The sequence below is a fragment of the Cottoperca gobio genome, chromosome 21 (genome assembly GCF_900634415.1).
Source record: "Cottoperca gobio chromosome 21, fCotGob3.1, whole genome shotgun sequence".
NCBI classification, from domain to species: Eukaryota; Metazoa; Chordata; class Actinopteri; order Perciformes; family Bovichtidae; genus Cottoperca; species Cottoperca gobio.
Genome location: NC_041375.1, coordinates 17724746 through 17868340, shown reverse-complemented (window position 1 = coordinate 17868340; position 143595 = coordinate 17724746). Strand labels below are relative to the sequence as shown.

The window sequence follows — 143595 nt, the reverse complement described above, 5'->3', positions numbered from 1 at the left end:
TGAGCAGCAACACACAGCCCTGACTGTGGCCGTCCAGCCCACAGCTATACATCACCGGACCTGCAGACAGGTCGCAGATGGGCCCCCTATCCCAGCATGCCCTGCTCTCCTCCTATCTATACGAAGAAAGCCTGGATTTCCCCAAAGCATATTAATGTCCAGATTATCTGTTTTATCGCACGTCACCGGACAACAGAGTAGAAAATCTCAGTACAGTGGTGCTTCAGGTGGACGTGCTCAGCGCAGCGAGGTTTTTAAATATTGTGTCACTGATATACTGCCAGCCATAAAGCTGAAACAGGTTTCTATTTGTATGCAGGTCTTGAGATATGGGGTAGAATTTCACAGCATAATATGGAGTTTGATTGACTGATATTTTCATTATGGCTGCAGGGTGGCGTGAAGACTGTTAATTTGCTTGGGAGTCCTGCAGGTCTATAGTGATTGTAGTAGAGCCAGAAGAAAAGCTGAATAAATGAAACTCACAGGGCACAATCACAATCTGTGGGTCAAAATCAACTGATTAATTATAATTTAGACTCAATCTGTCAGGCCTCTGTAATAAACACCCTTTCAGGAATGCTGCTTAATAATCAGCTTTACATGGTACAAGTTTAACACGCTACACTATGTAAAGCTAACTTATTACACGGAATACATGCAAGATAATTGGATAAATACTGATAATAAAATGTTAGATTGACTGTTCGTACTTTTTTTTTGATGCAGCTGAGCAATACAACTTTCCAAACAAGAATCTTTCTTCTGGCTCTGACCTCTACATCCTGGAGAGTATAGTGAGGAGAGTGCTGTTAAATGCACAGTGAGTGACTCTGGGTGGCAGGAGGCTTATGACATGTTCCTTTCCTCCTGTTCCAGCCTGCAAAGTGATGGAAACAGCAGTTTGGTCCAGGTGTCAGGGACATTATCAAAGAAAAGGGCTGCCTGCAGTTGCTCCATCTCACAGGAAATTGCCAACTCACCCTAACAAAGAAAGGCATAAGTGCACTTGCTGCTGCCTTCAAGGGGAGCGTGATAAGATGACATTATAAATACAGAATTGTTCATGGAGGTGGAGGGGTAGACACATCAGGTTGCTGAACTTGACAATTCTGTTTTTTATGTGCGTGTCTAAAGCCTGTATGGGTTTATCTAAAACAAAATCAGCTTCTTATTTACTTGGGATTCATACATTCTGTATATGTGTAAAGCTGTAATTGCGTATGTGATAGTACTTCACATAGTTTACAACTTCAGCTGCAGAAGGAGTGAGACAACTGAAATTATTCAAATGATCCCATGCACACGTTATACACAGTGAGTGTGCATAGTAAGTATACGGTGAGCTGTAAATAATAAAGATGAATTTTATGTTTCTTCACATTTTGCACAACATACATCGCAGTAAGAATAATTAGTACGGGGATTTTAATTGCACACAACATGTGTCTTTGTCACCGGGGACGTTGTAGAGTCTGTTAAAAGAATATTTTTTTAAAAGAGAGAAGAAGCTTACAAAATACATGCTCATGGTCCATCGATGCGGATGCTAAATGGATAATGTAAGATAACGCTGCTGCTTCTCATCATGTAGAGTTCAGTCTCATTATACATAGTTCTCCATGGCACCTGAAGGGGGAGCTCTAATACAGGCAACTTGCTGCACTTTATCTTCCTTCAACTTTCAACAAGTCTTCAGGAAGTGGAGGAGAAAGTAAAATAGCTATGAGAGCTTCTTTACCTCACATAATACATACATTTAATCAAAGAAAATGACACACGGCAAACTAACAAACGCTCAAAGGGTCTTATAACGTGTGACAGAGATTCAGTGCCGTTTGTTACACCTCACGCCTCTAAAGAAGAGGTTGTGACGGTTTCCTCACACCTGCAGCAGCATCAGAGCTGAATATTCAGCGATGTGACAGGAGGACAATGACATTGTCTGTGCACGGTGTTGTGAAACTTCACATTAAATTCTCTTAAGGAGTCCAGCAGCACACTTTGACTGTAGGAGAGGGAGGGGAAGGTGGATGTAATTATGACCAGGGGAACACAGGGCTGTAATCTGTAAATCTATTCTTACCCTAAGTGAGAACTGGTACATTGGATTGATTTTATTGAGATCATACATTATAAATGGGGCATGGAGGAGCTTACAGCCTTGAGATGGTGGTGCTCACGTGCTTCATTAATTTTTACTTCATTAACTCTCTCCTTCAGACCCTTCAACACACAATTCATTGCCGGCCATGAATCCAGGCTACAGGCAAATGGACAAGCCCAGGACGACTTTCAATGGAGTGGATACACTGAAGTAACGCTGTCAAAACAAATCAGTAACACATGAAATATACATAACCTCAGATCAATTCGCATTCATGCGCGAGGTCACGTCGTTTTTTTGAACTTGTGGCTTTACATAAAATAAAATAAAAAGGTTTGTAAAGAATAAAATAATTAATTCCAGTCACAATAAAATTACGTGTTGTATCAATTTGGCTGTCAAAAAGTCATTACAGCTACAGAAACGAAAGAAAGCATGTGAACAAAAACAATGAGGACAAAGAGTACACTATACATACAGTGGTTCTTGTTAATTCAGTTGTTGACAACAGGGCATTTTGAACAATTATGAGTGTCACTATTGTTGATTTCAAAACACATCAGTGACTGGTTTGAAATCCAGCATGATAATTACAGGCCCTCATCCTTACATAGTTACTGTATCCCTGCAGTGTTCCCACTTACCTCTGTGTTTACCACTTTACAAACAAAAAGGTGCTGCAACAGTCGCTTTTTGTTTCACAGCAAGGTATTTCAAACATTTAGAATGGACCATTTGTTTAATATTATAGCCTTAAACCCAACAATATCAATCAGTCATGAAAGCACCTGTGCACGCTGCTCTGCCCTGCGTCACCATTAACTCCAGACAAGTGATGGCCTTCACTGGTTTGCAAGGCGAGAGAAGGGAGGGTGTCGGGAGGTAAAGAGGAATAAATGGATGGTGTTGGTTTGCTTTTGTCTTTTTTTCCCCCCCAATGATTGACCTATTCAGCTACAGTGTGTGTGTGTGTGTGTGTGTGTGTGTGTGTGTGTGTGTGTGTGTGTGTGTGTGTGTGTGTGTGTGTTGTGGGAAATCAACAGTGGGTGCAGAACTCCTGGGAAAAGTTGCAGACTTGGTGAGAGTGTGTTTTCTCTCTGTGGCAGTGAGCTACAGCTGGACAGTGTCTGAAATGAAATGTGCACCATTTGAGATTATTTTAAAGACATGTTTTAAGACACATGAAACACTCTTCTTGGAGGAATGATTTGTGACTTACATGTTGTTGTTTTTTCATAACAAAGGGGAAATCAGCTTCTTCTCTTGGATGTGTCAAGCTCTACATGGTGAAGGTCAAACACTCAAATGAAGAGAATATAAGCAACACACATTTCTGAGTGGAGGAAGACTTTAAAGATATTATTGAAGTCAATCATACTTTTTTTTTTTTCGAGGATGAAATGTCCATAAATTCTGAATCTGAGGTAACAGCATTTGTATGTAGCTTGAGTGCATCCGTGTTGAGTCTCACATGGAAGCTGTGAAGTTGTTCATGCTTCAAACCTGTTGTCGGAGTCTTCCCTCACCGAGCATGAGAACAACACACATCAGTGAGCAGGCGCTAAGTGCTTTTCCTCTGAGGCAGCATAAACTTCTTAACATTTCAAATCTGTTACGACAGCTGTCCCGCAGAACGTTTGTGAGATCTGTTTCACCACACATGTTGAAATGATGATTCCCTCATTACATTTGCCATCAAACAATAGCTCCAAAGCTAACAGTTGACAAAATGCCGTTAACATTTTTGAGGGGAAAGCTCTTAAAGGAAGAATTAATGGGAGCAAAAGAAAAACAGCTCTTAGACAATTAGCACCAGAGACCACTCTATAATCTTAAGATTATTTTCACCACTTAAAAGCAGCACACATGGTTTGTATTGTGGCGGGGCAGAATGAACAACACTTGAGTGGATTTGATTTGGTCTCCCTAATCTGCATTTCCTTTAACATGCCTTTCTTCTGTTCCAAAATGTCAGTGTTGATCAAATCCAGCTGGAATAAGCCATTGTGTGTCATCCCACTTGCAAAATCTCTCCTAAGATTTTTCCCAAGAGGAAAGAATAATGTGTTTGGTCTGAGGCGTGTTTCTAGTTGTTTCCTGTGACTCAATGTTTATTTAATTTTCTTTTGTGTGTTTTTCTGCATAAATCCTCTTTAATGACGATGCATTTTATTGGAATCCCGAACATAGTGTGCATATGCGTCGCAAAGATCGAGTTTATATTATTATGATTATTATTCAGAGCAAACCAGATTATCACTTCAAATAATATATATTCTCTTTTTAGTGTCACAAGAAAATTGAAATATATCTAGACCTCCACGCTACATATAGAGACGTCTCGTTGATGACCCAAAAACAGACAATCTATTCCCCTTCTATGAAATTATGAGTTAAAAAAATAGAGTGAAATTAATCTACAATTCATTTTTCTGCAGAACCCTTGGGGCACTCCAAAGGGCCCTCAGGGGTCCCCAGACCTCACTTTGAGAACCACTTTATTGGATCTGGTTAACAGAAACATCCCAAAGCTATGTTCATTTAAATAACACATTGTATCTTTGTGGATAAAAAAAAAAAAAAAACTGTAATTGCAAAATCAGAAATTTAACCCTGGGGCTGGTTGCTTAACCAAACATGCTTTGGCTGGTTAGGCTTAGTCACAGAGGAAATGTCTGGCACACAGATTGAATTTGTTCTCTCTGAAGTCAAAGGCAGGAAAACAATTAAGTGTCTGCCGCACATTTCACTGTGTACCACTTGACACAGTTTTTCACATCACTGGGGCAATTGTCTGCAGAGAGCAACGAGACAAAGCCATTACTTCCAATGTCTCAAAAAGATGGCATTGTTATTTTCTGATTTTGAAACATTTCAATTAAGCCACTGATAGAGATAATAAACATAATGGTGGAAGTCTTGCACTGTTGTCTTTTGTGCCGTCACGGCCGTTTTCAGGAAAGTTACTGCTGTTAAACCATAGTGCATCGGAGGGAGCTTTCGTTCCAGAGGTAGATAGGTGCGCGTGTGCGTGTGTGCGTGTATGTGTGTGTGCGTGGGTGTCGCTATCCTCCAAAGCCCCTTCCCCTTCTCAACCTTCGTCTTTCATTCAACGTCGAGTCCTTTCAAAACAAGGTGAAGTTCAGCAAAGTTTCTCTGCAGAGATGATCAAACAGTCACATCACTAATGGCGATGGGTGACAGGGCCAGTGAATACAGATCAGCTTTAATTGTGGTGGGTCTTACTGCCACTGTCTGTCAATCTGAGCCTTTGAATTGGTGAAAATTTGCTCTGTTCATTCTGTTAAATGACGTATCCAATTAAATGCTTTAGAATTCATGATCTTCAGTCAAGGTTAAATGAAAGCAGTTACTCCTGTCAGTAAGGTGATTAAAAGCTGACTACATCAGGCACATTTTGTGCAAAAATTTAAATTTGGAACTAAAGCATGAATCTTTATTCATTATGTGCAGTCCTGCTACATAAATGTCCAGCACAGTCGCTCTTAATCACCTTGTTCATTTTAAATATCACTTTAGTCCTTTTAATGAAAAGGCATCCTGGTATTCAAATGACAGTGTTTTACATATTTAAGATGACACTGTGGACAATTCAAAGAACTTTCTCAAAAGCAAATATGCCTTTTAAAGGCACTTTTGTATTTTTCATACTGCAACTCCACATGTTTGTTGCAGGGGGAAAAAAGCAGGTTAAGACCTTGATAACCAGCCAGTTTAATATAATGCAAAATAATATTTGTCCCATTACCCTTTTAACTATGATTGAAGGGATGGAGCAATTCCTAGAAAGAAAAAGCGGTTTTGACAATTGGTTTAAATGAACAAGTGCACCACAGCAAGGAAATTAATTTCCTTCCAGCAAGATGAATGTTGTACCAGGTTATTAATGAGCATATAATGTGCTTGTGCAAGTAAGTTTTCTGTGTCGTGATGAATGTGACGACGGAGATGAAGAGCATGTTGACTAATGAGTGTTGTCCAGGGATCTGATCTCGGTGCCCAACGGGGAGAAAGTCACCGTCTGGATTTCACACTCCACATGATGTTAATACCCAGAAGTCCACCAGTCAAGCGGCTTTTTGAAGAATCACCTCTGTCATCTATTCTACATTGCCTCTGACCCGTCCAGGTTCAATTTATATTGTATGTATTTGAAAAAATGGTGTACGTACAGCTTCTGATATGATCTTATTTGCTTCAAAACGGCATTAACTGGTCATTTAAAGTATGATCTTAAAAGGTCAGTCAGCGCTTCTCCAAGTCTTTACAAATGTCCGCAGAAACAGGCAAATTAAAGATCCTTTTTTGTGCTTTATTGCCTTTAACGATAGTACAGTTGACTATAGACAGGAAACGGGACAAGATGCAGCAAAGAGCAGCGGGAAACCTGATATTTACTATTTCCTGTGTGCCAAATGTCAATGGACATTACATCTGTATAAACCTCTGCAATTAACATATGGACAAAAGCCACATGAAACAATTAAAACTGATCTTATGAATGGTGTGGATTTGGCTCGTGTTAGCAAAGAGTGTGTCGTAAAAGTTACAAAAGGAGAAGGAACGGAGCAGCGGCAGACGAACGTTAAAGGGAACAAAATGAAACCTCCATAAGTTTCTCTGCATTGACTCTTTAGATACATAATGGGGCACAGGCCTGGGGGCCAAGATACGCATTTGAATGACTGCCAAATACATAAACTAGACTCACTCAGGGGTTCATGGGGAATAAATAAGGCTGTGGATTACATCAAATCTCTTCTCAAACCACTACTCCTGCACACCACTCCCAGTGTAGAGACCATTTAAAGCCTAGAAGGGGCCAAACATCAGCAGTTGGTCTCCTTTAAACAAGTCTGACTAAAGTAGAAAAATAAATAAAGCCTCCGGCGCTCTACTTTAATGTATTCAATTAACTGGGGCCCCTCTAGAGAACTCCAGCGCACACTTGGATAAAGAGAGAGCATATCGCCTGGAGATGAATACGCTGAATGCACTCATTCTGAAGACCATGATTGGAAATCTTCCTCAACAGGTTCTTACTTAATTAAACTTCCCTTCATCTGACTTTCTGTCGCTTTCGAGGGAAAATTGGGAGAGGCATATTGAAAGCAGGGGAAACTTTCTTCACTATTGCATGTTGTTTACAGGGCAATTGGGGGGACTTGGAGGGCCCGTGATAACCTCCACCATCACCGTGGAAAGTCAACTCAGCCTGAAAGAACAGAGAAGTATATAAAATCTCCAATTCAATCATAGACAATTATGTGGTGAAATGAGAGAAATTCAGCAGCCGTCTCAGTGGGAGGGATAATTATCTTGCAGTCATTACTGCTCTCATAATAGCATTTAAAGACATTCATATACTGTATGAACATATTGCGCTTGCTGGAAACATGTAAGTTAAATGATCAGACCAAGCTTGAAAATATACGAAGTCCTTTGTACGCTGGGAAATGTAACATGTTCATAATGTCCTTGAGTGAATGATGTGTGTTAGTGTGAAATTTATCTAATTATCTCAAATGTGTCTCGTGAGAATCCATTCAGCTTCCCTTTGTACCTTATTTTCCCTCTGCAGCCCCATTGTGCAGCAAAGCCCCAACAGAGTTTCCTATCTATTAAAATCAATCTCTTACCACATCACCTACAGCCACTATTTGCTGCACTTTTTTCCATAACAAATCAACTTAATCAAGCTCATTAAGTGTCATTATTAGCTATTTATTGTTATCTCCCTCAATGTAGCGCTGACAGGTCCACCCCGCCCACGCGTGTGTCCCCCCCCCCCCCCTGATACCGGGACCTCTGCTTGTCACAGCGGCTCCGCACTCAGTACTAATTGGCCTTTATTGTGTTGTTCTCGCAAGAAAAGAGGAGCGATGTGGCATCATCTGCATCACATAGAGCATCTCAGAAGTTGCAAAAAAAACAAACAAATCCGGTGAGGTAAATAATGCACTTAAATAAAGTGGTGCAAGGGCGTAGAAAATAGGCATGAAGAAGGTGCCCCGGATTCCTTTTGTATTTGAGTGTGGTGTTAAACACTGTGGACGCTCCTTAATGCAGCATGGCGAATGTATTTCCACAGCTGTCAGGATGATGGACAGCGGGGCGAGTCTCCCCATTGCAGTGGCATTCTTCTACCTGCACACAATAGACCTGCAGGATGGCAGCGTAGACTGATGACAGAGAGGGACGGAAATATATATATATGTGTTGCTGTGGAGGGGGAGGGGTGTTTGAAGGGAGCGGGGGAAGTTTGTCCCGTTGCAGGAGTTATTAAGTTTGTCTCTTGGACACACTTGGTTTCACCAGGGTGCTCGTCCCTCATTCATAATAGATGCTAATCTGTTCAGGGCTGACTGATGACAGAGCTTCCTGCCCTTCATAGAATTAGTCCTCGGCTTTATCAAAGGACCCAAACTGCCTGCTAATTAGACTCATTTCCTCCAGCATGAATTATTTATTTCCATTGTAACTGATCAGAGGCGATTGTGACGCATCATGCTGCCACCAGTTTTCACACAGATGCGCATGCCACCACAATCAAACTCTTAGCTCAGTATATGGAGTTGAATGGGAGCGGGTTCAGCTGCTTCCTCACGGAAGGATTTCACAGTCGTTTAAACGACAACACCAATGAGCAGTTTCAGGTTTACTTCACTATGAAAACAATCTTCATGCAGGACTCTTTCATCTTTCTGTTTTAAAACAATATTTGCATTGTGGTGGAACATAAGAATATTTACTCTTTTGACCATTTTCTGCTTCTTTAAACTTCTATTTTAGGTCAAATATTGCACTTTTTTTCCTCCACTATATTTATCTAATAACTTAAGTTACTGGTCACTTTGCTGATTTAATTCAGTAATACACAATACAATTATTATATGTTAAGCTAAGACCACTGCATTATTAAAAGGATGTCACTTAATGCATCAATCATTGACCAATAATACAATATAGGCTATAATATTATTATACTACTATATACTATATTATTCTGAAATTGTCCATTCTGCATGATGAGTACTTTCTACACTGTGGTGTTGCTTACTTTGGGAAAATATAATTAAAATGTAGTACTTCTTCTACAACCGTTGATGCCAATATTAATATTAAAACAATGTGTGTTCATTGTAATCGTTGCTCAGGAACAAAAACAAAAACCCACCGTGCAAAAATGCACCGCAAAGTTGAACCAAAGTGTGAGGCTTCAAATCAGCAAGACACCCGCTTGATTTGACTGATCAAACTAAAGCTTCATATTAGCTTTAAATACATTTTTTTAATGCATTTTATTTCACACCGAATGAGGACACAGTAGCTTACATTGTAACACTTACAGCAACCAGTAACACTTCTAATCTCTATGTGAGCATGTGAGAATCGTATCAAAAATAATGTTTAAAAATGTAAAAGCAATCGTTTAAATGAGAAACACTCCTTAAAGTTACAAATGCACTCTTCCTATAGCTGCTGTGTGACGAAGGTTTACGGATATATTCCATAAGTTCTGTTCTCCTCATCAAAACATTCACTCCCTAATTACATCTACTTAAGCAATTTTGTCGAGGGAAAAAAGAAATGTTGTGCTTAATTGCATTACTATCTGGAAGGCAGAAATATGCAGAGCGAAAGAACGTATAGGAACGTGAGGGAACTGCTAATTAGCCCAATATTTGGTTTGCATTACCAAATAGCACTTTACGCTCCGCACAGAGGCTAAAGAGAGTGAGGCTTCTGTTCTTGAAACTGTAATCAAACAAAGGCAGATGTACGGATAAACACTAGAGGGAAAGTTTGGAATAATTGTTCATCTGCTCGCTCTGATTCTTCTTCTGGGAGAAATCAGCTCATTAGACGTTTCCCTCTCTGTGATTTCACATCTATAGGCGCCAGGTATCGGGGAAAGTGTGTACGTATCTTCTACCACAATACCTTCTGATAAGGTGAATAAAAACAGTTCAAGTATTACAATAGCATGAAATGCGCAACAGCGGAAATATTCATGATGGAGTATTGTGCTGCTTTTCAAAAGCTTATATTTGCAAATCAGTGCAATACAATGTGCTCCAGAAGCCTGACATTAACTTCCTCAGAGGGGTTCTGCGTACAATAAGGCTCAGTTTCATCGCACAATTTTGAAGTTTATTCAGACTTTGAAGGGGTCTTTTAAAAAAAAGAAGAAATGCCCTCTCCACAATAATACTCTTTTGCCTATTTTCACACGGACAATAGGAAATTATGTTGAGGCAAGAACATTTTTATTTTTTTTATTTTTTCAAATAATGAATAGCACATTTAGTGATTGCAAATAATTGCGTTAAGTGGCTTATTTGCCTAAGGTCGGGGAGGGTGACTCCTGTATAACTAATATAAGGATCTGAACCCTCACCCTCACTGATGAGGCCTATTCACAGCTCGGCTGCCACTGTGCCCCTCCCTGCTCCTTGATGCTCCCACCTGATGAGGAGTATGTTGTTAAAGTTTCAAAGCAATGATTTCACACAACGACATTCATCCCTCGGTTATATGGAAGTGACGGACTGATACTGCTTCTGTTCTCAGCCTGCAGGAGGACAGTGGGAGACACTAATAATGTGCACAGAATGTGATCAGTGCTTCAACTACATTATGTGGACTTCAAGAAAACAACATTAACTGAATGTATTTAATCCATTGTGTGTAAAATACTTAAATATACTTAAGTGCAGTTTTTGAGTAAATGTACGTTGTTATTTAAAGTAAGAAAATCTTATTTAAATTAGCACAATGCATTACACAATGTTTAGTCTTCAGTTACCAATATGTAAGATTTAATTAGATTAGGTAAAGTATTAGAATAGAAGTATAACATAGATTTGTTTTTTTCAGTGAGTACACTTGTACTTTACTTGAATATTTTATGCTATTATATTGTATACTCATACATTTGAGAGGGAAATATTATAATCTGCTACATTTATTCTACTGCTATAGTTACTTAACAGATCACACATCAACAGCCTGTAAAACATGATTATTTGTTAAACTGTAGATTAAGTTAAAATGAGCTTTAACCAGCTACATCATTAAACGGCTGCTGACATGTTAATGTGTCTGTAGTATTAATCCAATAATATAAAACTGTACGTATAATAACTCAACACTATGAAATGGGGCCATTCTGCACAATGAATACTTTTTCTTCTGATACTTCAATGCAGATAAAACCTTCACTTCAGTAACGATCTCTTGTCGGTGCAGGACTTTTACTTAATACTTAATATTTGTCCGCTCTTTTTATTAGTGTAAGAACAGACAGAATTACATCTCAAACTTGCGGAATAATATAATTAATATATTATTAAACTCCTCTTTTGTCCATCATGTCATATATCTTTCACTTGAAGACAGTGCGAGTTAATACATTCCTAATCCCAACGGCAGTAAACAGCTGCAACATGTTTCCCAGTGTGTCGTACCTCACACTGAGCTGTGTGCATCTTTTTTTTTTGCGAGTGAAATGAAAACTTTGTAACATAAACTAAATAAAAAACACAAGGTTTTCCTTGTGTAGTCAACATCTGTTTATCTCCTCTGAACACTTTGGCATGGTCTTGAAGCAATCTTTGGAAATAAATTGTGCTGTCTATTATTCATGGACACACGCCAAGCAACATGAAGCCGACTATAAACACAGTTTCAAAACAAAAACACTTGATCTGTTTTGTTTTGGGCGCTGACCCTTCCCATTCGGCTGAGCTCGGTTACAGTTTACCTTCCAGAAAAAAGGTCTTCATGGATTATTAGCGGTATTCTGGCTGATGGTAGAAAACAAAAATATAGAAATGATTGCACACATTGTCCTCAATTTGAAAAGAGATACCCAGGGAAATCACCAAGAGAACAAAAAAACACAAAAATTCAGGATGCTGCAATAATTACTTTAGGGTATCCAGTGCTCTCTCATGGAATATATCAGTGGCCACCATGTCTGGGGTTTGACCTGCAGTTTGCTGCGAAAATCTCAAACAAACAAGGGACAAGAAATGAACCTCCCATTATGGACGCTGAAACACTCCCCGGATAAAGAAATGAAACCCTGAACAAACTGACCACCTAGACAATGACCACAGTCAACTGTGTTCTGTTAGAGAAAATAAAAAGTACTCAGCGATCCTCGTACTTTATATAAAACCTCATTTGATGTTAATGTTACAGCAGTTAAAGGCAGAAATGCAGATTCTATAACAGATGTGCCGTTAGTCTGCCTCTAACTCTGCACACAGAGGATGATGAGGAAGTTAACCAGATAACAACAGTAATGCTGTAGTATATTCTAGTGAAACCAATTTCAATCTGGAAAATGTTCATTTTAAGAATTTTACATTTTACATAAACGTCACATTTACGTTAGATTTGCCAGATTTAATGTTTATCCTGCCAATTATCTTACTGTACTTTGGCAAATATCCCCAAGATGTTCAACTTTGTAAATAAACACATTTGTAGTTGTATGTGTTGTTTAGAGTTTTACTATTTTGCTGCCAAATACTGTTATCGTCCGCTACATGAGCGATGCTTTGTAGTCCTTTTTGATAAATACACTAATTTAAATAAATTTTAAAAAGGTGTTTTCCGGTGATTCGCCATTTTAGACTAACATTCAGGGGGGGGGGGGGGGGGGGGGTGGCAGTTAATAACTTGGAAACCTTCCATATAGGATGGAATTTTCTTAATTAGCGAAATGAAAACAAACTATTTGGTAATTTTAACAATGTTTTCACTACACATTTTTCATCAAGTATGCATAATGACTTAAAATCAAAGACCTATCTAACGCAGGGTTAGAGAGCGTAAAATCAGATCAGTTTAAATGTTCGCTAACTAGCTATTACCTATTACTTTGTCATCGCAGAGCTACTTTAGTTGCTACCCTAATAACTCTCTCAAAGAAAGTGGACTTGTGTTCAACAGGATATTTAAAGTGCATGCTGGGTAAACTTTAAATGGTCCTCTCTGTTGAGTCGGTTGGTCTTTCCGACCCGAACATTGGCTGGAAACTTAAATCCAAAGCACAATACATTACCACAACTTTGGGACATTTTAACATGAAAGCACTCTGCAGGAACTGAAGCACACATTTTGGCAGCGCTAGCGCCACACTGAGCCCACCAGGACCATAATATACAGAAGAATATTTCCTGCCAGTCATCTTCAAACACACCTGAGTGCATTTCTTCCTGTTTAATATCCGCTCAAGTTACAGCACATTTACTAGAAATACCGCTTGTTTCAAAGTTACATATTTACATTTACATACTGCTGCACAAAGATTCTTTAATTCAACTTGAATTAAATATTGCTGATTCTTTTTTCAACTATTTAACAAACATATTTGTGAAGAAGTAATGCTTTTTTTCTTTGTAATTTATCTGTTAATGTGCACAAATTGAACAGATCAGAAAGTGTGATTTCTAAGATGATTATAATAATGTGAGGTATGGAGGGAGGTGCAGGAAGGAGGAAAGTTTTGCAGTTCATGTAGTCACCGTAGGAGCCAGCGCTTAGCCTATTAGGACTAGTGCCTCAGCAGCACGGAATTAAATGTCTCCATGCAAAATGAGCACTTAGGTCATGTTTAATGGCCAGACAGCTAATAAGTGTTGGGCTGAGCGGGAGGAGAGGTGACTCATCCTACAGTAGCAGCCCAAAGGTGTCGCAAAGACAAGAGCAGGGATGCCCGCTGGTCGCCGTGCGGACGCCGTGCGGACGCCAGCAGGCACCCTGTCATCTTCCTGCACAGAGACACTTCTCATCAGCAGCTGCGAGCCTGCAAGTGCTCACAAACTGAGACATGAATCTCTTCTCACTGTGCAGGAAGCACAGCAGCAAGTTGAGAGTTATACAGCTCATATCCACATATGAATGAGACATTTGCTCTCGCTGACACGTGCAGTATTACTGTTGTGCATCGTGCTGGATGTTCATCAGCTGCACCCTCATGGATCTGTAGCTTCACATGTTCCCAGTAATAGTGTAGACAAAGAGACAACATGACACATAACATAAACCTTTGAGTCGATACTTTGCTTTTAATGGAGAAAGATGAAAATATCAATACCAGCTCATTTACAAATGTGTTTTGTTGCCCAGTTACTTATAGTTGATTGATTTTAACAACCACATGGGAGACGTAGCGAGAAATCAATTGAAGGGCCAAGTTAAGTGACTGCGTGACAGCTCATATTGTGGCCAATTCGACATAGTCTAATCTGAAAAGACAATAATCCAAAGAGGACAGGCAAGGAGGAGTGAATGTTACAGCTGAGTTTGACACTCCACCTCCCTCCAGCACAGCAACACCACGCTGTCTGGCAAGAAAACACGAGATGAAGTGGAATAAATTCTCCTGGTAAATGTTATTACAAACAATATGCCTTCATGAAAAAAGAAAGAGGGGAGAGCAATCTGCGCGGACTGAGCATTCTGCGCACCGTTTATCAGCTTGAAATGCTATTTTATGCATTAATACTCCACAAACTGCATTTCCCACACCCCCCCCCCCCCAGCACTCTCAGTACAAGAGCCCTCCGATTTATGATTACCAGTCGACTAAGCAATAGCCTGTGGCCCCCGCCGACACACCACTTCCTTTTACTTCCCTCAACGGCAGCTCATCTCGGGGCCCCTGCAGGTTCAGAGACAAGGCTGTCAGGGTAATGTGATCAAGGTGGGTGCAGGCTGAGAGAAGCTAAATCGTGGCTGGGGGATGACATTCTTTGATTTTTAACCATTACAGAGTTTTCATAGAGCTGCAGTCAATTTATTTTATTTATTCTAATGAAGAGCATTAGGAGTGCCATACTGTGCTGCACTGCACATTGATCGCCTCGTTAATCACACTTTGCAGACACTCGCAAATCAAGTTCTAACAGCAAGCACTGAATCAAGTGCAATGAAGCATAAGCTCCTTCACAATTTATGATCTTTCAAATTGCATCTTTTCAACCATTAAATTGCGAGATACCATAAATTTTTATCCTCTCTTCTTCAGTCCTGGTATTGATTCTGTCGTGTGAAAAATAGAAGAGTAGTAAATTCAGGCAGTTAGACAGAATTTAAGCCTTGTCTTGGAAAAGGAAACTGAATGGCACAAGGAAGGCTGTTAATTTGCCATCGAGAACAAATATCAGGTGTGATAAAAATGTAAAAGTCCAACAGGGGCTTTAAAGACTCAGATGGGTTTCAGCCCTCTACAACCTTGAATTCTTTTACTTCACTACCTCTGAAATGCCAGAGCACCTTCAGGGTCTTTAACCTACCATTTTTTAACATTAGGTACCTGATGTGCTGCAGAATTAGAATTAAGTCCTCACCATATATGAAAATGACCAGCAGACAGATCCCGCAGCTTTTAAAGAAAGACAAACTGCAAAAGGTGTCGAGGACACGAGTATCAGCAGTTCATATGTGATACTATATCTGCATGTACATGTATACAATGCAGATATTTCACTTTCTTTTTCTCGCCCTGAGCAAAAGCAGTCAGGTTTAAATATAATGCAATCCCCACAAACTCAGTGGTCATTACGTTTAACCAGTGAAAATCTGAAAAGGTTCATACCTGCCCCATACTGTTCTCAGAAAATGGCATAATTGTTGTGAGATTGCATTTCACTCAGACCGAGCTGTAAGGGACACTTGTCAAACAATACAGTCAAATTAGTTCTCTGTGATTGAGCGGGTTGATGATCTATCCAGTACATTATATATCTAGGAAAAGCAACGGAAGTGCCATGAAAGAGTTTCAATTACTGTGATAAGGTAAAGGAGAGGCACGAACACCAGTCGATGGCAAAAGTGGATTAACCTCTTCACAACAAGTTATGATTGGAAAGAGTGCCTGCTGTTACATGTGGCATGAGAACAACAAAGCCTGCGATATAAAAAACCCTCTCAGAAATCAGACACATCCGCGTGTGTTTTTAAAAGCTCTGTTTCAAGTTAAAGGAGAAAAGTAGCTTTGTGATTCAGGTACATGGATATCTTTATGTAAAGTGATATAAAAAGAAAAAGGTTGATCCCTGTAAGTTTTTACAAAGCTAAGAGAATTCAAATGGTTTAGCAGACGCAAATTGACATTTCAAAATGTCTAAATTAATTTTTTACTCCTTCGAAGCGTGGAAAAGAAAGCCTTCGCTAACCTCTGCACAGAGGAAAGCAGGGCAGCCTTAATCATATAGCGCTGTGCCAGACAACCGCTCTGAAAAGGTGAACAGTAAAACTGCAGCGGCATGGCCGACAAGCGTGGAAGATAATGCTGCTCCAGTCACTTTCATGGGAGGTGCTGCCCAACTCAGGGCACACAATGTGACTTCACATCCTGAGAGAAGTAACGCTGGTGAGGCAGCAAAAGTGATTTTGACACAGACCCTCCCCAAGGGAAGGCAAATCAGCAGAGGAAATAGCACGTAAGGAAAACAAACCATAATAAAAGGCATAAAAGCTCACAAACATTGGATTGATCAGACAATTACAACCCATCTGGCTTGTTAAACTCAATCTGCTATCACACACAAGCTGCCGGTTTGTCTTTTTGCAGTTGGACTGTTCCCAGAGCTGCTAACAGCTGAAACCTAAAGCACGAGTCTGGTGATAATCTGTGTTTTACTTATTCCCCCACGAAAATACCAAAACAAAACAATGAACTGATTCTACAAACAACAGAGGGCAACAAAGACTGTGTTTTCTATAACAGAGATGATGTTATTTTACAGATCCAGCATCAGTGCTGGCAGTCGCACTGATTTGTTCGTATGGGAATTAAAATGTGAGAAACAGGAATCAAATAGGCAACACTGGCAGGGTGGCGAGTCCAATCGTTGATGAGCAGCGGCCTTCTTTGTCACACACTTTCAGCCAGCTAATCACACACACACAGACACACACACACACACACACACACACACGGCTGAATCACATCATAACAAATGTGAACCCTCCTCCCCTTTGATCAGGAATACAGGTTTTCCAACAATGTAGGAGCCACTTGTTCACGTTTTTACTTTCTATGCACTCAGTTCTAATATAGTACAGTGCCATTAACTGCTTGCTTTGATCAAATTAAGCTTTTACTATATTCTATACGGCACGAGGAGCATTTCACTTTTATTCAGTTGTCTTATCGTGTTTATGTTTTCATGCAAAACCATTTCCTCTCGTGGGACAATAGTTGAACTGAAGCACCATGAAGTATAGTGCGTCGCTGCAGTCTGATATGAAGTCTTATATCCGTACGTTATTCCTCTGTATCGTAGATCTCTATTGATGTACACAAACTATTAAAAATACATCAGTGAGCCACACTGTTCCACTGGGAGACATATTGCTTCATTACCACCAACGTGGTCATTGAAGTTCACTTTGAAGTGATTTAACACACTCCGTGCTGCTGCTGTAAATACTCACCAGAGCACCAAGTGCATTAATCTGCAGCTGAAAATATACTGCAAAAACGTACTGTTTGAAAACTATGTGCTGTTTAAGGATATATATATATATATATATATATATATATATATATATATATATATATATATATATATATATATATCTTAAACTAAACTATATTTGTGATACATTTCTTATATTTACATCTTCCGTAGGAACACATGGGCTTTGGTTTATTGCCACAGACCGTCTGAAAGTCAAACGTGTTGCTACTTCGACTAAAGCATTGTTGGTTTTGGTCCTTTTTACGTGATTTGTTGACAATAACAGAAATATGAAATATCTCTAGCCTTAATGTTTAAGATGCATAACCCAGAGTGAAGGTTTAAATGTAAACGCGAGGGCACGGCATGTTGAACAGACAGCCAAAACACAACACGTTTGGATCTCCATGTCATGATCCATGACTAAGGGATTTTCTGATGCTCTGCGCTGATCTATAGTCGCAGCTGAACTCTACACGATGTACCACATTCCTCTTGTGATGACTCAAATAGATAACTGGACCAAAACACAGTCTGACTCTATAGGCAAGCACATATCAACAAGCACACAATAGTGCACTCAAAAAGACACTTTCACCAGGCCAACAAAGGGAGATGCTTCGAGGTATGACAACTTCTTGTGAACGACAAAATGCCGCGTGACAAGCTTTCAAGGGATGGTTGAGCTCTGGCAGATTACAGAGATCTTTATCTTTTCATAAAACGAGTGCAGCATTTAAGTGCCAATGACTGAGAATACAATCTGAATTTTAAAGTGTGTCACAGCCATTACATGGAGATGTAGGGCCAGTAATGGTGAGAGTAATTGTGTGATGACAGTTTCACTGCACAGTGACATTCTCCAAGGCATTGTCATCATCCCTGACAGGTAATACGGGTCCACTGGGAATTGGGTATGTCTTACAGTTGGAGTTTCTTCTTCATAAACACCCACCAACCCCCCAACCCATCTTTACTTACAGCTTTGTCAAACCCCAGAACTCACAGTGGCTTTTCAATATAGCTGCGGGTCTGAGTGAGGTAATTAGATGTTAATATGAAATAATGGAATCATGGCGGGTTGTTACATAGGGAGAAATGCAGACCTTGGCGTGATCTTTGAGTGAAAAGCACAATTGCTTAAAAATCAAAACATGCTGTCAGCGGCTCACCTAAGCAGCAGAAAATGCCCTGACTTTGGAATACATTACAACGGTAATTGCTCTGACAAAATTACCTTGTCTAAGATGAGCTCGACCAGACATCTGAGACATGCATGTCGATTGGCTCAATTTCATGATCATTGGGAGGCTGAAATCAAGGCCTTTATGTGAGAGAAAATCAACAGGGGAATTGACATAAACATCTCATTGGAGACTGAATGGTGGAGGGAGCTTCAGCTTTTCGCTGCATTGTTACGAATCTATTTAAAGCAAAGCTATACTTTGAAAGAACCATTCTTCAGGTGGTGAGTGTTTGAAACGGCGAGACGGCAATATGTGCGGGAAGTAAAATGAAATACTGTGCATACATTATTAATTTGATATCTTGATTAAATAGTACGTCACACCCTCTAGTGGTTAATTCCCCTTTTGTATATTTAATACAATTTGTTTAATGTAATGTTCCCTTTGTACAGCTGGATGTAAGAATTACTGTTGCCTTTCTTTGCACTGCTGCATTAAGATACAACACCTGGGCTTTTGCTTCTTTAAGGAGTAACAAAGGAGGTTGAACAACAGCCAACACTGAGTGAAGCGACGTAATAAACAAACACATAGCATCATACACGGACTCCACCTTTGATTGTTAGTTGTGGCTCTTTCTGTCTGGGCTTTTCTTCACACGTATCGGTACGGGGAGAGTTAAAATGCCTCTTGTGTCTGTGATCTGATGAGGATCACCTTCATCCATTTGAAAGGTGATTTCCGAGCAAAACTGTTTCTCCGAACACATGCTGCTTGAGCCGAGAGCACATTTTTCCAGCATGTTAACAAACATGTAATTTCCATAAACACATCCAGTAATTGACAGCTTGATTTGGGCTCTGCCAGGGAGGTGACAAGACAGTTGTTGGCTGCTTTAATGCAGGCAGCACAGGCTTAAGGCCTCACCAGGCTGTAATGAGCTTCTCAGGGCTTTGTCTGGATTAGATCACCAAACACAGAAAAAAAATACCACACAAATCCAATTCAACATTATTTATCTTGTTAGATTATACTACGTACTATAACGCAGAATTACAGTTACATTTAAAAAGAATTGCAACAAATTTAAAAATGTTTTAATTTACTGTTATAACAGGAGGTGGCGAGTCACAAGGTGCCTGCAGCTATCGGAGCGCAACATACTTTTAAAACCTTTTGAAGATTAAATGAAACGAAATTCAATTCTGATTTTTCTCTGTGGGAACAATTAGACGAGTAAGAATAAAGAGAGTGAATCTGGAGCAGGTAACTATAACGTGTGTGTGTGTGTGTGTGTGCAAGGATCAATGCAAAGATAAACGTCCGATTTATGGGCTTTATAAACCGAAATCATTTATTGACAAAAAGAAACATACATACAAATCAGCTAAAATGTTTATGTTAGAATCAAAACCTCAGATGTTCAAATATTAGACAATTAAATGATTTGTAATTCTGAATTTAGTACATGCTGAGACCTTTTAGGAACTCGCAGCATTAATTAATTAATTAATTAAACAGTAAATATCCTCAACTTCTGAACTCTATATCATTCCACTCAACTTATGGTCACACCCTGACATTTTCAATATGAAAAAAATATAAACTATGTTGGATTTTGTCTCGTCTGCGCGCTTCGTTTGCGGACTATCGATGGACTCCATATTGAACCCTGCAGTATCTACAGGCAAAGGTTTCACTGCTTGAACATCAGCAGCACATTCAGGTCTATTCACCTTGTAAAAAAACGCTGCGGTTCAAGAGCAGCAGAGAGATGATGGCGAGCACAAGAGGGAAAATGGAGTCTGATAAATCTGTATTGAACAGTGTGTGAAGGATGTTAATACATATTAATGGTGACAGGAATATTTGCAAGTGAATACACTGGCAAAGGGGATTAAACATAACTCTCCATAGAAGGGGAGGTATCATCACTCCCATTCTGGCGTGGGACTCGGCCATATCAGATTCATCCCCATGCACATTGCCAGCAAACACTAAGCCCTTATCTCTCTACTGGGCCTCTCCGGAGAGTTTACAATTTCTCGCTTCGTTGGAGCCTGAGCTCAGCTTGTTACTGGCACAAAGGCTGAGAGGTGGCCTGGTTGAGAGCACAAAGCCGCCCTCACCTCTGGACGGACACATTTCCCTCAGATAACGGACGACTTGTTGGACAGCAGCACTATGAGTGTCCCCACACATTAGTATTACAGCCACACATCCTCTGCACCGCGGGACTAACAAAGTTAAAGTTCAAGACATGACACCGTGACATGGCTTCAGTGAAAGATCCTTGTTAATGAGTTGTGTTAGAGGTGGCGGAGGGACGTGAATTCAGCAGATGTGGTCCTGTCCCTGGGAGACACTTTACCGTCCCGCCATGGCCGCTATTCTCTGAGGGTATCAGAGACAACGTCCCATTTGCTACTCGGCTGATCGCGTTAACTCCAGAGGGGATTAATGATAGGAACATAGACATGACATTTAGGGTAAATGTGCCTTTTAACCACACCAAAATGTATGTTCGGTCATTTGTAGACGAATGAGCCCATTTAGTAGTTAAACTTATCAGGGTAATGTCCATATACATTTTCCAGCCCTCTGAAACCTGCTCTTTATTCAGCTGTGATATAAAAACCACACACGCTGCTATAAATATCCATTAGCTGGGAAACCCTACAGAAACAAAGAACGAAAACAAGGTCGTTATTTTCTGGGGCGACCTTTGTGGCAGTTGGGACCCTGCGTTTGAAAAATACTCGAGGAAAAGAACAGTTTACAAACAGCTAATTAATCAGCAAACAACTCTGATTTTAGATTAAAACATTTCGTAGTAAATTACAATTTAATTTCATCCGTGGTAAAGACGCCATGTGGCCTGATTTTTAGTGATGCAAATTGAAGCAATTTAAAGTTTAAAAAGCTTGCGAGCTTAATCAGGAGAGGATTTTACAGGGGAAAAAAACAAATATGGCTTGTTTTATTAAAATGTGCCTGTATTCTTCCTCAGAGCGTTGTGAACATTAACTTCTATGGCAAATAATTTGATGTGAACATAGTGAATTATTCATGTGTAGGTGACCCACAGAACAGATTACCATTTTCTGAACATAAACGTACACTTTGTGACCGAATCAAAATAAATTATTTTTTACTGGAGCATTGATTGTCTAATTAGAAACCAAAAGCTACATGCAAAATGCTGATACTGGGATTTCAGGAAGGGGTTTTTTTTTATGTTGCATTGTTTCAGAGATATCTTCTAAAACTGAGTGATAGCAAATGGATGTGTTTACCCACGTCAGGGTAAAAACAGGTTGGTTCACAACACGACAGACACCGCGCAGATGAAGCTGTAGTGCTGTGCTGAATGAAGGTCTGCGTGCGGCCTTGCTCTTGCTGCACAGAGGGACAATGACAGCGTGAAAAATGTAAGTTATTTTATAAAAGAAGAGTATGCCAATATGGTTTCAGTAGGTTTTAAGTTGACAAGTAATATTGGATTGCTGCTTGTCTTACAGTAGGTCTCTCAGTCACAGCAATTTCAGCAGACATGTTGCTGAGACAGCTCTGGCATTGTTTTCTGGGACACAGTGAAATTCTATTTTCAGTTTTCCTTGGTGCAGTAATTATCTGCATTGTTGGTGAGAATAAAGAAAATAAAGTGCATGAATATGTGCCGGTCAATTGGATTCTGTCAGTTCAAGCAGAATTGGGTACACAAGCGAGCGGCTTGCCAGCTTGTAATAACGATGGTGTTTGCGTGGAACAATTTCCTCTCTAAAACAGCTCATCAACAGCAGAGAGAGTCTGTCACCCCGGGTACGGAGTGACAAGTCTTTTGCATCTCCGTCTGTTATTAACATGTCTCTTACGACAAGCTCAATTATCTGACACTGCCCGTAATTTCCATTCCTTTTTCTGGCACAATGTAAAGTTCCTCTCCTTCATTTTCAAAGCTGGTCGTTTTGGATCCGGCAAATGCTGATACAAGACGTGTGGGAGGAGGAAGTAGAAACTGAGGGAAAAACATCTGCAAGTCAGAGCGAAGTTGCTGCAGGCTCGCTTGTGCAGAGGCCTTGATCATCTCTGATACTTGTTGTTTTAAAAAGCCTGGATGCTAAACATATAACGTGTGAGAATTACTGTAACAGTCAGCAAACGTATGTATTCTGTGCAACATTAGCTGAAGTTAAACCTAATTAAATGTAACATGTACAATACTATCACAACCAGCATCTGCTGAGGAGGGATATAATGGAAAGCTTGTGAGCAGCTACTAAACGGACCTTGTGGTGGAATTATGTTGTCAACAACAGTTTAAGTACAGCAGATGTGAGAAGATTGTTTGTTCACGATGAGGCTACTGACATTTTGAATATTGTAACCACTGTTAACAAAAAGCACAAAAGGATTGTTGAAAATGTTAATCAGAGCAGATTTCAGACAGCTTTGTAATCAGAACGCTGTATGCGTGTGTGACATGTGTGACCTCCACAGTTTTGATCCCTGTAGCTGCACTCGATGTACAACCGTTTCTGAAAGGATTGCACTAATGAAAAGGATAAAGATTATGTTGAAGGTGCTTCATAACAGCAAGTCTTGATTAACTAAAAAATGTAGAAGCTTTTCATTCATTCTAATGAACCATTCAAGCTTTTTTTTTTATTTTTTTTTTTACAGAACTGCCTACTGATTATTTTCAGACTGTACAATCTTGCAATCATTTTGAATAACTCAACTAAAATAGAGGATAAATGCCGTTCAAATGACTGACCTCATATTCTTCATATTTTGACATGGAGAATATTTGACACCTTTAACACCTTTTATCTTCAAGATTCTTTCTCTAAGGCAAGCATGGTTCTCAATCGGAAAAGTTTAAGGCAGAATTATAGCCGGTGACCGGGAGCTATTTTGGAAACGTTATGTTTTAGTACCCCAAAGGCCTGTTAGAGGTTACCTTACTGCTTCAAATCTAACAGCTCGACTGCCTCCACTCGTGTTCGGAGGGATGCGTGATAAAAAAAAGTGAAAATGTTCCACCAAAGTGAAATATCGCTCTAAGTGGGAGTGTCTGGGTTGCTGTGGGGGAACGTTAGAGGAAGTGGTAATGATGACAGCTCTAACTCAGTGCAGGTGCAGTAAAGCATGGCAGGTTGGTCAATTGCCCAGAACCCATTACTTCTCCCCCGAGACCAACCTTGTAATGTGCTAGGTAACTTCTGTGAAGGATTGACCTACTGTCAACAGAGAAATCTCTTAGATTTTTACATAAAGACACGAGTGTACCTCACAAGGTTACACAGGCAGGTTAAGAGCGTGTTGAAGACCGCCGTTTGAAAACAGAAAAGAAACCTTGAAATACTGGTTTTCTGTATGCGGCACACTTTCATCTGTACAGAGAACAATAGAGTATCGAAGCTATCGGCAATATATGCTCCGTCAGCATTTCGTTGTTGGTCTTGTTGGACAGGTTTAGCTTTGGCCTGTGGTGGGAGACACTGCATTTTGTAAGCACACGGCACGATGGCGGTGAATGTAAAAATGCATGACATTGTTTCTCTCTTTGTACCTTTACAGGAGCTCTAAACATGTGCGACAGTGCTGGAGATGAGAATAGGATGACCTTGAGTACCAGATACATCTCTGTTCCTGTGTCATCTTCAGACAGCCACTGTTTGACCACTATCTACCAGATGCATTCCATCCGACACTTGTAACAATAGTGTAAATGGGACGAAAATTGAGCTCACCTTAAAGGCGGACTTCAGTCCTCTTGAAGGCTGAAAGCTCTGGATGAGTCCAGTGCCCAGTAGCAGCTCAGAGTCCTTGTTTTGCTACCTGAGACGTGTGTAATCAGAGAGAAAGTCCAGCACAGATTACAGTCTTCAATCAGTCAGGGAGGAAAATGATATGTACATCATTGTCTCTGCCGCACATCCCAGGCACTGTCAGCCTGCATGCATATTACCTGTGTCAAAGCTGCCAGGGACATGACGAGAGAAACTGAGAGCCATCACGGAGCCGCCACTCAGGGGGGTGTCGAGTCTTCGAGCGCAGCAGCCGAATTCTGTCTCCACGAGGACTCTCTTTTGACCTCCAGGATGTTGTTGAGACCATTTAATGTACATTTTCAGATACAAAACGTCTCTTTTCATATCTGAAATCGGTTTCAATGGGCTGAATAGCACTGAAGGCCAGCTCTTGTCACCAAAAGAGAATATTGAGCACACGATTGCAGTTTATCCACGGCTCCAGTCCGAGGAAGTTGAAGTCACAAGTCAAATGTCACATTTGACCTTGAGGTGCACAATAAAGACAGAGTTATTTCATAGTGGGAAAACTATGTGGAACTGTGAGGAATGGCTAACAATGATCCCTCCTAATCTTCTCATAGGTCTCAACATCATCAATTGTCTCTTCACTAAAGGAACAGACACACGCTGCGTACGAGTGCAAAGAACGTAATGTGGAAGATTTGACGGAGGTGTCTCATTGTTTTCGATTCAATTTTCACAGTTGGTTCTGGGGGGAAATGTACATACAGTAAATGCAAACCAACAGGAGAGAGAGAGACGTTTTACAATAAAGAATCTGAATTCCACCCTCCTGAAATAGATCCAAATCAGACCGTAATTTCCCTGACACAAGAGTGTTTAATTTGAAGCTGTGAATGGCACCTCTGAATAGAAAAGGATGATTGAGGATGATTTGCAGGCACACAGATGCACATACACCATACTTTTACACCCAGTGGACATCTTTAAATTTAAACATACACCCCGACACTGTCGATAATTGCCAGAAATACATGAAAAACTAAACCCACATGCCTGTGACTTCTGGCCGTGGTTCAGGTTTGCATAATAGCCTCCCTGTCCCTCACCAGGTATCTGTTCACCTTGAGAAGTCCACACCTAAACGCAATGTCAACACAAGCACTTTCTAGCTCGACGCTTCTGTTTGTCCTGCTGGGGCTCCAGAGGGAGGTCACCAAATTGTCTCTGGAATAAAAAAAAAAAAAGGCTCTGACCTTCTGCTAAATTGGCCACACTCAGTAGACAGGGAATATCAGGTTATTGAGTTGATCCATGCTGTGTTTCCCTGCCAGAGGAAAATGATCTGCGCTATTGTCTGCCTTTGTTTTTTTACAGTTGATCAAGGGCAAGAATGTGTCAGGAATGTAGAAACACGGGACACTTTTTTTTAACGTCGTTTCAAATGTCCTAATGGTTTAAGAGGAAAAAACACCATTAGTACCCTGCTGTAAATACAAATATGAAGCGGGACGGTAAGTGCTTTTCACTTATGAATAGACTTTCGGTTCATATCCAAGACAGAATTTAATAAAGGCTTTATGCTCTAAGTTCTGCGTTTCACAGAAGAGACATTGTAAATAAATGCAGCTGCAAATCCCCAACAACTCATTGCACTGTACTTTCAAGTTGTTGATTCCTTGAGAAAGGCAAATAATAGTCACTGCAAAATTGCAGGCCTATCCTTCAACAACTGGGGAAAACAGTTAAAATTGGGCACAGATAGGGAAGAAGTAGCCCTCTCGCTGAAGTATTTTGTATATTTGGGATAGTATAATGAAAGAAGTCATTTCTGCAGACAGTTTGCATTACCTCCCAATGGTTAAGAACCATAATCCCAATAGCATTTTGAATTCTATCACACATACAGTTGGAAATGTTATTGCATGATTATAGTGTTTCTCTCCCTCTGCATAGTTATTGTATTTATGCATTTTGCACATGAATTGGAAGAGAGGTTGAGCACCATGAACAATTTCCCCGCTATTCAAACTGAGTTGGAAGAACCAAAGCTATTTGCTGCAATAAAAACACACAAACAACTTGTAGTGTAAATACTGTTTTCCTATCACAGAAACACAATACGGAAATACGGTTTTACATTATGGAAAAAGCTTTCCTTTTACTCTCCAAAATTAGACTCAAGTTGAATTGTGTTTCACTCCAAACTAAGTGTGTGCAATAAACACATGTTTGCCTCAACAAATCACAGCCACAAGAAGCTTTACTTGTCTTGCATCTATGTGTTCTTTCTTTTTTAAATGTATAACTATATACTGACGCTTCCTCTCCAGATTCATTAACTGGGCTGAAAACTATTGAAAGCGCCGCTCGTTTTTGTTATTGGCCAATACAATCATACACATGTAAGTTTGCTATTAGAAGAGCTACAACAGTTTGTTGACAAAGTTAGTCTTCAATGCAGACGGTCAGTTGAAATGACAGAGCCGCCGCTCAGCAGCCACCTGATCTCTCTTCCTTCCTTTAACCTGCAGAGGAGGATCGGCCACTGATGGCAGCTTTTATCTTCAACGGCCAGAAGAATCTAGTCTCTTCCTGCTACAATGCAATGGCACTTTGTCAAGCAAGACAAAGTAATCCTGGCTCTGGCACCGGACAATCGCCCTTCAGTTTCTCAATACGTTTTCCAATTGTGGCTGTGATTTGCATCATAAAAGCTGAAGACAAGACCATACACAACCTCTGGTAAACAATATCCGAGCACAGACTATAAATCCCTAAGAATTGCAGAAATATTCCTGAATCTCAGACCTACAGGAAGAAATGTTTTCGAGGCACTCACGTTTTTCATGTCTGCCACACGTTTCAAACTGGGAAAAGCACGATTCTCTATGCAGATTGTCCCAGAGGTCTGCGCATCATAGATTCATTCCTGCAGGGGAGCAAAGATTATTACAATATTCAGATTACCGAGCAGGGGAAATTAATTGGACTAATTAACATACAAGTAAATGATGATACCGTTAACACATTTCATTAACTCAAACTGTCATTCTATGTTCCTGCTGCACTTGGTATTGCATTACAATGAATTGGCTTCATTACATTATGCAAATGAAAGGAACGGCACAACGGACGAGTCCTTTTTAACATTATGGACATTTTCTGACTCATTTTTAGCAAATTGACTAAGACTCAAAAAGCATTTAGAAAGATTTACCAGATAAAGCTTTTCATAGACTACCATTTTAATATGTTCACAGGCACTAAAACCAGGTAGGCTATAATAATTTTTTAACTCCCTTAAGCCCGTCTTTAGCCTGATATTAAGGAGAAAACAGTAGCTAATTAGTAAGAGCCCTATTTTAGTGTAAGAGGCACAGATGCAGCATGTGTGTGCTGCTGTGGGAAGGTAGTATCCAGTTAATATATAAAGAATATTAAGAAATGATCACTATTTCTGCCAAATGATAGTGACAGGAAACGTCAGAAACAAAACAGGTTATTTAAATGAGTTTCCTGATAATTTACTCAATTAAAAATGAATGTAGGTCATAAAACCAAAAGCGGTTACCTCTCGTGTCTGTAGGGTTTGTTCAAAGTCACGAGTACTTTGTTCTCCAGCAGCAGAATACCTTCCTGACATTTCTGTGTGACATTAACTTGTGCTTAATTGAGGGTCCACACCTCCTGTTGGCCTCAGTGACTTCTGTCTTTATCTTAGCAGCGCTACATGGGGAAGGTCAAGGGGTCAAACATACCTCTCCTCCTGCTCCCTTGGCTGTAGTGACATCTACTGGACTACTAACCCAGAGTGTGAGCCGTGGGGAGGGGGGGGGGGGGGGGGAAGAGAATGAACCTCCTGGCTGGATGACAAGTCTTCGAAAAGACACAAAACAAAAGGTTTCAAGAATAAGCAAGAAGTCTTCTTTTAGTATGACATATGAGGCTGCCGTCTGAAAGCAGACATCGTACAACAACAAAAAAAAGCAAAAATGGAAATGAAATTCAAGTGTAACAGAAAGGTTTATATTGATGTTATATTCACATATTTATACAGAAGATTTTAAAGTGAGAACAAACCTTCAGTGTTTAGTACAGAATATAAAGATGTTCTAATGGGGGTAAAGTATAATCTCCTGAAGAGGACAACGTGTCCATGTGAGTTAAATTGATCACGTTACATAATTTCATTTTGTGTCACAAAAAGAAAATCAAATATGCCACCATAACTCACTGTTAAGAGTGTATTCAATTTAACAATTTAACAAGTAGGGAGGGGGGGGGGGGTTCAAATATAAAATAAAAACACACATAGTAACATGGAAAAGGGAAATGCAACATACAGTTAAAGACAAAGAATAAACACAGACAGAAACATTGTATTTACTGACGATGAATATAAAGGACAGTTTCTTGGATAGTATACAAAACATTTTTTATACAAAAGGATTAACAACAAGATGAAAGTGATGAGAATAGTGCTGTTAAAAAGAGTACCGCTTTCAGTAATACTCCACATTTTTCCAACTGCGTGATGGCGCAAGATACCGGCGAGAATTCTGCAAAGCTGTTTCTATAACATGAATAGGGGGGGTGGGGGGTGGGGGGTGTCCTGATCGTAAAAACGGACATGGTAGAATTCAACGAGCATTGGTAACATGGTGACAGCTTAATTCACCTCAGCTTTTGGTCCATCATCAAAAAACATTTCTTCACAAACATCACCACCATGGCCCAAGAAGCTACAGGGGTGATTCACTCTAATCGTTTCACACAGTCACAAGTCACCCTGAGTTTGTAGACAAATTTGGCAATTACCTCCAAAAGAAATGGCTTTTTTTTCTTCATATTACAATGCATGTTTTTTTTTTTTTAAGTCCTCCAAAAAAGGTTTTACAAAAAACACATTTAAATTACATATAATGGAGCCTTTTGAAATATTTTGGACATTTAATATCACAAATGCATCGTCCATGTAAAGACCAAATATAAATAGCTGTTCAGTCAAAATATTGAATAAGCAAATAATGTGCATCATATCAACAGTAAATGTTAAAGAGTAATTACAATACAAAAGTTTGATTGTTTTGATTTTCAAAGTTGTGAGCAAAGTTGTCAAAAAAAACTGGCGGAAGGAGGGTTGGTTAATTTGCGAGCAGACAGACTGCAAGGAGTACACTGAAAGAATAATGCATAATATAAAGAAAACAATAATAACATGAATACATTTGCATGGACGTAAGCATTAACATTACTTCAGCTGGAAAAGATGAGCTCTTGTTGTGAGATTCAGTCTTTGCTCAAAGTATGGAACAAACCTTGCTTACCAAGGACATCATAATAATAATAATAACAATAATAATAATAATAATAATAATAATAATAATATACCATCAAAAACAAAAAAAAGGCGGAGAAAATTGCTCAACTTACCAATAATTTTCTGTGAAAAACACATTAACAAAAAATACGTTGATTCAAAACAAAATGGCATCCTACATTTCCAACGACTTGTACAAAATAAGGCATTTCCTTGTGTGTTTACTGCAATGTCTTTTTTCACCTTTATCTTCTTTTAGCCACTATTTTTGCCTCAGTAAAGACATGGACCGACTATTTCTGTGTTTAAAATATATATATATGTATATATTTATAATTTTCGTTTTTCTTCAAAACTCGAATAAAAATGCAGGTAAGAGTATACAGTATGAGAGAGGTTTCAGAAGTTCACAAGTGGAGCGGAAATCACTCCATGACTTCGCTGGCCGCTACTGTGGTGACGAGCTGGAGAGGGATCTCTGCGTTGGCCAGGATGTCCTGGGCGTTGCTGGAACCCTGCTGGATGTTGGTGAGAATGAGGGTGGTCCCGCCTGCCGTGGTGATGATACTGTCTGAGGACCCCGCGGATTCCATCGAGGCCACCACTGCGCTGCCAGAGTTCACGGCTTTCTTGTTCTGATGAGTTTTAATGTGCTTCGCCAGGTGGTCGCTCCGCATGAAACGCTTGGAACATTCTGGGCAGACAAACTTCTTCTCTCCTGCCACAGAGAAAATATAGTTTGAAGAAAAAAAAAAAAAAGTTTGATGCTGAATACATTTGGAGCAGGTCAAACGTGGCATCTATCTGGAGGATATGTTTTTATAGGTGAGGAGATAAGTTTAAGAAAGTGACACGAAAGTTTAATTTGCTTGTTTGATAATACTAAAATAAATAATAAAAAAAAGGCAGAAATGTCACTAAAGTCACAAATTGTTATTGTGTTGTTAGTTGCTGAATTAAAACCAGTCACTAAAAAAAACAGACAACTAAATTGATGACAAATTTAATCGATTCACTTAGAAACCCAGAATGATTAAATATCAACTTGCAAATTTAACTGTGAACTATCCGAGCGTGACGCTGACAACGTAATGAAATGCTGCTTCAGCCCGTTCTGTCAGATCCTCACTCCAGGCCAGGGTTTAAAAAGTGGTCTTTTAAAAGTCTATCCTAGCAGTAAATGTCATCAGATACTTTATATCATTATGTTGCGCTTGTATATTTCACTGGATTTCTCATAGGCTACTACTTCCTATATTCTACCCCATGCCAACATGATGGCAACTGCAGAGAAATATTGGATACAATTGAAAACAGATGAGGTAAACTGATACATGTAAGAGTTAAGATTCAAAAGAAAAATCATGGGCTAAATCTTAAACAGCTTTCTACTAATGTTAACAAATCCTGCAGAAAAACACTGGGAAAGTACCACCAAGTCTGTAAAATCTGGATATGTTTTCTTTTTCAAAATGGCCTTCAATCCTCAACTGACATTTTAAATGTAGATTCAGAGGGGGACAAATTCTCTTATTTCCTACATGACTCACACTCTCCAGGGCACACATTTACACATTTTACTGATTTTCCTGATGTTTTCCTGATGTGCAAACAGTGACGGAGCAAAAAATAAATAAATAAGGGCACCTGTGTGTGTTCTCCTGTGTCTCTGCAGCTCGTCGCTGCGTGTGAACCTCTTCCCACAGAACATCCAGCTGCAAACAAAAGGTCGCTCCCCTGAATGCCAGCGCAGGTGAGCTCGCAGGTGCGATGTCTTTCCATATACTTTCCCACAGCCGGCAATGTGGCAGATGTGCTGCTTCTTCTTCCCCGTGCTGGATCCTCTGAGAAACACAGGTATGGGCAGTTAGGTTCCTGATATGTTAATTTCCTATGCAGCGCTGTACCGAGTATGAAGTCGGGCTTACTCACCTCCCACCTGACTCTTTGCAGTTAGGGCAAGTACACGCCACTCTGCGCAGCCTCTTGCCCTCCTGACCCAACTGATCCTCGTCCTCCACCAGCCGGACGCGAAGGTGGGACAGATCGTTTGTGTTCAGGGTGGAGTCGGTGCTTAGCTGCCAGTCTCCAGAGTCTGGCTCTTCTTTTATACGAATGTCTGGAATTAATGTGTACGTTAATATCAAGCTCTGGTAAACTTGTCAAAAAAGGCTTCACAATGAGAGCTGCTTTATTATTCTGTGACTGACAGCATGGCAGCAATTTTCACAAGTAAAACTCCATGTTAAGCAGTGATAACATTGACAGAAAATAGTATCAATTACATTTTTAATAATTAAACGTACCCTGTGGACTTTTTAGCCCACATGAGTGACAGAAAATGGATGGAATGACTTCGCTATGATCAAAAACTTCATCACAATGTTTTGATGGCTATAATTACATTAAAAATCAACACAAAGTGGATTTAAGGATACACACAATGTATTTTGGTTCGACGCCAAATGTAAACAAACTACGTTTATTTAGAGAACCCCAGATAAATTATCAACAAAAAATGCCAAGCCTTTGTTGCACACAGCTTTTAAAGTATGAGGGCTTTGTTGATTTTCCTCATTTGTATATAATAGTATAATTGTATAGACTAAAATATGGACCTTTCTCACAGCAGATATTGTGACTTGCCATAGTAATAATTAATTTTAGGATTTACACCTGTGCTTTTCCTGCTGTGACATGTCAACATGTATTCAGTGAAAAAAGGCCTATTGACTGATTTAGTGGGGGTAAAAATGTTTTATTAATTAGCCCTAAAAAATGATTGTCAGTAACTTCCCTACAACTGTACAGATGATGTTACACAGACATCACTTTGGACGGTCTGCTTTGAGCACAAACAAATGTCTATTCACCTTTATTCATTCCCCAAATGCTGCAAGTGGCAAAAAACATACAATATATTGATTGGCTCGGAGCATCTACACGCCATTTGGATGGTGGACAAAAAGTTTAATTTTGCACCGGAGTGTAATGAATGCAGTAAATAAAGTACAGAATGTAATTTTAAAAGTATTTGATAGACCGTTTTTAAATATTAATGCAACAAAATAAGTACATTATTAAAAAAAAGCTACTGTACCTCCAGGGTTGTTTGCGTCTCCTTCATGTTGGGCCATTGTGTTGACCGTCACTGTCTGCAGGTTAGGGATCTGTCCCGTGCCGATGCTAACTTGATTGGAACCCAGTGACAGGGTCTGGACTGGAGCCAGGGTTATCTGCTGGGGTGGCGTTGTGGGCAGCTGGAGGTTCTGCAGGTTCTGCACTCCCTGCACCTGAAAGGTTTGCCACTGTATCTGACCCGACGGCGTGACCGTCTGGGCTTGGATGATGAAGGTTCCCGGGTTGATCAGCTGCACGTTTTGCAGGTTCTGCCCGCCTGTCGCCATGGACTGGACCACCTGACCATTGGAGGTCTGAATAGGTACCTGCTGCAGCTGGATGATGGACTGAGCTGCCGAGACCTGGATGCTGTGATCCTGATTCTGTTGGATGAAGCCCTCCTGGAGACCAGAACTCGAGTCGGTTTGGTCTGTAACCACTGATGACAAAGAAGTGTCTTGTGACAGAAGACCCGATTCGTTCGCTGGCACATATATCTCATGATTTGCATTTGAGTCATTTATTGGTAGTGTCTGTGAAAGGTGATTATCCGTCTTCGCTAGACCATCTGAGCCGTCCACGGGTTGACTCGTCATGATAAGCTGGCCATCAGCAGTGATCCCTGTTGCTATAGTCTGAGCACCGGAAAGGCCGAGGGAGTCCAAGTCCACACTGTTAATAGGAACAAAAGTAATGTTCCCCGGCAAACTCATAGGCACATTAGTCACAACCTGACCGTGGTTGTTGAAGGTGGAGCTGCCAAGAGAAACCCCCTGGAGCTGCTGGACATTACAAGTCTGTGATATGAGGTTCTGGTTGTTATTAAGGATGTTTGCAGTTGATGTTACATGGAGACTCTGGCTACCGTCAGGCAAGATCTGAATCTGTCCCGTGGCATCCTGAGTCAGAGTCGCTCCTTCCACGCCGGAAGTGGAGAAGCTCAGCTGTCCATCTGCTGTCTGAATCTGAGGAATAACTTGGTACTGAATGTTAGGCACTGAGTTGGCGGAGGAAGCGTCCGTTCCCGAAGTCACAAAGATTGGCTGACTGTGTAAGTTCTGAAAAGGAAGAACATACTGTCCGTTCGATGTTAATATTCCTTGACTTTGAATCTGTATCATTCCAGATTCATCCTTTGCTGCTGTTGTTGGGGTTAAGACTTCCCATTTATCAGTCCCAGTAAGCTGCGTAGATAGATCTGATGTCTGAGAAAAGAAATGATTGACATTAAAAAAAAAGATTAGGCACCCGTTGTTAATTAGCCTAACAATCTTAAGCATGGATTTATTATAAATTACGACAAATAAAGAGTTGGGCGTTATATTGACTTTTTAAAAAGGTACATTGATATATTTTTTAACGAGAAATAGGATGAGACATTACCGTTTATATCGATATAGTTTTATGTTGCGTTACATAACCTGCCACAATCAATCATCTGAACCACTTCCTGAATACATACGCTGTTGTTGTTGCTGCTGCTGCAGTGCAATGTGTTTGTTACTCTTGACCCAGAAATCCTCATTCCTGCTACACTTAACTGTGTAGTCTTGATGCAGTTGTCAACAGTATTCTGTTTTGCGTGTAAGCGTTAACTTATTAAAACTCATCACAGAAATAACATTTTATTTTATTATTTTTATAATTACAATTTTAGCAACATACAGCATATTGGCAAAAGTGTTTCATGTCATAACATGTATACATTTAGATCCAAATAATAGTCTAATAATAAAATCTCGTTTCAGCTGACTCTTTGATCGCCATCAAAAATATACAGGCTACTCATGCGGTTGCTGATAAGCAATCTCCTCTTTTATCACAAATGCAAAAACAAATGTCACAACAGAAACAGTCATACATCATCCCTACATTATCCTATCTTGAGTTGTTAAAGAGCTTCTTTCATTCCCTAATGCTCATGTGCTGATGTTGCTGTTTTATCAGAGCACATTAGAAATTAAGCTTGAAGCAATGAAATGAATTGCCAGCTGCGTAAACTACATCAAATATGGAAGGTAATATAGGGGCACCAGTCAATGTAGTCACATGACCAGAACGATACGAGTGTTTCAGTAGTTTAACTGGTAAAAACCTTCAGCTTGTAGCAATGAGATATCCTCCCTTTTTTATGTGAAAATGCAGAGGCCATAATCCAATGAAAGCACTCCCACCAATGTTGCTCATCTGTGACTGAGGGCTTGACTTCTGCTGAGTGGGATCGAGCAGAGGTGCTGACTTACCACATCAGCGGCAACACCTCTGTCCACCTCTGAAGACGGTGACCCAACCTTAGTGCAGGTGGTTGCTAGCAGGTTGAGGGGTGATGATGGCTGAGTGTCCTTCCCACAACAGGTACATTTTAAAAAAGGAAGAAAGTGGGTGTCCATTAGTCTGGGCCACATGAAAAGTATGATTCATTGCCAAAGAGCAAAGTCTGAAGTTGGGAGTTTAAAGGACTTTCTTGCCCCCCAGGCAGCACGTATTATAGCACACAGGTAATGTGTAGGTCTGACTGGAGGTAACAGCCTGTCACTTCAATCCTAGCTAAGGAGGCGGGATTTGTAAACTGCCTGAGAGAAAGTGTTGCCTGAGAGATTCACATGAGGGTACAATACCCCCCTCCAAGTTTGTGTGAACTTCGGTAAGTAAGGTAAACTCAGTTTCTCGAAACGCAGCGACGACGTATAATGAGAGACATAATCCCGAGTGGGAAACCTTACCTGATTGCCCCTGCCTTGCTCCTGCTGCAGAAAGTCAATTTGACTGCTGTCCACGTCCAATGCAGCCATATCTTCTGGTTTCATCCGCTGTCCTGGGGCTGTGTAGTAAAAAGCATATAGCTAAGAGTGGGAACAGCCGAAGCTAACACTAGCTAAACAAGCCTGATAACTAGAAGGCTAACGTTAGCTAATATCCGTTACGTTATTGTAACGCCGGTAAACAATACAATCACAACCTCCACTACCAACTGCACCACACTCAATAAAGAAAACAGCGATGTAGCAATACTTAGTTTACGGAGATCTCACTAGTGATGTGTCCTAAACTAGCTAACACCGTTAGCTTAGCTAACGAACGCAGCGTTAGCTACTACTGCTAAGTTAGCTGTCGGTGATTAGCAATATCACCAACAAGCATCCCTGCTAGCTTGCTAGCGAGCTAATTTAGCCAGAGGATGCCTGTGGTAGCTTGCTAGCTTACGTGGATGAAGAATAAGATAGATATTACATACCAGTCATTACGTGACTTGTCGTGAAACGGAGAGTCCTGATAGTCACAAGCCACCGGACATGTTCAGCAAATTAAATAGATTGTATACGCGTAGAAATAGGTGATAACTGTCAGAATTTTTTCTATTTTGATTGACGGGCGGTAGGTAACACAAAGGGTGGGGCCTCCAATGTTGACTGGGAGCGCTTGCGTCACAGACAGGAAATCCCGCCGTCCTTCATAAAGGTGATTGGTTACTCGTTTTGCACAGCGTGTTGGTATTTGTCAGTCGACATGTCAATCATCCTTTGTTGGATTCTTTTCCTGTTTATTATACATGTTGAGTTTTACAGTAGTATTGATAGTAGCGTTATAGTAGTGAGGATTGTAGTTACATTGTTTACTTTAATTGTTGTTACAAGTCAGACAACTGCTTATATAAACTAACTTGTAACATAGTGCCAAATAGCAATCAGAAGCCATAAAGTACATATAAGATAAAAACAGAAGTGCAATCACATTATTTGCCAGATACATGGGATTCATCTTCTGCATTGAATTTTCTTTTTTCAGTTTTTTTGCTTTAACTTATCATGATGAAGTAAATATTGATTGCACAATGTAAAGGCAATAGAATAAAGACACCATAGGCATTTACATTGTTTTCACTATGCAATTATGTATGCCACTGAGTACGATCTCTTTGTAAATTAACGCTCAATGCTTTTTCAACTCAAAGGAAGTGCGTCAACCCTCGCACAACCAAAACAGGAAGAGGATTGCACCTTTGTTTTCCCTGTTAGCTATTAGTACCTATCTCCAGTGTCCAAAGTGTGTTAATGTAAGTTCTTTGCAAGTTACTATCCCCAATGAAAATGGCTGAGGGTGAGAACAACCAAAGTCACTTGAGTGCTGGCAGATGTTAGACTCTGAGAAAAACGGAAAGCGATGTCATTGTCTTTGTAACAGCGGCAAAAAACGATAATACCACTTGGAAACACTAGGAGGAATTTGGAAAGTTGTCTTTGTATACTTTAACTCATCCTAACTAAAGCTCAGGAGCAATCACCGGTCACTAAATGGCCTGCCAGCTTGTCACATCACAACTTACCCCCAGTAAATACCACTTCATCTGAGCCCATTTCTTTATGCATCGCTACAATTTACACAACATATTTGAATTTATATAGGTCTTTAAAATGCACTTTTAAAAGAGCTGCGATATTGATCTATAAAATGTTGCGAACAGCCTCAGATGGTCACACAATGGTTTTGAGGAATTTAAGTATTTATTATAACTCCTTTTATCGCGTGTTGTAATTGAACATGAAAACAGTCTAAATTCCAAGCAGATTAATACTTTTTCTGATTTAATTCCACAATACACATAGATCCAATACCAGTGCCGCCTTATCCCAACTTCAAAATCTTTATACCTCACTGCGTAGCGCGTATTGCCATTTTTGTTTTACAATATATGTAGAGGAACATAAGGCTGCTGTGGCTCTAAAAACTGAGCCAGTGACCGGGCGTGACTGAATGAACATGACTGATGGAGGAAACCCTGAATTTTACAATGACATTGACAAATAAAAAAATATATGATGATCAAGTCATGGCAGCTTAGATCAGTGTATCTCTATTTTAAAGTTTACAAAACAGTTTTAATACATTTAAGGCACTGATGCACGGAATTCTGACTCTGATGAATCTGAATGATGCCATGTGTCATGGAAGGTTAGCTCTCATGTGTTTCTGATCTATCAGTGGCACTTTCTTACCTGAATAAGAAAGTGATTAGCAGTTGAGTTTGAAGATGCGTGTTGATTCCTTAGGACAAAAAGGAACACAATCGAGACACAATCTGAGTTTGTATTTGACCGGATTTTCCACTTCATCTGATTGCGCACAGAGCAACATTGTGAAAGTGCATTGAAATGAGAGCCTGCTTGCTATTGTACCTGCTCTGTGCCTGTGATGCTATCAGGACCCCACTTCTGAGTATTATTTGTGGTGTGTCAGTTCCTCACAGTGCGCGACCACAGTGAGGCTATTTCTCTCAACCTTCAATTCAAACTTGGCCCATTACAGCCAGACTACAAAAGCACTTTCCGTGCACTCAGGAGCTCACTGCAGTGAATGGTGGATATTTCCAATCACTCTGCTGTCAATCCAAGTGTCAGGTAAACACAGGCCAATGGAAACAGCTTTAGAAAAACCTTGCAGCTGTGTCTGTCTTACTCCTGGAGTCCTTGGAAACGTATCAACAATTTCTACAAAGACCTCCAAGTTAAAGGGAAAAGTCAAATATCCTAAAAGCAGCTCAAATGCAACACCCCGGTGGATGCAGTGGCCGAGAGACAAGACTTATAAGTGCCGTAGTGTTTGTCTTCAGACCTGTGAGTGTTGTCTCCAGCTCGAGCTGCAAACAAAGGAAATAACATTGTATTGACAAACCTTGTATTCACCTCATGAGAGGAATCTGTGAAGTCTGTGGAGCAATTTCTCAGTGGGAGTTTCAGCACATCTATAAGGATTCCGTGTGATAGATATAACTGTAAATATCAGCATCAATGACCTTCTCACTGCAGAGACCAAGCATTCCTTTAGTATTGTTGTGGGGAAAATGCAATAATATATATTTTTTTAACAAATCTTCACATAATAAATGGATTAGAAATAGTAATCAATCCCTTTATTCTAGGAGTGTACGTTGTTGTTGTGTCACAGGGCACACATTTCAAGGTTAAGAGGAGTAGCAGAGTGAGTCCACATGGCTCTGAGTGTTTCATATTAACATATTGACAGTTGTTTTCATGAAGGCCAGTCCAAGAGAGAGTGACCCCACAGAGAGAAACTGCCCTGCTGGAGGCACCTTGTGAGACACTGTAAATAGGACCCGAGAGAGAGAATTGAAACTGGTGCAGCACGGAGAAATGTGGTTGGAATATCAAATGTGTGTTATCGACTATTACTCTGAAGCACCTGAGACAGAAACAATGACACCGTTCTTTGTCCGAGGAACAGAGAATTGAACTGTTATGCATAGCAAGTAAGGTTTGCACGAAAGGTTTTTATGTACATTTTTAATGTGGCATGTAACATGTGGATGCACTTCCCATTATGCATTTAGTATCAGCATGTTCATGTCAACTTTCTTGACACGTACAAGGAATTAAATAAACAAAGACAACAAGGTTAAGCAAAGATAAACCGATAAAGATATAGGTTTTACTGTACAGGTAAGAGGTGTGAAAACAGATATATCTATATACATAACAAGCATACAGTATCTATGTATAGAATAATTGTTGCTGAGAAACACGACAACAAACAGTGGTTGAGGTCTGGTTGGTAATGTGCAGTACAAGCATGGCAGTGCAAAGAACACGGAATAAATATGGTATATAATAAGTGTATTTACATAAGAGGACGATGTTTGTCTGTTGAGAAGTATGTTTACACTACAGTCTAATGTAATCTACTTTTATGACGCCTTATAATGTGTTTATTTTTGGATTAATTAAATGATATGTTTTAGCATTGAGGTCATGGTTAGAGGTGTTTCCAATATCTCTTCGTGTTCGAAAATAGGGAGGCCAAACAAATTAGAAACACCTCTCAATATAATGCAGTCCTGAAACAAAAACTGAAATTTAAAATCTTTGTAAGGGTAGAATTTATGCATTTGACTTGCAGCAAATGTATCTGTACAACACAGAACGATTAATGGGGGTAGTGATATTGCACAGGAGTTGTTTTTGCACATCACATGGCTGATTTGATTGTGCATGAGTATGATGGCATAAGGGAAGAGACATTTAGAAATAATTATTTGAATGCTTAAATTATATGTTTCTGCATTTTGTGTGCAAAATTAAAAGACTTAACTTGTCGCACAGGTGACCATTAAAAAACATTTCATGTGTCTTACATCATGAGTACTGTTTTAAACTTGTTTCCTAATTTAAGGCTAATTTGAGGCTGCTAACTTCACACCTGGCCAGGGGCTACGGATGGAAACTAGCTTCCTCGCTAATGCTGGCATATTTACACTAATGTTTATTAATATGCTCTATCCATGAGAAATAAAATACAAATAAAGTCATTTTCTCAGACACATACAATAAGGAATACAGATGCAACTTAAAAACTAAATTTGTCTTGAATCTTAGATTATGATTTAAACACTTCTCTCTGAGACTCTGAGCTGTTTTATATTTATTTATGGCTTTTATCAAAACATTATACTGGCAATGTTTTATCAATCTGACAGAATAAATCTAAGTTGTGTCTGGATAGTACAACAATACAATGAGAGTCAATTATTGCATAAAGTCTCATAAATGAACATGAAGTGTTAATTTAGTCAAATCCTGATTCTATATTGATTTCATGTTTGTTCTGTGTACAACATACTGCATGTGTCAGACATTGGCGTCACACAATAGCAATAATTACAACATGGCAACACTTTTATTGTCATCTGAAATAGAGATCATTTCCTCTCTGTAATGATATGATACAAAGCGTTTACAATGACCATTGAATGTCCCAACACAATCCCTTGTGCGTTGTAACTGCTCTAAAAAAAAATGGCGAAATTATTTATATGTTTATTTGTTATAACTCATACATTCCTCTTTTTTTTTTATTCTTCAAAGCTCTTTGGTGTGCATGTGATTTACAGCAGCAGGCTGTGGTCTGTTTTCCATGGGTGTGTGTTTGAAAGTGAGCTTTGCACTCTGTGCCCTTCTTGGTTTGATGCCAGTGTGGTTTGCCTCGGGGCAGAGTGGCACCGCTTGATTGATGGTGCTGACAGAACATTTGTACCAACTGAGAATCTGTCACATTTCTGATCTTGTTTATATTACTCAGAGGTCATACCAGTTAGACTTCTTTAACAATCCACCTACGTGACCTCATAATGTTCATGTACATAATAACTGCTGCATATGTTTGCGTTAATACTTTGAAAATGTGCTTCACGGTGTCAGGACACAAAGGACACCCAATGAGTTTAGAATTCATTAATTAAACGGGAGACTTTGTTGTGGTGTTTTTGTTCCTGTACAACATCTGTATGATTCTAAATAGCTTTATTACTCGCTCCGAGAAGATTTATTGTCACTTCATGAAAAACAAAATATTCCACGACCCAGACCACTGGGAACAACTCGTCAGTCCCCGAAGCCTCAAAACTACAGTAGATGAATAATCTTCTGTGTTGGGTTTAGGTTGGCCAACACCACCACCACCCCGAGAGGAATGCAAAAACAGTTTTGTCTCAAGCTCTCATTGTGCTCTCCAGAGGATCTGTATGGTTTCACTTAGAAAACAGTGAGCTGAAAACAGCCTGTTGTTGTGTAGAGGACCGTGTTTGAGAGCGGTAAATGTTGGTCTGCTGCATGAAATATCTTTATGTCATTAAAATCGGTGGTTAATGCTAAAGCTAGCAAGCAAAGTAAGCTTAATGTTATTTTATACACATGTTGTCATCCGTCTTTCATTCAATCTAACCACAATAAACACTATCCTATATTTTGCCACTGATCTCAAACCGTAAAGACTATAATCCATCTTATTTCTATGACAAACACTGTGCTTTGTAGTGCTAGCACAGGCTCGGCTCCTTCTCAAAACTTGGATATGCAATACTATCTCTGTAAAATGACCATTTTTATTCAATCTTTTTGTTCCCATCAAAAGGCCATTTTGTTCTCTGCAGTCTTAATGGTTACAAGATATTCACCAAAGCACTGTTGATCTAGAGCTCTTTGTTCGGACTCCCACAGAGAATACAATCTTACTTTGGAGCACTGCGGCTGCAGCCATACAATTCCATCAGCATAAACGCTTCACAAACACTTACACACAAAGTATAGGGGCGAGAAAAACACTACTTCAGACAACAGGAATCGTTTTCTGGTCGTGGATTGTGTCAACCTCTATTTTAATACTATACAGAATATCATAAAATGGGGATTTCTTGTGTGAACATATGGTTGGAATGAATATTTTCTTTTATTTATTTGAAGGTGTGTGTTTGTCTTGATTGTTCAGGGACAGGAGAAAGAAACATAACAAAGATGCTTCTTTTTTTTGAGGATTGTAGCAGATTTACTGCAGGGACAGTGAAAGAGAGGACACACCTATTCATCAATCATAAATTAAATGAAAACTGTAAATGAAAGGTTAACTTAATCACTTTACAAACAATCATTTAAAGTGACCAGTTCTTTTGGCCGAAACACCTGAATCCTGCATGTGCCCTTCTCAAATCAGCATCACTTAACAGATTTCATTATAATTGTCCCTTCTCTGCTACAGTCAATGTCAGCTGTGTCTTTTAATTCTCTAATCAGTGGTCGGCAGGACCGCTATCACCATCCCCATGCAGCTTCCCACTCAATACAGACATCCCAAAACACACACAGACTGGTTTTGTCAAATGTTTTATTGAGTGTAGACATCTGGGCTACTGTAAAACATGCATTATCTGCAGAAGGGGGAGAAGAGCAGGTGGCATTGTCCCCACTGTCAGCTGTGTCAGTGCTGGCACCAGTGATGGAGATTAATGAGGTATCTGGAGAGTAATATGCTCCTTCAAATGCTGCTACAATTTGGAGTGGGGGCCGATCCTGATCTTAAATAGCAAAGCTGTCAGAGTTTACTGAACCTGTGCTTTGGATCAGAGGGGGGATTTGATCCTACAGAAAGTGAGAGTGTGGCAGTGGGTATCAGGCCAAACACAAGCACAGTGAGTTATGTAAACAAACAGATTGTTCTTGTGTCACTTTTTTCTTTTGTTGATTTGATGTGTTGAACTTGAAAAAGATGACGTCTCCATCTTCGACAACATAGTTTCTTCACTGTTGTCTGTATTTTCCTGCTGCCTGTAAGATTACAAAGAAAAAAACCAATTAACAATAGAGAACATAATAACAGTGTACATTGTAAAAAATAACAGTTCAGGATTAGTATCCAATCTATTTTATTCCCTAAAATAACTTTACTCAAATTAATTGCAAATGTCATATCTCCCCCCCCCCCTCTCTCTCTCTCTCACTCACTCACTCACTCACTCACACACACACACACACACACACACACACACACACACACACACACACACACACACACACACACACACACACACACGTTTTGTTCAAGGGGGGCCTGAATTCCCACTGAGTGAATAATCCTCTCTTCTGCCCATTTCAGTTTCATGTGCACAAGCACAAAATGTTAATAAGTCTTTGATTACAGCACTATCAAACTTCTCAAGGAAACAAAATAAGTTCTAACATTTCTTTTGTATACAGTAAGTGTTTGTTCTCCTTCCCGGCAAACTCAAAAATAATTGACTTGAAGTGCTAATACGGACAGGTTTATGCATTCTGGTTCTGCACAGCGCACAATTAATTAGAAGAATCAATGTCCCTTTAAAGGCTCAGGAGACCATTTAATCCAAGCTCAATACCACCAGAAACATGGAGAGGGAGACAGGGAAAAAAATCAATGGCTATCTGTGATTCCTGAGTATGTATTAAACCAGACACGTCTAACTGGTTCATTTGCACTTGAAAGCAGCCATCTGGAGCAGCAAGCTTGGCTTAAGCAGATATGATTACTAATAATGTGATATCCCCGTACACTGGCCCTATTCAGACAGCCTATTCCCACAACTGGCATTAAATAGCACAGACTTTAATGCCACAGTCAGAAACGCTCCATGTTCTTATGAGGCCCAGAAAAGGATTAGTAAGAGAGCATGCAGTAAGGACCTAACACTCAGATCTGAACCTCAGATAACAATGGTGGAACTCCCCAGAGACCCACACGTTTCGCCCTCTGTTTGCAGCTTATGATGGGTGTGGACAATAAACTGCCGCTGCATTAAATTCTAAATACTTATTTAAATCTCCTTACTATTCAAGCCTTTTTTTTTTTGTTGTTTTCACAGTGCCTCGTCTCCACACTGGTCCCCACTGCAGGTCCCTGTGTGTCACCATAATTACATTAGTTGAGTCTGTAAGTGGGCACATGGAGTTGATGGGGGTGATAGTGGGATTGTAACAGCATGGCTTACAGCTGCTGCTCACAAATGTCACACATAACAAGGTTTAAGTCACTTCTGCTTTCATTTAATCAACTGAGAATTCAATTTTTAAATGTGTCTGTACAGAAAATAAACTATTAAAAAAAAAGAGCATCTTTGATATGAAAGGCCTCCGACAGCGTTGATTAACGGATTATTAACTCTGTACCTTCAATTACCAAATTACAGTTTTACAAAATGAAATGAAATGAATGCCAAACCTCAAAACAACATTTGTAGAAGGAAGAAACATTTTGCAAAGTACCTTCTGCCCAGTTATTGTCTTCACATATTCAACATGAAATGCGTTATTACATTTGACTGGAGTGTGCACATGAACACAGCACAGCGCATTAAAAAAGGTTAAGAAAAACAAACACAGGCCAACATAAAAATAAGATATGCAAGTCACATTTCTGCGCTACCCATCCATGAAACAGTCCTTATTTGAGGAATTTCACACTTTATTTAACTTGCCGCTTTCTATCACTGTCACATGCCTACGGTGGCTTGGGGATTTGGCAACAGAGAGCTCTAAGCTAACAGCGCACTCTATAGATCTGATAAATGCCCGGTGAGGTAACGAAGTGCTGCCTCCGAGCGACTGTGCTGAGCCACGAGCAAGAGCTGCCATCAGCCAGTTAAGACACATTGTGATAAAGATATGCACAGCTGGAGCAGAATGGCAGTGTTTAGAGCCAGAATCAGTTGGCTTGTCAGGAGTGGTGCTGGAGTGTGTGCAGTAATTTCTTCCCCTGAGTAAAGGTGAAGAGCAGTTTGCAGTAGGAGCTGTGTGGTGACTGTCAGCTCCACTGATCACAGGAGACTTCCCCTCATCTCCTCTGGTACCCTGACTGCTCACCTTGACAGTGTTCTCGCTGCCTTCCTCTTTAAAATCCCGGAATTTCATTACTTCCGCCATAATGAAGCCCTTCTCAAAGTCTGTGTGGATCTTCCCCGCAGCCTGTGGAGCCTTAGTTCCTTTCTGTCACAAGGAAGGAAAAGAGAGGACAAATGAATTGTTTTGGAGAAGATGGATTACAGCATGCGAGCGACATTGTGTTTGATAGAGTGATACTGTGGCGAGCATCACTCGGGGGTGTTTTCAGTCGGGGGTATTCTTGCCTCAGCCCTGATTTCTGGATAGCTTTCCACTCGGCTGTGCCCTGCTCGGGCAGCCTGGACACCGATAAGGACCCAGCACTGCTATCAATGCCTTCTGATTCCCATTCCATGTTGGTATTGATTTCTGTCCAAGCAATCTCAACTCATTGTGGGTCTCTGCTATGCTCTCTAGTCATGACAGCAAGAAGACCCAGTGTTGCAGTGAGAGGCCAGGGTGGTATAGGCCTCACTGCATTATGCCTGACTATTTTTGGTTTGACTTTGGTAAGTCAAATTCATTTCAAACCTTCAAATAATATGTTACTGTAGTAGATGCAGGGCTACTGTGAAGATGTTTTTTTTAATGTATTTAAATTTAATTTAAATAATGATTTTATCCTCAAAACCTATATTTAGAGCTGCCCCTAAAGTTAAATCAATTTACAAAACACAAAAACAAGAATTGAATAGGTTTTATAAATTCTTTGTACCTTGAATCCTCTTTAAAACTCTTTAAGACACAACCGGTGACTGATGAAATGTGCAATTTATATGCACTGAAATAATGCAAGGCGTAAATGACAAATGACCCAAATAAGTGACGTGGCTGCTGTGTATCATTATGACTCCTGCCTGTCGACCTGCTCGCTCTCTCTCTGCTCTGCAGCTCTGTGCTCAAGAACTGTTGAGCAGTTTTAATTATGTATATAATCAGGTTGGGGTCAACATATTTCATGCCAAAAGAATGATGCGTATTTAATGACTCTAATACATTACCATCTCTTTGCAATCTCATTGACAGAGTGCTTGTGAGTTTAACTTCCATTAATCAGCATCAAGGTTTGTCTATCTGGAGAAAAATAGATTAAGGGAAGGATTTTTTTCATACGGAGCATTACAAGAGATCCACATTGTCCTAGTTAAGAGCTATGCAGAGCAGGCTGATAGATAATGGTCACCTCGAGGCTGCCTAATAAAGCATGTTAAAGGACTTAGGAACACGACATTACTGAGTGTAGTTTTTACAATGCAAGATGTATCGGCTTAATATAGTTACTCACTGATGCTTACCTGACTAAATGCCCCTCACACACAATCAAGGCTGGCTGTAATCATTTATGGCAACGAGGACAAGCGTGTTTTTGAGGATGCCTTTGAAGTGTGTGAACTTTTTTTGTATATAGTGAGGACATCAGTCATGCTGAGACGAGTGTGCGCCTAAACCCGGTGATGTCATCTCACTAAAATGTAATGTGTCCTGTGTAAAAAAAAAGAAAGAGTGAGCTCACCTTTCCCTCTGGCATCTACACAGTCTGAGAGGACTGTTTACAGACTTGTGTGGACATGTTTCATGTAGTTTGAAATTAATACACCTAATATTATTATTATTGAAGGTGACATTTAGTTACATGGACGTTTGATATTCATGTGAAGTGCAGCACTAAACTAATTGTCTGATCCAGTCAGTGGCAAAAGAATACACACAATGATTGTAGTAGTAAAATGTGCATTTCTGATCAAAATGTGGTTATTTGTGTAAAGTATCAGCATGGGGCATCCTTTCTCTCGTTTTCTCTTTTAAGTATGAGTGACTGAGTCTGTACTTTCTTACATTTTGTGAACATAACACCAAAATATCAGATGCTGTGTTGGCTTTTTGTATTTCCAGTGCATATTCTGACCGTAAACCTGAAACAGTTTGGAGTCATGGGCACATTTGACAACATAGAGAATCTGTTATTTGCATTTTGACCGTCTAACACCACAAGACTGGAGACGTCCTCCTTTGAGATAACTGGTTAAGCCATAAATACAGTTTAACACACATCAAAGGGATTTATAGGGCGAAAAAAACAACATTTTTGACCTGTGCTCATATTGCAGCTAGTGTTGTTCCGCCGTGTTCTCCTCGAATTTGAGGTTCCTGCGTACATTAATCTATATTGGGCTTCAGGAAAATGAAATGAAATAATTTAGCATGCATGTTGTAGCGGTGAATCGTTGGCAACACACACAAGATCAGTGCCTGGATGCTATTTCACTTCTTATGCCATTTATTTCAGTTGGTACTAAAATCAGCACAGCTAAGCTAAAACATTTGAAAAATGCCATTTAAAGAACATCATGAAATGTTTGTGTATGTGCTTAAATTGGTGAGATAATTATGTATATTTTATTGATTGTGTAAGTTTAACAGGTTTATTTTATCATTGAATATAAATTGAAATATCTTGTTATCCATTACTGCTTCCAAATAAACATCATTTGTAGCCTAGTCAACAAAAACAACAACAAAAAACAATTTCCTGATTATTTTCCATTCAAACGTGAAAACGGAAGAAGCTCACATTCAGGGAACAAAGCCTTGCTGACAAGTTCTTTGAATCGATGTCATTGTGGAAAATTGCAATGCTTTTGAAAATGGTCGTCAAAGTTCTGTTTACGGAATTGAAATGAAAAAGTTTGAATTAAATTTGAAGTCCATTGAAATATCGGATGTGGTGGAAGAATAGATTTGATTAAATATGACAGAATTAAACCCAAATCTTTAGTTTTTTGAAAAGGTTTATCTAAAACGGGTTCAATATAAACCACCTACATGAACTCAGAACTCTTGACCAGGAAAAATCCTTTTTTTATATCTGCTCTCAATCATTGTATTTTCTCAAGAATTCTTACACAATACCAGCACGCAAAGCCAACATCTGTATTGATGTAAATCCTGCGATCCCATTGCACAAAGCTCTTGGCGGGCCGGGCTCAGTAAACTGAGACACACAGGGAGGAGGAGCCCCCTGCAAGGCCCACAAACAGTCGGATGAAAAGCGACATCAATTTTGGCACAGACAACCTCCGTCACACAGATTAGGCAGGCACAATGCACAGGCTCCTTATCTCCAGCGGCAGGAGGAGGGCAGGCAGATCTGCACAGGATGGAAACATTCTCATGGACGTAATGGGCAAAATCAATTGTTGCCCTCCTCAATCAATGTAGCCCCCACTTTCACTGTTCAGCAGCTCACCAGTAATTGAAGTTATCCTTGGCCTGTAATGACTAGCTAAAGCACAACCATGACAAAGTTGAAAGTGTGTGATATCAGTGAGGGTGCCAGCAGGGTGGAACGTGGGACACTGTGTGTATTCGTTTGTGTGTATGTGTGCGTGTATCACCCTCACGCTCATATGTATGTGCACAGCAGGCAGCTGGCTCTTGCCCGAATGGTCCATGCACGGACCTCATCTGGTCCAGCAGTGAAGAAGTACTCCAGCAGCAGAGCTGCGTAGCCTGCCTTGATGATCAGGGCACTGGTGGAGAGAAATTCCAGTTTAAATGGAGGGGTCTGAACTGTTTAAGTAATATTTATTGCCACCGATGCCTAGACAAAGTTCACTTCAGTGGCAAGGCCCCATTCATTCCAGTATAAACTCATTAAGTGAATAAGATGGGTCACTTCGTTTCACATAAGACATTCAACTCTCCAATGGTTTCTTTGATTAATTAGAAAGCTTGTAGACTCATTTAGCATTTTTAAGAATTCAACCCGGTGCCTCATTCTGCACCAAGAGAAAAAAAAAACCTCCGCTGTCACAATTTTTCTCTCCATAGAGGTTTTCACACGAGAACAATAAACCCAAAATGCCCAAGTAATAATTATACCTACAGATGACAGATGACAGTTAAAAACTTAATTTAGAGGAAAACCCTTTGACTGAGTTGTTCAGTAAGAAGAGGGATCCTTTGCTTTATAATGGTAATTACTCTGCCATTTATTATTCTATCAGCACATGCAATTAAAGGAGTGCATGGAGGACACAGCTGATAATAAAGTGTGGGGAGACTGAATGCTAATTAACCTCTGCGTCTTGTGCTCTGTGCAATGCTTCTGCTGCTCCTCTTCACTCTTGTCCTGTAGCTGGCTCTCCAGGCTGCCGATGAAGAGGATGACCAAGGCTCCGGGGTCACGACTGTCCACCCAATCCTTTTCACCAACCCGGTAAAAAATCAGCAGCCAAAAAACCAGTTGGAGGATTTGATATCCATGAAAGTATTTGTTATCCGCTGGTGTACGCATATTTATGAGAGCAGCAGAAGATACGAGTGTTTGCCGGAGACTGCACCACAAATGTGACATTTCTTTCAGACAGTTTGACTTCCAACTAAACATTTTGACTTGACATGTGCTCATACAAAAGAGCATTGATCCACAGATTTAAAAAAAAAAAGTCACTTCTTTACAAGCCCTGAATTTAAAATAAGTACAGAAAAATATACTTTAAGTATAACATTATACTCATTATGCAGGACGGACCCTTAAATGTGCATTCAAAAAATATTTCAGCCTGTTTTAAATTAGCTTTCTGAAGAAACAAGTGTTTCTAGTTGAAACAAGACACAACAAGATCAATGCATATTTGAAAAAATGAAAAATTAGTTTGTATTGAAAACAGATTGGACTATTCTGCCTTCACTGGTGTATAATAAATAAGATTTAAAGGACTTCAAGAGAAATTAAATGGACTTGTAAGAGGACAATGTATCATCTTTTAGAAGCTGATCATATATTTTGTATGAAAAATAACATCGAAGTAACTGTAGCTGTAAAATAAATGTAGTCCAACATTTCACACTTGGAGGAGAAATATAAAGTACCTCAGAATTGTACTTAAGGACTGTAAATAGTACATGTACTTAGTTACTTTCCACACACTAAGCTTTTGCATAAAGTTTGACTATAAACAGACAAATAGAGTTTATCTAAACATGCACCAGAGAGTCAGGAAGGAGTAGAAAACCTGACCGCTAAGTGTCTCCTTACTCATAAATGTCTTTGTCTTTCTCTTTACCACCTGAGCTTTTTTCTTTTTTTTCTGTTCCAGTCCAGCAGGACACCTGACAATGCATGACAAAGATATCCTCACACTTAATGGTAACTCTCGGTCAGAACAATACAAGGGGGTTAGGGCAATTATGAGATTAGCCCCACAAGCTTTCAGGCTGGGATTGTCCAGGTCTCAAAGAACAGCATCACACAAATCCATTTTCACACGGAGGCCCAGACAGAGCTTCTAGGCTGGATTGATTCTAAGGGGTCCCTGTCATTATCTGTAATCCTAGTTTCCTGTTTAAAGCCCATAAGAATCAAAGACTGGGAGGGACCCGAACACCTCAATACCACATCTATTCCAATAACAATGTCACCGCTTTATCACCTACAGCACCATATCACTGCTCCTACCTAATGATTATCAATATACAATATATGACAGGGTAACGGGCGCAGGCAGAGGACAGTTTTGCTTTGATTGGATGTTTTTCCCAACAAGATAGAATAACACTACAGGGTAAATTTGAAATGCCTCATATGTCACTTTGTCTGTTCGGATGCACATCTATTAGGAGCCGTAACCTAATATTTCCCTTTCGGTTCGATGTGGAGCTGACGTTTGACTGCCACGGCAATGAGGTATTCTCCAATGTCTCACCAATAAAGGACAGAAAAATAAAACACAGTCAAAGCCCGAAAAGCTGAAGACAGGAGATGGCGGGCGCTCCAAGAGGGGAAAAAAAATCCAATCTGAGATAATAACAGCTGTAGTTTGTCACTTTTAGCAGCACAGCTGTCTATTTGGTGGCACGTTATTTGCATTCCTCAGGTATTGCGTACTCTACAGGCGGCTGAATAATGATTCACAAATCACTCTCTCCACACCAGTCAAGGGCTGTGATCCTTTGAATAGACCATTGTACCTGAGACTGTAATTGGTGAAGACTTGACAGAGCTGAGCCAAGCCAGCCAAGTAACAAAGAGGCTCTTGGTAGAAGGCTGAGGGATGATTTTAATAATGTGAAGCTGAGACGGAGAACGTGAGCTGCAAATGAGCACGGGGGTCTCTGGGTCCTTGCACTGAGTGACACAGGACCAGACAAACACCTTGCCACAGGAACACGAAACTCCCCCTTCCCTCAACTCCAGAAACAAAGCACTGTCAATTAAGAGCTTTGATGCTTCGTCAACATGGCTCCCAAAACAGATTCTGTCAACTTCCCCGCTGTCTACTCATGCCACTTTGCAATTTGTATTTTTGTCCTTTCCAATTATTTGTGTGAAATTGTATAAGGATGTGTAAATTGGGGAAATGTTTATGTAAAACATGCTGAAGATTTTCTATCTTTCAGTCATTCATGAAATTCAAAATCATAAACGTCTCTAGTGTAAATCTGTATTCCAGAGTGTTGACGCGAATCATCTTTTCTATGCACCAAGAACTGTTTACAGTTAAGTCTGCTCAATGGCATAGTATCAGTATCCTCTCTCTTTTTTGTTATTGTTGTCAATTTTTTATTAGGATAAACAGCCTGAGGGGGGGGGGGGGGGGGAGTGGGGGGGTCCCCTAACACACAATACAAAACTAAAAAACAAAACAAAGACATTAAAGTAATACTAACAGACAAAAAACAGAACAACTACAAACAATTCAACAGACACACGATCAGAAATAAGAGTACGGTGAACAAATGTTTGCCTGGCAAAAAATATAGAATAAAAAGATATAGAGTAGCCTGTACAGTGTAGACTATGGTGAGTAGAGCACAGCATCATCTGAAACGTGTACAATGTTCTGCTTAAGATCCACATCTTTTCAGAGAGAAATTACAATCTTCTATGTGAATTTCCATAATAGAAATAATACGTACAATATTTGTTATGTAAAAGGGTTTTACAGGACTACGCTACACTAAAAGAAAATCCTGTGTGTGTGTGTGTGTGTGTGTGTGTGTGTGTGTGTGTGTGTGTGTGTGTGTGTGTGTGTGTGTGTGTGTGTGTGTGTGTGTCTTGTCAGTCTCCCATTATTCCGTAGCACTGAGTGTCATCTCTCACTGCTCGGTTAATAGAAAGATTCAGCACTTTCTGGTCTTGATATCCCTCTCTGAACAAATGATGCCTGAAATTTTTATTCTTTTTATAATGGAATTCCAATGGCCTTTGCTGCAAATCAAGTGGAAATTTTTGCATATCAAGTGGGAAAAATTAAATGTTAACCACGTTTTAATGTGATTAAGGGTGACAGGGACATTATTTCTGCTAATCATTCACCAGCTTGAAGGCTCAAACAAAGCTGAGGAACAAGCCATGTTTGTGCTTTTCCTGCTGCTCTCGATTCAAGGAGGAAAATAGTTCTATAATTATACTTTCACAAATCTAAAACAAGATATGCATTTGTTAATTTTTTCGGTTTATGATAAAACGAAACAAGGCAACATGAATAAATACCTATTTATCTACAGTACACCTAGAAAAATATGTCGTGTTATTTCATTCTACGCTTTAGATTTGATGCCTGCTGTATTTACAATACATCCCATTTAAAGCACAATATATTGTGAAATGAGAGAAGAAAATAACAAACAATTGGAGCTTCCACAACAGGCTGGCTCTGAATGGAGATGTCCCACAGGGGGCCACCCTTTGGGGCTAGTCTATTTGTCTTTTTGTGTGGGAATCCTGAGGGGGGGATAATTCCTGTGTTTCCTCGTGCCTGGGGCTTCCCTGGGCTTTGTCAGAGCTTTGATCTGCTTAAATGGCTCAGGAGGGGAAAACAATGGGAGTTTCTAAAGTACAGGGGCAGCTACCTGAGACAATAACCTGGGCCTGCGTCTGACATACATTCATACAGGCTGGCTTTATTAGGAGTGCTTAGCTAGTTAAGCCTGTAAAAGGTGGGCCATCACCTCCAGTTTGAGTGCTCCTTTCAGATGCAATTAAATGCTGACAGACCTGAAGAGTAATCCACTACCTGCATCCACCACAGCTTCATCACTGACACACCCAACCTGTGTCAGTGGGGAAGGGATCGGCAAATGGCATCTGGGCAGGCGGGCTTAAATAACTTAGAAACACTGGCCAGGTGTTACTGCAATGACACCTCAGCACACAGGACCGAGACCAAGGTATTACTGAGCCGTTTCACGAATCTTAGCAGCTGCTGGGTTGCATGCCAGGCACAGACTTATCAAGTATAAACCCGGGGACTCTGTTTCGCTGGTCCCCGGTCGTAGGGACGAGCATCCCAGAGGGTTAGGATGCTGCGACACATAGCGCATACTAACCCCCTCCTCTTTCCTTCCTCTGAGAAGGGAGACAGATATGAGAGGTATGAGCTCATGGTGGCTTTTGAGGCTGGGAAGTCGGGGGGGGGGGGGGCACAGTGGGAAACTTTTCATCCTCCCAGTGGTAAGCTTGTGAGAGACAAGAGTGCAGACGCTCTCTGCTCCCTGTGGCCATGGCCGGATGGAAAGGCATTGCACATCATTTTCTGAGAAGGAAGGAGATCTGACACACATGCGCACGCACACACACACACACACACACACACACACACACACACACACACACACACACACACACACACACACACACACACACACACACACACACACACACACACACTATCTTCAATATTGTGAACTTCTTTCAGCCTTCAAAGCAATCACAGGCTGGAGGAAACAGAACCCAGCGCAGGCACAATGGGAGCAGCTTTAATTAAGAGCATCAACGCACATCATATCTCAAACAAACCTCGAGGGTATGCTGGTAACAAGCTTTTTTTGAACAACTTTTTCTTTGATAACTACACCCATTATTTTTTTTAAAGACACATTTTGTGACTTTAAATGTTTTCACATGATAGATAAAACCCTAAAGACAACATCTCCCCCGGTTTTGTGTTTACGATGGTTTTTGAGAAGACATTATCAAAGCTCTGGTACATTATACATCACTCAAAATAATTCTCTATATGGGGTATCCATGCTGTCATTCATGGCAGTTGACTCGGCGAGAGAAAATATGGGGGCTGGGGTAGAGTAGGGGGAGTCATCAAAATGTGACAAGAGCAAGCAAAGTGTAGCGCCGAAGAACACCACATGGATTTCTCCATCTCTTCTTTTTTTTCTCCCGGATGACAACTTAATGTCTACCACATGCAATATTTATTCTCATCGTGTGTCAGACTGTCTAGCTGTCCTAGGGAGTACAAAGAATGCCACTTATTACAATAAAAGCAGAAGGAAGGTAATCAAGGACATATGTAACATCAGCCAATCATGTCCCCTTCCGAACCAGCATCTTTTTTTCCCTCACTTATTCATAACAGTTCTACAATAATCCTGATAATAAGCGTTTAGGAGCTGTATGTGGCAACACTAAATTCATTTATTTGTCTCATTAGAGCTGCCAAGGCTGCAGGCAACTCACTGTGGCATGTGTGTTCGGGCTTAACCTTATCGCAAAGATAATAAAAAGCACAGCTCGACAAAGCCAAAGCTATCAAAATGTATCATTAGACAGACTTGAAACTCGTAGACATTTTCTTTTTATGTCTGCAACACCAAACTTTGGCTTTGCAGGGGAACTATTCCTAGGGCGCCTTCAGAAGAAAGCAAAGCGGGGATGTTGTGCTGCTACAGAGGTGTCTACATATATTATGAACTGCAAGAGACTCACGCAGCATTAGCTTCCTTGGGCTTTGGCCTGATAAATAAGGGAGAAGTGACAATCTGTATTTGATTATGGAGAGTAAAAGGATTTTTTGCACGGTCATTAAAGAACAAACAAGAATAGAAAATGTCTCTTTTATTCTCAAGTTTAGGGTCTCATTAGTTACAACAACAGCGCTGTGTCTTCGCCACCAGGACACAACAAAGACAACGAGGTGACATGTGACATGTCAACAGTGTCCTTTCATTACCTGGACTAGGGTCAGTCAATAACCACGCTAACTGGACCGACAGGACTTTATTAGGACCATCTGTTTCAGTTTTACTACACAGCCTCTCCTGTTGTTTTCTCTCACTGAAAGTTAGCTAAAGGCATCCATTAGGACTGACTGTGGGCAGTAGGGTACACATCTTACCATGGGAAAGTGTTTCCCACACTGGATGAGGAGAGAGTGGACGGCTGTGCACAAAATAAAAGAGCAAGTGATCATATATCTCCCTCGTGGCTTTGAAAAGGGAACTCTAACTCCCCAGATAGTAGTTCCTAAAAACTTGGCTGGAGCCAGTGGTTTTGCACTCAATAAAGTTTCAGTTGTGTTTATGAGAATTATGGTTTGGAGTAGCTGAAGCGGACTGCAGTGACTTTCAGTGAGTCATCCACCCCCATCCCAGTCTCTGAATCTTGACGTGTCCTCAGAAATGACTGGATGTTTGTCAAAAAGGATCACATGAAAAGAAAATGCATGTTTAACTTATTACTGGGCTTCTTCAAAACCAAAAATTGCATATAAAAAAATACAAGTCAATTGTAAAACTGAGCAGATGAAGGATGTATTTACCACATGATGTGTTTGGAGAAGGCTTGTGGGGAGACAGGTATGAGCTAATTGACATGCTGCAGCGCCGGTCAGGGCTTCCTTTACTTTAATTGTCAAAGCTCCTCCTACAGGCCAACTAGAGTATCAGTCTCAGCAAAGACGTTTTCTTCTCCTTCTTTAACTGCGGTTGGATTTCTTTTAATTTAGCACCAAAGATGTTACCTCATGTTTTCAGTACATTAGTCCCTGCAGTGCCATTTCACCAGAGGATTAGGATTATGCTGATGTTATACTTTATTTCTATTATTGTAAAGAAAAAGAAAAGATACCTGTAGAAATGTGTCAGAAATATATAGTTTCATTCTTTAAACAAAGGATAAATATTTTCCTGAAACCGCTGGGTTTATACAACCCTTAAACATCCCTTCAAGAGTACACAGTGCATATGTTGGGGACTATTTTCAGCCGCGGATTGATACACATTTTGTCTGTTAGTGAGTGTTTACGACAGCAGGGTGGTTTATGTGGGATCGACTCAAAAATAAACTACAGAGCCCATGTTTGTTGTAATAAAAGAAACTGCCACACAGTGCAACGCTGTAGCTTTATTATGTTTTTAATAGTTAATAAAAATGTTGCTTTATGGACCATTTTGGTCTTTTCATGAGTTTTTGTGACAATAAGAAAAATATAGAACACCGTCAACCATATCCTTTAACTGATAATAGGTAAAGTAGACAGGGGTTGAGTCAGTCGGTGTCTTTGTTAATGGTACCTTCACATGACATTTTGCTGAGATCAAACGGGACAAGGACTTGTTTAACACAAGTCTCCTGAAGTGCTGAGACACTTATTGTTGTCCAGACACAAGCTGTCAAACATGGCTGATGAAAGCACAAGCATGGCATAAGATTTTCTGGATGACAAAATGCCAGACAAATATGTGGGGAATTAATTGTGAAAGATCAATTCATGCTTTTGTGGCAGAAGAAAAAAAAAAGATGATTAAAAAGGCTGACTGGAAGAGCAGCTGTGGTATGTAAGTAGTTCAGTTGTGGTTTCCAAAACATAAAGACAGAGGTACCTAATGTAACACACATTTAGAAGTAAATAATGTTCAAAGAGAATATTACATATAGTGCACAGACACCCAGACACCCAGACACAGACACAGACACAACACACACACACACACACACACACACACACACACACACACACACACACACACACACACACACACACACACACACACACACACACACACACACAGACACACACACAAAGCAGCAATGGTGAACCCTCATTGTAGCGGCACTCCCGCTCGCTAGTTTCCTTAAAGGTCAACTCATCTACTTAAGAGGCATCAATTTACTTTAATGCACATTGTCCAAAAGAAGAAAAAAAGAAATGAAAAAAATGAAAAGAAAGAAAAACATCTCAGCATATCTGGAGTATTCTCAACTGTGCTTTTTTGTACCATTACAAAATGTGACTGCTCTTAGTTCTCTGAGGAAGATTGAATAACTATCTGATATCAAACCCTATTAAAACAAATAAAGACTGATAAAGATGGCGAGGCCACCAACTTGTAAAATAAACAATAACTTAACTGACAAGTGAAAACACACTAACACTGGGAAGACTGCAGCCACCACATCATCAACAGTGCTCTAATGACCCTCTCTAACACACAAACTACGGTATGTGGCACAGAGGAAAAGTCTTCTCGGCAGCTCACTGACGCCGAGGAAAGAGGAGAAAGCCTCTTGATAGACTCTTGTAGATGCCATTCCCTATCACGCAATGCCTCTCAGTCATAAACACATGACAAATGCAGCCTTAATCATTTTTTACGAGCGGGGATGTGCAGGGGGCAGTGCATGGTTAGAGGGGAGAGGGGAGCGGTGAGCAGCAGGCGGCCCCCTCTGCACAGAGGAGAGGGCTGTGTGGTAAAGTCTCCTCTGGAACATCACTCGGCCAGCGATCCTTTGATCTCCACACCGCAATTACGCCAGCATCCAAATGAGCATGGAGTCGCCTCTGAAACAAACTTCAAACATGCACATGTACGCATTCTCATACACATACACTGTATAGGATTGGAGCCATGTGCTCCTCTCAACAGTAAATGATGTACTGTCTCCAGCAGAGAACCTGGGGATGAAAGGAGGCCTTGCTCCTCGTCTGATCCCTCCTTTAATGATGGCTTGCTAAAGCTAATACTGTGTATTCTTGTCTAAACAAGGGCAGCTTGGTATGTGGTTTCCGTACTCCAAACAGGATGATCTTGGCTAACAATGGACTGATTTTGGAGGCTCAAACGGTTTGATAAAAAGATAAAACGGCTGTAATCTCCCATGTGAGACAAAAGCTATACGACAATAATCAATTGTGTATCTCCACAACCTGCAATTGAATGTCTGTAATAAGGAAATCGATTAACTTACATACAGTAAACTCATAAAATAATGTTCGGTGGAGCATGCTGCTATAATGGATAGCATTAACCTAAAGCCCGATTGGCAGCATGTACTGAACAAAACACCTAGAATATAAAACCGTACTTGAAAAAAACTGAACCTGTGAAACGACCTGAATGGATGTCCTGAGAAACACAGATGAAATTGGCTTATTTGCCTCATTCTAGGATTCACCCTCTTTTCCTCCTCACATTAAAGCTGAGATTGCAATTTGTCTTGCTGTTTGCTTTGAATAGTCCTTAACCGTATCATCATCTCAACTGTGCTGGTGGAAAAACACGGGAGCATGGCGACAGCCAAATGGCAGTCTGGCGTCTCTGCTGCAGACTAGCTGCCATTAGGGCTGAGAGCAGCATTTATTGTACAATTAGGGCCAGCTAGATCTACCTGTAATCATCTCCATACAGGTGTGAGCTCCTCTCTGGACAGGGGAAGTGACTCATCACTTGTCAAACATCGACACTTTGATGTCAGCATTGTTCATCGTGGTGCCCTCAGGACACCTGAGCACTAATGTTTGGCTGTTTAAAAAACTCTAAGATTTATTGTGTTTCACACAGTTGAAACACACACACACGCACACGCATGCCATGAATCATTTGATTTACGACTTCTCTTCCCCTCCTTCTGTCTGACACTCATACTTCTGTGTCAGGAACATTCTCACCAACACAGGTAAACAACTTCCCTTGTAAAACAATGCTGCCAAGCAAAACACTAAAAATACATTTGGTAAGAACTGACACCACAAGCCTAGAGGGCAATTGGAAAAGTGCGATAACAATCCACAAGTTGGTGTTATTGACAAAACGGCTTTAGTGCGGAAAAGTAGCCCTTTCAGATATAATGGCTGTCTAACACCAGCCTTCTAGATCTGCTCTTACTGTGGACAATTGACAACATTACTATAAAAAGTGTTTTTGACAGAACAGAGCTGGAAACACAGCAAAGAAGTTTATTGATTGCATTAAATGTCATCCTCAGTAAGTTCACAATGTGAATAGTGTTGCACCTGCAAAGTGAAAAAGTGCAAATCACTGTATATTAGCATTACAAGCTTTTTTTTCATCAGCTGTGCATCAAGAAAGTCTCAGTTGTGATCCGTGGGAATTCCAGGACTGTTAAGTGATACTTTCTGAAACATGTGCAACAACATGTGACAACCAACTATAATATTCAAAGAGTGTTACCCTTATGATTTATTGGCTCTCTCCAGATGACATTAATTACTTGTTTAGCTTTGAATGTACACGTTTGTTTATTTTTCGTTATTTAAAGCCTTCCATATGATATGTCAAATCTTGATGGAAAATGGGGACCATATGCTAGTATACGCTTAATGAAGTGCAGGGTCTGGTGGGGGTTTGCAGAGCTGGATGTTGTGTTAGAACACACTTAGTGCCACCTCCAGGCAGATCCTCTCTCAAAGATATGACCGTTTCTGTCAGCAGGAGACCGCAGTCAGTGGATCAGCGAGGTCAACTCACACACACACACTTCTCACACGCCAGCTCTTGCATACTCAGACGCATGCGCACACACTTTTTATAGTTGAAATGCTAATTCAAAGTTAGTAGAAATCAATGTAACTTCGTACATAAGTAGACCTAAAGCTCTTTGGTGATGATTAATGAGCGCAATGAGTCGGCTCCTGCCTTTCTTCGAAGCACTTTTTCCTGATGTAAGTCTTTCTCAGAGAGGTTAACGAGGTAAATCCTCGGTTTGGATGTCAAAAACAAGTATTTGTTCAACACTTCGATCTGTGCAGAGACAGACAGAGCAAGTACTGAGAATCCAAACTTTCCAAAGTAGCCTTTGAGGACAGCACAGACAGAGATAAGTGAAGCCAAATCAAATTAGGGTCTGGTGTATAGGCGCTGTGGGGAGCAACTTTAAAGCCTCGAAATTTAGATCAGCACGGCCAGATGTCATTAGCTTGCACAAAAGTAATGTCAAATTACAACCCACAAAAGATAAACATAATATTAACTTGTGATTTGCACAATAGATGAACAAAAAAACGAAAAACATAAGAGGAGGAAACAGCAGTTTTATTTATTTTTTGGTCGGATGAAAAGAATAGCAAGATAAATCACATTAATAAATTTGACTGCAACATCAAAGGCTTACCTCCTTGTCGTTCCAATCGTGATAGTAGCGGACGTGTTTCTTTTCATCCATTACCCAGCTCTTGATTTTGCACATAACGTCCTGTTTGGGGTTAAAAGAGAATGAACAAGCAGCCATTAAAGGAGATGAAAAAGAATATAAACCCAGCAGGGTATGGGGTAATTATTTCCTAAATGCATGGCATCCTGATGCCAAAATGAACAATAGCTGTGCTCGCATTCAGGCAGGAGTGGCCTGGCTTTGACAGGGATGGCATGCACGAGACCCCCTTCCCTCCTTTAAATCATGACAAAATGCCTTCTGGGGTGTCTCGCTTAGAGTCACAGTTTTGAACATCAATATTCCATCGGGACTGTTTAATGAAAAGGATAGAGAGAGGAGACTAAATTGGAAAGAGCGGGGAACTAATTGGAACTTGGTTAGTTAGGTGTGAATTATTAGTCCTTCCTCAGGCACTTTGCAGAGTGTAGTCATACTGAATAAGCACTAGTGAGATACAGAACTAATTATTCACTGTTTCTTCTGGAGAAAATATTGAGCATTTCCAGCTATGTATGCCACATTCATTACTGAAGTACTTGTGGGCTGAGACCACAGGCAAGACTGGGTCTTGACAGGATCTGGAAGCGGAAAAGGGTGGGAAAATGGGAGGGAGGTAGTTATAAAATTTGTAATAAAGAAATTGAGCCTATTATTGTTGATCCAGCCCCACAGAAATTAGCGGAACACATTCTTTTTGTTCCTGTCAACTTGACCTCCCCCTTCATATAAAAACTCCCCCACCCCCTGCAACACTCCCCCTACCTCCTTTTCCCTCCCCAAACCCTTGCAGCACTTCACAATCATACTCCCTTTTGAAAGAACTGAGGAAAAAATCCTGCCAGAGCCTCAATTACACAATGGCAGAAAAAGCTCCACACACTGACCCCCAGCCAGCTGCATTCACTCTCTGCACATCTCTCTCCACAGGAATTCTAAAGGCCTTTTAGTCAGGCAGCCAGAGTGCAGCCAGCGGGAGAGAGCGCAGGAAGAGCTGCATACACTCCGCCCGCGCCGTCCCAAGTCTTCACAGAGAGATTAATCATCTGTGAAATGGAAACAGCAAACGGCCAGTGACACAGGCTGAACCCGCTCCAGGTTTCCCTCATCAGCTCGCAGCCACCGTGCAGCGCTCCTCTAACAGGCAGGTGTTAATAAAAGGCATATAGGTCCCACAGGGGTCAAACACATATGCCTGCCACCATGAAGCGCCGCTGGTGGGCCGGCTTCTTATTATTGTTTTGTAAGGATAGGGATTTTGAGGATTCACACGGACAAAGGCAATGAAACATTGTTCTTGTAAACACAGCACACGCAAAATGGATTTAAATCTTTATAACAATGCATATATATGAGCCCTGCGCTACTGCATGCATATAAATTTAGCTGAAACTCACAATGAAATATTCAGTGACTTTTTCATCCAGACAACAAATTCTAACCATTATATAATATTTTACAATAAATTCAAAATTTCTGATTTGGTTGTTTTTGCCTTACAAAATCCTATTTTCTTGAACAGCACAGCAGTAAGTTGCAGAGCTCCAGCAGTAGGTGTATGAAAACTAAAACCAATAAAACTTGAAAGATCTTTTTCATTATTTTGCCCCCTTACCAATCAGGTAAAACAGCTTTAATTTGTATATTTTTTAGTTTACAATATTAATCATCCAATTGTGTGTTTTTCCTTCCCAAATGTCCTGTTTCAGCAGGAAGTACATTAATATTGCATGCACTATACGGCATAATTCTATACTAATATATGCAGTAGTAAGTAGTAAGGTATATTTTTACACTTTGTATCGTAGTAACAATATACAGGAAATTGATTACACTGCCTACATTTATTATTTTGCAGCATAGAGATTTGTGTGGTTTTATCATAATAACTCCATAATTTCATATTATTTAAAAAAAAAATTCATATAGCAAATCACTAGTTATTACTATAAACATATAAAAATGTGAAAAAGCATGTTTAAAATATTTTATTTAGGAGTTTTAGGACAGGTTTAATGTAAACTATTGTGTCCATTGAACCAGCTCTATAAATGTGAATGGTGCACCATCCTGCATCATATTGTGACAGTAAGCAGATATCTAAATGGTAACATTATTCTGTGAATCCACTACAAGCAGGATAAAAGCAGATCATGAAAATAAAGACCTGTAGAGCTTATAGGAAACTGAAATTAGATCTTATTTCAAAAGGTCTTGCAAATTACTCAGTAAATAGGAAAATCTATGGAAGTAATCATCATCTACACAGAATTTCCCATTTATTTCTTAGCATACTGAGGCTTTACAGAAGAAAGTACAAACCCTATTGTTTCATTTAAACTGTAACATTTTTTTAGACGTACTCTTAATGCACTTGTTATGCATATAGATGCTTACATAAACATGTAAACGTGTCTGTGCACAGCTGAGCGTGTGAAATGCCAGACGCAGCCTGTGAGACAATTACGCAATCCCTCCCATCTAAAAGCTTGCTGCATCCTTTGATAAGCACCATTCTTTGCCATCTAAAGAGGTTTTCTATAGATTTCACTTGCCGACGTGTGCACAACCTTTGACAAGTAATGTATCATTTTTATTCATTGCCTAAAATTGTTAGCAATTATGTGCGTAAGCGGCCACCTGCCTAGCCTGAATGGCTCCTGTCTGTGTGGCTACAGGGGTGTGGGGAAGTGCTGTTGGCTCGTAAGGGGGGGGGGGGGGTTTAGTCTGAGGGGAACCAACCAAACGCGGTGCCTCTGCAGCAGGTGAAAAATCCCCTCTCGTTAGTGTAATGAGTGGTCAGAGCCTCGGTGTGTCGGGGCCTGAAATTGGGCATGCCGCTCCAAGTGAAAGGCCAGATACCCTCGCGTGCTAGCCCATCCCATCTTGCTCCGAGGATAGAAGGGCATCATGAGACATTTACAACTAAATCATTGCTAAAATCGACAGCTCAGCCTCATTACCTTAACAATATGACAATATGACAATCTGAATGCGTGTGCATCCACATACATTTTGATCTGACATCAGGGATGTGGTATTTTTTTTCTGATCTTACCCTGCATTTGGCCCTGCACCTTGCCGCATACAACTGTGGAATCCGCTGTCAAAGAATATTCTAAACATTTACGGTATTCATAGCGAGGTATTGGTATATGTGTCACCCACTGTATGGCCTTATACAATTTCCCTGAGCTGCTGTAGGTGTATAAGCACGGGCAAGAGCTGTGCCATGATTTGAGTATTACTTAAGATGAAAAAAGCTGTGTGGAAACACTTTCATTAGCCATTGCTGTGACCCGGGGTCAGCAGCTGAATAAGTAACTCTCTATTAATGATTTCTACAGCAGAAAACCCCTGACCCCTGATCACTTTCAATCTCAGAAAGGGAAAAGAATGGGGCAGGGGGAGGGGTGAGACCTATGGGAGGGAGATTAAAAAAAAACATACTTTTTTTTTTGGTCATGTGTGTGGGAGGGTTATTATTTGTGTCGTGCTGTGAGGGGGCGCAAAGGGCCTGCTGGGACATTGACTCACGTATTCTGGTTTGAGTTTCTTGTCACCGCCTCTAATGGCCGTCTTCTCCAGCTTGTCAATAATAGGGCCGATCATCTCCTCATCCTTCAGCCTCAGCTCCTCGTGGATGATCTCCATATCCCTCACTGGGTCCACTGTTCCCTCAACATGGATGATATCCTTATCCTCAAAAGCACCTGCAGCGATAGGACACAAACACACAGAGAGAGTATTAGTATAGAATTATTTATTTTTTAAGCAGCAACAATAACACATATAATACAAGCTACAGAATCACAGCTACAGAATCAATGACATTGACTTCTTGAGATCGAATGTGAAACAGTGATTTGATTTTGCCTCAAAAAATCATTAGCTGTTTGCAGAGAATATGGGGGAAAAATAAACATCTACATGAAAAAAAAAGCCCAGTGGGAGTCACAGGAAAGTCATAACAAATACAATAAAATACTCTTTCTTTTCAGTGGAAAAGTGTCAGAACTGTAAGAAACCAGCTTACAGTGTCAAAATTAGTTCCACTAAAATTGGCTTTGAGTGCAGCAAAACATGCTTGTGTGTCAATCCACATGAAGTGGAGTGTATGGTCATGCATTGTGTACCCTCTGTCTTTTAGCAATTGAGTAAAAAAGAAAAAATATGAGAAATAAACAAAAGTGAGTGTGATTTAAGAGAAAAATGTCAACATTCATAGGTGATAGATGACAGTCTTCCCTAATCATTTGCGTCTTAGCCGTCTTGGCTGTGCTGGTGATTAGGTAATGAGGCTCTGAAGCAGACCATTTAGCCAGCAGTGGCTCTCAGGACTCCTGATTCTCCAGCAGAGGGAGGGGGAGAGGGAGGGAGGGGGTGAAGGAGGAGGAGGGGGCAAACGGGGGGGGGGGGGGGGGGGTACATCTGTCACATGAGAGTGACAGCCTTCAACATTACCAGAGGAAACTGTAGTGTATTTACAACCCATACATTTGTTGAACTGTTTGTTTTAAAATACCATTCCTTATAAAATAATGATTAGCACCTCAGTGGTGGAGGAAGTCTGCAGATCTTTTAGTTTAGTAAAAGTAGCAACACTGCAATATAAAAATAATCAATTACAAGTCCTTCACTGAAAATGTCATGAAATGAAGCTTCACTTAAACGCACAATATGCAATGTTTTGCCACTATGGGTCTCTTACTCAAAACAATTTAAGATCTAGATGTCCGATGACTAAAATTCTTCATTGGAGTAAAATATATAGTTAAAAACGACAAAGATCTCAAAAGTGAAATGTGGTTTGAAATTGGATAAAAAGCCAATTGATGACAGCTTCTGGAAGATAACAACGCTGACCTTCATTCAAACGATGTCTGTTTCTAGTTTGGACAGCTGTTAGAAACATTTGATATAATGTAAGTACACAACTCAACAAAATATGTAACCAGATCTCGTTGTTTTTAGACATTTTAATGCTGGAAATGTTACACTTCTAAGTAAAGGTTTGTAAGCATTATTAGCTAAATGTATTTGGAGTAAATAATTTAGAAAGATGGCGCTTGTGCCTGTAATACTATTACATATCATATTACTATTAATATTACATTATTATCGCTGATGTAGACAAGTATGTTGCATAGTACTATTGTAGCTTGAACTATTGTATATGTTGGGTAATTCAATTAACAACAGTGCATCATATTTTAAAAGCTAAAGTTAAACTTCAAAGTGTGAAACACCATCAAATAAATGTAGTGGAGAACAAAGTATATTTTCCCTCTGAACTGTTAGTAATGTACAAGTACCTCAAACTTGTATTCAAATAGATATTTTATACCACTGGAGAACCCTCATGCTACATTTACATGGTACTTTTATAAGTCTAGTATATTTCTATTTGGAATATGGCTTCACACGTATTGTAAATCAATCAACAGTGACTCGTGAAGTTCGGCATAATGGGAATGCCACCTCATTCAACAGGGAAGTGGATGTCAGGTGAATGAGGACTTGGCTTTAAGTATTGCCATGTTGAGCGGCACTATGTTTGGAATGTGCATGGTGGAGTCACAACATTATAAACAATCCATATTCATGTGTTGACACCTGAGCATTTGAGGTCTGTTGACAGGTGAGGCCCTGTGAGATAATAACGTCACCGAAGTGATTCACATCGTTCATCACGTCACATCGTCTCTCAGCAAGTTCTAGCAGAGATACACGGAGGAAATATTGGTGAATGTAGTTGTCATGATGGGCAACAGCATACCTAAGAATCAAGAAAATCTTTGCAGAGCTCCATTATATATAAAGTGATCAGCCATATAAGTCTGAACGACAAAGTTATCCCCTGCCTCCCCACTAATCAGATAAATATCCCGGTCGTCAACAGAGAAAGCCGGATCTTTGACTAACTAGAAACCTCTGAGTCGACCTCTGGGTGTTTTTTTAGCTGCATGGCTCAAAGGATGTAAATATCAGTCTGTCAGTCCTCCACTTTAGTTCGGACTAAAATATTTCAACAACTGTTGCCATGAAATGTTGTAGACATTCCTGTTCCCCATTGGATGAACTGTGACTAGCATGCTAATACACATATCAAACATGATGTACTAAACATCAGCAGGTTAGCATTGTCATTGTGAGCATGTTAGCATTTAGCTCAAAGTGCAGCCTCACAGAGTCGCGAGCAACGGTCGTGTCTCGATGGAAACCCTCGATTAGCTAAACTCTCGCGACGCGGTTAACGTTTGGCATTGAGCTCGAATGGTTAAGGTAAGTACAGGTCTTCTGGTAGCGAGTTTTGCACGAGTTTGATAGTTTCCGCAAATCTAGGATAACCATCTTGACGCGACTCTAGCGTAGCAGTAGACTCTCAGTCTTATTCCTTAATAAAAACCATTGGCTCTGAGACCAGCTGAGTGTTTTCAGGGACACTTAATTGTAAACTGAACTAATATTAAGCCCGCCAATGATCTTACACACACACACAGAATAATGAATTATGTTCTTCTACTGGATTAAGGAGGGAAACGTACTTGATGAAACTGAACTACAGGCTTTTACCATCACACATCAGTCACATCTAAACATCAAAGCTCAACATTAGAAATGACAGACAACCAAAGATCCTATGCCAGAGTTCTTATTACTCATGTGAGTCAACAGAAGCTATAGACTTTTGTGCAAGCTGTCATCCTGTACGTTGTCCTCATGGTGAAATAAATTTATCCAATTACTCTTTGCCTAATCAGGCTGTTTTGGTTCCTCTCCTCTTGCAGAGGTACTCCACAGTATAAACAGTTCACTTACGCCGCACAGAAAGGGGCTAATCAGTGGAATTATTGTTTTGCTGCTCCAATTTACCAGCTCCCTGTTCATCACTGATTGGAATGAAAATGTGCTATTGTGTCTGCATGAATTTAGAAAATATAATGCAAGGTAATCATTTTGTTAGCTGCAAGAATATACATATATTATAAACAAGTATGATGTACAGTTTTGATACACTGTGTTTCAAATGGAAAAATACATTTCTGTTGTTCAATTTAGAGCATACAGTATTAATGAGCAGCGAAGAAGAACAGGTTCACTTGGTTAATAAAACTCTCATGATTGGTATAAATCACTGTTAATGAAAGCATGAGAAACGACTATGTCAGTCCATTTATTACAATGTTTAAACACCTAGAGCAAGCACAATCATTTCGTAACACATTTCTTATTTCTTAAATAAGTAATCACCGGTTTCTAACTATTGTTATACATCGCTTATAAAAAGCTGATAAATCAAAATTTCAAAGAGGCTTTCACAGAGCAGGAGCAGCTGATCGCTCACTATTTAGTCTTCAGCTGACACTCTCCTCTGACTGCCACATATTCCAAAGTAATTTGCTTTAATTAATTTCGCCTAATTTAACATTCACATCTACTTTTCCGCCGTCCCATTCAAGGCTTAGAGCCAGAGAACAAATGCCCGAGGTGAAAGAGAGGAGAGAAATCTGAGGGGGCAATCTCCACAATTAGTCCTTTAACAACTGGGTCTGGGTAGGGCTCTGTGAAGACAGCTCTTATGAGTCTTCGGCGCCACACAAAAGCCACATGCAAGACAGTTAAAACGCACAAAAAAAAAGAAGAAAGAGGTTGGAAAGGCCCGGTTTCAGGAGTCAGGTTTGTCTTACAATTTGAATTTTACTGCTTCATTTCAAATAGGGTATGTTTTGAAGACACTATTAACAGGTGCTCCTTTATTGACAGAACAAAAGGATTAGTCTCTAGAGGGTGAGTGGTGTTCAATGGCCTGATTAGGGATCAGGCTAAGCTCTGCAAAATTATGGACTTACAGCGGCACTGCAGGCTGGTGCAGCCTGAGAAGATATAACTCCAGGCACTGACATTTGAAAAACATTTAGAAAAGGGAAAGAAATCTAAGAAAGCTAATTGATTGTAGTGGCTTTGTTAATGTTTTTAATATTAGCCTCACCATGCATAATGTCACTGTAACACATTTAAGAAAATAGTTTTCAATACAAACAAACAAAGAAAATGTGCAATCTATTTCTAGTTTGTACAAGTTTAACACCTCAAACCAGCTCAAGCTAGTTTATATCATTACTTTTCTGTCAGGGACACAGACAAGGCAGTCATCTGAGTCAAGTCAAGATCAATACTGATTGAGCTGCTTCCTCTGATGTTACTACCTGGGAGGATATGTGGTCAACATAATTCAGTTAAATTACAGTATTCATAGACTTCTCACTTCCTGCGCATGTTTTCACACGCAGGATGGGTACGAGCACATCTAAAGCACTTGCATTCCTCGTGCTGCTTTTAAAATGCTCATGCAAACTCAGTGCTGCAATTCTCCTGGTATTCTGAGCAGTAAAAGCTATTTTATGAGTCTGTCAGCACATTATGGATGTCTTCCCAACACAGAAACACTGGCAATGCACATGAAGGTATTTATGTTCATTCAGGAAATATCTTCTTGACATTCATTTTTAGGATACATGAATTTGACAGCAATTTGTAGTGCGCTGCTTCTGTAACAGAGTTTGTGGCATATTTAGCTGTTTCTTTGGGTATGTCAATTATGGCAAATATATTGGCTGCTAAAAAGCAGTTTGACACCAGAAAATGGTGGGTTTGAGGGAAACACTCATGTTTTCAACTTTATCCCATCTTTCAAAGTAGATCACAGTGAAATCACATAGCTCGATAGTATGAATATCTGTACCTCACTACGTGTCTCCAATTCCTATGTAATCTACTGTCAACTGCAGTGTCTGGTACCAAACTGAGTATTAAAGGTGCATCTTTCCAAAATGTTTGATATCACTGACTGAAAAGAAAGACTACATGCAGGGGAAAGCCTGATGTGTGCAGTTAAAAAGTGTAGGCTCCAGTTTTCATTAACCAGGAAAACAACAGTGTTTATTCCCCTTATCATTAACTTAACCTCTGTCATTCCGTTTATTTTGTTAAACCGCGGCACACGAGAGTGTCTTGATTGAAAGGAACCGTCATATGCACACCGCTGTTGTCCCACATCATTCAGAGAACAAACCTTTTTAGATCCTTAACTACTATAGTGCTGCTGATTGCACAGGCACCGGCAATTTCCTAACCAACCGCCACCTGAACAATGATGTGTTCAGCTTTCAGGCCCTCCAGCCTTTCAAAGGTGAATCATTTCACAGTTTGGAGCGAGATCTCCATAGCAACTCCTCTTTGAAGGGTTTAGAATCACCATCCAATAATTCTATGATCATCGGGCCTTGCCATTCCCAGTGGTTCTTTTCACAGCGGACAGGGAAGGGGGGCACGAGGAGGAAGCCGGAAGATTCTACAGTCTATTTCAGGCAATTCATCTTGCAGCCCCATTAGAATTCAAAATATTGCGACCTTCAATCACCGGGCATGTTATCTGGAGCCGTGGCGATCTCCAGTCAAGATGGGTAGACATTTTGCTCTAATCATCCACGATGAGTGGAGGCTGACAAAAACTCTTCACTCTCGCTGAAGCAAAATGCTCATTTAAATGCTGTGACAGCACCTCAACACATCCCCGAAAACACACAAAGGGAGGATGATACCCACAGCTAAATGATCTGGATTTAGAATTGCAGTATTGGTTGAAACAACAACTAACATATGCAAAAGTAACACATACAGGGAAGCTTATTTCTCTGATTGATTTGCAATGTGACATTACCATTTCTCTTCTCATCTCTAAGCTTAACAAGACGCATCAGTGAGGCAGGTGATAGGACCCAGTGCAACATGGTGTATTTATGTTCAAGTGTGGCGTAGGAAGTGAGTCGCTTGCTTCTTATAAACCTGTTAACTTTGATACAACAGAGAGAATCGTGGCTGAACATAAAAAAGAAACAGATAAAGAAACAATATGATGAAGACTTACATGCCACAGTATATGCAATAACTGTAAGAGTGTAACTATTACTTAGAACAATTTTAAACAGTGTCTTCATAAAAGCTTCAACAATACTGCGCCCACAGAAAACAATATTTCATGAAGGCTTCAGAGGTCTTTGACAGCCCATTGTTGTTGTACTTATATACACAATTACTGTATATACTCTATAGCAAACACTGATTATACCAAAGTTACTATTCAAAGATTCAACATGAGGAATGATGGATTAATATGAGAAATGTGTTCCAGCTATAATAAACGTGTTATGTAAGTGAGCTAAACTTGGGGAAATGTTTGTTCAATAAAAAAGTGTTGCCCAGCTAATAACATGCATAATATTTAAATAAACATTGTGTAGGATACATCTGTTAATATTCTTTATCATATTCTAAAAAGTCAACAATGAATCTATCCTCCTTATAAGTATTGTATTTGTACCAAAAGCCAGATATACAGTAGAATATTCCTCTGTGTCACAGATCTCTATTATTACAAACATTTATGAACCACATTATTCCATTATTGAGTGAAAAACTCCTTCGAGGCCACTGTCGTTTAGTGCGAGTCAATCCCACACACACCATCCTGGTGCTGAATATATCCACCAGTTTACCAAATGTGAAGTAACGCACTGTTAAAAATAATCCCAAACTAACGCACTATTTGCCCCAGTTTAAGAAACGTGTGTTTATAACCACAGTGCCCACTTGTTTAGGAAAAGTTACTCAGACTTTTGTTATTAAGATGAAACTATATGTGTGCACTGTAGATCCGTCTTCAGTCGTATAGGTAGGGAGGTCTGAAAGTAGTTGTGAAAGTATGAAGTTCTCTAAAGCATTGCTGGTTTATTCTTATCATAGGATTTGTTGACAATAAAAAAAAACACTTAATGCGTCTCAATAGTGAGGACCTGCACTATGACATATATGAATGAAAGAAGATGTCACCATTAGGCAAAGCAACACATGATCGTTTTTGTGACTAGGTGTGTTGGACCTACAACATCATGTCACAATGATAATAATAATAATAATAATAATAATAATAATAATAATAATAATAATAATAATAATAATAATAATAATAATAAGCTTTATTTGTATAGCACCTTTCATACAATAATTGAAATTATTAAATTAAAAATAGTATTAAATAGCAGCATAAAAATATTAAATAGCAGCATAAAAATAGCATTAACAATAGTATTAAATAGTAGCATAAAAATAGCATTAACAATAGTATTAAATAGCAGCATAAAAATATTAAATAGCAGCATAAAAATATTAAATAGCAGCATAAAAATAGCATTAAAAATAGTATTAAATAGCAGAATAAAAATAGTAAAAGTGGAATAGGCTAATACCGTAGTTAAGAGATAAAATAGCAGCTTTAATAAAAGTATTTAAATGAGTTTAAAGTGGCATAAAGTAGCAGCATGAGGAGTTTGAGAACATGTCATAGTCATGCCTACCTATGTTTTCACTATTAGTTTTCTATGTTCTCGCTCAGCTCTATAATTAGCACTGATAACTACGGCATGATTTTGTAGGCCTTGGGAGGATCACTCATTTTTAAAGTAAAAACTACAATTCTAATAGGTACCATTAGTCGTATAAATTAATACATCAACGTCAGCAGCTGAACTGCTGAGAGATTCACTCGTTGCCTGATCTGTTTAGACAGTGACACACATGGAAGTCACTGGGCTGCGCGAGGTGTTTTGGATGTTTGTCAAGTTTGAGAATTTGTGAGTTGGTGAGTGATAAGGCAGAATTCCTGGAGGCCAGCCATCACTGGCGTCAGAGAGGAGGCAGCTTGGCCATAAATCAGCTCTATCTGAATAGTCAATCCAGTTTGTTCATATCGCCTGTAGCTAAACAATCAGTTTGATTTGTTCACTATAACAGTGTTTGTGTATTGTGGGCTGACTTCTGACATATTTCAAGGTGAGTGAGGTACAAATGTTGTCGATTCGTTGCTGACTAACTTGAGCCCCGGCAACCAATAACTGAAATAGACAGCTAGCACCTAGCAACACTCCCAGTGTTAAAGATCTGATGCACAAACTAACATACAGCAACGAAAACAAACTAAATACAGTTGTTAACATTTTCAGATGCAGTAAACAATTATTACTTATGTTTGTTTGCATGGATATTCATGCACAGGAGTCAAATAGGTCTTTATTTAATTAGTTGAAACACATATTTCCATGAGTCTGTCAACCATAGTGTTTTATGAAGGTGTTTTCCAGGTATCCAAGACTGCAAACCAACTAAACAAGTAGCTCATTGGTCTGTTAGATGTTGTACAAGCTGCTGTTACCACAGCTACAGTTGCTGTAGAGACAAGTCTGGATTTACATTACAGTGACTAATAGATTATTCTCTGTTTGTAATAATCTTTGCAGATTTGTTACATGTTCTTTTTCTTTTACATCTGTAATTCTTTCAGTCTCTCTTTCAAATACTCAAACCAGGGTTGATGTTTGTAGGCGCAGCGGAAAGACCAACAAAGACGGCTTTGATGAGTTTCATTTTGTTTCTGTCGAGTTTGAATAAAGTGTGTTTTAAGATGATCAGCGAGGTAAAGTTACTGTCGTCTGACTGGAGTTTAACGGCTCTGAGGAGAGCAAACTAATTGTATGTATTTGTACGTTAATAAATAATAATATTTGTCCAAATCTATGTTGATTTTATTTATTACGTATTAAGTTCAACAAGTGTCACATTTTATTTTTAATGCCTTAAACAATCGACTAACAGACCAATATAGAGGACACAGCAATGTAACATCTCTACCGCTCTGTAGCGAAGTTCTCATGTCATTCATCAGGTTTTATTTGCGTCAAAACTTCCACCACTATTTTATAAAATGGGAGAACTTCCTCGTGTCTGGTTAAAGCAGTAGAGAATGAGAGGGAAGAACCGTAACTTAACCAGGAGTTCAGGTGCTGAAAGCATGAATATCACAGCGAGAGAAGCGTCTACGCCAAAAATAACAGCTACTTTACAGTCGGCTGCCCACAACCACAGCCAGTCCCTAAAGATAAATGTGCTACACCACAGTTATCCTAAGGCTGGATTCTTACAGAGTGTCGTGCAACCGTAAATAAGTCTTCATTAGAAGTGAACCGAAGCATTCCTGCAGAGATGAGGGGGGACACTGTGTGAGCATTCAAACATCTAATTGGTGGAAACCAAACATCTGGGAATAAGGCCAGGTGAGCTGGCAGAGTTTCTAGCGGGGAACAGAAGAGCAGATGAAGTAGAACATGTCTGTGTCTTTTCTCAGACCGTGAGGATCCCGCCATGTTCCAGTCACTGCAGAAGCACTGGGAACACTTAGCCTGCAAACCATTTTGGTATGAGACCAGGGAACACCAGCCATTCAACGGAATCAGCTTTCAGGATGTCATCAAGCGCCTTAATAGTTGTTGGAAGGTATTGTTGAAAGCAAATCCACTGTTTACACAGGCTTTTCAAAGTCATTAGGGGTTGAAAAATATTCATAACGTGCACACTAGTGGTGGAAATTTGAGACACCAAGAGGAAAACTCACTAAGACCACTCCCTGGAAAAAGTTTAATCTTTTTAAAAGATGTAAATACACTAGGTGGTAACCTATTTCACCTTCATGCCTTTGTGAAACTTGTTGCTCTCAAAGTGTACAACTTCTAAATAAAGGAATTCAAGCAAATACAGGGAATAAAAGGACAATATAATAATGAAACGGCAGAAAATCTACATTGATCTCTAAATATTTACACAACTTCCACACTTTTTACTCACAAAGTGAAGGTCAATTGCTTGTGTCTAACAGTGTCATGTTACTAGCGTTGAGCATCTCTCTGTAGTATCTTCATAAACCCTTCTGCTAATTTCCAGACAAAAAACATACCACCCATGACACAAAAAAAACTGTGATCCTCCACAACTATATAAACAAGCTATATAAAAACAGTGGCTTCAACTTTGCAGTCTGCCTGACACCAGAGAGATATAAATAGAAAAGCAAAACCAGCTATGTTTAATGGTTAACTTGTGAAACATACCACATTGTTTCCAAGGACTTCACAGGAGTGTAAACAATAACATGCCAGAGCAGAAGGATTTAAGTATACACACGCAGAAGAAGCTTTCGATCTTCCTATTTCTGATTATTGAAGATGTTTGTTTTCTTTGTGTGAGCAGAAACAAAAGAGTTGGTTTTGGGAGAGGATCTGGCACACACACATTCGACCCATATCAAAAGGAACTGTGGGTGTTGTTAACCATGTACATTATGATATTAAAAATACATATAACCCACATATTGTAAGTCAAACATAATGTATATATCACATCATGTAAATAAATATCTCAAAAAGTGGGCAAATCTCAAGAAAATTAAAAGACTATTTTAGGTAATTCTGTAATATTTGATGTTTTCCTTACTGTCAAATCTCATGAAAAGACCAAAACCGACAATGAACTGGTCGTACTAATTGAATGTGTGTGATATAGTTTATTCCCCTGTGCCATAGACCTCTAAACACAGTCAGCTACACTGTTACACTGGTTACATGTTCCTTCAATACCATCAACATAGGCACTGTAGCCTATTTTGAGTCAATCCCTAATACGCTGTCTTGCGGCTGTAAATACTCACTAGTGCAACACATGTGTATTAATCCGCAGCTGAAAATAGTCCCCCACAAGTACACTATATACTTCTCTTTGAGTGACGTTTGTTACAAACTACAGTGCCCAGCTGTTTTGGGAAATCACATTAACACAACAACAACTATATATGTATGATCTGTTTTAGAATAACGCCAGCCTTATCTTTAACTTAAATCTAAGTCATTAAAAACTGCACTGACCGTTTACCTCACAGTTCTTGTCCCCTCAGTAAATCATTACCTCGTATTACAGTGGGTCCAATTCCACTTCTCACAAACTACAGAGTCAGAGGCTATTTAAAAATGGCAGGAACAAAAGTGATACACTTGTCAGTGATGCAGAGAAATAATTGGGGAACAAAACAGCAAAACGGCCTTAATCTTAACCCTTTATATCCGAACGCTCCATTCCTGCCCCCAACAAACGATCAGTAAACAAATGTAAGCATTTATTTCAGTGTAATTATTCTACCGTGTAACACTTTAATTATTAGACACTGAATTGTGTTGGACAAAGACCATGTCAGAGACACAGTTAAGGGAGACCTGGAAAGTTATGTTGTCACCAGTATTATACACAGTAGTAATAGTCTTTATATAGTTTGATTATTTTGTTCATAGGCTACTTATTATTAGAAATATATGCAGGGTGTAAAAGCTAAAAGGAAACTTTCATCTTTGTTTATTAATAACTTACTTACCTCCACCATAGCCAAGCATAATCAAAATTGACATTAGGAATCACATACATACAATATTACGTGGTGCTCCTTCTGAACAGTCTTGTTATGTTCCCAAACCTCAGAATATGATGCTGATTGTGTGAAGCCTAAACTACGCGTAGACCCTTTCATTTCTGTGATTCTCATTCAGGGAGCCTCATGTGAGGTTTGATCTGACTTCATTCATCCTGACTGTGATGTTGATCTCTGCATGCACCACACAATGTGCCCTACCAGCAAAGCTGTAGCACAACTAAGTCCTTTACTTCCAAAAAGACTGGGGCCATTTAGTGCAACCAAATGTTGGCAACTGCTTTAGCTACAGTGTATATCGATGACATGAAATCCTCTAATTGAGAGCAACCCTCGACCTGTGACTCACGTGTAAAGTGGAAGATGCCGTCACAGGCGCTGATGTGGGACAGGAAGGCGTTTCCCAGGCCTTGACCAGCATGAGCACCTTTCACCAGGCCAGCAATGTCAACAACATTAAGAAATGCTGGAACTTTGATGCAACCCAGGAAATAAAATGAAAACAGATCAGCCACTTCAGACATTAAACATTATCAATGCTATTTACATTAAAACAGAAGCTGCTCGCGTTGTGCTGCAATCCAATACAACGTCCTGTAAAAAGTCCTATGTTTGTTAGTCTCAGTAGTTTCATGAAACAGCTGGGCACTGTAGTTTTTAGTAAATGTTACTCAAACAGGAGTAAAGAGTACATTTGCTGGGGACTACTTTCAGTCCTGTATTAATACACATCTGGTGCTCCAGAACTTATGGCAGCAGAGCGATGCATGTTGGATTTACTCACAATAAACTATAACGCCCATGTTCACAGGCAACTTTTGTTAGTAGGATCAAATAATTGTTGGTTTTGCTTTTTTCATGGGATGGGATTTGTTCTAATATGTAGGTAGGGTAGAGCTGCTTTTATTTGTATGGTTGATAGTGTATTTACTTATCAGTATCAGTGGAAACTGTCCTGCATGTATTTAAGTTACAGCTAAGAAGGGCAGAGCTGAGTTCAAGCATGCTAGTGAGATTCATACTGGTCATGACCGTAGTTCTTGTGACTAAAATTCATGTACTGAAATGATCTGAGCTTTTCAACATACCAATTCTTGTCATTCAAAAAGGGATATCTCGCTTCATCCTGCTTTAACAGCCTCTATAAATGCATATGATAACCAGGTGATGGAGGTTCAGATGCTCCAGCTTTTTTCTAAACAGAAAACCTTGGAGTAGAGCACCAATCATACATCGTACAAAACTGGCAGCTACATGTCAACAACATTGTTATGTTTTCTCATACCTATTGCAAGAAGACCGTCAGCGACTACAGATCTGAAGTGTGAATAATAGGTGAACGATGAGACCCCATACCTGGGAGGTTTGTGGAATTGGCAGAGGAAATCATAGCGTTCATCTGGAATGGGCACTCTGCTTTCATTTGGGTCAGTGGTGCAGAAGGGGAAATGTTCAGCTGCAGCCTGACTCTTTGTCAACACGTTGAAAAAGGTTGACTTCCTGAAAATAAAAACAGGAGTGAGGTCAATCCATCTCCGAGTGCTGGTGTGCAGAACCTGATGGTTCGATAGCATGGACCTGAAACAGTTCAGCAAATTATGCAAGGCTTTTTTTTCCTTTTGTGCACAAGAAGGAAAAGGTTACTCTAATGGATTGAATATTTGGGCTTTTGAATCAAAAATACTCTATGAAATACTTTGCCCAATTACAAGGTCAGATAATCCCATAATAGATCAATTGTACATGGAATCGAGGGGCAAATTACATTTCTGATGGATCTCAGCTGTTGTACGGGATCAGCCAAACGCCGCCTCATGTTGTGATCACAGAGAGATTTATTTTCTATGGCACAAGCAGATCAAGTGTACTTCAAAATGTACAGACAATGGCAAGGGTCTAAGAGTAATAATGGCATGGCAGTTAACTATAATCCCGGACGTTCCATTTTTATCCCCTCACTCGGTGAGATGATTGTTTGCTAAATCCTATAGGCATGAAATTGGTCAAGATTGTTAAAGTGCATGCAATAATTCCTTATGTAAAGCGAAAATGTTTTTCAAACATACTTGAAGGACATTATTGTGTCACCTTGGGGTAAAAAGAAAAAAAGGAAAGGAAAGACAATCCACAGTAACACTATAACCATCATCAGCTGTGAAAATGTTCTTAATGAAATACATGATTACACAGCAAATGACCTTCGAAGCAGAGTGTAATATGCTGGTCGAAGGGAGAGGTGAAGTGTATTTGCAGTCAGACTTTAGTGTGGTTTTCCACTAGTGGGTGGTAGAAACTCCTTCTTATAGGGAGGTGAGACCTATAGAAATGACTGGGACAAATATCAACCTAAACCCTTGGACTGGGTTCACTAGGAATGTTGCAGAGAAAAATATGTATTGTAAAATACAATGAATACAGGAGGATAGAGCAAACTCCAACAGCTGAGGAAGACTGATAAGTGGCCTCTACGTTAATACAGGCTGTGAGGTCATAGAAATGTGAACATTTACAATTACAGTTTTTCAATAAAAAATCCAACTGATCAATGTCTACTTAAATATTACAAACATGCATTCAGTTGTTATTAAGTGGAAACATTGGATACACTTAATTAACTATGGTTTTTCACCAAACATCACTTTATTATTTACTACCATTGACAAATAATGAACAGCTGTGGCCTGGAATCAAAATATGTCCTTCTGCCCGGGAGTAGGGGGATAAGAGAGGGGTTTTTTTTCCCCCATAGAAAAAGTTGATTGAGAGCAAAATAAAAAATTAAGATGGAAGAGGAGAAAGATGATTGAAGAAGAGAACTGTACAGTCAATGCACACACAATTCAAATGTGTGATTTGACTCCCTAATCACACACATATTTTCCCACATAGATTTATTTCTTCATAGGGGTCAAAGGGCAGGTGTCTGTGTTTTTATGTTTCTAATAAACTACATGACCCTTGTTATGGATGATATTTGTATTAACAACTGTTCGTATCAAAAGATCGTAGATTATCTGTTTTACTGGTTGAATGGCTCGTTAATCTTAATCAATTTAATTCAGTTTCATAAATGACACGGTTAGATAGTTTCACACTATCTATCAACTCTGAATAAAAGAAAAGTGAAAATGCAGGCAGACTAATGAGCTACAGTTTGAAAAAGAAAAGGATTTTTGTTTGCCTTTAAAAAATAAAATTAATATATACAGGACTGCACATGTATATGGGCGAATGTTGGAATATTGATTTATTAAACACATTACATGGGGATTTAGGGCCTTTTATGCAATAATCTAGAGATTAAGTGTTCACATGGGCTTCTTCTACTGCATGAATGCATTACGAGTTACACAAGGCAGACTGAGCTGATGCACTAAAGGCAATATACTGTGCATACTTTACAATGTGTCCCAATAAGGGGTTAAATGGATAAGAAAGAGTAAACTTTTTCATGCCTTTGAGCAGAATGTGCTGGTCTCAGTGTAGAAATAGCTGCGAGATTGGTTGAATCACACTCTCAAAATTCTCATCTGTGTGAATAATGGTCAGTTACGTCCAACTAACAGCAGGCTGGCATTTCAACGTGGTTCATTCATGAAGAAACCATGGGAGGGTTGAGGAGTTGCACTTTGACACAAATGAGGTATGGCAGGCCACAACCTCAATGAGGTCTTTTTCTTATACCAGGAAGAATTTGTGGTTTTGCTGCGGTAAGAAAAGAAAACACTGGACTCGAGAGAGTTGGATTTTTGTGCAATAAGCTCAAATCTAACCAAACAGTTTAGCCACACTGCATGTGTAGAAGCACAAACAGATTCTAGACAGAGGGTTCATTCATCATTATCAATATCCAGTACCTGAATATATAATGACATGAGTCCTGTGAAAAATACCCTCAGCCTGTCGACAGTTTATTTGAAACAGCATATGCGGCTTCAAGTTCGCTGATCCAGTACAGTCACTGGAAAACATCTCGACATCTTGGGACTTTCTGTCCTTTCCAAACCTGCAGTTTCCAGCTATTATAAAACGTTTGAGGCTACTTGAAAACAACAGTTCTGACTCAAAAAATGTTTTACGGAGCTGCAAAAAGATGAGAACCTGTCAGCTGAGCAGAAGATAACCTATCACTGTGGCCCAGTCCTGTAGCTCAAATGGGGCTACATGTAGGGTCTGCCCTGTCATTACGCTCTGTCACTGGCGTTGCTGAAGGTCTTGGTAGATGCTGACAAGGGGGATTTGTCTGACCAGGTCGGACATGAAGACAGTGTGTCAGCCTCCAAACACACACTGTGGCCCATGCAGTACAGATTCTTGTCAAGGTTTCTAACCTTACCGATACAAATCTCTCACAGACAGAGTAACTCTTCGACTCTCAGGTCCATATTTCAGAGAAATTTAAAATATTCCTAAACTACCTCACAATTCACATGATTGATTAACTAACAAGAACACTTTAAATAGACTTTTACATACTACCGATTTGCTGCATCTATGCCTTAAGTAGTTTGTTTTTAAAAAGGTACCGTCTATTTAATTTCATTGTGCTCATTGTCAACTTTATTTACATATACACCCTTACCATTAACATCATATATGCACCATCCTACTCCCCGCATATATTAGTATAATTTGATATAGAAGAAAGGGACAAGAGACATCCTGCAGCCTTCAGTTCATTGTGGTTGTGTCATAATTGCAAGACACCAAAGCTTATTTTGCACATTAGAACTATTCTTGTAATCGTAAAAACAAAAGTTAAAAAGAACACAACAGAGCATGTTTATGATGCTGTCCTTGCTGGACTTGTTTTCAGTGACATTCAGTTTTAAAATTAGATTTATTTCCTGTAAATTGCAATTTGATCAATCTTAAAATATAGAAAAACTGCTGGTGAAGGTTGCAAGTAATCTTCTACATAATAATGTCATTAAAGCGCAACAGCGTACCTGTGAGACTGGAAGCTGATTCAAGCCCCTACGGGCAAATAGCCATGTTGGATTCTTAAAGTAAGTGCGATTAAATGCAGGTATAATAGTGTCTGTCAGATTAAATCAGAGAGACGGGTTGCTTTGAACATACAAGTAAATGTTATACCATTTCCTGAAAAACGGTATTTCATGTATTGCAGTAAATGTGAAGTCTCTGTCGATATGATTTGTAGCAGCAGAGACTGACCTGCAAGGTGGCTCAGTTGTACTGCGAGCCCTGTGTTTGTGTTCACTTTGTGATGAGATTCCTCAGGTTTTCTCTTGCACTTCAAAGCCATGCAGTGAGGTGAACTGGAAAATCTAAATGACTGTGACAGTGACTTGAGTATGTGATTGACCAGAGCGCTGGATGTAGCCTGACCTTTGACCGGTGCATGAGTGATAAGTGTGTATTTAAAAAAAAACGATGGACAACAGGGTTGGTCAATGCTCTTCATTCATTTAACATGCATTCATAGCGGCGTCATAGGTTCATTCTTGCTTGCTGACATACAGTTTTATACAAATTCAGATGGATCATGACATATTCTCATCAATAAGATGTCAGAAATAGAATAGAAACAAACTGTTTTCTTTATCTGAACACACACTGCTATGATAATGAACCTCACATTCATGAATCCAGTACACATACAAAGTATATTTTGTAAAACGATTTGTTAAAACTAAGATTTTTGACTCTTTGAGGTCACAGGTTTACCTTCAATCATAACACTTATCTGCTATAACACCCTAACACGGTATAATAAAAAAAATCTTTTTTAAGTTTAAGCAGCTCACACACTTCTAATTAGACGCAGGGAAGGAAATAAGAGTGTTGTGGTATTTGAACATTGGCTTGTATGGAAGTGGTTCCAGACACCGAACGGCCTCAGGAACCCTCCTCTGGTTTAAGGAACAATGAAAAGTAGCATGATTTTTTTGATCATGATCATGCTACATGTCATTTTGCTTGTTGAGGTGTTCACAATGTGTTGAAAGCTGCTTTTGGAGAAACTAGAATAACTCAAAGTTGTCTGTATATGTAAATTCACAATGTTTCTTTAAATCTAATTTCTACTGTTTAGTCATGCATTCTACTGTACTCAGCTTACATCCTGCCTTACATGCATTTATATTTATGGCATCATGGGAGGCAAACATAGTTCAGATGTGGATAGAGCACATGCTGGTGCATGCGGTGTGAATGGTGAGAAGGCAACACTATCTATGCAAATAAAAACCTGTTACTTACCCAACATTGGGCAGGCCAACAACTCCTATTTTCAATGAAGTGCCAAACCTTCCAATCAGTGGCAGCGGCTTTGTTGCATCCTCTCCCTTTCCCTAATAAAGACAATGTGGAGACGTCTGCAGTCAGAAGGAGCCAAATACCATTACATAATCGACAACGCATGCTTATTTTTGAATGCAGCTATTCCTCATAATCTGCACCTTCTTTGGAGCCATTTCCCACTGTTAGGTTTTTGCTGACTTCCACAACTGCTCACCAACTCGGAGAGGAAAACACCACATTGACAGTAAATGTGCCAAGCTAGGTCCTCAGATGTAACCAGTCGACTGCACCTCAACTGGCTCGCTCCCCCGTACTCAAAATAGAACATGCAGCCTCTGGAAATGAAATGAAAGTTGACACTGTAAGCTGGCAAGCTGACCTGTACTTCCAAATGTAGCTGTCGATAGTATCGATGCAGGTTGATGAGCTGCTGAGAGATCGATCTCACAGAGAACTGTGGGTTGAAATGTGTGCATTCAAAGCGTAGTTAATCTTCAACAGAGGCTTGACTGTGTTGTCAACAGCTGCCTGCTTTCTATTTACATTTGAATCGTCTTGACAGTCGTCTCACTGAAGACATCCACAAGTTGCGTCTCTATACTGACAGGTCTGAGCAATTTGACCATTTCCCTTTTTATTTTATAGCGTATTGACTTCATACAGCAATAAATCCTATCGGCGAGCAGTTTATTTTGCAGTGCACTTTAATGTATATCAATTGTATTCCAATGATGTTGTCTCTATTTACCTGCCACCAAAATAAACAACGACCTAGCAACCTTAAAGTGCAAGAACACACTGATGGAAAAAAGGCAGATGAGACACAGACATTGTCATTTAAAGCTACAAAGAAAAAATACTCTCTTTATCATCATCTTTGCATTTTACAAAAAGCAACACAATAAATGTTACAACCCAAAAATATCTGTAAGAGAAGGAAGATATTCTAAGTAAAAGCATATTGACGAAATATTCATACTTCCCCACTTTTTCTATTTAATGAGCGTCCTCTGGTGATACACGTGTAAATTGTCAGACAACACTGTACAGCTTCAGCGCCACAGAAACAAAGTAAAACATCCTTACACTCAGTTTCCCCCAAATCCCCCTTTGAGAGAAACAGGTGTAGCCACATGAGCACACGAAATTACGACAATTAGTTAAATGTCCTCAAATAAACTTCCCTCAGCAGAAATACAAATGAAAGCACACAGGGGCACAGCCAAATACCATTGCCCAATCCAGCAGCCTGTCTGGTTTAAAATGCTGAAAATGAGGCTTTAATAATCTGGATTTGAGGCAAGTGAGGCTGGCTTTGTAGAAAGAATTCAAATGAATAGGTCTGAATTAATCATTTATCTTTTGTTGATGGATGCACCCCCACTTAAACTCATCACAATACATGCAGAGCGTTTTGTTCGACCAAATAAATCATTCCCATTGTTTAAGGTACATTGATCAATCTAATGGCTTGTAATAGGCTCCTAATTGCCACAGAGAAGTGCTCACGAATAGAGTCCAGAATTACATATTCAACTCAAAATTCTCACTTGAATGACAAGGGGAGATCATGTTCACCCCTTTTGTCCCAAGTAAACATCTTCTGAAAAATCACTATTCTTTTATTTTCCTAGGTTAATGTGACAAACACATTTCCCTCCATATCATTTTAAGGCAAGGCATATAAAAATGTATTTGCTGGTGTATAAAGACTCTGTGATTCCTGCAGATTTCTTTGTTTGGATCATTATTCCAATCTGAACGGCCATGCTGCTCCTTATTATGGTTTAATACGACACACATAATAATGCACACAAGAATATTAACATGTGAACAAACTGACTGAATATTGTAATATGTTTATATATATATATATATTATCAATGGCGACTAAAATCGGTGACATCATATTATTTAAAAAAAAATGATGTTAACTTAATTATAGTGAAGATTTATCGTCCGATTTTTTTAATACAATTAATCAGAATGAAAAGAAATGCCCTTACATTGTTACTTATTAACGCTTTTTTTTGTCAACTTTTTTTATTTAGAATATACATTTTACACTGTGAACTGCACTCTTGCAACATGATTAAATTGTCTTTGCAGCGCTCAGTATGTGATGAGACTGATTTTTATTCACCCTTCTAAAGGTGGTGGTTTTGAACAAATTGCGCCTGTGATGACTGGCAGCATTCATACTCTATAATGGAGCATTATTTGCCCGTTTTGAATACTGTAATGTAATCTTTCGGCCAAGCCTTTCTCTGGAAAATTGCTTTAACTTTTAAAGGGATGATGGTTCACGTCAGAGGAGGTCAATTTTACATTATGTCATTATCCCTAGGCGTTTTAACAAGCTCTGTGCTATGCGGGCTTATGCAAGTGTGATATTAAAAGAAAAAGAAAAAGAGTCGCTAGTATAGGAAAATTATTAAAACAGAGCACCCTCTTAATTGTGCAAAATTTAAGAAATGAGTGATTAGTGTGGCATTACATTTTATTTCTCGGATACAGGACGGGCACCGTGCCTCCTGTTAAAGCAGATTAATGGAGATGACTGGCGGCCTTACAGCAGGCATCACCTGGAAGCGGAAACTTTTTCCGCTTATAAAATACTTGTCTTTTAAAAACACATCTACCACACGTGCTGATAAAGCAAGCTGTCATTTTTAATTAACCCCTCACCTGCACTCCCTCAACAAGTAAGCAGGGACTGTGTACGCGCGAACGGCACGACCACACGCACGAGCGCAGACGCGCGAAGATTTATTTTGGCTGGAAGTAAACAAACGGTATGTTAGTTGATCCATTACGAGTCACAATCTGTTTTTTCCTTTATGTATTCACGGACACGTCGGTTTATTCAGCCAGCTCATAAATGATCTCACGGCGGTTGGAGAAGTGAGGTATCAGAGTTTCTGTTTCTAGACTTCTTTACCAAACTTTATTTGTGATTTTACAATATGATGACACTTATAATTTAGGATAGAGCATATTACCCTCGAGCATTAACTGTACCGTGCCTAACATACTGCAGCATGCACCGGCTACACACACTGTTCTGATAAAGTCATCAGCAACATCAGCGTCCCTCACATTGTTCAGGATACGATGTGTTTAAATAGCAACAATTTCACAATGACGTGTTGCGCATGATCTGAATATTGAAAATCAGAAGGGAAACCTGGAACTACACAGTGTCACCACAATCCACAAATGCTTTAAATGAGTGAAAAGCTTACCTTTTGGAGAACTGACGTGTGAACTCAATTCTGCAATGAAAGGAGACATTGAACCTTCGTGTGAGAATACATAAAAATAACTGTATGTATTAAATAAAAAAAACCCAAATCGTGTCTTGTATGACAGACTGAGCAGAGGCTGCACAACAGATGATTGACGGCGGGGTTTTTGGTGTTTCTGTCTGTGGTCGGGTCTCTCATTGGCTGACTTCGTCCCCTGCCATGAATGCAGCTTTTAGATTGGCTGCGCGTCCTCGCCAGCTGTACTTCAAAGAACACGCTCTCTACAACTAGGTAGTGTTGGGAGCTGCGAGCCAAGAGAGACACCGTGTGACCTGAGTCAAACACGGTGAGTCTGAATCAAATTGGAGCCGTATAGCATTGCAATCGCGAACTCTCTCATCCCAGCACAGACCCTGGATATGGCAACGTCTATACTTGGGGTGAGTCCGACTTTGTATTTATGCGCAAAAGTTGTGCGTAAAGTTATTGTAGTCTGCTCTCCTCTGCATCTAAAAGTGCTTTCTGCTTACATAAACATGCGTGCTTTCAAGTTTGCAGAAATGATCTCATACTGTGTTAATTACTCGTTATTTATTATTTTAAATAAACAGTCGAATGGCGATGAAGGCGTCTAGATCTGTGTTTAATATGTTCTACCGACTGTATGATCACAGCAGATATCTGACGCAGTCAATATTCTGAGAAAGTTTTAGAAATGTTAATCATTATAACTTGTGCGCAGCTTTTATTTGTATGTATGGCATACGCTTGTTAAAATGCGATGCTCCTCTCTCCAAACACGTTCATCTCAGCTGAAAGTATACTTTTAATAGTTACAGTTGTTATCGTGTATTTGTTAGGCTTGTATGATTTCGAATCAGTCGTCTGCCCAAGATATCCGGGTTAAATTAAAAATATGTCATCAAGAGATGTTGCCCGTTTTAAATCCAACTTTTGTTGTGCGTGTTTCAGGAAGAGCCACGGTTTGGAACTACGCCTCTAGCTATGCTGGCTGCAACTTGCAACAAAATTGGTAACACCAGTCCTCTTACAACTTTACCTGACTCGAGCGCTTTCTCAAAAGGTGGATTTCATCCGTGGAAAAGATCCTCCTCCAGCTGTAACTTGGGATCCAGTCTTCCCGGTTTCACAGTAGCAACAAGCCGCGCGTCGTCAGGACTAACACCGACCAGTGGCACAGGCAACAGCGCCTTTTGCTTAGCCTCCACCTCCCCGACCTCGTCTGCATTTTCCACAGAGTACAGCGGTCTGTTTTCCAACTCTGCCAGCATCGCATCCCAAGAGTCTGGGCAGTCAGCTTTTATCTCCAAAGTCCACACATCAGCAGACACTCTTTACCCGCGGGTAGGGATGGCGCACCCGTACGAGTCGTGGTACAAATCCGGTTTCCACTCGACCATCTCTGGCGATGTTGCCAACGGTGCGTCCTCGTGGTGGGATGTCCACACTAACCCCGGGTCGTGGCTCGATGTCCAGAATCCTGCAGGCACCCTCCAGACCTCACTGCATACCGGGACACCTCAAGCCATCCACTCCCAGCTGAGCTACAACCCGGACTTCTCCTCGCTGACGCACTCTGCGTTTAGCTCCACTGGAATCAGCCCCACTGCGTCTCATCTACTGTCCACCAGTCAGCACCTGTTAACACAGGACGGTTTCAAAACAGTCATCCCCACTTACACAGACGCTTCTGCCGCCAACGCCATGATTTCTGGGGGCAGTTCAGGAATAAGTAGCTCCTCAAGGTCGTCCCGGCGGTACTCCGGCAGAGCAACATGTGACTGTCCGAACTGCCAGGAGGCTGAGCGGCTGGGACCCGCCGGGGCCAGCCTGCGCAGAAAGGGACTCCACAGCTGCCACATTCCCGGCTGCGGTAAAGTGTATGGAAAAACATCTCACCTCAAAGCGCATTTGAGATGGCACACCGGCGAGCGGCCTTTTGTCTGCAACTGGCTTTTCTGTGGCAAAAGGTTCACTCGGTCCGATGAGCTCCAAAGACACCTTCGCACCCACACCGGCGAGAAAAGGTTTGCTTGCCCGGTGTGTAACAAGCGCTTTATGCGGAGTGACCATTTGAGCAAGCACATCAAAACGCACACGGCCGGTGGAGGAGGCAAAAGGGGGAGCGACAGTGATACCGACACCAGTAACCTGGAGACCCCGAGGTCCGAGTCCCCAGAACTTATTATGGACGGGGTAAATCCCAGAATCACTCTTAAGGATCCGTCTCCTCACGACGAGCCCTAATGAGGCTTCACACAAAATCAAACCACATTCAAAACTGCACAGCATTGAAAACGGGTCTTATTTGACACACAATAAAAAGGAGAAAATATTTCAAGAAGCGAATGCAAAGTCTAAAACATATATTCTCCACAGGCGTAACGAGTATTTCATTCGTAAACCCATCTAAAGAAAACAGTGATTTACTGTAGGCCTTTGGGGATTTTTAGGGGCAACTTGAAAACGAAATGGATGTTTGCTAAGGGTGCGCGAAACCTGTTGAACTTTGGTTGGACAATGTGAGTTACATCTTGTATATTGACGACTAAACTGTGTGTTATTTTCATGTAAATGTTAGGCTATGATTGTTTTATTCGTGTTGGTATCCTGGAAATCAGGGAGTTTACTTTCGACGCACTTTGTGGATATGTATGTACACAGCTTTTTCAACTTTGGTTAACCATTTTATTTCTTTGCTAAAAAAATATCTATATATAAATGTTTACCTGTATAAAGTCACACGTATAAGACTTTCATTTTATCGTAATTAAAACATCTTAAAAAAAGGCTGTAATTGTGTGATGTAGATTTTATATTGGTTTTGTTGAATTATTTGTTAGATTTTAATTTGAAAAATATGTTTTATTTAATTTTGAAATTTATTTTAAAACGTGAGTGGTGCTCATTGGCTATGTTTCTTTTAAATCACCTATAATACCTTGACTTTCACTATTTCCCCCTGGAATAAATCAATGTTTAATGCCCCGGAAAAAAACATTTCATGCCCAAATGAAAATCTTGTTAAATGGTATTAATTATGACTTGGAGCACATTGCAGCCCCATGCGTCTTGTATTTGCGATTAGGGATTCGTGTCTTATCAAATATCTAATTAATCTCCGAGACATCTTTTGTTCAGTTTCACTTTATCGGGGGGTTTCCAAGGGGGTTTGACGACAAAGGGCCCTGAATATTTATTCTAATTGTCCAAATTAACTGCTTTCATTTGCATACCAATCGATGAACCGAGAATAAGGATATGGCGTCTTTCTCTTTGCCAGAAGCCACATAGATGTTATGGGAACAGTTTTTTAAACTTTAGAAAAAGAAGGGGCAAAGAGTCACATGCAAATGTTTGAATTTGAAATGCTCTTTGCTCAGCGCAGTCAAATGGTGCCTGCATGTTATTTGAATATCAGTGGCCCCTCGTATTGAAAGGGTTCAAGGATGCTCTCTGACTTCTTTGTGCTTACCCAGTGCAGCGTCCGACTCTCAAAGAAAAAGCCGGGGAATAATTACAGCGTGAGTCCAGGACTGGGAATACGTCAGGGGAAAGCATCTCATCCAGACACCCTCTTTTTTTTTTGAAGAGGATGTTAAATTGACCAGAAGGCAATAGAGGGAAATTATTTTCATTTCCTTTTGTGCAACAGCGGCTTGAAGGAAACGGCCAGATAGTGAAAACTACCAAATAGATAGCACATTTGAAATTCATCAAAATATAAAAGCTAGAAGCAACACTTAAATAAACAATGTTGAAATGTAAGCATTTAGACGTCACATTTAGGAAATCGAGTAAATCTGGTTTTGAGATAAAATTGAATTGTTGACGTTTTATTTAGATCATTTATTTTGAGTGTCAAATAAAATGTGTAATTCTAGGTCTAAAATAAAGTGAATAACAGGAAGGGAAACAAAAGTCACATTTTAGATAATATAATTATTTAGATTCTAAACAGTTTCTCCCATATTAAAATATAAAAATACTGCTGTGCGTACAATAAAATATAATGCAGCTTTTGTTTCGTTTCTCGTATAGGCTGCAGTCACACGCTGTATATCTGGATAGAAAACATATTTGTTTTGTTTGACGCCCGCAAAAACGCAGCAGGACGTATTTCACAGCTTTACTGAAAACACGCATTGTGTCATGTTATTCAGGGAAACCGGCCAGAAACATTTAGACACATAATATATATATTGTTTTTTAATGTTATAGTAGCGCAATATTTTCCTATCAGGTGCCCGGAGCTTAAAGACAGTGTTTAGTGGAAACACAATAACGGTAATCAACCGTTGACATTATTTTCATCCATCGTAAAACAAACATGTTTAGGATTTAAAATTTAATTAGAAAACAGAAAATCCAGATTTTCTTTTAGGAATCAACAGCCGTCTAATCATTACATCTTACAGTGTCGATATTTCTAAAAAGACACAATGAAAGCAATATTTAAAAGAAAAAACTGCAGCGCCAGAAATAGGCTTTCCGGTGGACAACCGACCATTAAAATGAGTCCAATATTTTTCCATCAACGGATCACAGCTGCAAATTGCTTACAATGGTAATCAATTAATCTAGACCCTTTCATACAGTACAAGACAACACAAGGGCCAATTGCGACTAGATATTTTATGTGGACTGCTTCCCTCTACTGGAGAGAATATGAAACCTAATGCACAACATTGGAAATTTTAAATAGAGGGACACTGTGTGATCATCAAGAACACTATACAACAGTCCTCACAAAAAAAGAAGAAGCATTCAACACATTTAGTCAAATATTGTAAGAGGGGAAACAAACAGTCAGTGCCTTCTCTTTTCTCTGTCCTGGCTTCTCTCTCTTCTCTCCCTACTCCTACTTCTCCCCTTGCCCTCTCTTTCCTTCCTCCTCTCCCTGCTTCTGCTCCTCCCATCTGCTGTTCTGCCTCTCCTTCCATCTGTGCTACTTCTGTTCCTCTCCCCATCTCTACTGTGACGCCTGTCTTTACCTCGGTCCTCCCTGCCTTTCTCGCGGCTCCTACTTCTGTCCAAGCCAGGCTTGGAGCTGCTAGGTCTCTGCCTGTCCCTGCTGTTGTGTCTCTTTCTCTCTTGACCTCCCTCCAGCTTGATCTTGTTCTCTGGGCTGCGATTTCGACTCCCGCTCCTTTCCCTCTCTGCCCTTGTTTGTCTATAATCTCCGGACTTCTCTTCAGGCCGCTTCTGTCCAGCGTGAGGGCTCGGTGACCTGCTTCTATGAGAAGAGGCCTTTTTCTGACTCTTGACTCGCAGCTCGCTCTTCGAGCTGTTATCCCGACAGGAATCTTTTTTCTTGTTCTTGTTTCTCTTTTGGCTCTTGAACTTCCCATGGCTGTCTGAATCTGAGCCACTATCACTACTGCTGCTGCTACTGCTATCGGAGTCACTCGAGCTGTCACTACTTTCATGCTTTTTCTTGTGTTTCCTTTTGCTCTTCTTCTTCTGTTTTTTGCTCTTCTTCTTTTTGGCCTTCTCCTCATCCAGGCGATCGAGTTTTCTGTAAAACAGGAACACAAACGTATACAAATTAATACTACTACAAAAAGGCAGCAGGTAAACATATAATATTAACATAATAAAGTCTATTAATCACATTTAGGTTATAGGATATATGTAAAACACTTAATCAAAATAGAAAGCAATGCAACAATGCTCCTTTTTTACACCCGATATACTTAATAAGCTAATAATACTATACTAAGCTACAAATACACGTTTTGTTTTAAAATGTAAAATAGATTTTTCTATATAAAACATCACAGTAACCAAGTAGATCAGATGGTTGATCAGGATTTCCCCCCCAGTTCTCATCAATATGAGGCCAACAAATACTCAAACCATGTTACAAAAATAATAAAAATCTTAAAGCTTTCATACATTAAAATGTTCGAATTGTGCTACATTTCTTTTACCTGAGGAGCTTCTGTTTTTGCTTGGTCGTTAATGACTTCAGAAATTCCACCTCAGGATCTTCCTCTTCCTCACTGGCAACATATTCCTGTAAAAGCACACAGCGCATTGAAATTGGCATTGAAATTTAAAAATAAAACAAATCCATATTTGAATACATCAGCTGAACACATTAATATCATATCTGTTCACTTGACTAAAGTTGCCCCAATAACTGTCCCCTCGGCAGCGTTTATAAATTCTAGGGATAAAAGATATAGTTTTTCTCTGAAAGGTAGTGTGTGTGTGTGTGTGTGTGTGTGTGTGTGTGTGTGTGTGTGTGTGTGTGTGTGTGTGTGTGTGTGTGTGTGTGTGTGTGTATGTGTGTGTGTGTAAAGATGGGAGTGCGCGAGAGACAATTACCTGCGATAAATCACAAACAGTAGAATTTCTACCAAGGACACATTTTTTCAGGGCAAACCCACTGTTTCGCATCTCCGCCATTAACTCCGAGGGGTGCATCGACGGACCTGTTAGCACAAATCACAGCGTCAGAGTCCCATTGATGTCAAACCCATGCCAACCACTATCTCCACAGTGGGAATTTCAGGGGCGGCTTTGTAAACAGAATGGGACATCAAATCAACTCACTCCACTTCCGGCTGAGCAAATCATACAATATCATTCTCTGCCAAAGCAGCAGTTAGAGGAATCAGAATACACAATAATTACTTTTATTTCTCCCGGCACAGGAGGGGACCATTACAGCACTCCACCATCAACACCATGCACCGACTGGACTCTCCCAGGGTAAACACTATTACTTTACAACTCAACTCGCTGATTGCAGAAGTCAGAATCAGCTCAAGACTGGGAGCTCCAGCTGCAACCCGAGAGGAAACATACAGCAGGTGTACCTGCTGCAAAGTCTGGGACAGGCTAAAGCTGACACACTCGCTATCAATATCAAGCAGCACAGATATTCTGGCTCCTTGTTATTTTGTACTACATATAATTATTGCACTGTTTATTTATTACACAACTAACAACAACCATGTTTTAGAAATATATATTTCAGCAAGTAAAATGTCCACATATCAATTAAACTTGTAATGAATACATACATTAAGTGATTCATTGATAATGGATCACTTATTTCTATTTCATAATTATGATGTTAACATGTGCATATATGCTAATGCTTATTTAAATTAATTATTTACTCCCATTTAATTCAATAACATGAAAATAAAATATGTATATAAATGGTAGTGGTTTGTTTACACACATATCAAATTTAACATTTAATTGTATCGATAAACAAAGAAACTGCAGCGGGAGGTGTTTAAAATGTCTGTTTTAGACAATTATTGTATGGAGTGTACCTGGTGCCTCCTCCGGGGCCACAGCGCTGGCATTGATACCCGACAGCCCATAGAGAGGACACTCTCTGTCTGTGTTCACATGGCCCCATTTGTGACATTTGATGCATCGCACGTTGCGCACCTGGGAAGTTAACAACAACAGATATTACTGCAAACGGTGGAGATGTATGCATAATTATTTACACAAACCAATAATCTAAAAATTAATTTTTTTTAAATGATTGCAACACCTAATTAAAAGGCAAAATCCATTCCATTAATGTATTAGACCTTAAATGTATGACACGCTCGGATTTACTTTTGGAAACTTTGTCACAGTATATTTAGTAACACAGTGGTTCCTAATCTTTTTAGCTTTTGACCCTGAACAACAAATCCGTGTCTAAATGTGACCCCCCGTCACTAATTATGGCTTCAGTGTGGACAAAGTGTGACTTTTCCTTTTCAAACGGTTTGATTTGTAGAATTTTCAGGTACCTGAGGAGATGGAAGCACTCCTTATTTCACAAGAGAAAAACTCAAATCTGAGAAAAACAGACATGCGTCTCTTTTTTCCCCCTCTTAATATTTTAATCACCTTCTGTCCAATTTAGATTTAACCCCCAGGTGGGGAATCACTGGTTCAGTCTATATGCTTCATAGAAATAAAAATCATCACACACACACCTGGATTCCAAATGGCTGATCTCTAATATTCATGTCATCCTTCGCATATCTACATGAGAAAATAAAGGATTACAAAGAATGCAAATTCTGGAAGAGCGCTGGAAAATATCCTAAGACATTTTTAATTTGTATAAAAATCAACTACTTACTTCTCTCGAGGAGCAGTTTTCTGCCACTCAAATTTGTATTCTTCTTCCCCATCCTGAAAAACAGACACATTTTCATTACGCTTTAAAAGTATGTAAACCTTTCTAGTTATAAATGAGAAAATTAAAACCAATGTAAAGAAAACTCAGCATGCAGAACAACATGTTGTGGAATTGTATAGATTCAACGTTTACCTCTTTTGTTTCCTCTTCAGGACATTAGATTAAGAAGAAAAAACAAAGTGTTATAAGGTTAAGCATACATTTTATTAAGAATCAGGTGTTTGGAAATAAAACATAATATTTAGTAGGGATTAGAGCTCCTCGGCTCAGGCGATCACTTACCTTTGGATGCTCCAGGTGGAGCCTCGTACATGAAATTGAGGCCATTTTTAACACGATCATCCCCCATTAACACCCTAGAGGTGAGAAAACATGTTTTTTTTTTTTTTAATGGTGATGTGAAGGTAAAATTGTTGCTCTAAAGTTAATGTTGATAAAAACATTTCCATTTACTGCGACAGACATTAAGACAATATGCATTTATCAATACAATAAAAATAAATCTAACCTGTTGTTGTAACAATCCTGCTCTTTCATGTAAGCCTGCATAAGATCTTCTTGCTTCTTCTTGTCGAAAGTCAGTTTCTGTTCTGCTATCCATACCTGTAAAATGAAGTGAAAAGTGGGATTACTGCACAGTCTCCATACTTATTCTTATATTTCAAAAAATATTTTGGTGTCTGCTTACTATCCTGATCCACAATACTTTTATAAGTAACTTGACGACAAAGAAGTTTAATTTTGGTTATTAGAAGGGTGAACATTTGTCAATTACTTGTAATAATTCATTATCTGATCAACTGAGACAGCAACAATTTTGATAACCAATACTTTTGGCTGGTTTCAGCTTTTTAATATTAACATTTGATATTATGGTTTGTCTTAGTAGTACATTGAACATATTTTGGTTCTGGAAGGTTATATATATATATATATATATATATATATATATATATATATATATATATATATATATATATATATTATAGACCAAACATTTAATCAGCAATGTAACAGACACATTCATCAATAAAGACAAAAAACCTTGTTAGTTACATGCCTAAAGCAAATGAATGAGCAAAGCATACAGACATTGAATTGAACGTTTATTTAATTTATTCGAAAGATTGTAAGGTGCATAAACATTATTCATTTGGACAACTGATTTGTATCAGAGGGGGCTAAGAGCCAATTTTCATTAAAAGGATATACACTAGTAGGTAGCGTAGCCTACATTTAGACACCATGATTCCTGTACATAATGTATATTAAATCACATTAACAGCAACAAAAAAACATTAGTTTAAACAGTCCAACAACATTAAAACAGTAATTTTAGTAATAGTATCTTGATTTATTCCAGCCAAACTTGATTATAGAATAGGATTTCACACTTATATAAAGCATGTATGTGCAGTAAATATAACATAAGGCCATGACTGTTCGAGATTTCAATGAAACAACTTTTAATGACCATCAAAGCAAAGTGAACTAAAGTAACTGTAGGTTAGCTTTGACTGCCTTTACTGTAACGTTAGCTTTACAAACTTACGTTACCGACCTACACACCTAACAATGCGAGCGAACAATACACACAAGCTAACTTAGATTGCGTGTTTATGATTCACACAGAAAAACTAATGTGCGGTCAACGTTTCTTTTATCAAGTAATTATCAAAGTGGATTATGTTAGCTCTTGTTAAGTAGCAACAGTTAGCATTACTCGCTAGCTAGCAGGCTAGTATTATGTATTGTAGCATCAAGCAGTAATGCTAACTGTAGCTAGCACTCACCTTTTTGATATTTGACTTCGACGCAGGGTGAAAATCCTTCTTGCACATGAAATTCGCAAAAGACTTCCCCATGGCTGACAACCTATATCGTCAACTGAGTGGAAAGCGTATCTTTTTTGTTGGCTAACTGAGTCGCTAGTGTAGCTTCCTCCAAGTGCGCATGTAAACAAATCCTTCTGCATGAAGACAGTTCTGTGTTGGTGTTCCGGCAGCCGTTGAGCTACCGAAGTCGGTCAGGCTTTAAACTAGATGTATGTGTTAACTAACTCTTTATGCCAAAACCACCATGTCGCATACATAGATGTAGATTAAAATATAGCTATATAATTTGTAAAATATAACTAAAAGATAGCTATTTTGTATTGGTTGTGTTCATGAAGTTAAAAGGGTATAAATGGGCTTTCGAGGATGAAAATGACACATTAAATGGAACAGTAATTATTTAATTTTAGAAGGCTCCAATAGCACCAACAGCTATCGTAATAATCTAGGAAGAGGAATACAGATTAAATAAACAAATATAATGTAAAAATATAATACAAGTAAGGACACCGGCGAGATATTCCACATTATTCTACAACGAATATAAAACTAACTTCAGCACGGTCACGTGACTTTACTGTTTCCGTGTCAGATAATGTGAACTGTGACTGACGAGCTCATATGGAAACACAAGTGAAAATAGAAACTTACAGTGAAAATAGAAACTTCCAGTGACAGACAGAGCTCGGTGAGACTAGCATACAAAGGTAAGGTACTTGTCTAGCTCTCTGGAGTTAAACATGTAGCTCTAAATCTGATTTTATATCAGTAAAGGTGTATTCAATGTGTTAGGTAACTCTTAAAATCCGTTCGTTAAGATAGTAACTCATCAAATCAATTGCTCTTTATGTTTATGTCTTTCAGAAAGTTTGTGATTCAAAATGCACCCATCCTCCTGTGACACCTTTGTGGCTCTGCCCCCCTCCACGGAGAGACAATGCATCATCTTTGGGAAAAACTCTGACAGACCTTGTGATGAAGTCCAGGAGGTGGTGTATTTTCTTGCCAGAGACTATGCTCCAGGGGAGAAGGTCGAGGTAGGCGACACAGACAACCTTCAATTTCACAATTGCCCACATTGTGACTGCTCCTTGGTGAAAGTGCCATTGGATAACCATTAACGTTTGTTGTGTCTGCCCCTGTGTCTTCTTCCTCTTGAGAACAGTGTACATACATAGAGATCGAGCAGGTTGCCCACACTTATGCAGTTATGCTAAGCAAACCAGCATGGCTGTGGGGAGCAGAAATGGGCGCAAATGAGCATCAAGTGTGTATTGGAAATGAAGCTGTGTGGGGCAGAGAGAGTGCAGATGGTGACGAAGCTCTTCTCGGCATGGATCTTGTCAGGTACAGCCCCTGTAAAATTGTTTGCATTACCATGCATCTGCTACCCTGCCAAACTAACCTCAACTTGAGGAGCAAAGGGAAGGTTAATGACAGTACCATCCAGAAACAATTTAGTATATCGATCTAGTTATCGTTCAGAATACAAGACAAAGCAAAACATAAATGTGTGACTCGACAATTTTCCAGGATTGGACTTGAGAGAGCAAATACAGCTGAAAAAGCTGTGGATGTCATTACTGAGATGCTGGAGAAATATGGCCAGGGAGGATCGTGCATGGAGGATGAGTGTAGCTTCACCTACCACAACAGCTTCCTCATCTCAGACAGGAAGGAGGCCTGGCTGCTGGAAACGTCAGGGAAGCACTGGGCAGCAGAGAGAGTGGAAGGTAATCAGAAAAAGAATACTAAAATAACATTTATTTAGTTATTTGTATATATGTCGCCTGAGAAATGTCAAGAACTTGCAGTACAAAATGCCTCTAACTGTATGTTTGAAGTAGTTTTTGTCACCATGAAATAGTTTGTCCACCAGAGAGCATTGACAAGTTCATTTTTCAGCTGTAAAATGTCCCACCCCAAATTTAAACTAAACTAATAAACTACTGAAGCCAAGGGGATTGTTTTTATTCCTTTAATATAATCTCTGGTTAATGATTTTCTTTTCTAGAAGCAATAAAAGTACCTTGTTAGTTTTATTTTTAAAGACATTTGAAAATCTAAGTCCTGATTTTGTACACAATTATAACAGAAAGGAAGCTTGTATAACCTGAGCCTTGTTGCTAACTAGCTGGTTTCAGGCGAGCGTGTAAAACATCAATTGTCAATTTTCATGTTTTGGGTTAGATTAATATTAAACTGTCCAGTTTGTAACGTTTCAAGGACCCTACAAGATCATACATAGTACAAATGTGACAACTTATAATGGCTAAGTACTTAATTATACTTTTAAGCTTGAAATCCACGACCTACTGTAAAACTCTTGTTTACCAGACTGAAGCTCAACGTACAGCGTGTGATTTAAAAAATATGGACGCTTGAATTTTCAACTCTTATTTGAATCTTGAACATGTAAATCCAAAACCATAGACCTTACCAAAAGCACACAAAGTATGTGAATGTAATCTTCTTACTTATAGCGCACTATAATCTAACACCTCTGTAAACACTCCAGCTGAATGTTTATTGTTTAATTGTCACTTTACTTTGATAGCAATTAATTAAAAAATGTATCTTGTTGAATACACCTGTGCACTAGAGTGTATTATGATCATAATGCAGTTTTGTGCATTAAAGAATCTGAAGTAGATCAATTGATGCAGAATCATGTGGACATTCATTAGCATACGTTTTGTACTAACACATTGCACTGCTTAGGTTACTGTCGAATATTGGTAAGTTTGAATATTAGTGGCTAATCATCTCCTTTAACACTTCTCTAGGTGGATATCGCAACATCTCAAACCAGTATGGCATAACGACTAAGATAGACAAGGAACATCCAGAAATGAGGAAATATGCACAGAGCCAAGGCTGGTGGGATGGAGAGACTCCGTTCAACTTTTCCACGGTTTATTCCTTTACGACTACAGCCAGAATAGAAGCCTCTGGGAGTCGATACTGTGAGGGGAAGAAGTTACTGGAGAAGAGCAACGGTTAGTAACGCACACTGTGGCGACTTGACACGGAGGAGGCAAAAGTTACACGACTGTACCGCCGCTAATGCACATGTTGATTTGATCTACTGAAGGTCACATCACTGCGGAGACGATTATGGATATCCTGAGGGATAAAGATAGTGGCATCAACATGGAGGGCATGTTCATGACAACAGGAAGCATGGTGTCTGTGGTCCCCACGGATCCTGCTCTGCCAGGGGTTCACTATTTTACAGCAACTCCAGACCCTGAAAGGTACAGCGCTCGATAGCGCTTCAGCTGATTAAGCACGTTTTGTAGTCATTTTGGCAAACTTGACAAGATTTAATGAGTCATTCTTTTACACAGGTCCGTATTCAAACCTTTCATCTTCGTGAAGAACATTAAACCGCTGAAGGAGACTTCTTCTCCCAGTTACGGTGCAGATGACCCTGTAAAGAAGAAACCCCGCTTCCAGAGCAAGCCTGACCGCAAACACGAGTTGTTTGTCAAACATGAACTGGTGGCCGCCATCATGGAATCCTACAAGGTTTAACAATTTAATTATCGCCTGCAATTTACCTAAATTTGTCATTTGACTTTGTGTGGTCACTGTACTTACACATAGCTTGTTTGTCTATAGGACAGAGGAAAGAAAATCACAGAAAGTATGAGGCAGCTGGAGAAGGAAAAGATGACGGAGATGGAGAAGATTCTTTCACATGGTTATGAGCAAGCGGATTTTTTGGTGAATCTGTTCTCAAAATCTGTTCGGGAGGAGATGGCTGCGTACGGCAAGAGCTGAAACCACAAAACGGATCTCCAGAGCGACCGTAGCAGCATCTGCATTTGAACTTTTAGTCGGGTGTAAGTACAAACATGCTTGTAGAATGAATTGGAACAGAGCTGAATGGTAATTAACATTATTATGTAATTAATAAAGCAGCCCAGGATACTCATGTTGTTCAATATTGACTAAAATGTTGACTTTTATTTGTCGCATCTTTGAACAGATATACAAGAAGGAACAAATGCATTATGAGAGACAGGATTTGAGGGTTTGGGAATATTTATTTTAAAAACAAATCCATATCATTAATATACAACCACTGCATTTCTTATTAAAGACACTTTTACATGAGTTTTCTCTGTGATTTAAGTTAATGAACATAAAACCTTTGCACTTAAAGCTACAAAAGTATAATTTTCTTATATTACTATATACCTGAGAATAAATGTATGACAGCAGCCAAAATTTTCAAGTAAACGCATGCATTGACATTGAGTTCTGACACTTATTTCTTATGGTTATTACTAATTAATAATAACTTTAAAGTAATAAAACAAGTTTAACATTTCCATTGAAACATAGAAAATGCTTTTTCCCTCTCTGAACCAGCAGCGCTGATAAACAGTGAAACCGCTGTCGTCATATCAAATCATGTTAAACTGCAGTTTATCAAGGCTACAATACTCGTGCTTCAAGCTGCATAACCAGTTAATTAACTGGTGAAACTAACGTTAAATTAAACTGACCACAAACAAAACTGTTAAAAAAAAGGGGCATATTTAACCAATTTCTTTGGCAAGTGGCTTCGGTAAGAGTGAGAATACACTCCCAAGTGTCCCAGTGAAGAAATGCATATATTTAGTTTTAGACAGCTCTTTGTGCATAGTTTCTTCCAAAATTACACAACATAAAAAATAACAACTGAAAGTGCATGCATTGACTGCTTTTAAAATGCCTTCAAATGTCATCTGTTATTAATATTAAAAGAAAAACATCTTGGTTCTTATTTTTGTAGTTTTGGCCATCAGTCCTTTTCAGATATGTTAATATTTTATTCACCAGCTTCATTGCAGATTAAAGAATGCAGCGTCATCACCACAACTGGGTCAGACAGACTATAAGACTATTTGACATGTAAATAAAAAGCAGTTTACTATATTGTGAGGGAAACTGGCAAATCTTAAAATTATTAATATCTGTTGTAGACATCAGAATTGAAAACCGACTTCCCAATTAAAACTCTAGTTTTCCCACACATTGATAGATTATAACTGCCATTTCAGGTACTCCTACATTAGGTTTTACCTCAAAAGAAATGGTTTTGTTTCCTGTACATGTACAATCATCTGTTCCTTTCCTCATTGACTGGTGGAGCAATGTTGCTGCAACTCAAGATCTCAGCAATGATCCTTGTGAGTGATGTCAAATGTTGAACTGCAAAAATATTACACGTGATTTAAAAAAGAAAAAGAAAAATCCCTTTACGACCAACTCCACACACAACATTATGTCCTGGCCTTTTTTTAAGTTTAAAAGTTTCAAGTCTGTTGCGCTTCTGAATACTCATACACACACACACACTCACACACAACATCACAGTCAAGGTGTGGTCTGTTCCAAAACCCGACCGGGATGTTGTGCTGCACAATACTGCATTGTGAAGGGCTGTACTGTGCAGGTATGTGCACACAGCATGGCGGTACAAACACAATTTGCAGTCTGGGTGAAGGTACTTCTTAAAAGGTCAGCGTTGTGCTTCGTGTTGCCTGACCTCAAAATGTATTTGGCAGTATCTCAACTAAAAGGCCACATTTACCTTTTATGGGAAGAAAAAAAAAAAAGGGAAATAAATGTTGACCTTGTATCTTATGTCATGAAGCGATAAAAATGGCGACCGTCTTGGAAGTCGTGTTCCTGCCCTATGTGCTGGAGCACACCGCCCTGCTGTAACCGTGTCCCGTAGTGTACCGCCTCACCAAGATCCTGAGCCAAGCCCACCTGCTGCAGCCACTCCACAAGTTCACAGCCAAGAAAACTGTCCACCATAGTCTTCTTCCCACACCTGAGAGTTAAAAGAAGCATTCACCCAAACGTTTATTAGAGATATGGAAGATGCAAACACATGCACACATGCCCCAACACCATAAGAAAATAATTTCTTAAAGTATTGTCGTGTGTGATAAACTACCAGAATTAGTTTGTGTACACACACACACACACACACACACACACACACACACACACACACACACACACACACACACACACACACACACACACACACACACACACACACACACACACACACACACACACACACACACACACACACACACACACACCTCTGGCCAGAGCAGCAGGGAGTAAGACGACGTGCTCTCACCTTCTCTTTTTGACTATGTCATGGAAACACTGGTCTTTGTGGTATTTGGTGAACTGGGTGCAGGTCATCCTGATCTCCTCAGGTAAATTAGTCTGCGGCTGCTCTTCTTGCTTCTTTCCATAAAACAGACTATGCAACCTAAACAGCATTCACAAAAACGTAGTATAAATGCATGGAGTACAGTGTAGTATACACATACTATATACACACACACACACACACACACACAGTACATACAATATGTGTTCAAATGTGCTCTAAAGTGTGGCAAAGTTTTAAAACATAAATGTTCTTTACCTCTTCTTAAATGGCAGTATAATCAAATGCTTGTCCATCCCAAACAGAGCAAAGGAGAGCAAACCCTGGTGACAGAAAACATGACATGACACTGGTGCTGTGTGACAATAAATGCTCACAATCTTGGTACTAATGCATCTGGTACACCAACCTGTCCATAGTTGGCCACAGCACAGAAGAACAGCAGCTCCAAGTAGAGTCTACCAGGAACAGGATTCAAGAGCAACCACAAGCAGCTGGACAGGTTCTGTCATAACAGTGAGTTGAGAGGGATTTTATGTTTGAGGTGAAGAACAACTTGTAGAAGCATTTGAGTGAAATAACTGCAGTAGAACTAATGAAGTCGTGTCAGTGATAGAAAGGTTTATGTTCTAAACTGCTCGAAAGGAATAGTTTGGAAAGTTTGAAGTGGGATCTTATGAGGAACTTATACAACCCCTCTGACCTGCAGCAGATGACGGTCGGCACTACCCTAGTTTGGAGAAGCAGACAGGATCACCGGCACGAAGAAGTATAGCTGCCTGACTCGCTTGTAAATATTACCGCCATGTTCTTTGTCTGTTTTATAATTTGTATATACATTCGTCCTCGCAGCTGCCAGTAGTTGAGTATATAGTTGTCGTCAGCCCTCTGGAAACGGCATCGCTTCAGTTAGCAGTTGGAGCTGGAGTTCAGTCACAGCACGGGGGAACTGCAAACTCCCTGTTGCTGCTGCTACACAGGTCCACCAGCCCGCTGTGACTGCCAGGGGCTTGTTCTGGCTGAGCTCAAGTCTCTCTGGCCGCTCAGCTCCGTCTGCTCTGCCGACCTCTCTCCTCCTCCCCGGCAGGCTGCTCTCCTGGCTGCGCCGCCACCGGGAAGACGACGCAAATATGCAGTCGTTTTCTAGTTTCTGCCACTTTGGATTACAGTGTTTTTTGACCGGCTCTCAGAGTTTCAGCAGTTTGGTTTAATTGTGGTATTCTTGACCACTGACTGATCATTAGAGAGTGTATGAACTCAGTTTAGAGGTAAAATACCCCTATTTCTTAACAGCAGGTGGCTCAGTCAGAATTACACATTGAACCTTTAAACATTACATTTAGCTGACGCTTTTGTCCAAAACGATTTACAATAAGTGCAAACAATCATGAGGATAGTACATTAGCTTCAAATAGGTGAAATCATTTTAAGTGCCTCAAATAAGCCAAACCGATGTAAGTGCTACATATAGAAATAATTATTTGTAAACTGATACCATTTTATTTTTTTAATGTAAAAAAAGGTGGGACATTCTTTAAGGTGGCTGAAATAAGTTTTGCTGCTGCACCCGTCCACAGCAGTACAATGCTTTACTTGTTTACCTGTTTACCTGATAAGTACCTCATACAACCAATGCGAAATATCCCTATTCTTTTAGATTCACACACTTTTAAACACATGCCACAAGATTGATTAATTTACTAAATGTATCAGAATTAAAAAATACTAAAATAGCCAAGGAAGTGTGTACACATATTTAAAAAACTTGTAGGAATTTGACGCTTGAATTTTGTTGCTCTTCATGTACGCAGAAATAGACATACGGCTAAAAACAGGGACAACAAAGCTAAATTCTGGATTTACTAGTCTTATTTAATATATTTCTTATATGTTAAGATCAATGAATACTAATCCAATCATAAGAATTTTCTGATGGGTCTCTTTAGAGAAGGCTTTCACCGAAACTGAGTGAGTGAGTTGGAAATTACACGGCTCAGCCATTTGTGTCTGATTTGGTTTGTGATGCACAAAATATAATGATGCAGGCAGTAAGGCTGACTTCATGTCACTTTATAAGTGAAAGGTGGTGGTTTACTCACAGCAAGCAAGCTGACAGTCAGAAGGAGACATAAGAGCACATGACGGGCCACTTGTATATCCTCAACCTGTTGGCGCTCCTCCACTTCGACAAGCAGGCAGTCTGCGGACTCACACCTACTCTCACACTGACCTGAGGATGGCAGCAGAACAGAGGTTTAAAATACTCAATCTTATTTAAAGGTTCAATGTGTAATTCCGAACAACCTGCTCCAAAGAAACAGGGGGCAGTATTCCACCTCTACTACTGGGTCTAAATGTACAATCTAAATTCATCAATCATCAAAAGCCTCACTTATTATAAAAGCCAACTTTTGTATGTTAACCTGTTTATATTTTAGTCGTAGTAGTTTGTCATATTTATTTCATTCTAAGTTTAAGAGTATTGTAATGTATTCTTTATGTTGTGTATTCTACAGCTTTATATCTCTCTCTTCTAATGTTGATATGTTCACTGTGTATGTTATACTCCTGTGTAAGCCTGTCAGTCAGTCCGTCATTAGACCAGACTAATGAAACTCTGAGAGCTAAATAACACCGCCATCTTATAATCTTCACATGCTCGCACGCTCTACTCCCGGCAGAGCAGCCTCCCGTGAACGGTGAGGAAGAGGCGGGGGTGCGAGTTGTTTTCTCTTTTCTTCCACTTTGATTTAAACTAAAACAAACTATCAACACGCTCAGGGGTCATGGCTGTGATATTGACAAGCCCCAAGCCTTCCTGAGTCAGGCAGCTGTACTTCTTCTCCCTCTGTACTGAGGGCAGACTGCAGCTGCAGTGACTCACTATCACCTCTAGAGGAGCAAGTGGCATTACAGGCTGGACGGAGTGCAGCTAGTCAGTTAGCATGCTAATCTCAGTAGAAATCTCTGCAACACAACACACAGATAGACGTCTTTGACAAAACGTCCACACTGTTACCTCTTCACATTCTGTTGATAATGTTAGTTCATTGTTTAACTGCTTTAAGTTTAAATTCTGGCACATCTTACACATTAGTAAAGTAATGTAGAGAAAAGCTGCCCATTCTTCAATGGTTGTTTAGTGAAGATATGTTTGGGTTTGACTTATTGGGTTTTAATGCATTTTATATTTGAATGAAACCACATTTCTGTTGCTTATCAATACAGTACCTGTAAGTGTCGTTGGTGTGTTGTTCATATTTGTGCTGATGATCATGTCAGGCATGGGCTGGGGTGGGGCAAAGTCACATGTGAGGCACTCTGATAACGAAGTGATAAAAGTGAGAGTGATTATTTACCATATTACTACAATATGCTCCCTTTTCACACTTGAGGTAAAAAGGAAATACATACGAGTAACAAAATACAAGATTAATACACTACTGAAGCTGAGAGTAATACTAGTGCATGCGGTTTCACATTTCATTGGCTCACATATCTTCATTTATTTAATGCAACTTTTTCAAAGTCATGTTTCTACAGCATCATTTGTGATAATGTGTTCACTGTTGCACTTACTTCTAATAACTAACTCAACTTATTGGGAGTTTCAGATATCATGTTTCCTCCAGATGACATCAAAAAAGTCATGTTCCCTTTTTTCTGTTTACTTTGTGATTGTGAAACTACAGAAGCATTTCTACTTGTGTACTTATCATCTGTATAATCATCTGTGGGAGGAAGAACATCAGACACAAGCTCCATTGCCTACGTTGCAGTTTGTAGACGACTTATAGATAAGGGTTGGTCTTGCATTTGGATTAATGACAGTGCTGACAAACCATTTTAAATGTTAGAACTACCTCTCTATGCTCCAGTGATCATCATGCGCTGTCATATTAATCATCAAACTATTGCACTTGACAACTGTTATTGATTCAGAATCCATCAAGATGAGATATTTAAACAAATGCTGAATTGTTGAATGCAAGTTAAATGGCCTCTATGAGAATGAGAAAGTACCTCCGTTGAGATCTCCTGATGGGGTGATTGGTTCAAACAGAGACTGGTTTTCCGGTTCTTCTTCGCTCACAAGATTCTCTGTAGAGTTTCCCTCTTGAATTTGGTCATTGTGTGCCCAGCTTACTCTACTGAGACATATAAGAGAGCTCCCCCCGAGCAGTATACTGAAGGCAATTACAACTGTGGTGCAGATTATCTGTCAAAAGAATGCACATGCAGACTTTTAAATAATGCTCGGGTTCAAAAACAGTTCTTAAATAGCAGAAAACAGGGAGGATTACCACTTTTTGTCGTTGTTACCTGCTCTTTGCCGTAAAAGAAAGCGGAGTCAATCGTGCCAGACAGTCTTTCCCCAGAAATGAGCAACAAAGCAGTTACTAAGGCTGGGACCCTGTTAATATAGAGACACAGTTATAACAAAATCACTGACACTATCAAGACGTACCAGAAAAACTATGTTAGGTTTATTTTTGTGTTCAGTCTTCCTTAAAAGAGACTCACCCCCATCCGGCAATGAAGAAGATGCCTCGTGAAACTTTCACATCCTCAAACCTTTTCATGAGCACAAGAGAGAGTGCTATTAAACCTAAAATGACAAAATACACATTACAGAGTTAGTAGCCAGACTTCAGATTTCAGAGCTCACCAAGTAATAATACATGAATGTAATGTGGGTTAATGTGGGTGGATGGTTGTGTAGCGTACACAGCATACCTGGCCAAACGTAGGTACTGTAGAGTGAGGTACATAATAATGTGAAAGTCAAGACCTGCCCGACGAAGTTGTCGTCTTTAACCACAAAGTTCCACAGGATCATCCCAAAACAAGTTAGAAACTAGAAACCATATCGTAACAAATAAAGGCCTTTACTGAGGGGAAGTTACACTTACAGGTCTTGTCATTTCAATTTAGAGAGAATGTGCAAGTGTGCTTACCTGTGCCAAAAATAGGTTGATGGTAAACACGTGAGGTAGCCGCTTGAATTTCTTACTTAAAAACATGACAGTAATTGTCCATACCTTTGAGAGACAGAACATTTTCTCAAATTATTCATGTTTTACCAACACAAAGAGTTTTTGCACAGATGCTAAATACAATTATTAGTTAACATTGTTGGCTGGTTATTCCATTTAAAAGCAAAGGAAAGGTGAAATAATTCAACAGAATGAAACACGAAAGATGAACTATTCAAGTATAAGATACTGCAGAATACAAACACAAATGAGAACATGTTTCATGACAACTAATATTATTCATAGTTTATTGCGACATAGTAAGTTGCAGGTTCCTTAAAAACTGTCCCATATACACTGAAAGTGGGAATAAATGAGGAAGTAGGTCCTTAACTCAGATACGCATCTGTTTGACTGCAGATTCCTCTAAATGACTGAGCCTTTTAATGTCACTCTGCCACAGCGGTTTGAACATCTGACAAGAAGCTATATTTTTGTATTTTCATTTGAGATGTGTAGTAGCAATAACAAATTGTGCCGTTTTATGAAAGTAACAAACTAAAATCATTGCGGGCCAAAGTGCTTTCAGTTATTAACTGTGACACATGTTTTATGACGCATGACTCAGATTCCACATACTGGGGATAGAAAAAGAAGATAAAAAGTCTGTTATATAACATTAGCCAAATACAAGTTTACACATATAAAACTTTAAGTGTCTAGTTGAGACTCACCAGTGCAACCAAGCTCACTATGCTTATGTTGAAGCTGACATTCTGCAGGGAATTCATCAAAAGCTGAGGATCCATCCATCGCATTGTAAGTAACCAGGCAGAAACATACATTATTGGAGCTGAGAGAAAAGTGCTGATCACCATCCCAGCAGTCACCTGTTAGGAAGCAGAATAAACAATGTGTGCGGTGAGTTACATAGAAAAGAAACGGTTCAACATCTGAACAGCAGATAGCAGGTTGGCAGGTAGATGTAAACGACTTACAACTTCTAGCTCTGCGTTATAATAGACGGCATAGATGGCGACACTTGGTGCAGTGGGAAACACTCCATAAAGGAAGGCATAATTGGAGAGGCTCGAGTGGTTCAAAGTGCTGGTGTTGCTATTGTCTAGTACATCCACCATCTCCTTACAAATCAGCGGCATCAGCAACCTGAAAGTCAAATGAAAAGGAGTTACTTAACCGTACGCTGAAAAAATGCAGCGCTTCTAAAATATTTACATACACTACCTATTATCATGCTACGCTCTCCTGAGATCTCTTAACATGTCATGCTTTTGGTAAAAGTCTTGAGGTCTGAGAAAGGCCTGAGTCACCCACACCATCAGCACAAAACAATATGTTGGGTGCATTTCAGAAAGCTCTAACCTGCTGACTCTCTACACTCCAACAGCATGTCTCATTATAAAGAGATCCTCTGATAACACTAAATCATCTCTTGTACAAAATGACCATGGAGGTGCAGTAAAGTTGTTAGTTTTTCCCACTCACAGTTTTGCTGTTATGAGTAATATCAGTGTCACGACAGAGGATCTGGTTAATTTCCCCAACTGTCCCACCATGGACAGACCCAAGTAGAACAGAGCTGCTCCCCCGAAAGAGTTGGCCAAGCCGTCCACAAATTCAGCCATGAAGGGAGGAATTGTCTGGTGCAGGACAAAATGGGCGATGATGCCGATGACAACCATGAACACTATAGGGTTCTTCAGGACCTGTAAAACTACAAGTCCCACGACCAGGAGTTTTCTCTGTTGGTTGTCTCCCTGATTCTTCCACTTCTGGATCTCGCAGAGAGCAAAGCCAATGGGATTTAGAAGCATCAGGGACACAGGTGCAACCAGGTAGATGTACTGGAGGTACTCTGGGTATGTGCTCTGGTATAGGGCCATAACTGTGGATAAAGATGAAGACAAGCATGCAGCACAAAAGCAGTTAAAAAAAGTCATGTGTAAAACCTTTAAGCACTTTTTCATGTGTAAGAAATGTTTACACGTATGGTCCCTGTGTGCTGCTGTCACGTCTGAAAGCAGGTACGACAGCACATACCCGGGTCATAAAAGGTTATAAAATCCCTAAAGTAAAGTACATTTGAGCACCCTGGCGTGATGCACTGCCTTGATGAAACCTACCATATAAAATGTAAACAAATGGCCTTAAATACATGTTTACATTTAAAAACGTCTCTGTAAGAGTGGAGAATAACTTGGTTATCAACAACTAGATTATCAAATGTAAACAAAACAAAAAATGGTGTAGGAGCAAGTTGATGGTGCTATAAAGATCGGCCTCACAATTGCTGAAATTAAAGTCCAGTCTATTTGAAATTTGTATAATTGTCAGTTATTTCATAATGCTTACATGGGTGTGTTTATTAATTTAATAACAGCCTGAGAAGCATAAGCATTTGTAAAATAAACATGTAAACCGAACATTAATGCACAGTAACATTACTGTTTTGAATTTGGTAGATTTTATGTTCACTTCTCCATTTCCACCACAGGTAGCTGAGCATAAGCATGATCAGATGTGTGATTATATGTCTGCAAATGTATGCAAGTACAAAACAATGGATCCCACTTTGCTCAGAAATGAGAGAAGTGGTATCCACTATTGGCTAAGGTAGTTTACAGTGTAACACAAGGGTAATTATATGATATGATATGATGGATGGGCAGATATAAGAGCAGCATGATTACAGTTGCAGCAGTGAATGAAAAGCAATGTGGGTGGCAGGCTTAAAGGCATTATACTTACCAATAGGATATCCCAAGGCAAAGTCATTGCTTTGGGTGGCAAATATTGAGTAAAGTCCAGCTTTACTATAGCGGCTCTCAGGACTGGCAACTATCAGCGTGAGAACACAGACAATGAAAAACACAGACACTTTGGCAACGAGGATGCTCCAGAGGAATGGCCAGATGACATTACCGAAGTCCAACAGTACCATGTTCTTGAACAGCAGCGCTGGGAGGGCAAACTTGGACACGAAATTCCCCAATCCTTTGGCCTGGGTGGACGTGATGATGTTTGCTCTCCCTGCGATGTATCCACATAATATTATCCCAAAGCACTCCAAGAGAGCGGGGAACAGCTTGTCAATGGACATGCTGGGGGAGACAGGAGAGTCCTCCACATACGATAAGTTGGCGGCTCTGCCCGGTGCCTCCATCATGTTGATCCTCTGTCCGGTTTCACCTGTCATGCCTGGATTGCAGTCATGGTAATGTCCTGTTCGGCACTGCCAGAGAATATAACAGGGAAATAAACCCGTCAAAGGAGGAGTTCAAGTAGTTAACGCTACGTTACAGTGGTTAACCGAAACCGAAATCATATGACTGACACCTTTACGAGTGATTATTGAACTGTTACCAAATAGCGAACAATCATTTCAATGTCAATGCGGTGATTAAAGTGACTCACCTCCGCTGTGAGAGCAGTTGAGCCCCCTCGTGTAACGTTAACGTTACCATGTCAGTTGAATGTCAGTTGGAGTAGCCGTTAGCCTGCTAGCTAACGTTATATCGGTGAACCGAGACTCACAGGGTCGTCGGAAATACGACGTGGAGTTAAACAACTCCACTGTTGGAAAACTGTTACGCAATTCTGGACTAGCTAGCTGTGTAAATGTCGTTTTGCGTAGGTTGTTATTAGTTTACTTTAGTTGACACCCAGCAACTTCTTAAAATCTATGATTTGTCAACAACGATTGAACCAATCACATTATTCAGAGGGGGAGAGGGGCGGGGCTTACTCTACCTACACCACGCCTCAGGCACAGTAGTTCATGTTATATAGTCTATAACACTTTTGCACTTTGGTCTAATCTGCCTCTCATCAACTACGATTCATATACAGTATAGTAATTATACTCATTCAAACTGGGCAGTTTTTAATTTGAAGACAGCAAAAATGTAATAAAACGTTAGAAAATTGTGCAGGAGAAGTTAGAAGCCAACAGCTTATGAAGATACCTCCCCTACAAGTTGAGATGCATACAATGAAATCCATTAGGTGTTATAATTTGTTGCTTCTTAAATCCTTTCAAACGTTTTTTGAATAACCGTAATGTATATGTTGATTGTAGTGAAATGGTCCTTAATCAATGAATATTGATTAAGTGAAGTCTGACAATACAGAAGATAAAGTCCTCAGTGTCTTGCTGGATATGATTGAATGTCTAAGGAAGACTTTAAAAGGCGCTAGGCGAGTCATGAGTACATATTAATACATGAAAACACAAGTCTTTGATAGAAGCTTATATTTTCTGAAGAATTTTGGTAAAGAAATGACTAAATTTGTATTTTATTGCAAATCAACTTTTCAGAAAGCAACATTTGGCTTTTAAATTCATAAATAGACTACTCAGCCGTACCACAAGCAAAACAAAAAAGAAGCTTGTATGCACATTATTTTGTGAAGAGTTTCTTGGTAAGTTGTTGTAAATTGTTTAGTTCTTATATTTATTGTTTTTGATTAATATTCCATACCATTATTGTAAAAGTTGTATATGTAATGTTTCAACATATTTATTTTATACAAACTTAAAAGATTATTTGCACAAAAAGGCTATTTTGCTGCTGAAAGATGTTAATTTTCAGTCAGTTAAGTTAATAATAAGATCATTTAATTGTAGGGGAAACGTCAAATCGTCAGGAAAGCCGACTTGTACAAAAGACTAGACTGAAGTTCCTAATCAGATCACAGAATCTAAAGAGTCACATGTGTAAAAACAGACAGGAAAAAGTCAGTTGGGAACAGGTCAAGAGTCCATGTCACCCCCTGTAGACATCCATGCACTTTTTCCTTTTAATCATTTGGAGTTTTAATGTTTTAATGTTTTATGTATTCAGTTAAAGCTGCAGTTAACAATGGATCATATGACTGTGTAATGCGACAGGGGTTGTTTGAAGGGTCAAATCCACTGAGAACTACAACTCAAATCTACACTATCTTCAATTTGTTGTCTCATTGGTTTAGTTTTATGGATGTTTGAATCGTCACCTTTAAATATATTTAAATATATATAACAGAGGGTTGACAAAAGAAGAAACACATTTAAATATTGCCGTGCGAAACAGTGGTGAACACTATAAACAAAGCTGGTGTTTCTATTGCCAACAGATTCCCCACAAATCATGTACAAGTGTAAAAGTATCTTTCAAAAGAAAATCAGCTAAATGTCCAAACGTAATGTGTGATTGTATTGTACATAAGGCTTCTGACATAAGGACACTGAGCAAGAAGACCACTTGTGCACTTCAATCACCCTGAAAAACTGACAAAACCCATTTTATTTTTTATTCAGTTGTTCCCAATAAACATGTCAAAGAAAATATTCCAAAGTGTTCTTTTGAATAAATTCAATATTTAAATTGCACACATAGCCTATATTCCTTTAAAAAATAAAAACTACACTGCTGTGTCAAAAAATATGCTGAAGATACTGTATACAACATGATATTTTACATAAAAACACATAGGACCAAAACACCAAAGAGCAAACAGAGACTTCCACTGGGAATGCTGCAAGACAGTAGCTTCAAAAACAAAGGTCATACATGTCACGTTGACCAGCAAAAGGTAAACCGGTCAAACAGGACGCACAGGGCTTTAGAGCATGCTCAGCTCAATGAGACGGCCTGCGAACACGCCTAATGTGCCGATGAGACACACAGCCATGAACACACAGAGCAGAATATGATCCAACACCATGGCCACAAACTTCCACTCTTCGGCAGCCTGGAAAGAGAAGAGGGACAATGTGTCACATACATACAAGCAACACTAAATAATCTTATTAGTGACACTGTCTGTGTGAGAAAGATTACATTGTTAGATTCCTCGTCGGATTTCATGGTTTCTGCGATGTACTTGACTCCTTCTATAGCACTGCGGACGTCAGGGTTCTTGGTGATAGGCGACTGATAGGGAACAGAAGAGGTCTGGTTGCCAGAGATGTCTGAGATGTCAAAATCAGCACCATAGATGCTGGATTTAGTCGGCTTTTCCTTTCCTGGGCGTTTCATTGTTGAGAAGAACATGATGTTGGGAATGGTTTCAATAAAAACCTGTTCATAGAAAGACAAAAGATATGCACCATGTCAAGGAATAAACATAACGTTGGAGCAGTTGGATTAAATACAAATAAAGAAGTTCTCTCTCAGACCACTAGATGGCAATATAACACAAAGAAAAATACATGTTTTGTTCTCATGTGCTTATGTGCTTATGCGCTCACCTTGCGGACCCAGTTTGGCATTGTGTGAGTGCTGGGGGAGCGGTGGTGGGTGTTGATAACAATGACAGTGATGATAATGGAAGCTATGACGAAGACCATGGTGAAGAGCATGTACTTCCCAATGAGTGGTACAGCACTGGAGGTGGAGGGGATCAGCTCCACAATGACCAGTAGGAACACAGTCAGAGACAGCAAGACAGAGATGCTGAGAGTCATCTTCTCACCTGGGAAACACAAAAGACTTCTTCACTGCTCCCACTCGCTTTTAATTGGTCTAAAAACTGACATAACTATTATATAGAAATAGTTGTGATACCCAAAACATGCAATCTTAATACATTGCCACAAGGGAGAGCTGTTGCTGTGAGTAAATACTTTCCTTCCCCTTGCCATCCAATCAGGCTTCCACCTCCAGTGTTAACACAACAACACAATAACTGCTCTGTTCATATTTAAAGAATGAGAGGCATTTTTGTTGTTGTTTCTATATAGCACAAGTAAACAGATTCTGACACCATTTCACAAGTTAAAATGCAAGACGTGTTGTTTTTGTTGCTCAGAAAGAGCAGTTATCCCGGAGAGAGCATCTTTTGGCACCAGCTTCTCCTCCACACTTTCCTGTCAGCAGCCATATCAGAAACTGAGATCAAGTGATGTATTATACATTAAAGCAAAGGCCTGCTTTCAGACATGACAGCACAGAGGGACCCTGGGTAATGAGGCAGACTTACACACTGGGAACCCGGCAGATGTGCACACAAGCGGTGCACTTCACACATATACAGCGTGCATCTATATAGCGTTACTCTCAGGTGAAACTTAACCTGTGATTGACATTTAGGCCTACTGTCATCCATGTCAAAGAAATAGGTTGATATTTTGAGAAATACACTTATTTGCTTTCTTGTTTGATAAGAAAAACGATACCTATTCCATGTCTGTGGGCTAAATATGAAACAATTAGCTTAGCTTAGCACAAAGAGTGGAAACAGGGGGAAACAGCTAGCCAAAGACAATAAGCCTAACAGCATCTCAAAATCTCACTAATTAACTGACTATTTCTTTGTCGTCACCATGAGGGTGCCAGACAGAGAGCCAATTAGTGAGCGTTACAGGTGCGGGTAGCAGCTATAGGGAAACAGCTAGCCTGGCTCTGGTCAAAGGTAACAATCTGCTTACCAGCACCTCACCTAAACCCCACTTAGGTGCATGTGGCATAATGAATTGTGGCCACATACTGTATAAAGACATACTATTTACAATAACCAAGTTATTGTATATATATATATATATATATATATATATATAGGTTATATATACTTTTACTTGATGTATATGTTATAGGAAGTTATGCATGTTTAATACAGTACATTATATGTTGGTACATGTCATGTTTTATTGCTTTTTCAAAAATCTGAAAAATAGCAACTGTGCACTGAAGTTTCTTTCATGTCATAATGTCCCTTTGCTATTAACTGAAGACACAATGTGGAATCAGTGTCAACATACCGGAGTCTGTAGGAAGATAGAAGACAAGGCCGGTGAGGAAGGAGAAGAGCATGCAGGGGATGATGACGTTGACGATGAAGTACAGCGGGAGCCGCAGCATGAGGAAGTGATAGGTGATGTCGAGGTAAGGGGTTTCCGGGCAGCAAGCGTAGTACACCCAGTGCTTCCAGCTGCGGTAATCCTTCATCACCCACTCTCCACTTTCCATGAAGTTGCTCAAATCAGGGCGGTCACTGTCCTGGTGAGGAGAAGCAATGCGCTTATTAAAGGATGATTTTTATCATATATTTCTATTATTATCTAAACTGTGTTTAGGTTGTATTACATTTGAACTCTGTAAGCAGAATCTGTTCTATATATCTTGTGGTTTCAGAGTGGTTGTGATGCTATGTTGCAACGTGTGTTGTATATATTTGTTCATTATATATGTGTTCCCCCTCCTGGGGAAGACTGCTACTTTTCTATTTAAGAAATGGAGGATAGCACTCCAATGGTGCACAGATGAAGGCTAATTTACCGAAACACATCAACCTTAAAAATAAGACAATGGTTCAGACAATAAGACTATTGTTTTGGGTATCCAAGTTCTTTAGCAATAAAGAAGCCTCAGAGATGTTGTTCAAAAGCACTTCTGGTGTTTGATCTGATATATTTTGGCCTTCAAGAGTGCTGTAAAGCCATTAATATAAGTGGCAATTTGCATTATTTGTATTGTTAAAGGTATAGTTTGCTACATATTGATAGTGATACCAATCTTTTCATCTAACTCTCAGCAAGAAAGAGAATAAGAGCATTTCCCAAAAATGTAGAGCTATTCCTCTAAACAAACAGTCTGAATGGAATTACAGGATTGACGACGACCAGGTTTCCATCGTAGGTCCAGGTACCCAGCTTCATACTGCAGTTCTGGAGGTCAAAGGGGAAATGCAGCACAATGATTTCACAATAGCTCTTGAAGATCGCAGGGGGGTTCCACGTGATCATTCCTGTGTGCTCCAGCAGCACTTTGGTCTCATGAATGATGGCAAAGTCTCCATCAGCACTGCGGGCACAGAAACAAACAGGCAGCATCAACATGGGAGACAATAAGTTAAATGTTAACGCAGGGGGACATCAGTGCCTGAGGACGGGGTCAGTGTTGCACCCCAGCCAACCAGCGCTCAGCTTGGCACAAGTTGTTGTGGCAGCGGAGCTGGTTGTCAGGGAAAAGAAGCAGCGTGTCAGGCGCAGCATATGGCTGGAGGAGGGGGAGGGGGGAGGCTGCAGTACAGATTCCAGATTTAGCCTAATGAAATCTGAGCTTTCACACGCTGCATACTGGAGTGTAGGAAAACGTGATTCTAAATTCCGATAGGTGTGTTAATTGTTTCTAGAGGTGCGGATGCTTTATGTCACGTAAGGCTTATTGTAATGAAAAAAAAAGGTTTCATCAAAAATAATTTCGCATGGATCAAATGTAGCCTGAGCACATACTTGTTGTAGAGAACCAGATCAGGCCGCCAAATGTCAGTGGAGGGAACTCTGATCTTTTTGATGCCACCGTAATCCTCCGGGTTCCAGTGCAAGTTCACATCTTTCCATTGCTGAAGAAAACACACAAAAGGACACAGAACAACAAACAGTACTTCAATTTTGACAACCTGACAAACAGTTTTATTTTGTTCTTAGAAGAAGAAGCAAATATGAGCGCTGACATATTGTGTACTGATAAAGGAAAATCGCATTTTCTAAACAACATTTCTACATCGTTCGTAGTTGCTGTATACGTTTCTTTCCTAAATGCTATGAGTGATTCTTTCAAACTCGTAGACGAATGAAACATATGAATTGAATTAAAAAAGAAAACCCTTTGATACTATAGAAATAACAGAAAGAAATGAGTGCAGTGAAGACAAAGATCTGTGACTCTTTCAAGTAACTGTATTTTTTGCACTACACTTATTGTATAGCTTGCCAATTATTTGTTTTACTTTTTGAAACAAAACTCTATTTGTTTATAACTTTTCAAATGTTAATTGTGTTTTTGTTTTTTTCCCCCCAATTATTTGTATATATAAATACATTTCTTGGTGTGAGGATTTCATATTTGGGACATTTATCATGTGTAGCTAGAAGCATGATGATGCATTTTCTTACTCATGTTTATTGGTACCTTATTGAGGCTTTTTGCGGGTGTGTCCAAAAGTCTTTCTTTTATCACAACAACACCAATAAACATGTTTCAAACCTGTTTCAGTCGCACGTTGCTGCTGACGATCTGGTTGACCTCATCCTGTGAATCCAGATAAATGTGTTTAGACAGTTGATGACGGTGAATCTTAATACAGACGGGGTGACATGGTGAGTGGCATGAGACCTCACCACACTGATGAGCTGGATGAGCTGAAGGCCCACAGTAACAACCACCGGTTCCTTGAAGTGATTGACAGGACGGACGACCTTATTGTAGCGGGCGAAGAGGGTTTTGACCAGACGTGTTTCATCAGTGGAGGCCCAGGCGACGCCTAAAATAAAAAACATACCATACAGGCTCATAGTTCTCCACAGTTTCTTTATTGAAGGCATTTAGATGGTGAAATACGTCTTTCTTTACTCCTCAAGCTGCTTCTTGAGTGTGCTCGTGCCAAAGTAGAATATTGCTTTAAGAACATCTGATACTTGAGGTGAGTTCATTTAATATGAGTTGAAAATAGATGTGACAGTGTCATACTATAGGTGTAAGGTGTATAGTGTATGTGCATGAACCACATTCCTTTTTAGTAGAACTTTGTAGAAACTGATCTACTTTTACTTGATGTACAGTTTGATACAATTTGGTGTTTTAAAAAAGTCTCTGTGTTCATTTATAGATTTATTTTTCCATGTTTTCCAAAGCTGTGAGATCACCATGAGGGAGTTGCATTCAGGCAAATGTTCTCAAACATGTAGGCCTGTTGTGTAAATGCATGTATTTGCGTGTATATATATATATATATATATATATTTTGGGTCTAAATTAGAAAATAGTGCCTTCAAACATGCAATGGCACCCCTGTTAGTTTGTGAATAGAGATGTTCTTATGCTCTCTTCGCTACATATCTGTCACAAGCCAGAGCAGGATCCAGTTTCCTTTTTTAGCTGACCTTGAAACAAAGGTCCTTTTTCAGCAATATATTTTTTGAATGGTTGAATTTCTCTCCAAACAGTCAACTCGGTAAACGGTTATGTAAGTGACTTCATGTTGTAACAGACAGACAAAAGGTTGAAAAGCAAATTGAAAAGAGCACACATGCCCCTGTCAATCAAAGAGCTGGTTTGCATAGAATTAACATTTGCTCATTAGTTTTGTTGTTTTAATTGGATCAGCTTTCACTGACTTGAGAGAAGTTTCAATAATAATAATAATAATGATAATAATAATAATAATACATTATACTTGTATAGCGCTTTTCTGGAAACTCAAAGACGCTTGACAGAGTGAGTCAATAAACATAATTAATGCAAACAGGGTTTATTAATCGTTTCACAGACTCCAACTTTCTCTGACTTCATCATGCTTTAAACTGTAAAAGTAATTCAAGCAAAGAAGACAGACACTTATTTCCACAGTTATACATTTTCTTTAGTTTGAAATAGGTTCTTACCTGCTAGAAGGACTAGAGGAAAAATGAAAAATACTGTATTCATTCTTGCCAATAACACCAGGCATCCAAAACCAGATCCAACTTCCACACGCTGCCCGCAGACCACTTGAGTATTAAAAAGGTTTGACCCACCTAAAACACTCTTTCAGCACAGGCATATAACTTACAGGACAAGCTCCGAGCTCTCCACTCTCGCCTTGTTGTTATTGTCAGACAGCGGATGTGAATGACTGGCTGCCAATGCTTGTCATTTGAGAGGGCCACATTCTTTGTCCTATGCTATAAGATCAACATACCGGAGTAATCCACCACTGAAATATCCCATCGTGAACTTGGCCACACTCAGTCTCGAGGTGAGAAGAGACGCAGTACACGCTTGCAGCTTTTCCCCCCTTGTATCAGTAATAAACTATCCATGTTGTCTTTAAATCTGTGTATACAGGTCCATATAATAATGTTTAGTCCATTAAAAACACACACACACACACACACACACACACACACACACACACACACACTGAGTAACATATATCTGCTTACAACAACATGAGGATGTGTTATAAACCATTTTTTATATGTTAATATACTTCTAGATGTTTAGTGATGTATTTAGTAGCCGTTCAACGTGGACGATGAAGCCGTGTTTTATTTATTTTGAAAGGATTCTTACAGTGCCTCTCATGCAGCTTCCCCTAAATAATAATACTATTATAATCTCAGATGATTCAGATGTTCAAACAACCTTTGTTTGTTTTTGGGGCCAGGTGTTACTCCCATATTTTCCTCTTTTGCTCTGCACTACCTCACCCTGTCGGGCCCGTGATGGGTCAGGCAACTCAATTTCCTCACATCCCGAATCCGTTCAATCAGCCAGTCAGTCAACCGTCCGCCTCATTCGTCTCACTTAGGGACAAATGACCATTTTGGCAATGCCTGAATTAAGAGAGATTTGTCCCAACCCACCTTCTCTCTATCTCCAATCACTCAGGCCACCTGAATTTACACCATGTAAGCACCGCTTTGCCTTTCTTCAAGTCTGTCATGTGACACGGGACAAGCCAGCATTGTATCTGCTCAGTCGACCTGTAATCACAGGCGTTTCGGTGCTCTGTCCAGTGTTAATTAAAACACTTTGAAGGCTCGCACCGCATAGTCAGTCTCTAGAGGACTATGAGCTGCGGGTTTATATCTGCTTTGTAAGTGATTAAATGTTCATTGAATCTGAATGAAGTAATATCTGCGGGGGGGGGGTGCATGAAAACTGGACAACATACTGGATGTTTATGCCTCGATGAATATTAAGAGGATTAGCGTTTTCAGAGATTATGATGTGTGCTGAGAGGTATATTTTACATGATGTTCCAACATAAATATAGAAATGTCTAAAATTAGACAGCTTTAGCAACATTTATTGGAATAGACAATCCTGTACTTTCATGATCTTAAACCATTATATGTAGCGTTTCACTGTTATAATATAAAATCCCTGTTAATATAAATGGAACTTGTATTATAGGCTCAAGCACAGCAACATTCATGATTCAGCTTTTGATATGATAAATACAAAATGAAAAAAAACGATTTAAAATACTTCACATTGGTAAATTTCTTTATATTTCCACATTTGAAAATGTATTCAGGTCAGCTGTTTGCAGGGAGGAAAGTATTACCATCCAGTCAACAAAGAAAGGTCAGTTATCTCATGGATCACAGCCTTTCAAATTTCGTCTCATTACTGTGAACGAGGCACATCCACCGCACAATGCATTTGGCAGTCATTACTCCGGCACGGTGTTATCACAGCATCTGATTGAGGGATAGAAAGCTCAATAGCTTTATTGGTGTGGTTTACCTCCTTCCACAGTCAATGCATGATGTAGATGAAGGTATGATATATATTAAAATGGCTGATAATGGCGGGGGGAGGCTAAACGGTTGGATGAAAATCCAATTTTGCCACACAATCACCAGAGACAAGTTCGGCTTACATTAATTCAATGTGATGTGGTCACAACGCCGGAGTGATTAAATGTCAAGCAGTGATTGCTTCTCTGATGCTTTGTTGGGAAATTTAAACAGCAAAAACCTGAACGTACTGAATGTGAAGCTATAGACAACATGTGGGGTCAAACACTGTGGTTACATCAGATTATATATCTGTCAATAACTATCACACCTAAAAGCTCACATCCACAGAGAAACTATAATTTAACACATAATGAGGAACAAAGACACAATCCAAGTTATTCCTATTGGAGCCTACAGTGTGAAACAGTAGTCATATAATGAGCCACCGATGGCTGTGAGTGACTGATTTGTAGAACTTGCTTGGAAAGACATAACCTGTGGCTAATTAGACATAAAATGCATATATTTAATGTGACATTGCTTGCACATTTATCTGGTAATTAACAGTCTCTCGAGTGCAAGAAGGGTGTTGCCTTAAGTGTTGTGTGTTTGCGTTTAATCTCACAGTGAATCAGTGTGACGGATGTGTTGTTTGAGGGTTTTATGTAAAGTTACTTGACTGTGTGGCTCTTAGGCACAACCTGTCATTCTGAATATGCAGAATGGAGGACAGTCCTATCTGCCAGGGTCATCTTACAGCCACAAACAAGTCTCATCAAATGTTTTAAGCAGCATTAGATATGTATGTATCATTTTGTCTTTTTAAGGACACATATCCTGTTATTAAGTATTTTTCTTATTGTCAACAATCCAATGAAAAGACCAAAATGTGTTTGTACCCATCAGTTCCTACTGAAGACAGGAATCTTATAGGTCACACATATGTAGTTTTGTTTAAGTCAGAATAATTTCCTGCAACAGCTGGGCATTGTAGTTTGTAGCTTACGTTCGTCAAACAGGAATAAATAGTGCAGTTGTTGGAGACTATTTTCAGCAGTGGATTAACACACATTTAGTGCTCTAGTGAGTATTTATGGCAGCAGGACGGAGTATGTGGGACTGAGCAACTATGTATCCATGTATACTGTATAATAATGATGAAACATGTCACCCAGTGCATTGATGACTTAAAGAAATTCACTATAGTTTTGGCTACACATTCATTATTTATTGGTAAGATAAATAAATTGGTGGTTTTGGTATATCCATGGGATATAAAGTATTGCCAGTCTTATCCTCGGGAAAGGGAAAACACAAAGTATTCACGGATCATTGTTTTGATTGTCTGGCCCACAACCTTTGTTTCACTCACGGCTCTCATAGTGTTGTTCAAGATGCAGCAGGCAGATGTACAAAAACAGAACTAAAATGAGAGCAAATATATTGGACTGACAGAACAACGACTCCAAATGAATGATAAGGTTGCTTCATATCTTCTGTACCTATAAACAAGCAGCTGTTTGCTAATATGTTTGCCATATCAACTTTCGTATAAAATGTGTTTACAGCTTGTGTCTGCTGCCATAAAAAGTATCTAATGCAGGTTTAACGCACATTATGATGTCGATCTTTATTATGGTAAGTCAGACTCATTAAGCACTTCATTTCTCAGAGTAAGGTTTAATAAATTAAAGTGATCATGCACAAGTTGTGTACAAAAACATTACAATAAAAAAATTAAATTCACAAATAATTCAGTTTATAACACAATAAAAATGTTAAGGTCAGGCAAATGCACCAGTGTGTACACATCAACAGGAAAGGCTCATTCAACTACTCATAAAAACATTTGAGGAGATAAAAAAATACAGCCTCATAGAAATTACCCCAGAAATATCAGTAGCTTATTTTGACATACAGCTATACAATGTTTAACAGAAAGAAACTGCACAGCCGGCAGCTGGGAATGTCGACTATATCTACTACAGAACAGACAAAAGCAAAATCACAGCGCTACACGATCTTAACACATGCTGGGTTACGACTACAAAGCAACAAAGACCTTGCACCATGCATGCTTGCCTGTCAGCTTCGGAAAATCCCCCGACAAAAATGGGGAGACATAGAGTACGCACAAGTGTAAAGTTCATCATCCACACCCAATACAGGGGAAGACAGACGTTAGGTCAACACCAGTCCATACGCAGGGCATTTAAAAAAAATGTATCAATCAATTTAATACAAACAAGTCATTCAAGTTTTTACACAAAAGAATGATTAGACAGCTGTTCTACAAAAGTCCTGATCCATGTTTAGAAGAGCACATCTTCCTTTTTAATGAGCACCTCCACCACCTGTCTCTGGTAGCGGATGTCATGGAGTGCTGTCATTGCGTCCAAGTTTGGTGCACGCATGAGGGTGGGTCCAAAAATGATGCCGAGGTTCTCTGCGTTCATCAGGTTGAATTCCTCATTCTGCGCCACCCTGCGAATATGTATTAATAGAAAAATGTAAGTTAGAAACATAGACTGGTTCTGGAAATAACCAGTTTTAGGGATTGTATGAAAATGACTTTGGTGGGGAGGGGGACTGAACATTATGTTCCCAGTGTTACTAATATTGGAACAATGTGGACTAATACATTTCTCAATACAGATCAATAACTAAAAGGGTGCAAAGTATTTGAGATAGTGAAATAGGCATAATCATCCCCCTTTCTTGAAACACCTCCCTCCTGTTAGTTTTCACCCCCCCCTCTCCCCAGCTCTTGCAGAGTTCGATCACATTGCTAACCTTTTTAAGTGCGCCATGAGGTACTTCAAAGTTTCACTGTGTGATGGCGGCAGCAAAGCAAGAGCCTCGCGGAAAGCTTCCAGCTTCTTCTCTGGGTCTGTGAGCTCTGAACAGAAACAGAAAGCGGGTTTGTTAGAGTGGCCAGAATACACTCTCTGACCTCAGAGGACACAAGCGGGAATCAATGCAGTAATTTCCTTTGGGGTAATAAAAGCCATTAGTCTCTGAGAGGAAGTCTGAGGCTGCTCGAGATGGCTAATGCAAATGCACATTGTGAATGTGTTCTTGACTGTTGAGTTTTGCAAATTAGGGGCACAATTGGAGTTGAATAACGTATTCAGGACTTGAGGTCAGTGTTGAGTTTTGAAAGTCATTGGCTGATTCTGAGAATTCGGCAAGTTCAGTTCCAACTGCAACTGAGGAAAATTGCCAATGAATGTTTTCCCTTTTTCCCTTTTAACAACCATAAAGTCCTTGCCAGTGGAGTTTTAAATAACAGCAAAGTACAGCCAGCCATTTAAAGTGAAAAGAACAAGCAACAAAGTGCAGTCCAACACACCAACCCTGCAAACTACAGCCTCAAGAATGTATACATTATATATAAATGTTCATATTTATGGACTCAGTCTTAACAGACATCAAACATTATTGGAGGTTGTTGAATTCATCCATCACATACAGGTGTTTCTGTTATTTTGTCCACCTTTTTAGGCCAATATACTACAACTGACATCTGTCATGTATTCCCAGCAAATACTTTTCTGCAAATAAAATATGTTAAAAGATAAAATACTGTAATGTGACCACACAAAGCAAATCACATAAAGGTTCATTTTGACTGTTTGTCACTTTAATGCAACAACAAAAAAAAACCCAACACAGTGAAACAGGTGTGTTTCTAATCTTGTTGTGACTTACTTGCAGCCTCAATGAACCTTGGGTAAGCGTCGTATGAGATGATGGGAACAGGCAAATCTCTGAGGTAAAGTTTCAGTGCACCCGTGATGATATTGATGTCTTCATAGGCATTCACTGAGATGTCTGTCTTCTCGCCATCTGTGAGGATGTGTGATGGAATAAGGGAGACGAGAAGAAGAGAGTTTTCACAGAGTAAAAATAACTGGCATCAACACTTTCACTTCACCGTGTGAAGTGAGGAATAAAAAGATTGTGTTACTGTGGGTAGGGAAAGAAATCTTCTCTCGCTCTGTATTTTGCAAAGTAGCTGCTATCATCCGCCTGGCCTGTTTTATTCTGACTTTCCTTCAGTTATGCATGCTTTCCAGAGCAGGCCATGGCCTACTTGTGCTGGCAGACTGAACATCACAGCACTGTGAGCTGGAATGACACTCTGTCATGGATGATTTCCCACATGCGGATCTGGCGAAGAGTTTAGCTCACTGCTGCAGGGTTTTTCTTACAGTTAAAATTCACACTGCACTGGGCAAAGACAGGCTCATTCTCACTAAGTCTCCTACTGAATCCCAACACAGCGGAAGAGTTCCTTTTTAAAAAAAAAAGCTATGTTCAAGGCAGTGAGAGTACATCCATGGTTTGTATCCCCTGAGGTCCCCCCTGTCTGTCCACACTGTGAAAAGCTGCGTGAGATGGACAAGTCAAGATAGGATTTGCAGTCCCAGATGGACAGTAATCCTCCACAAATGTGTCACTTTCTCATGAATCTGAAATGCTCTGTGTGTCTTATGTGCACAAATGAAAGCATGCAATGTCAATCATCATGTTATGAGCTGACAGGAATCTATAAAGGAACATATACCTTTGTCAAACGCCATCTTGACCTCTTCTAACGAATCACTGAATCCAGATATTCTGTAGAGGCCTTCAGACGTCAGTCCTTGAGAAACAAACGTAAAAATGATTATTTTTAAATAAAAACAAAAGGATCTTTCAGACATCGTCCGGGCTGTCATGAGTAATGTAGAAAAATTCACCCACATATATATCGCCTTGGGTGATTTGGGAAATGCCATTAAACATCCTTAAATATGCATAAGAAATTAAGGATAAAATGTCCACAATGTCACACAATGGAACAACATGGGCTGATGCAAATAGTTTTCTGCATGGCTGGGCAAAATAATAAAGACATAAATCAAACTTAGCTACAGACATATATTAGAGGGCAGACAATGAGGGAGCAATGAGTTTCCTACATAGTTGAATGATTTAACTGAAATGCAATCAAATAAGGCAGCAGGAAACAGAGTAATGTATTCCTCATTACATGTTCACAATTACCAGAACACTCATCACTCGTCTCAGTCATCCCCCCCCCGCCCAAAAAACATTAACTCAGTTAGTAATGTAAGCAGACTTAAAGTATATTGTGGATCACTTACTGCATAAATACAGTAAACAGGAACCATAAACTTAATTTCATATGGCATTTTAAAGGGGTTGTTTTAAGGGGACTCCTGCATATCAGCTAAAAATGCTAAAAGTAATTACATTTAAAGTTATTGCATTTTCTAAAAAATATATATAATTTCAGAAAAACTGACCAGACATTAGCTCAATAATTAGTTCTAGAATAATTACTAAATGTCTTCATGGAAGTAAAAACAGGCGGTAAAGGTTTGGATCGTATAAGAAAAGGAATACCTATTTATGAAATTGAATCACTACTTAATACTTAATATGGAAATTAAAATGCTACTACTAAATGTGATTCATAGCTTTGAAACACGACATTTATCATATTCAAATCTTTGGAGGAAAATAGTCATATATTATGCTGTACATTTGAAACACACACACACACACAAAGACACATGACCCCGACTGACCTCTTGACTCGATCTCTCGTATGCACATGTCCACCACCATGGGTCGCTCCGTATTGTGAGCTTTCACCAGGGTCGTGAGATCACAGCTGTAAACTTTACGGATGTGTCTCAGGTCTGGCTTGCAGTCGTCGGGCACCAGAGATGAACATTGTTTGTGGACGTTCAAACCACAATCTAAAGAGGGAGACGTACAGCGCGGTTAGTTCATAGAAATCAGAATCAGAATGGAAGAGTAGAGTAGAGTATTTATTTTATAACATTTGTCAAGTAGAATGAGGTCAACTAAATTAATTCTTGTAGGTCATTTTATCTCTAAACTGAGGACTATTATGCAAATTCACAATAAACATCAGGTTCATTTGGATTTGGTTGACTGGTTTCATGTGTGTTTTGGCTTGCAGAAGAGTGTTAATTCCCTTGATCAATGTTTGCCCCCTAAATGTCACAAGACCACTGGAGAGCTCCTCTCCCTCCACCACACATGGCATTGAAGTCACCTTGAGCACTGAACAAATCCAATGTCACCTCTAGAGGGACATTAGTTTATTAAAAACCCACATGATCGCACATTAATCTATGAAACATTTATGTGCATCTTTTCTCACTTTTGTATTAAAGCATTTAATGATTCAAACAACCGGAAAAATGCATTTGATCATTATTAAACGTGGGGAAATACTCATTTTGATGTTTCTTTTTTCTCCTATATGATATTTTCAGCTGTGGGATGCACCACACTGGGTGTTTAAATGGCATATTAGTCATTATGTCAGTTCAAGTAGCCCATATTGCGTTTTGTCTTCAGTCACAGCGGATGGGGCCTGAGGCACAGCTGTTTCAGGCAGGATTCACCTTGTCGGGAACAGAGGAGCCCGTGGAGAGCAGAAGCAGAGAGACTGCAGCTCTGCTTTGTAACAGAGATGCATGGAGGGAATTAGAGGAACACTGAAAACGCTGTGGCCTGGAGGAGGGATAGTCAGCGCTGCTGCTGTGTGCTCTATTCTTCTCCAAATCCAAGCTCACACACAATGGCTGTGGAAGCAGCAATTGAGGCGCTGCGGGCTACACTAGACCTAGTTTCCCAGACTAAAATGGGGCAGTTATTCAAGCTCTTAGATATTTTGAGCCTTCTCCAAGTTCTAAAAGGCTTTTCTTTGACAAATGCTGTCTGCTTTTTCATTCCAAAAACATAAGAAATTACATTTTGATCCCTCAGAAGAACCGCTACTTTTAAACGTTTTATATAAAGCCAAGAATCTATGCTTCTGGAGGACCTCAGACAATATTGAGATTAATATGGTTCCCTGGAGAAATTCATGCAGCCTGCATTTATATGCATTGATGCAGAAATGTAATTACTTTAAGAGATGATTCTCTTAAGGATATGAGACAGGCAGTATAATAGAGGACGGCCTGTCATCAGACGCAAGTGTGCTGAACTCCTATTGTCCATGTGAGCACACTGACGGCCCTGGGTCCCAGGTGGGGCGGGTGAGGGTGAGAAAGAGACCCGAGGGACAGCGGGGGAGCCAGGAGACGGAGGATGCTGCTTTACTGCACCGTCAGCTCTGTCTCTGTTGCTATGGAGGAGGCTGCAGCTCCGTTTTGGCTAAAGGGCTCTGAGAAGAGGTTTAAATGGGGGCTCGATGCAAATTTCTAATCAGCACATTATCACCATGTCGACCGGCCGAGTTTAATACCGGTCCCTTTCTCACTGGAACTGAAAACAAAATGTACCACTTGTTTTTGTTTGACGGTTTGGATTTTTTTAGAACCAAGTATTTAAGTTAAAAAGGGGTTGAGCTGCTTGACCTAGCTCTTTGGTTGAAGCCGCTGAATTTTAATGTGTGCTGAAACAGAGCTCCTTCCCCACGCTCCGAGCTCTGCTCCTCATTAAAGAGACATGCCAGCTTTGTTTTCCTTCATGGGCATGATGGGATGAGGCTGGGGGGGCGTACTCTGATGAGGAAATGTGGGACAACAAGCACAAGCAGAGGCTGGCTTTCTGGCACGCGGCCAAAAACAGTTCACACATCCAGAAAGAAAAGGGGGTGGGAGAACATTATTTGGTATGCAAATCTGAACATCATGTGAGACTTCGCTGCCCTAGATTCTAGTAGCTGTGGTGGAGACTGAAGGAATGGCAACATAAGAGTTTATAAAGATTGGCTCAAAACATAGCTACCTTTTAAAAAAAGATAGTTGTCAGCGTTCAAAATCAAGACATTAATAATTAACGCCAGCGCTCTCGCAGATTTGTGTGACATACTTTGTTTCATCAATAAAACATCAAAGATACACATCAGACTATATTATAGGACTCTTCTTGGAAGTGAAACGAATTCCAACAAAATCTTTGACAAGCAAACAGGCAAATATAACAAAAGCATTTACCTCAAAATAATAATGTGTGTATGTTACATCTATGACACAAAGTAAAGGAATGCTCATAAATACAGATCAAATGTTTATGTGCTCACACTGTAGAGCACATAATAACCAAATGCATTTAGAAAAATACAAAGAAGTGAGCTTTGTTATGTTTGTCAGCTGCTGTAATGAGCCTGTTGTTGCGTGTTTAGGTTCAAATGCAGCAAATGTTCCAAAAAATCATGGAAGTGGAAACACAGATAGCCTTTGTTATTGTGATAATGACAACAAGATGAAAACAAAAACCCAAACCCTGAGGTAAAAAAAGAGTATTAAGTATTATTATTAGTTTTTATTTCCATAAAGAATAAAGAGCTTCTTTTGGATTTAAAAAAAAACAGCGTGATGGCTGACATTGCTAAAACTCATTATTCTGCTTGTTTGAACCGATTACTCTGATTTACTAATGTAAAGTACATGTTACATCATAGCTACAGAATAGAGCTTTCGTTTCAATACAATCCCTAATACGCAAACTACTGTTGGGATTAAGACTCAATAATCCAGCTCTTTACGCGCTAAAAGCCAAGTAACCCATACACAGTAATGCTTTGTACACCATGCACATGTACCATAAAAGCAGTTTGTATAATACAGTGTTGATGTAGCCTGAGAACAACATGTACCTGCACATTTGACCCCCTGAGCCATCAGTCCCCACATGAAGCTGGCACAGTGTTCACACCAGTGAGGTCCTCGAAAGGTATGGACCTACAACAGAGAGGAGGACAGTGGCAGGTGTTAGTGATGAAGTGAAATGAGAAGACAGCGGGGAGTCGCATTTGCCATTTGCTCCATAGACACAGCATCCCGTTCCTCAGCCGACCCGGAGACCTGTAGGTGCTGCCACCGTAAATGAGGCAGAGGAGGAGGATTGTTGTTCAAACAGACCCTCAAACTGACAATACTGAGGCGGGTGACTCCGAGCAGGCGAGGCTTTGCCATCATGGCACAGTAGGAACTGACACTTCACCAGAGTGGAGGTGCAAGTTGTCAGGGAAACTTGCTATGGAAACAGTAGGAGGCCACATCACTGGTGACAAACACCACCAGGTGACAACCAATCAGGGAGGCCTCTGGGAGCGAGAACAAGCCACAACTCTCCCTGTTTTCATTGCATTGAGTCAACAGCAGATACAGCAACAAAAACACAAAACAAGCCCGTTTGGCGAAGAACTGTTAGTTTCTGGTTGGGATAACACCGTGCAGTTGGTTCATTGTGTTACAAAATATTAACTGATGGTCATCTAAGCAGTTGTTTGACAGTCAGACATCATTCAGGTCACCTGGAAGGATGCCATCTGACATTTATTTTCATGTTTACAGAATATTAGGATGACAATTTCACATGTAATCAATTTTTGCTTTTAACATGATGATGTAAAATGATCTTTTCTTGGATTGTGATACGTACTGTGTCATGTCTTTCTTTAAAAATGTCTAAATGCAGGTGGTGAATGAATTTATTCAGAGCAAACAGTGTAAGAGGAATGAAACAGTAGTAGAGTGAAACTGTAATTTAATTTTAAATAATTGTGGCTGTCAGGGAGCTTTGTTTGGAAAGTTTGAAATTGAAAGACTTGATGTTGTTGATTCTCTCTTTATTATAAAATCACTCAAATTATACATCTTTCTTTAGATGTGGGAGCGTTCAACATGGGAACTATACTTTGCTAAGACGTTGAAATGCAGCATTCAGCAATCCCAGAGAACAAAGCAGCAGAAATAGATTGGTAAGCATCAGCAGTTTGAAAGCCTTGAAGGTAATTTTTCACCTGCTGCTCTCCATCCCATTAACCAGCCAAACTAGGAGAGTGAGCCTGAGCCAAATAGGGATACACTCCTCCTCTGTTTCCTCTCTCCATCGGCCTAATCTGTCCATCTGGTACTCGAACTATAACAGCAGCGGTCCACAGACCACCCAACAGATTTTCTTTTGATAAAGGCTCACTGGACAGACATAAACAGCTCTGTTTTTCATCCCCTCTCTCCCACTCTGAATCGCTCCCCCCTCCCCTGCCTCCCGTCACCCACATGGTAAGCATGTGAAGGCCACACATGATGAAATTAAAGCAACATTTTTGAGTTGCAACAGCTGATAGGAGTTCTTTAAGTCTCACCTTGAAGTTGTGGACTTTCTCAGATTTGGGTGTCCGCTCGCTCTCCTTCAGTGTAGCTCTGCGAACCAGTGAGGTGAGCTGTGAATAGGCGAATAGTTTAAGTGGCTGCCAGAAAGTGGCTGGAGGTTTCTGTGGCCCCATCCTCATTCCCAGAGCAGCCGCCAGAATATCCTCCTGATTGGCCTCTCGCTTGGCCTTTTGCACTAGGGACTTCTCTTCCTTGTGAACCTCGTAGGACTCTCTAGATGGCATTCTGGTGCTGCAGTCTCCCAAACCAGATGAAGGAACAACCCCAGTGGAAAAGTCCCAAAAAAGGAGGGGAAATCTGTTTGATGCTCAGAGCAGGACTAGATCAAATGATATTAGTTGCATTGTCCCAATTAAATAGAGACATCACAGACAGCAAAATGCACATTTGAATTATGGAAAAAAATAGTCTGAGAATAATAAAAAAAAGAATCCAAAAAGATAAAAAACTGTGGTCCTTATTAAATCCTCTCACAGCAGTGACAGTGGATGAAATGGAGCCTCTGTGTTAGGAGTGCCAGGTTTTATACAAAAGAGGTGCAGCCCTGGGTGTTCATGTGGTTCTCTGGGAAAATGTATGCAGATGAGCTGAGTAGTTTGCGCTAATCCTCTCCTCCCTGTGCAGAGCTGATACTCTCCCTGGAACAGAGACAGCACACTATTGTGTACGGATGCCGTCAGTGCAGGAAGAGCGAGGGGGAGGAGTGCAGGGGCGGACCCTGTAGTAGTCACAGCAGATTAAACAGATCCCACCAGCCAATCACAGCATGGATACACCGGCTTTATAGTAGCCACTTCCCCGCCCCCACACAACCATCTCCATCAGATATCCAAGCAGGGGACCCTGGGTGAAATGAGAGTGGGATGATAATGAGCAATGAATGAGTAATGCATCAAGAGGGGGCTGCTGCCTGCTGAACTTGCGACAGCAGCGGGCCGTTGGAAAGGAGCTATTTTCAAAATCATGTTGCCACAGAAACTGGTCATGACCATGACGAGCACAAACACAAAAGCATCGTGCACGCAAGCAACATATGAGCTCATGGATGGGAATGCACACAAAGTGATGCTTTAGCTTCCCAAACAAATAAACATGTTGTCAAGTCATATTTAATATTTAGCATTTAGACTACATATTGAGAGGAAATCAAAACATGAATTGATGAAGAATAAACACAAATCGGTAAGAGCATTGTTTATAAACCACACAGTGATGAAATTTGCTTTGAAATTTGAAATATTTACATTTTTATACACCAAATAATCTCCTAATTTGTGTTTTAAATGTTTGTTAATGCTGTATTTTCTCTGTCTTTTGGTTCTATAAATAAACTTCCTGACACATAAATAATGTAAACATCACTCTAAAGGAATCATACAATAATAATAAAATTGCATACAATATTGTCCAGGTTAATAATTTGTATCATGATTCAATATTCACTGTTACTCCACCTTCTCACATTATGATAAAATATACAATAAAGCATTTAACAACATATGTCTGGAAGCTTGGGAGCCTTTTCTTTCTTTCTTTGCAGTCTTTGTCTGAATGTTCATTTCCTTGAGGTTTACACTGATTCAAGCGTTGTGTCGTATGCATGCAAATGAAGTATCAACTATAGCGTCATGATAGCGATGTGGGAGAAAGGATTCGCAACCTGCTTCTGTAATTCACACTGCAAGTCAAATGTGATTATGCTCCCACGCCTCAGTCTAATTCAGACTCAGCTGTTAAAGTGCAACGTTCTCACCTTTTTTTTTTACAGAGAACAGCTGGAGAGGAAGTGACTGTACTCTCCTTCAGAAATCAATGAGGACTGCTATTGCTCTTGCTGCCCCCATCTCAGCAGAGAGGTATCAAAATGAGAGAATGAATAGCGGCGGGGAACAGAAAAGGGGGCTTTGAAGATCAGTGTACTTATGTAGACTGGCATCCCAAACTGTGGTGTCTGACGGGGTACGGATCCCAACATGAAAGATGTGAAACAGAGGGCTTCCAGTGCTGCTCTTCTCTCTCATGCTCAGGGAAAAAGTCTCTGCTCAGGAGGGTACCTGAGAGGGGTATAGATAAAAGACGGTAAGAGCCTTTTATATGCACCCGTTCATCCTCTCAGACCCTAAGCACTTTAGAGGGTTTTGCAGCGTAATTGCGTTGCCTACTGTTAAGTGCAGAGCAAGAGTCTGACTCCCAGGATGTGGTTTACTTTGAACGCAGCTCTAATTGACACTGATTGATTTGCTTGTTTCACAAACATGTCCAGAGATGGGACTCTTGAGGATGGATGTATACAGCACAGTATCTTTTACATCTCTGTGATGTCCATCTGTGTCCAGCCTGGACATCTCTGAATGTTGCTGTTCAGCCACATTTAAAGTTTAAGTTTAGTTTATTAAACTATTTGATTCTGATATAACCCAGAAACCATTCTTTGTAAAAAAAACTATTTTCTCACTCCCTTCAACTCTCTAGTAAGCCCTTAAGCTGTTGATGTGACTATTTTTATGGGTTAGGAATGTTGTTGCATAAAGAAATGTTCTTTTAATGCACTGCTGACCCCGCGCTGACATAAAGACCATTAGGAGCACAGCAATATTCACTCTCATGATCTGCAAACTCTCAGGGCAATGATTTATATCTCTCACTTCACACTCTTGCTTTGAAATGTATAAATAGTCATCATAATCTACATCACTAAAACGGCATCTCTTTATTTTGGCATTTGCTTTAGGTGTGAGTTATGACTTGCAGATATTCAACACTGAAAGGCTACACATGAATGTAAAAGGTATCTGATCCATCAACCTCTTCTGGGAATAAATCTGCAAAATCATAAAGTTACATAATGTTATATAACCAGAAACTACCACACGATGACGAGAGTGAGAGAAAATGGGCTACAATAGAGTCCAAGAATATAGAGGACTGACGTCAGAGCTAGAGTGCCTGCACACTGAAAGCTTTCAGTAGAGCTATGGCATTAAACCGGTGAAATGAGCATAAGAAATGTCACGCAAACATAGATCTAGTGACACTACTAGTTGTACTTGTATATTTTGTAGCCATTTAGAAAGAAGCAAATGAAACACATGTATTATATAACCATTCATTAGTGGACCTGAAGGTAAGGTGAATCACAGACAAAGAGACGCTACATGCTTATGGCCACCAGCACCGGGAAATACCACATGAGCATAAGATGCAGCTCAAATGTTTTTTTTTGTGTTTTTTTTGCTGGGCTTGCAAGAAATCTGGAACAAATTACACCATATTTTACCCGGACAAATAGATTACCTGGATGTGGCTGGAACAGTCTGTGTACTGACAGTGATGTATGGGAGGCTGCTATCACGCTTTGCTATTCACACAGCAAGGTCAGAAAATACGAAGCACACACTCTGGGAGAGGCACAATATACGTGAGGTTATAGTCACAGCTGCCGTTTAAACTGTAGTTACTGTCATTTAAACAGATATATTACATTTTTACATACCTTTCCTATTTTTATTAATACTATTTATTATTATTGACTTGACTTGCAGTATTTGTTTTTTCATTTTCGTTTTTCTCACTATGTTTTATGCACCAAAAACACTGACGGAAATGTCTTCCATGTTAAAACCTACCCGATTCTGATGCTGATTCTGAACAGGAACGGTGTAGTGTGAAAATGTCACAGTGCTGAACGTAAATGTGACTCGGTGCTTCAATGACCGCCATCACTTTACTGCTGTCAAGCTTCAATCTTACAATGAGCAACACTAGGTTGACCTTGACCTTTACAATGTATATTCTCAGTTTACACTTAGCTGTTATTGAGTTTTATCGCTGGTAGAAATACATTAAATAAAGTTGCATTCACACACAATGGTCCTGAAGATGATGTAACTGTAAATCAGTGGAGGTCCAACACAAAGCTAAGTACAGGCAGCCCTGTGCAAATGTTTCCATTAATTCTGTCTTGAGAAACAATTTGGTTACCACAAAGCAATCTACCTTGGGAATCACCTACTTTTATAAAGAAATGCCGTCTTATATGGAATGACAAATGGTTGTGAGGAATAATTAAAAAGGCTTGAGAGGTCTTTTATCTCGGTGTGCCTCGACAGAAAGCAGTTTCCCCCCAACAGCAGCCTGAATACCACGCTTAGAGCGGGATGAATGGTTCATTGTGCGTCGGCTATTTTGGCAACAGGGTGATGATAACAGGAGGATTTAGTTAATACCTGAAATATTTGGTCAGTCTTTTCGTGTTTTTAACAAAATAGCAAAGGAATGCCAAATCTGTGGAATACTAAGACATTGTGTTAATTGACTTTTCCAGCATCAAAGCCTTTCACATGTATTCTTAAAGGAATAGTTCAATAGTTTTGGGGAATTCTGTTTCTTTTCCAAGAATGAATTTATATCAATCTCATGTCTGTGTGTTATGCTGTGTTCACGTCATATGAGATAGATGGTAGAAATGGAAACAATCCCCATTTATACAACTTCCACATTTATTTCTACTTTTTCTTAAGCAAAGGAGTATTTCTTCCACCACTGCCTGGCACGAGCAGCTTCGTACTTAAAACCTTGGCAAAGTCTCCGACCACGTGCCTGACACTTTCTGGGCTGAAATACAGTTTATGCCATTCCCCTGATGTTCCCTAAATATTGTCAATAAATACCATTATCAATAAACAACCACTGAAGGAAAAAAGGAAAGAAAAATACAAGATTTCTGCAAATAAAAAGCCGGTGAGCGTATCAATGCTTAATACTGCTCGAAAAGCTCGCTGTGTGAGCTCCCAGCGTGGAATATCTGAGTGCCGAACTGGTCATGCATAATCATGGATGGATAGAGCAGCTATATCAGCTATGTATTTATTTTTCACTCTTATGTAACTGTACCTTACTCCTCCACAACACGTGAGAGAAAAAGGCTAGAAGTCTCCGTGGCTCCCTGAAGGACAGCGAGGCTTCACGATCAGCTCTTCCCAGGTCAGAGGTCTCCTCTGTGCTAACAGCTGGGTGTGAGGCAGGGATTGGATTTAATCTAAGATGTTATTTCTGGCTCATTACATCATGTTTTGCAGTCATATCATGTTAGTTACAATATGCGTTATGGTTGAATGAACGCAGAAGGCACCAGACCAATCAAAAGAGAACCTGCCACCAGATTCAACGTGTAGTCCAGAAGATAAATTGATTCACATACACTATACTATGTGCTCAAAAGTATGTGGGCACACACTTCCAAATGTATTTTGTGAACTTTTGTTTTGGTACTGTCTAGGTGAGGCTTTATTTTATGGTTCCGTAGATTCCTATTCACTTACCAACAGGAAGTTTCCTGGGAATATTCATGCCATTTGGCACTATTGCATCAGATTAAATAGAGGCTGTGACAACTGACACACGTCCAATGAATCAATTCCAATTCATTCCAAAGCTAATGTAACCAAAAGGAAACATACAACGTTCTCTCCAGAAAACTACCAAGGAATTATGAGGACATTACTAGGAAATAATCAACACAAATTAAGCACCTTTTTTATAAGGTTTGGAATAGGTTCTGAAGTTCCAATTGTCACGATCTGGGTGTACTTTCTGTTTCCTGTTTTATTTTGTAAGGTTCATTCCCCTCGTGTCATGTCTAGTTGTACTTCCTGTCTGTGTGTTTTCCCTCTCTTGTGATTGTTGATTTGATCCTCCTGTGTCCATTCACCCTGCCCTTGTGTCCTTGCCTTTCTCCCCCAGCTGTGTCTCGTTCCCTTCGTTAGTTTTGGTGTGTATATATCCCTGTCTGTCTCATTATTCCTTGTCAGTGCATCGTGTTTCCGTGTGTCTACGTCGTGTTGGTTTGTGTTTTCAGTTTGATTTTGTTTCTCTGTATTCTTGCTAGCTTTTGTTAATAAAGCTCTCTCTTTTGTTGAAATCGTCTGGCGTCCTGCAATTGGGTCCTCTCCTGAAACATACCGTGACACCAATTAAGGGAAATCTGAATGCTGTAGACTAAAATGATATTGTATACAATAATATAGTACAATAGTTTAGGAAAGCCCCTTTCTTGATTTAACATGACAATACCTCCATTCAAAAAGCGAGTTCCATAAAGAAATGGTTTTCTGGGTTTAGTGTGGAAGAACTCGACAAGCCTGGTGTCGTACTCTCATGTATATTTATATACTTCTCTATTATTTTACAACACCGTCTTATATCGTTGTCCTGCGTATTGCACTACAAGTTTGTACCTTATTTTGTATCTTGTTTTGTATCTTGCACCTTATGTGTAGTCAGATCGTTTCTTCACTCCCACTGAATGTTGCATCATTCATTCTTCTTGTTGTTCACCGAGGAGCAGGAGAAACACAATTTCGTTCCTCTATGTTCTGCACTGCACTGTATACAGATGGATGACAAAGTCTCTCTTATCTTATCTCACCAGTTCTGTTACAAGAACATGGTCCCTCACCAGCACCTGTGAACAGCTTTGTTCACAGAATAAAACAACATGCTACAGTACATCAAAGAAGTGTAACAAATGTGTGTTTCAGTACAAAAATGAACTGCTCCTGTAGCAACGTCTCATTGTTGGGGACAGGTGGCCGAGAGTCACATTTTGGCAGCAGGGCTCGACTTTCTGCTCAGGAATCTGCTCGCTGTCTGCACAGGCTGAAGAGGACACAAACCTGTGGAGTGCTGACCATATTGTATCTTATGTTTCACTTGCTGTGGAATAACAGCATCTGTTTTGAGTGCCAGGTTCCCTTGAGAACAACGTTTCTGAGCCGGTGGACTTCTTTTATACACTGCTGGTTATCTTACCAGCTGAAATTAGCTGACTGGTCCCATGAGGCGGCGATGTTAATACATATTTTAGAGGTGCTGATGTATGAATAATTTGATTAGTGCGCTTTATACTACGCTGCACTGCAAACATATTGCATTCTGAGCAACAGAGTGAGTGCTTTACGGAAAAAGAAAATGCCTCTCATATTTGTAAATAACAAGAGGAAAGAATAAAAGTCATCACTGAGACAGCACAATGACATCAAATAATGTAATTTTATGTGAGCTTTACTCTGTCAGTGCAGAGCTCTCCAAAAACAGGTGACAAGGTAGCCTGCAGCTGAAATCATTCCTGAAAATATTCTGAAAATGCCTGACAGTTTTAGAAACAGCAGCGCGAACACTTCTGCAGTGAATGACAGACTAAGCTAAGAAAAGAGGCAGAGTCAAAAATAACTCGGCGTTATAATGACTCATTCCTTTTCCCCTTAAGGGTGCTAACATTTGGTAGTTTTGTCCTACATAGAAAACAGCGGCTGTGGTCAGTGATGAGTTAGTGTCCACTTCTCCACTTCTGCAGCATGCTCATTCTTCTGTATGTTGGCTGCCTGGGAAGCACTAAAGAAAGTAGTGTAACTCTCAGTTGCTCTTTTGCCTCCCTCAATGTTTCAAATCTTCCAAGGTGTTATAAATAAAATACAACTGCAAACAATGCTGTTAAATTGGCAATATAGATTGCTTTAAAATAAGCCAATGAGTTAATTGGTTGAGACCAGAAGTAAGACCGTCATAGCATCTCCCTGACATCGCCAGTCTGACTACACAGGGCCCATCTTAACTTTTATCTTGCAGCTGTGTCAGCTCCGGTAGACTAAAAGATGAGCTATACCTGACCTGACAAGAAAAAGAGACACTCAAGACATTAGTGTTTGACCTAAGGCCTACTTAAACACCCTCTAACGTAAGAGGGATAGTCCAGGATCATACTACGTATAGAGTCTAAGGTATGAATATATGTATATACTAATAGATAGAAAGTCAAATCAATCAAATCAATTGGTACAAAGGGGCCCTAAGTGTGCAGAAAATATCCCCCACACCATTACACCACCATCTTGAACTGTTGATACAAGGCAGGATGGATCCATGCTTCTGACACCACCATCTGAATGTCGCAGCAGAAATCGAGCCTCAGCGGGCAACGTTTTTCCAATCTTCTATTGTACAATTGGAGCATCAGTTTCCTGTTAGCTGACAGGAGCGGCACCTATTGTGGTCTTCTGCTGCTGTTGCCCATATGCTTCAGGGTTCCACATGTTGTGCATTCAGAGATGCTCTTCTGCATAACTCAGTTGTAACAAGAGGTTATTTGAGTTACTGCCATTCTAACTCAAACTAGTCTGGGGATTGAACTGTCTCATTGAACTGCGGCCCACTGCATATTTTCTCTTTTTTGGACCATTCTCTGTAAACCAGGGGTGGGGAACCTCCGGCCTCCGGGCCGTATACGGCCCGCGAGACCATTTGATCCAGCCCTTGAGGTAATTCATATACACACGCAAAAAAATCAACTAGAATAGAACTAGAATAAAAATCTAGACAGCAATAGACGGGCAATTCCCTGTTTTTCCTGGCCAAGGTCAGAGTCCTTGAACACAACACGAGCGGAACGTGCCATCATGTGGTCACGTCATGTCAAAAAACTTCAATATTAAAAACGAGACTGTTGACATCAGTGAACGCAGCGTGGCGAGTGTAACAAAGAGAAAGGAGGATGCGAAATGTCCCACTTTCCAGCAGAAATGGACGAACGATTATTTCTTTGAGGAAGTAAAAGGCCAGTGTGTCTAGTTTGTGCGGACGGGCTTGCGGTGAAACACAAAACATGTCAAACTGCACAAGCTGAAAGGACAAGTGCGTTCGTATAAAATTAACGCTCTTCGGCGGAGTTTGGCCCAACAAGCAGCTCTCTGCAGAGCGTAACATACAAACATGGACAGATAGAGAGGTAGACCACCACACCAAGAACAGACTGTTCCACCACTGCTGTGCAATTATCACTGCCATGTGCAATACTCACTTTATTTTCTATCAACACTTGGTACTTATATTATATTTTATTCTATTTAATTGTTGTGTACTGCCTTTTTACTTCATATTTTCTTTTGCTGTGACAAGATACATTTCCCCGTTGTGGGACTAATAAAGGATTGTTTTCTGATAAAACAGAAAGATACATAGATAAAAAAGTTGCTTTATTGCACAGCATAAAAGAAAAGTGAAATGAATGGGCTGTGTCTTAAAAAAACTTTGCAGAGGTTATGAGTTCAATAATTAGTACGGCCCTCGAAGGATGTTGTTAAAAACAAATGGCCCTTGACATGAAAAAGGTTCCCCCCCCCTGCTGTAAACCCTAGAGATGGTTGTGCATAAAAATCCCAGTTTCAGAAATACTCAAACCAACAACCATGCTGCGTTCAAAGTTACTTAAATGAACTTGTTAACTTGATCGTCTTGACTATGTCTAAGTGAGTTGCTGCCACGTGATTGGCTGATTAGATATTTGTGTTAACGAACAGTTTAACAGGTGTACCTAATAAAGTGGCCGGTGAGTTGTAAAGCCATGCTAGCAGCTCTGACACTGCAGTGTGTTAAGCTAAATGCTACAACAAACTAACAAAACACACAATAAAGTGCAAAACATATAATTTCATTATTACATATATAATGTAAATGTGATTATTCCATATTATATTATGCACTTTATTTAATTTTTCTAAATAAAATATCCTGCAGATTAATGTAAATAACATGTTTACAATATATATTACCAACACAAAAAAAAAGAGTTGTATTCTTTCTGTGCGGCCCTGTACCAAATGATCCACGGCCCGGTACTGGTCCACGGCCCGGTGGTTGGGGACCCTTTAGATAATCTGGCTGCTCGTGTTTTCTTATTGAACATTTGAACAATGTTGCTGTTGTAGCTTTGGGAGTACATTGTTTTCAGAACCAGTGGAAACAATGGCCAAAACATATGAAAGTAAAAACCCAATTTTGCTGGAATTATACTTTATTAAAAACATATTGGTAACAGTCAAACAGTTTTGCGTTATTGTGGTATAATAGCAGCTGGCAAAGGCAACATGATTGACATTGATTGTTGCATAAACAACAAACCGGCAGTAAGGAATGAATGTATATGTATTTTTATCAGCCCAATCCAAGGCATTTTTGCTCGAGGCAGTTTACAAATCAGCAGGCCATGAATATCAAATCACTCAAAATTACCCAGAGCAGAGCGAATGGTGGACATCTGGTCAACCGGTGTCTGTGGATGATACTCTCCCCATGCAGCCTGCTTGTTAACATATCAAAGACAGAAATATATTAGTCAGACAGAGAGAGACGGAAAAAACTGGAATAATATTTACAGCTGTAAAAAATATTGTTTTGTTAGTGCACACACAAAAACACCTTCGCTTTACATAATAAGATATTACACAAGCAAGCGGTGGGCTAATGAATGAAATCTGCCAAGATTTTCAAACAAAGTTGCTCTTTGTTCTGCGGCTGAACTCCCCTCCACCACCAAACACCACTATTGTCCAAACTCGTTTATGAGTCTCCTGCACTGTGAGAACACAGAACACACACTGCAGAAGAAAGGGAAAGTTTGCTGCAGAGAAAGCCCTCAACTGTTCTCCATTCATTCTGAATTTATTTCAAAGCGATGTGAAATTGTCAGTTTCTACGTTATCTCTTCCTGCGCCGTTAAGCAAGGACAATCTCGCTCATTGTCGAGAAACCGCCTCGCTTGCCTCAGGCTGCTTGTCTGTTTTCAGAGTGTTGCATTTTCCTCCAGAGGCTTGTCCCTGTGAGAGTCAGAGCTAATTTCACTTCCTTTTAGATCCAATGTAATTAGTAAACAACTTGCGCTCAAACTCATGATGGATCTTCGGTAAAGTTCAGAATAAATAAGCAAAGGTCTTATTTGTTTACAACTATCTGTAACATCAACGCTCTACAATACCTCTTTCATGTGGATACATGGAGACCCTGCTGCCATTGTTACATCATTTCCAAGAATACCCTTCGTTGGGCTTCAAGAGCACTTCTGTAGTCACGACCTCTTTAACTTTCCATATGCCATGCCAGTTTAGAGGTGAACACACTATATTACTGTTTCTATTTTACAATGCTTACAGCAAACCTTAAAATAAAAGCAGCTTTTTTTATACTTTTGTATCATGTGATCTGACTTATAAATAGCGATCCTCGCCCTGACTCACCGACTTAGAAGCAGTGATGTGGAAAACGTTTTTCCTTTTGATTATCAGGGCCTCTTCTTTCTGATTGTTCGGGCGAGACTCTGAATTGATTATGAATATAGAAAATGCATAATGCAGTAGATAAAAAAAACAAACAATTGTTATGCATTCAAAACTAAAGACACAGCATTTGCCTTTTTCCTGCTGTGCGTACTGCTCTCACCACACTCTCCACACGCATACAATGTCAAAGTCTTTACTAGGCCTGGCTTGTGCGGTGGAAAAAGATTGTGGGTAAAGTCGCCCTAATTCCCCCATTATTGCTTCCCTGACCAGGGAATAGAGGAGAACTGCAATTTTAGATCTGACACACAGCAGAAAGGTATTAAGTTTGTTTGCACAGAGACATAAATGTAATAAAAAGGTGAAAATATCACCACATGTCTGCACCGATCAATATCTGTCATGGCTGACATGTACCAGAGCTGCAGGTTTATACAGAGAGTCCTGAGTGTGTCAGGGTAACAGGAGCCGTTCCAGTAGTTTGACATCAAATAACATCAAATAACATCAAATAACATGGCTGACTATAAAATAATTATGTAATAATTTAACTATTGCTGTATGAATCGTCTGTAACATCTAAATACTTCCACTATCAGCTGGTGGCCATCTTATTGCCTGTAAGTAATTATACTTTAAGTGTCTAAAGGTCACCGACAATATTCCGGTGGTATATTCCTGTGAAGATAGTTTTGGGTTGATTTGCTCAGATGTGGAGATATGTATCTCCACACCAGTGCAATGGACGTGAATGGGATTTAATTTGAGGTGCTCACAGTTTTGAGGAATTACATTTTTAGTAGTGGTGTGTTGTTCCCAGTTGTCTGGATAGTCAGCTAAATACACCATTTTCATAGCTATTATTTCTTTGTTAAAACGTAATTCCATTGAAAGCCGGTCATTGAATATTTGAACTAAACACGTGTAATTTATGACTTATACTGGATTAAATGTTCAACCAAAAGGTATTAGAAAAGAAAGAAAGAAAGAAGAAAATAAATTCTCATTTGCTCCTAACGTTAAGCAAAAGAAATGTCAAATTCATGACCTTAGAAGTAGCCAACGAAACAATCGTACTATCGATCATTTCTTATATGGGGCTCACACAATCTTCCTCTGTGGATAGAGTGGCCCAATTGATTAAAGACTTCTTGTCCATATTCGGAAATGTTACGATTAAAGTCTTGGACAAACTAAAGAAGATCTATTTGCATGGCCAGACGCCACCAGGGAAGAATTGGGACAATGTGTTTTATTGTAATTTGGGTGAACTGTCATATTGTAAGTGTTTAAGTTTATGGGGAATTTGGTTATTTGTACATATCGCACACATGATGACATGTTGTATCTCTGTGCACATAAACAGAAAAAAAGAAAGCGTTCATCAATGTGAGGTTACAATAAGATCTTTTAGGAATCAATCAGAGATGATATCTGACTTCAAAGCAATTTGAAATTTCCTCAAAGCCTGTGTTAAAGCACAAACAGTAATTAGCCATCACTTCATTTAATGGGGGAAATGTTAAAACAGTGATTAGCTCGTCTTTGTTGTCTTGATTAATTCATTCGCTGGCGGGAAAGCAAGCAGCTGCATGTCTGCTAATCAGCGGCAACAATCATCACAACACGGCAATCTGCACGACTGCCTGGTGTAAAGGAAAGATATCAGAGAGCGCAAAACTATCGATCATGAGTTCAGGACAAGAACGTGGAATTTTTAAAGGGTTTATTAGACACACAACTGCGATTCAATGTATTATTCCATATCAGAGTTATGGCGATCAAGTCTTTGTTACTTTGTGCCAAGAATTGTATTATACTACATTGCATGTCCCACACTGGATCAAATATTCAGAATTCAACATCCAATCAAACACTAAAACTTTACATGAAAGAAGGGAATGAAGCAGTGAAAGGAACATGACTCATGCTGCATCTAATGAACTTATTTGTTTTGCTGCTTGGGTGTTGAGAATCAAATCCGTGTACGCCTACTCCTCCAAATGACTTGAAACGCTTTAAAGGATTAGACGAGAGATTTCTTTGTTACAGTTTTAAAGAGATGTCATCTTTTGATTTAAAACAAAGTACCCACCCGTGTCACAGGTTGTTTGGGAACAACATTTGGGTTTCTGTCCCTGCCAGCATCTAAAAAAAAGAGGCTTTCAATTATTATTTAGAAAATGTGGCTTCTTGAAAGTATTTGTAGACAGATGTAAATAGCGCATGGTCACCAATTTATGTCTATGAATATGAAGGTCTTCTTCTTCTTTTTTATACTGGCGATGTAATTAGCAGAGCTGAGACAATACACACAGTAGTTTTTAATAAGCCTCACAATACTGTGACTGTGGTTCAATAAAGACAAATCTCCATATTTTCTGTGTCCAAAATAATGTCATGGAGACCCCTACAAGATTAATTTGAGACCATAAAAAACTATTTATATCAAAATTGGACAAGAAAAACTAGTACATGCCTATTATGTTCTCTGCTGTTCATTCCTTTTCTGGGAAAGAGACATTTTGACACGCCATTGCAGGAAAACCACAGGTGCAGTTGATGGCATTGATAACAACTTTATTCGACTC

At 39.7% G+C, this 143595-nt stretch overlaps 8 protein-coding genes across 15 annotated transcripts; 2 read left to right on the top strand and 6 right to left on the bottom strand.

Annotated features, from left to right (window-relative positions):
* Positions 1-28587: 28587 nt before the first annotated feature.
* sp3a (sp3a transcription factor) lies at positions 28588-36429 on the bottom strand. Of its 3 annotated transcripts, none has more exons than XM_029459166.1 (7): positions 36259-36429; positions 35747-35844; positions 35267-35365; positions 33004-34228; positions 31836-32022; positions 31551-31747; positions 28588-30621 (listed from the first exon to the last, which is right to left on the bottom strand). In XM_029459166.1, exons 1-7 carry the CDS (start codon positions 36263-36265, stop codon positions 30329-30331), a joined length of 2106 nt encoding a protein of 701 aa, XP_029315026.1. In that variant the 5' UTR covers positions 36266-36429; the 3' UTR covers positions 28588-30328. The 3 variants fall into 3 exon arrangements, with proteins under 3 accessions (XP_029315026.1, XP_029315027.1, XP_029315028.1); XM_029459167.1 differs by having other exon boundaries at positions 35267-35356; XM_029459168.1 differs by lacking the exon at positions 35267-35365.
* A 6261-nt stretch (positions 36430-42690) lies between these two features.
* On the bottom strand, positions 42691-86467 carry LOC115026333 (obg-like ATPase 1). 4 transcript variants are annotated; one of them, XR_003834287.1, is made up of 10 exons: positions 86350-86467; positions 85287-85316; positions 82200-82376; positions 82000-82091; positions 77060-77274; positions 63948-64123; positions 60372-60452; positions 48619-48747; positions 45200-45322; positions 43117-43132 (listed from the first exon to the last, which is right to left on the bottom strand). XR_003834287.1 is itself a non-coding variant. In XM_029459117.1 (9 exons), exons 3-9 carry the CDS (start codon positions 82212-82214, stop codon positions 43106-43108), a joined length of 729 nt encoding a protein of 242 aa, XP_029314977.1. In that variant the 5' UTR covers positions 82215-82376; positions 85287-85316; positions 86350-86467; the 3' UTR covers positions 42691-43105. The 4 variants fall into 4 exon arrangements, 3 of the variants coding, with proteins under 3 accessions (XP_029314977.1, XP_029314978.1, XP_029314979.1); XM_029459117.1 differs by lacking the exon at positions 48619-48747 and having other exon boundaries at positions 42691-43132; XM_029459118.1 differs by lacking the exons at positions 48619-48747; positions 82000-82091; positions 82200-82376 and adding an exon at positions 76124-76246 and having other exon boundaries at positions 42691-43132; positions 77131-77274.
* On the top strand, positions 85592-88102 carry sp9 (sp9 transcription factor). The gene is made up of 2 exons (XM_029459116.1): positions 85592-85729; positions 86262-88102. The coding sequence occupies exons 1-2, from the start codon at positions 85709-85711 to the stop codon at positions 87555-87557; spliced, it is 1317 nt and encodes a 438-aa protein (XP_029314976.1). The 5' UTR covers positions 85592-85708; the 3' UTR covers positions 87558-88102.
* A 1130-nt stretch (positions 88103-89232) lies between these two features.
* Positions 89233-95510, bottom strand: cirsr (corepressor of RBPJ and splicing regulator). Its single transcript, XM_029458503.1, has 10 exons — positions 95274-95510; positions 93989-94083; positions 93763-93836; positions 93613-93626; positions 93421-93473; positions 93272-93320; positions 92606-92726; positions 91644-91750; positions 91244-91329; positions 89233-90828 (listed from the first exon to the last, which is right to left on the bottom strand). The coding sequence occupies exons 1-10, from the start codon at positions 95343-95345 to the stop codon at positions 90120-90122; spliced, it is 1380 nt and encodes a 459-aa protein (XP_029314363.1). The 5' UTR covers positions 95346-95510; the 3' UTR covers positions 89233-90119.
* Positions 95511-95865: 355 nt separating this feature from the next.
* On the top strand, positions 95866-99843 carry scrn3 (secernin 3). The gene is made up of 8 exons (XM_029458504.1): positions 95866-96022; positions 96180-96352; positions 96481-96662; positions 96849-97048; positions 98102-98314; positions 98410-98572; positions 98666-98846; positions 98940-99843. The coding sequence occupies exons 2-8, from the start codon at positions 96197-96199 to the stop codon at positions 99099-99101; spliced, it is 1257 nt and encodes a 418-aa protein (XP_029314364.1). The 5' UTR covers positions 95866-96022; positions 96180-96196; the 3' UTR covers positions 99102-99843.
* gpr155a (G protein-coupled receptor 155a) lies at positions 99348-110202 on the bottom strand. 2 transcript variants are annotated; one of them, XM_029458502.1, is made up of 17 exons: positions 109920-110202; positions 109428-109737; positions 109254-109343; positions 107991-108390; positions 107483-107651; positions 107219-107374; positions 106467-106550; positions 106246-106366; positions 106033-106117; positions 105832-105922; positions 105532-105727; positions 104740-104829; positions 103608-103738; positions 101918-102013; positions 101767-101831; positions 101470-101607; positions 99348-101148 (listed from the first exon to the last, which is right to left on the bottom strand). In XM_029458502.1, exons 2-17 carry the CDS (start codon positions 109699-109701, stop codon positions 100953-100955), a joined length of 2382 nt encoding a protein of 793 aa, XP_029314362.1. In that variant the 5' UTR covers positions 109702-109737; positions 109920-110202; the 3' UTR covers positions 99348-100952. The 2 variants fall into 2 exon arrangements, with proteins under 2 accessions (XP_029314362.1, XP_029314361.1); XM_029458501.1 differs by having other exon boundaries at positions 109254-109737.
* Positions 110203-111761: 1559 nt separating this feature from the next.
* Positions 111762-118197, bottom strand: LOC115026229 (acetylcholine receptor subunit alpha). Of its 2 annotated transcripts, XM_029458942.1 has the most exons (9): positions 117871-118197; positions 116608-116750; positions 116474-116518; positions 115720-115829; positions 115093-115288; positions 114247-114484; positions 112738-112961; positions 112328-112567; positions 111762-112238 (listed from the first exon to the last, which is right to left on the bottom strand). In XM_029458942.1, exons 1-9 carry the CDS (start codon positions 117911-117913, stop codon positions 112110-112112), a joined length of 1368 nt encoding a protein of 455 aa, XP_029314802.1. In that variant the 5' UTR covers positions 117914-118197; the 3' UTR covers positions 111762-112109. The 2 variants fall into 2 exon arrangements, with proteins under 2 accessions (XP_029314802.1, XP_029314801.1); XM_029458941.1 differs by lacking the exon at positions 117871-118197 and having other exon boundaries at positions 116608-116811.
* Positions 118198-121378: 3181 nt separating this feature from the next.
* Positions 121379-130548, bottom strand: chn1 (chimerin 1). The gene is made up of 7 exons (XM_029459049.1): positions 129869-130548; positions 128375-128459; positions 125319-125492; positions 124289-124366; positions 123430-123567; positions 122512-122617; positions 121379-122202 (listed from the first exon to the last, which is right to left on the bottom strand). Exons 1-7 carry the CDS (start codon positions 130118-130120, stop codon positions 122031-122033), a joined length of 1005 nt encoding a protein of 334 aa, XP_029314909.1. The 5' UTR covers positions 130121-130548; the 3' UTR covers positions 121379-122030.
* Positions 130549-143595: the final 13047 nt, after the last annotated feature.

Coding starts and splice junctions, on each gene's coding strand:
- LOC115026333 (XM_029459117.1), bottom strand. Junction 64,124..77,059: donor TGACGGTCTTCTTGCAATAG/GTATGAGAAAAC, acceptor CTATCGCTGCAG/GTGCTTTTGAGGATAAGGAT. Junction 45,323..60,371: donor ACGATTGGAACGACAAGGAG/GTAAGCCTTTGA, acceptor TCCTTGTGACAG/AAAGGAACTAAGGCTCCACA.
- gpr155a (XM_029458501.1), bottom strand. CDS start 109,701: ATGACAGGTGAAACCGGACAGAGGATCAACATGATGGAGGCACCGGGC. Junction 105,923..106,032: donor TTCTTCATTGCCGGATGGGG/GTGAGTCTCTTT, acceptor CTATATTAACAG/GGTCCCAGCCTTAGTAACTG. Junction 102,014..103,607: donor TGACTGTCAGCTTGCTTGCT/GTGAGTAAACCA, acceptor CTGTTATGACAG/AACCTGTCCAGCTGCTTGTG.
- sp3a (XM_029459166.1), bottom strand. Junction 34,229..35,266: donor GAGGTGTTGCCGCTGATGTG/GTAAGTCAGCAC, acceptor TTCTTTTCTCAG/ACATCAGATCTATCTACGCA. Junction 30,622..31,550: donor ACACAGGAGAACACACACAG/GTGCCCTTATTT, acceptor TCTCTGTGGCAG/GAGAGAAGAAGTTTGTCTGC.
- scrn3 (XM_029458504.1), top strand. CDS start 96,197: ATGCACCCATCCTCCTGTGACACCTTTGTGGCTCTGCCCCCCTCCACG. Junction 96,663..96,848: donor CTCGGCATGGATCTTGTCAG/GTACAGCCCCTG, acceptor ACAATTTTCCAG/GATTGGACTTGAGAGAGCAA. Junction 97,049..98,101: donor GGCAGCAGAGAGAGTGGAAG/GTAATCAGAAAA, acceptor ACACTTCTCTAG/GTGGATATCGCAACATCTCA.
- cirsr (XM_029458503.1), bottom strand. CDS start 95,345: ATGGGGAAGTCTTTTGCGAATTTCATGTGCAAGAAGGATTTTCACCCT. Junction 93,321..93,420: donor AAAACTGCTCCTCGAGAGAA/GTAAGTAGTTGA, acceptor TTTCTCATGTAG/ATATGCGAAGGATGACATGA. Junction 91,751..92,605: donor GGCCCCGGAGGAGGCACCAG/GTACACTCCATA, acceptor TTGTGCTAACAG/GTCCGTCGATGCACCCCTCG.
- LOC115026229 (XM_029458941.1), bottom strand. CDS start 116,811: ATGCCTTCAATAAAGAAACTGTGGAGAACTATGAGCCTGTATGGTATG. Junction 114,485..115,092: donor ACCTGGTCGTCGTCAATCCT/GTAATTCCATTC, acceptor TCTCCTCACCAG/GACAGTGACCGCCCTGATTT. Junction 112,962..114,246: donor CTATCTTCCTACAGACTCCG/GTATGTTGACAC, acceptor TGTGTTTCCCAG/GTGAGAAGATGACTCTCAGC.
- sp9 (XM_029459116.1), top strand. CDS start 85,709: ATGGCAACGTCTATACTTGGG. Junction 85,730..86,261: donor TGGCAACGTCTATACTTGGG/GTGAGTCCGACT, acceptor TGCGTGTTTCAG/GAAGAGCCACGGTTTGGAAC.
- chn1 (XM_029459049.1), bottom strand. CDS start 130,120: ATGCCATCTAGAGAGTCCTACGAGGTTCACAAGGAAGAGAAGTCCCTA. Junction 124,367..125,318: donor ACGAGAGATCGAGTCAAGAG/GTCAGTCGGGGT, acceptor TTGTTTCTCAAG/GACTGACGTCTGAAGGCCTC. Junction 122,618..123,429: donor AAGGTTCATTGAGGCTGCAA/GTAAGTCACAAC, acceptor GTTTCTGTTCAG/AGCTCACAGACCCAGAGAAG.